The sequence below is a fragment of the Mercurialis annua genome, linkage group LG2 (genome assembly GCF_937616625.2).
Source record: "Mercurialis annua linkage group LG2, ddMerAnnu1.2, whole genome shotgun sequence".
Lineage (NCBI taxonomy): Eukaryota > Viridiplantae > Streptophyta > Magnoliopsida > Malpighiales > Euphorbiaceae > Mercurialis > Mercurialis annua.
Window position 1 is genome coordinate 46,963,360 of NC_065571.1, and position 134,110 is coordinate 47,097,469.

At 31.7% G+C, this 134,110-nt stretch overlaps 9 protein-coding genes across 9 annotated transcripts; 5 read left to right on the forward strand and 4 right to left on the reverse strand.

The window, feature by feature from the left end:
* Positions 1–5,370: 5,370 nt before the first annotated feature.
* On the forward strand, positions 5,371–18,169 carry LOC126667703 (SCY1-like protein 2 B). The gene is made up of 14 exons (XM_050360752.1): positions 5,371–6,096; positions 7,387–7,491; positions 7,991–8,101; positions 8,563–8,745; positions 10,682–10,808; positions 11,733–11,794; positions 11,948–12,034; positions 12,687–12,773; positions 14,182–14,295; positions 14,956–15,084; positions 16,063–16,125; positions 16,325–16,486; positions 16,585–16,703; positions 16,923–18,169. Exons 1-14 carry the CDS (start codon positions 5,602–5,604, stop codon positions 17,866–17,868), a joined length of 2,790 nt encoding a protein of 929 aa, XP_050216709.1. The 5' UTR covers positions 5,371–5,601; the 3' UTR covers positions 17,869–18,169.
* Positions 18,170–20,795: 2,626 nt separating this feature from the next.
* Positions 20,796–21,275, reverse strand: LOC130015124 (uncharacterized). Its single transcript, XM_056104687.1, has one exon. The coding sequence runs from the start codon at positions 21,273–21,275 to the stop codon at positions 20,796–20,798; it is 480 nt and encodes a 159-aa protein (XP_055960662.1).
* Positions 21,276–25,254: 3,979 nt separating this feature from the next.
* On the reverse strand, positions 25,255–31,141 carry LOC126669273 (26S rRNA (cytosine-C(5))-methyltransferase NOP2B-like). Its single transcript, XM_050362697.2, has 17 exons — positions 30,716–31,141; positions 30,455–30,621; positions 30,307–30,370; positions 30,080–30,213; positions 29,895–29,978; positions 29,742–29,816; positions 29,592–29,663; positions 29,431–29,504; positions 28,827–28,879; positions 28,510–28,619; positions 28,165–28,233; positions 27,996–28,070; positions 27,345–27,437; positions 27,184–27,263; positions 26,998–27,097; positions 25,719–26,035; positions 25,255–25,570 (listed from the first exon to the last, which is right to left on the reverse strand). The coding sequence occupies exons 1-17, from the start codon at positions 30,972–30,974 to the stop codon at positions 25,501–25,503; spliced, it is 1,896 nt and encodes a 631-aa protein (XP_050218654.1). The 5' UTR covers positions 30,975–31,141; the 3' UTR covers positions 25,255–25,500.
* Positions 31,142–37,050: 5,909 nt separating this feature from the next.
* LOC126667277 (uncharacterized) lies at positions 37,051–37,895 on the forward strand. The gene is made up of 2 exons (XM_050360250.2): positions 37,051–37,170; positions 37,272–37,895. The coding sequence occupies exons 1-2, from the start codon at positions 37,117–37,119 to the stop codon at positions 37,818–37,820; spliced, it is 603 nt and encodes a 200-aa protein (XP_050216207.1). The 5' UTR covers positions 37,051–37,116; the 3' UTR covers positions 37,821–37,895.
* A 434-nt stretch (positions 37,896–38,329) lies between these two features.
* On the forward strand, positions 38,330–39,954 carry LOC126668630 (sugar carrier protein C-like). The gene has a single exon (XM_050361819.2). It carries the CDS (start codon positions 38,330–38,332, stop codon positions 39,875–39,877), a length of 1,548 nt encoding a protein of 515 aa, XP_050217776.1. The 3' UTR covers positions 39,878–39,954.
* Positions 39,955–65,862: 25,908 nt separating this feature from the next.
* Positions 65,863–68,596, forward strand: LOC126666994 (endoglucanase 9-like). Its single transcript, XM_050359934.2, has 6 exons — positions 65,863–66,146; positions 66,304–66,807; positions 67,026–67,175; positions 67,396–67,507; positions 67,632–67,795; positions 67,977–68,596. The coding sequence occupies exons 1-6, from the start codon at positions 65,949–65,951 to the stop codon at positions 68,307–68,309; spliced, it is 1,461 nt and encodes a 486-aa protein (XP_050215891.1). The 5' UTR covers positions 65,863–65,948; the 3' UTR covers positions 68,310–68,596.
* Positions 68,597–69,737: 1,141 nt separating this feature from the next.
* LOC126666651 (CMP-sialic acid transporter 4-like) lies at positions 69,738–73,707 on the forward strand. The gene is made up of 14 exons (XM_050359485.2): positions 69,738–70,075; positions 70,160–70,211; positions 70,298–70,409; positions 70,489–70,568; positions 70,960–71,035; positions 71,147–71,247; positions 71,425–71,496; positions 71,586–71,634; positions 71,752–71,793; positions 71,923–72,044; positions 72,267–72,326; positions 72,610–72,658; positions 73,010–73,104; positions 73,481–73,707. The coding sequence occupies exons 1-14, from the start codon at positions 69,985–69,987 to the stop codon at positions 73,536–73,538; spliced, it is 1,059 nt and encodes a 352-aa protein (XP_050215442.1). The 5' UTR covers positions 69,738–69,984; the 3' UTR covers positions 73,539–73,707.
* A 1,370-nt stretch (positions 73,708–75,077) lies between these two features.
* LOC126670163 (cytochrome P450 CYP82D47-like) lies at positions 75,078–78,463 on the reverse strand. Its single transcript, XM_050363833.2, has 2 exons — positions 77,460–78,463; positions 75,078–75,803 (listed from the first exon to the last, which is right to left on the reverse strand). The coding sequence occupies exons 1-2, from the start codon at positions 78,420–78,422 to the stop codon at positions 75,174–75,176; spliced, it is 1,593 nt and encodes a 530-aa protein (XP_050219790.1). The 5' UTR covers positions 78,423–78,463; the 3' UTR covers positions 75,078–75,173.
* Positions 78,464–102,949: 24,486 nt separating this feature from the next.
* LOC126668631 (uncharacterized) lies at positions 102,950–103,621 on the reverse strand. The gene has a single exon (XM_050361820.1). It carries the CDS (start codon positions 103,619–103,621, stop codon positions 102,950–102,952), a length of 672 nt encoding a protein of 223 aa, XP_050217777.1.
* Between the last annotated feature and the right edge of the window lie 30,489 nt (positions 103,622–134,110).

Sequence of the window (134,110 nt, forward strand, 5' to 3'; positions counted from 1 at the left end):
GCGGTATTTATAGTTAGGTTATAAAAGATAATATTAGTGGAGTGTGCTGTAGGCCATGTTTGGTTCATGGAATAGGTGCGGAATGAAATAGCTATTCCGTATAGAATGACAATTTTTTGTTTTGGTTCATAGAATAGGTATTCCAAAGAATTGTTATTCCATGATTTTGTGGAATAAACACTCCTCTCAAAAACTAAAGAATGACTATTCCATTCTTTATGAAATAGTTATTCTATTGGGCTTTTTACTCAAATAACCAACATTCGTGTTTGATTTACTTTTATACTAACACATATTTGACATTTTAAAACTACCATGTAAGGGAGAAATTATTACTTTTATACCATCCATATAAATAGAACCCTCATAACACAAACCCTCATAATTATAATTATTTTCTCTCTCCTCAATTTTCTCTCTCCTTTCTCTTTCAATTCACCTTTCACACAAATCTCAGATTTGTTCTTCGCACCAATCCGCCTCCGCGGTTCCATTTTTGCCATTTTGCCTCCACCGTTTCGCCTTCGCCGTTTCGCCTTCGCCGTTTCGCCTTCGCCGTTTCGCCTCCGCCGTTTCGCCTCCGCCGTTCCGCCTCCGCCGTTCCGCCATCTTTCTTTTATCATTTTGATTTCAGATCTGAAGTTTTTAATTCTTTTTTTTTATTTTCAGATCTGTAATTTGTTTATTTTTTACTGTTGTTTTCACCATTAAACATGTATAAAGATTATATTTAAAGAATCTAATACTCATTTCATGTAATGTAAAATAATTTTGTGATTTTATGGAATAAAATTCTGTTATTTCTGCATTTTTCTTGTGTTTCTGCGTTTTTTTTATTCTGCAGAACGATTTGTTGATGATGATTGATTGCTGAATTATTGTAATGTTACAGTGTTGTTGATTTTATGTTGACTTTATGTTGATATCAACTGATTTTTTTTAAATTTTTACATTGACAACTAAGATAATATTGTCTGTGAAATGAACTAAAAAAATTAAATTAAATTAAATCGAGACTAGATAATGATATGATAGCATCGAGGAAGAAGACATATAATGATGTTGTATTATTGTAATGTTACAATGTTGATATGGTGTTGATTTTCGGTTGATATTTTGTTGATTTTAGCATCGGTGAAGAAGACAATAATGATGTTAAATTATTGTAATGTTACAATGTTGATCTTATGTTGATATAGTGTTGACATGGTGTTGATTTTGGTAATGGTAAAAAATATAAATAATGATTTTGAATTATTATAATATTACAAATTTGAATTTATGTTGATATTATGTTGATTTTGTGTTGGTATTTTAGATTGGAAAAATAATTTATTAATCTTTGGTTAATTTAATGTTGATTTAATGTTGATTTTATATTGATATATATAAAAAAATTAAATATATGATAAATAATAAATTTTGATGAATTATTAGCAAAAATAAAGGTAAATAAATATTAAAAATAAAAATTAGTGTTAAAAAAGATTTACAAAATTAATACTATCCAGTTTATTAAATGTTGTTAATATTATGTTGATATTGTGTTGATATAAAAACTGACAAAAATGTCAACAATAAATAATGTACACATGTTGATTTTATATTGATTTTATGTTGATTTTGAATTGATATTTGATGACAAATAGTATACACATGTTGATTTTATGTTGATTTTGTGTTGATCTTCAATTAATTTTAGGAATATGCGCATGTTAATTTTAGGTTGATTTTAGGTTGACATCGAGTTGATTTTGCGTTGATTTTGATTAATATAACTTAAATAATTGTACATCAATAAAATTCAACATTGATTTTATAATAAAGTTTGTACGTAGAACATAATATAAGGAGCAAAAAAACCAACCAAATTTCAAAAATGCCGAAATGAATTTAGTACATTCTAATAAATTAACACTCTAGAAAATGAAAGTTATAAAAAATGGCTGAATACCAATAGCATATGTTTATGTAGGAAATTGCATAACGTTTATCGAGAAAAAACACAAAGAGATCAATTATTCAAACAAATATGTGCACTCCACATTCCATCCTACTGCTTTTCAAATAAACATCTATTCCGCAAACTTACAGGAGGCATTTATTTCACAGACAATATTATCTTATTTGTCAATGTTAAAAAAAAAGATTAGTTGATATCAACATAATATCAACATAAAGTCAACAACATTGTAACATTACAATAATTCAGCAATCAATCATCATCTACAAATCGTTCTGCAGAATTAAAAAAAACGCAGAAACACAAAAAAAATGCAGAAATAACAGAATTTTATTCCATAAAATCACAAAATTATTCTATTACATGAAATGAGTATTAGATTCTTTAAAGATAATCTTTATACATGTTTAATGGTTGAAAATAACAGTAAAAAATAAACAAATTACAGATCTGAAAATGAAAAAAAAAAGAACAGCAAATTTCAGATCTAAAATCAAAAAGAGAAAAGAAAGATGGCGCAGCGAGATAAAGGTGGAACGACGGAGGCGAAACGACGAAGATGGAACAGCAAAAACGGAACGGCGGAGGCGGAACGGCGGAAGCGAAGGAATAAGAACGTGGAAAAACTCTGCTGGACTCGTGGAGAAGAAGAAGGAGCCGCCAAAATTCAAGAGAAAAAGAAGAAACAGTAGAAAAGTAAGAATTTAAAGAAATTAGGTTACAATTTTAATTTTGGATGGTATGAAATGTAAACTTTGGATTTGGACTGTATAAAAGTAAACTTGGGCCAATTATCAGTATATTGGGTAAAAAGCCCTATTCTATTCCATGCTATTGTATTCCATGAACCAAACATGGCCGTAGTTTTGATATGTGTAACATGGACCCGTATAAAGTAGAATATTGGAGAAAGTTAGTTGTTTGTGTAAAAAGCCCATAGAATAATCATGAACCTTCTGGAAAAAATGGGCCTTGCTACACTTAAGTAAACAAGTTAGTGGGTTTTAGTTATCATCAAAATTAGGGCTTAGGATAAAGGCCTTTAGCCAACATATTGGACAGTTGAAAGTTGACACCGTATAAATATAAACATTTTGACAAATTTGGTTATTTATGAAAAATCCCTTATTTCTTGCCATCAATTTGGATTTCTAAAAAATAGAAATATAGCATATTGTATTACTTGTACTTCCAATGCGGTTAATATTTCGAACTAAGTCCTATTTTGATGGTAATATGGGATATTAAAAAGGTTTTTGATACTGGATTGGCTTTTCGTTCTCGACGTTTTTGAGGCTTTTGGCTTCTCTTTAAATTTTAGAAATTGAGTTTTATCCTTATTCTCTTAAGTTGTTTGATCTCTTTTAAAGTGAATAATGGTGATTTTTCCTATGACCCAAACTAGACACTCGGTTTTCCATGTCATTTATTATACGCGAATGATATTCTTATGTCTGGGAAAGCTTCTATTAAAAACATCAAAATTGTGAATGATGTTTTTGCTTTATACGATTCTCTTTTTAGGCAACAGGTGAGCTGGTCTAAATTTGAAATGTTCTTTGGTTCGTCAGTTTCTCCAAAAAGAATAACTAGAATGCATTAAAATATAACAATGCGAAAAGGTGCCTTGTCTTTCAATTATTTAGGAGTGCCTTTATTTATAGGTTCACCAAAGAAAAACTTGCTTAAACCTTTGGCAGATATGATATATAATAAATTCTCCAAATGAAAAGGCTCTTCTTTATCTTATGTTGGAAGACTAACTCTCATTCAATTTTTTTATTACTAGCTCATTTTTGCATTCCTTTGCAATTTATAAATGGCTAAATTCTCTTTTAAATGTTGTTGATCGATGTATGCGTAATTTTTTACAGATAGGAAGTTTATTTCAGTTCCTTGGAAATTTGCTGCAAGCCTTGTATTGAAAGAGGCATTGGTTTGAAACATTTAAAAACTTTAAATTCAGCTATGCTTAGCAAGTTGGCCTAGAAGTTAATTAATGATTCAACAGTCTTTCCAATTTCAGTTCTCCGGAGAAGATTCATGCATGTTTCAAGTATCTCTCGTCATCTTCAGTCTTTGATTTGGAGTTCCATCAAACACATTAAACAAATTTACGCTCGGAAATTGTTTGGTTGATTGGTAAATAAAGTAATCAAAATATTTGGACCGATGAATAAATTTTTCCAACGGTAGCTAAGCAATTCCAACTGCTTTTGATCGAGCAAAAACTTCTTTAGCAACATGTTTTCAGTGGTCTATTGATCACATCAGCAACGATACAGTTTCTTCTAATATTAAAGCAGTTCAATTTATTTAGACGTGACCGTCGTAAAGAAGGGCAAGCATTCAATTAAAGCAATGTATAATCATATGAGGATAACCAATGAGCCTGTTGTCCGGGGCAGATTCATTTTTTTTTTGTTAAATGATAATTATATTAGCTATTTCACAAGAAGCGAAACCGAGAATTTTAAAACGAAATCTAAGCACTGGAATACATAATTACTACAAAAAAAACGAGAGTTGTAATATTTATAATGAATCACCTCTTTATTAATATAAAGCCAAAGCAAATCTTTGTAATCCGTTAATTCATTTCAAATAACTTGCTTGTTTCTTACTTTTCAATTTGTGAAGAGTTTTTACCTTCATTTTGTTCCTTTTAAATTTGGAGTTGAAATAAATTATCAAAATTATAACTTAGGTAAGAAAAAATTGTCAAAATTGAATCAAAATTGTTTTAATCAGATTGCATGCTAGAAAATAACATTTTTAGTGTGAAAAACATTTTTTTATTACGTAGAAATAGATAAAGAAATAATGTAATTAAACTTTTTAAACATCACTTCTTAGTAAGAGTATAAATTTTTAAATTAAGGAGACTATAAATATATAAAGGCTTAATTACTTAAAAACCACTCACCTTAATTTTTTTTTTCGTTTATACCATGATCTAAAAAAAAATTCATTTATACCCTCACGTATGTATTTATGTTTCACCTCTACCCCGACGCATTAAATTAACCTCTTTTCATTAAGAAAAAAGTTTAAAATGGTTCTTCATTTTTAACCTAAGCTAATTAGAGTTTAATTAGAAATGAGTTTTTCCCTAAATGAAGGACTATTTTAGACTTTTTTTAAGTGAAAAGAGGTTAATTTAGTGTCTCGGGATAGAGGTGAAACATAAACACATACGTCAGAGTATAAATGAATTTTTTCCAAGATCAGAGTATAAACGAAAAAAAAGTTCAAAGTGGGTGGTTTTTAAAGTAATTAAGCCATATATAAATGAAGAAAACGTAGTGTATATTTTTAAATTTTGGTTTGTTCAGATATATTTTGTTAACATATTATTTTAGAAAAATATATGAAATTATGTGTTTAAATGGCTGCAAATATTAAAATCAAAAGGTACACGGATTTTTTTTTAAAAAAAAGATGAAGAGACTTTGTTAATCTGCAGACGACAACGACGACTTAGTTTCCCTCCATCACCACCGCCACAACCACCATCACAGCCACCACCATAACTACCTCAACGGTCACCGACACTTTACACAACACACACTTGTACATACACATATACACACAAACGGATTCATTGATTTCTAATATTTAATCCAAAAAGAAAAACAATGTCTCTAAACATGAAAACCTTCACACAAGCCCTAGCCAAAACAGCTGCAGTCATCGAAAAAACTGTACAAACAACCGTACAAGAAGTAACCGGACCCAAGCCGTTACAAGACTACGACCTCCTCGATCAGATCGGCTCTGCCGGACCCGGTTTAGCTTGGAAATTGTACTCGGCGAAGGCGGCGCGTGAGTCCACGCGTACACACCAGTATCCGACTGTGTGCGTGTGGGTGCTGGATAAGAAAGCACTGTCGGAGGCGCGTGTTAGGGCTGGACTGTCTAAGGCCGCGGAGGATGCGTTTTTGGATGTGATTCGGGCGGATGCTGCACGGCTGGTGAGGCTAAGGCATCCTGGTGTGGTGCATGTGGTGCAGAATTTGGATGAGAATAAGAATGCTATGGCGATGGTTACCGAGCCGCTCTTCGCGTCGGTGGCGAATGCGCTCGGGATTTTGGAGAATATTGTCAAAGTTCCTAATGCGCTTAAAGGAATGGTAATAGTTAATCTAACTTTAAATTACGATTTGATTTGCTTTAAGCTATCATATTGGATTGGATTAGAGTTCTATTGATTGTAGTGAATTATTTACAACTTTTTCAGTATGTTTTACACTGCTTTTGTAATATCTGAAGGGCTAATTATGGTAACTAAAAATGTTTAGATGCGGTAATACACATTTAGGAAATGGTGAAGGAGGTAGGAATGCACATTGCATTTTCTAAGACAACTACTGTACTTTTTCGAGTTGCTGCCCGATGAGAGAACTTTTGTGCGGTTAGGTGCTGCTTAATGATAATTCAAGCTGCTAGTTGAATTTGAAGAGAGTTTATTAATGAAAAATATTATGAAAATTGAAATTCTTGCCAGTACGTTTGACATCCGTATAGCTGAATTTTGAGGGTGTTAATTACTCTTTAAAGTGCATGTACATCCAGGATGTTGTCCTTTTCATTTCTGATTACCATTTTCATTCTCATTTAGGTTTGATCTTTAAGTCTTTTTCTTTCTCTGTTTCTTTTTCTCATGCTTTCTCTACTTTTTTTTCCATTAGTTTTTTTTTTTTTAAGTTTTGTCCAAAGACATACGTGAGAGATATAACAGCTAGTTACTGAGTGAAAAGATGATTAAAAACTGTAATAGTTAAAAGAATTACAGAGGGAAAGGATTATTGAAATGAAATAATAAAAGAAACATCTGGAGAAAGCATTCAGAATTTGTAATAATGATGCTTTTCTTGGTCCAAAATAAAATACAGCTTTTTTTATACTGTGAAGTGCATTTCTTGTAAAATGAAGTTACTGAGGAGTAGGTTTTGAGTTACTTTAGGAAATTTTGAGAATGGACTTGTAATCTTTATTTTTTGTATTCTGGATTTGGATTCTGTTTAGAGATTTTTTTTAAATCTCTAATTCTTTTTACACATATTTATCATGGTAAAGTTAAAAGATTTTAATGTTCCAATAAACGGTAGAGTAGTGTTTCATTCACCATGGTTTATTATATTTATGCTGTCACCTCACCACACATTTATGTAGAATAGACAATTAGGACGTTGAAATCTTTGTTTTATATTATTTAAGTGAAGAGGGGTACCTTCCGGGTATGTGGATTTTAATCACTATCTTCACGAAAATATTTTTTGGAGATGGATCAGTTAGTGGAATTTTATACTATAAGGATTTGATCAATCTGTTCGAAGTGCGAGCATAGTTTTTTTTGGTTATGATTCTGTTATATCAACAAGGTGGTTACTATGCTCTTTCTGAAAGCTCTTTGTGTGCAGGAAATGGGATTATTGGAGGTGAAACATGGTTTACTTCAAATTGCAGAATCCTTGGACTTTCTCCATAACAATGCTCATCTGATACACCGGGCTATATCACCGGAGGTATGTGCTTCAGTCTGTATCTTTTCCATTATCATTACTTATTCAGAATTGTATACAATGCTTATCTGATACACGGGGTTGTATCAGTGGAGGTATGTGCTTCAGGCTTGTATCTTTTCCACTACTTTAAGATTTTCATAACTGTATACTTTGGTAATCATCAGAAAAAAGAGAAACTATTTTGGTAATTTGTCTTATCTTTTGGTAAAGGGAAAGTCATAACCTGTTATTCTCTCTCACAAGGCAGCAGCTCTCTTTTAGAATAAGCTGAATCTTATATATATATATATATATATATATATATATATATATATATATATATATATATATATATATATATATATGTATATATATATCAAGAGAGAGCGCAATTGCTTGTCATTATGCATTTATTTGCTCCTTTTCTCTTATTTTTATCTATTAATCTTGTTTGAGGACATGCCTGATTGATTTGCGTGGCACTGCATCCATCTAGTTAACCATATTCTATTATTTGCAGAATATCCTAATCACTGCAAGTGGAGCGTGGAAACTTGGTGGGTTTGGCTTCACAATCTCAACGAATCAGACTTCTAGTGAATTATCTAGTACTCAAGCCTTTCATTATGCTGTGAGTTGACCTTTGGTTAGTTTGTTATGATAACAATCATTTTGCTGTTAACTCGTGGCCCTCTTTTTTGCAGCTTTCTCTCTCAGGCTTTGTTTTTTTTATTAGGACATTAACTTTCATCATTTTATATTGAGACCATAACCATATAGGAATTTTTTAAATTTTACCATCTCCTGTCCTGAAATGGGAAAAATGCACACAAGATGAAATTGTAGAGTATAGGCCCATTAAATATTGGTCTAATAGATTGCTGATTGTCGTCGACCATCTTTGGGTATTAATCACTGGATTTACCATGAACTCCTTATTATAGAATAGGGTCCTATAATTATGTTCAAATACTAAATATACTTCTGATTAAGCTTTCTCCATTCAGTTTCTTCACGAGTAACATTAAAGTATAATGCTAACTGCACTTATAATTTTAATTTTATTTGTCTTGATATTTTTTAATCATCCAGGAGTATGACGTTGAGGATTCTATGCTGCCTATTCAGCCATCTCTAAATTACACTGCGCCTGAACTTGTTCGCAGCAAGTCACCTTCAGCTGGATGCTCCTCTGATATTTTCAGTTTTGGTTGTCTTGCCTACCACTTGATTGCTCACAAACCTCTGTTTGACTGCCACAACAATGTCAAGATGGTATTTTAAAATTTGAAACTTAACTTTTGTTCTAAGACATACATTGCTCTTTATTTGCTTTATCTGTTAAAGATGTGTACTATTTTTCCTGCTTGTGGCTCTTAAAAAAGATTTCTTTTAATTCATATATGGATCAAGAACAATTATCTGTCCTTTTGGCCCTTAATTTCCTTTATTAGAATGTCAAACCTTCCTGTAAAAAGCATGTATGGCACTGAGGCAGACCACCTAAGCCTAGGCACAACTCAGAAAAAAGGCGTGCCTCATCAAATATCATATTATTAGCTTTTTTGTTTAGTAATTTTTGCATCAAGCAAGCTTACCATTTGGAAATAATGAAAAGATGTTTTGCTGCAAGCTAAGTAGGAAGCCTGGAGTTCATAACTACAGGAGTTAGGAAACCTAGAGTTTATTCAGTGAAGAAAAAAGATAGTGAAATTGGAACAACCGGATGTGACTAGATGGTGAATTATTGAAACAGATTTGATTAAACACTTCTCATGAAAATGACTCCATAGATATGTATACTCGTACATTTGTCTGTATGTCAGCTAGTTATTATTGTTTGTGAATGTAGTTGTCTGCTGTTTAATTGAACTCAGTAAAGCCAAATACCAGGTTGCAATTTAGAAATAATAAATTTTCCATGGGCAGGGATTGAGATTGGTGGAGCTCTCCTGGTGGTTTTTTAGTTGTACGTGAAATTTAATTTGACAAGAGTCATTTTGAGAACGCCCAATACATTTAATTTTAGGATGCTCTAAAATTTGAACATTGTTAGAGATAATAATAAAATTATAATTCACAGATTTAGTTTTTTGGGTGAATTGGTTATTTGCTATGGTATCATAGCTTCTATGATCGAAAGGTGTAGAGTTATTGACAACCCGTTTGACTAATTAAATATTTGAGGACAAGTAAGACGAGTCTGTACAGGGGTGTGTTAAAGATAATAATAACACCATAATTGGCTAATAAATTGAACAATTTGAACTTTTGAGTGAATTGATTATTGGACATGGTATTAGACTTCTATAATTAAAAGGTTTATAATTCAATCCTTGGCACTCTCATTTAATTAGTTAAATATTTGAGCACAAGTAAAGATGAGTATGTGTGCTTGTTCATGCTTCAAGTTCAATGGGTATTTGCATGTCGGGTGTGTTAGAGATAATAATATAATTATACTTAGTCTCTCACCTAACATTTTGAGATTTTGGGTTAATTGGTTATTTGACAAACATAGTTTGCTTTGTTGCTGGCCTAGTTTTGATAAAAATCTATTAGGATTGTTAGTAATTCATAGTTTAGCTAATTTTTTATGCTGTGCCGCTTTATTAATGTTGACATTGTTAGGATCCAAGATTGATTCATTAAGAGGATATGTGATAAATTTAGCATTGGGTACATTCCAAAATGTCTTTTGATATATGATTCACATGCATGTGTATATGTATAACCTTGCTTCAATAGTGTTTTCCATGTCAAGTATATACGGTTATCCATGTACTCTTTTTTATGCACAAATTAAGAAAACCATTAAATTTTCTAAATTTGAGAAACGGTACTTAATAGGCTCAATACAGCCTTTAACTACTCTTTTTAGATTATCTCTAGATTCTCCTTTCCACTTATACTCTTGCTCATTCTACTAATAAATACTTGCACTAAGAAGTATGGGTAAAATTAGAAAAAACAATTAGTACTACATTGATTTTCTAAAATGATAGATAATTAGGAACCAGTTTTTTTTTTCTTTCTAAAACAACAGTTGAAAAAATACGAGGGAGTATAATGGACTGGATTCAAATGTTAAGTGTTAATTGCTATTTACTTGTTTGCTGAGATATTGTATTTCAATCATATTGTAGATAAGTTCACCCTCTTTGATTCTTTCTTCGGTCAACTAATTTTGATATTTGTCTTTCTTCTGCAGTATATGAATACCTTGAATTATTTATCCAGTGAAGTTTTCTCTTCTATTCCACCTGAATTAATTCCTGATCTACAGAGGATGATATCTGCAAACGAGTCTTTCAGGCCAACAGCACAGGATTTTACAGGTAAAAATGTGAGCATTTGGACCATGCCATATGTTAACATTGCTGTGTTCTGTTTATTCAAGTTTCCATTTGTATACGTATACGTGTAAGGACAGTTATCGTCTCAGCATGTTTGTATGGATTCCATTTTGTTACTAGTCTTACAACTAAATGTTTCAGATTCTATTCAGATGTACTCCTAGATAGAAAGGAACCAGCAGTAACAATTATATTAAATTTGAAAAGAAGGGGTAATGCGAGTCTGAGGTGTTTCTTTCAAGTGTTTAATTTTCATGAAACCCTGTACTAAAGGTATTAAGGCTCTGTTGGCTACTCTCAATGTGAGATTAACTGGGTGGTTTTGTTGAAGAATGAACAAGGCAATATTCAATATAACACTATGGTTTTTGGCCAGGAGGTCAATAACAGTCTATAAGAATGAGGAATGTGGAACTATTAAAGCTTGGTTATCCTATTTTCATTCATTTGCGAGGACTAGGACTTGGAAATCAATACAGACTACTGTGTAATGATTTTCCCTTACAGTGCTTGGCAAACTAACATGGTCTTGGGAGTTTCACTCTTTATCCCATGTGTCTAATAGCTTTCTTTGAATAGAAATAGGTTTTTTTAGAATTTCAACTACTTTATAAGCTATTCCATTTCAGAAACTCAACTACCCTAGTCTTAATATCTCTTGCCATTATTAAGGTTAGCGAGATTGTGTCTGCCATTATAAATTTATTATAATGAATAATGTTGGTTTTGGATGGTTTAAAATTATTGTTTCAAGAAGCAAGGAACTTGATGCATCAGACTTTTGGAAGAGCTGTATTTTCACTTATCTAACAGAATGTTGAATTATGACTGATAGTTGCAGCTGTATGACATGATCAACCTTGTCAAAGTAAATTGTTTTTTAACATCTATGCTCTCTCATTGCAGGTTCTCCATTTTTTCGGAATGACACTAGGTTGCGTGCTCTTCGCTTCCTGGATCACATGCTTGTATGATTTTTTTTTGTCTTTGACTAGCTCATGCTTCTGAGATATGCACCTGGATACTCTGCTTCTGGAGACTTCCGGGGAAAAGAATATAAAGTAACAAAGTATAGGTTATGGTGGAAGTTATGCTTCATGACTGATTTTGCTTTCTTGCAGGAAAGAGATAATATGCAGAAGTCTGAGTTCTTGAAAGCATTATCAGATATGTGGAAAGATTTTGACTCGCGTGTACTGCGGTATAAGGTTTGTATCTTTTTCCTTGCTGGTTGATGCTGTGTTTTAATTTAAATTTACTTTATTTTTCTTTAAATTTTTGCTCAATATTAGTGATAGACATTCATATATCTTTTAGTTTAACATAACTATTTAGGTCATTTTTAACGACTGGTATTTATTTTGCAACACATTTTATATTAAGTATTGACTTGCAATAATCTCCATATACAATGCCAAAAGTAGGCAATAGGACTATCAGATATGTGGAAAGATTTTGACTTGCGTGTACTGGTTATAAGGTTTGTATTTTTCCTTGCTCGCCGATGTTGTGTCTTAATTTTACTTTTTTTAGCTTGATATCCGTGAATATTGTTAGTGATAGACATTCATATATATTTTAGTTAACAAAGATGTATAATTTCAGCTATTTTTGAGGACTGGCATTTATTTATAAACACATTTTTACATTGACTATTATTTGCAATAATTTCCATATGCAATGCTAAAAATGGACAAGACAATTTTCCATTTTTAATTTAGACATTATAGTCAATGAGTCGTTGAGTATGCTCCTTGAAGCTATTATTCTATTTAGCAAATAGGAAATACATGGTAATTTTTCCACCTTCATCTCACAATCAGGAGAAGAACATTTTCAGTAAACAAGTTTTTTGTGCAGGTACTTCCACCACTATGTGCAGAACTTAGGAATTTGGTGATGCAACCGATGATTCTTCCCATGGTTCTCACCATAGCAGAGTCTCAGGTACCAGTTCTTTTTTCATTAAATTATAGTCCATGGTTTGACTTAAATTATGTCCCAGTGTTCTATTGTTTTCCAGTTGTTTTATATTTTTTTAGTTCTCGACTAATTCCATTTAAGCGGTGAGATGATCTTTCATATTGGTGTTCTATAAGCCATGTAGTTTTTGAATGGGCTTGAATGCTTGATGGTGCGATTGAAGATTTTTTTTTTTCCGTTTCTGTTGTCTGTATTTACTTTCAACTGTTTGCCGCCTTATCAATCTGAACATGTATCAAAAAAATGGTAAAAGTACCCTCCAGTCAATATCGTAATTCCTTATTTGTTAACATGTTACCAGCTTGTGTCATAAAAGCGCGCTTTCATAGTCAATTCTGCACAATTTTTCTATGGGTATTTACAGGTTTCTTTTACTTGTTTATCTTGAGTATTTTAATCGTGTTGTCCCCTTGTCAACAATTTGGTTTATAATGTATTGCAACGATTATGGGATAGTGGACAAATGAGCGATCTGACCTTAAATTGGAAATGAGAACTTCTTGTTGGAATCATGTATACTTGGACAACACCTTAAGATTCAAGAATTACTATGTGGAGCTTTATTATCCTGGATGCGACTAGCATAGATAATAACAGAAACAGGGAAATAATGATTATGTTACTGTAATATCTGAACAATTTTGTCTTCCATATAGAAGCCTTTATCTGTATTGAATGGGTATTTTATTTGAAGCTTTTATTTGGTCAAATAACTCCAAAAAATCAAAAAACAATTGAAATTTTGTATAATTGGTTTCTTCAAGGCTAGTTTTTAACTTTTCTAATTGCTTGTGTATCAAGTTCTTAAGTTTGGGGAACGGCAAGCATTAGCTAAGTTTCTTTGATTTCTTTTTTATTTTATACATGGATAAGGATGCATGGGAATGAACGTTCTGCACCACAAACACTTGAAAGTGAAGAGATTTCTGTGATTATATGGTGTGTTTGGGTCAACCAATAGTGTGTAGAAGGTGAATGGGAAAGAGCGATTTTTTCTAAGTTGTACAATGTTTGTTCAAGAAAATAAGTGTGAAGTCTTATCTGTTGATGTTAGCAAGTGTTTTAAATTGTAAATCCCATGCAACAAATGTCTATCATGTGAATTAGCACATGGGGAATGTTTGTTATGTAGTTTTAGATGCTTATATGCAATGGTGCCCACTTAAAGTGGCTTTCTGGATATGGATAATTTCATGGGACAAATTCTTACTTCAGGGACTGGAAAAGATTATTAAGATGTAAGAGTAGATATTATTTTGTGTTTACATATATATGGATGTATAAATGTGATTGTTTCTGTGGGTATAATTATATTTGTTGATTTATTAAGTGGCAATAACATTTTGATACTTTGCATTCTTTGTATATGTAGGACAAATCTGACTTTGAACTATCAACAATTCCAGCTCTCATACCTGTACTGAGTACTGCTGCTGGTGAGACGCTACTGCTGCTTGTTAAGCACGCTGAACTTATTATTAACAAGGTAACTGAGGGTGCTGTGTTGATCATGTGGAGTGCCGATGCACATCATTCAATTCGTTAGACGCAATCATATTTCTTGTGCTTTGCATGTAGATGTTAAATAGAGGATCTTTCAATCACCAAAAGAAAATTGAAGGAAATTGGAATTCACATTATTGAGTTAATTTAGTATTTTTTATATTTTGCCCTCAGAGTTGCTTTCCTTTCAGTTTTTTTTTATTTGGCGATCATTGCTTTGTTAATTGGTAAAGGTTTTGCACTAGTTACTTGTAGACACAAGCCCAAGTTTTGAAATTCCCAACTTCATTGAAAGGTTGCTAATTGGGTGGACGGCCTCTTCAAAAATTTCTCTTGGGAAACCAGTGTTTTTTGGATGATTTTGAAATGATTGTTTTGTTTTATTCAGAAATATCTTGTTTTTCCTTTACATTATTTTCTCCTCCTGTTTTCATCTTTTGGGCAATGCTTGTTGTCACTTCTATAAAAAGATAGCTATGACTTCAATAAATTTTTCAGGCTAGGGCTGTGGTGATGTAATGTTAGTAGTGTTTCACATAAAAATGATCACTTTCTGGTTGACTTGCTGTCTATTTTGTAATTCCAATTTTTTTTTTTGAAGTTTAATCATGCCAATTTTGTCATGTGATTATGATTGTGGCAGACTAGCCAGGAGAATTTAGTATCCCACGTCTTGCCTTTGCTTATTCGAGCTTATGATGATACCGATCCACGTATTCAAGAGGAAGCCATAAAAAAGTCCACATCCCTTGCTAAACAACTCGATGTTCAGGTGACTTTCTTCTATGGATTATGGTGTTTCATATTGGAAATGCATGCAAAAATATATTTTCACTGTCACTAGTTTGTCCGGCGTTTTTGTCTTTGTCATGGAAGACGGTGAAAATAAGTTATAGCAGTAACAACATCTTAGCTCCCCAGTTCATGTGTTCAGCTTCATAATTCAAATTTAACTTTAATTGTGTGGTCGAGTGGAAAAGTGGTTCACCACATGGAAGTTGGAACTGATATCCTAGGGGAACATCTTCTAAGCTGCCATTGCAGTAGCAACATATATTATTAACATATAACAACCTTTTTACTGTTATAATTTGCTAATTTTTAGGAAGATGCAATATGAAATAATTATCAGATGCTTTGGTGATCCCCTGCAGAATAATCAGTATTTTTATCATTGATAACTGAAGAAGTAAAACTCCCTTCTTTTTCTCAACCCAATAGTATGCAATTCTTAGATTTCCATCAATTGATTCTCCAAGACAAGAACAAAAGCTAAGGGTTTTTAGCTTTATATTGACAAGCAGATAAGAGCTAAATTGCTGTAGCTGTCCACCTATTTGATTGCTACTGCTCTATTTCCTTAAACTCAGTTGGACTTCATGATTGGAAATGAAATATGCCTGACCTGATTAATTCCAACCAGTAATGTTTTTCCTCGATAAGAGTATGAATTAAACAACTTTTCTCCTAGGTGGAACAGATTAATTTCTTTTTCTCCTTTTAAATTCTCATTTTAAATTTGAAGTTTGATGAAGCATTTAGGGCTGGCTTCCTGATGCCATCAACTTATGCCGATGGGAGCTAGACTGGCATACCACACAGTAATTTGCCAAATTATTTTGAATATTTGATAGCCGTTATGCATTCTGTAATGTGGATAAACTATTTACATGTCTATATTCAAGGGATATGCCAAATTTTACTTATTTACAGCAACTTACTTGGTTCCCTTGTCTCTACTTCCTTGCAGCTAGTGAAACAATCAATTCTGCCTCGTGTTCATGGCTTAGCACTCAAGACGACTATTGCTGCGGTATGGTTGCTTCTTTTTTTAATTTCTCATTTCCTGACCTTTAATGGTTGGCCGTCTGCTTGCTAATTTATTGAATTTTATTAAAGTTGGATTTTGCTCATGTGAATACTTGAAGAGAAAAGGTGTATATACATTGAGCCATGCTTTGTTAATGAACTGCTGATGTTTAATCAAAGCTAATTATTTTTTGTATTGCTAGGTAAGAGTCAATGCCCTATTATGCTTCGGGGAACTTATTCACAAACTCGATAAACATGCTATTCTAGAAATCCTGCAAACAATTCAACGTTGTACAGCTGTGGACCGCTCTGCTCCCACTCTTATGTGTACCCTTGGAGTCGCAAATTCAATTCTCAAGCAGGTAATATTTCCTGGTCAATGGGCGTGGTGTTACTACTGCATTAGCTTTTATTTTTTTGTTATATTTAAGAATCTCACAGTGATTATCCCATATGTCAGCATGGAGTAGAATTTGTGGTGGAGCATGTTCTTCCACTACTCATACCTCTTCTCACTGCCCAACATTTAAATGTTCAGCAGTTTGCCAAATATATGCTCTTTGTTAAGGATATTCTCAGGTACTTCAATAATGTGCTGCAGCTTTTAGTCCTTCAAAATTTTCTTTATTGTCTGCTATACTCGCACATGTGTTTCTTTTTTTTTTAATTAATGGCTTTTTTTGTCAAGAGGAATATATGATCTTTGCAAGTGAAATCTTTTTGCCACATGTATCTAATTCTTTTAATGCCTCTTATTTGTTTGTTTTTATTCTCAAAAATGGATTGGGCTCATTATAGGATGATAGAAGAAAAGAGAGGAGTCACAGTTACTGCTTCTGGAATTCCAGATGTAAAGTCGGTACCATTTCCCAATGGGCTGCAGTCTCAAGCCTCAAACAAAACAAGCGCAACTGTTGCTCCTGCGTCAAAAAATAGCCCATCTTGGGATGAGGATTGGGGTACCATCTCAAAGGGACCTACCACAAGAAACCAGCCTTCGACGAGCAAGCCATCATCTACTCCCTCCATTCCGAGTAATCAGCCTATCCAGATAGCTTCTTTGCAGTCAGAATCCTCTTTCAGTTCGGGTGTATCTGGTCAGCAAACGGCTGCATTATGCCCTGCAGTTGACATAGAATGGCCTCCTCGGGCATCTTCAGATGCAACTCCTAAGTTAGGTGATGTGGACAAGCAATTGAATACAGGAACGTCATCCTTTTCAAGTTTTGACGATGTAGATCCTTTCGCCAACTGGCCTCCAAGGACAGGTGGTACTTCTACTACATTTGGAAACTCTAATAATGGCTCTCTTGGATCACTGGGAAACAATTACAGCACCAATTTGAAGACGAACACACCCAACAGAGTGAATGTCCAAACGAATGGAAGTAATAGTTGGGCCTTCAACAACCAAAATTCATTTGAGCCATTGAAGCCAAACCAAGGTACTTCAGCAATGAATGCTGGTAGTTTGAACAGCAGTCATAGTTCTCAGAATTCTATTGGCTTCATGAAACAAAATCAGGATATGTCTAGCTTAGGTTCATATAATGACAAGAAATCAACAGATCTGGGATCTATATTTGGTTCCGCTAAAAATGAAACTTCGGCACCTAAACTTGCTCCGCCCCCATCAACTGTGGTGGGTAGAGGAAGGGGCAGAGGAAGAGGAGCTGCATCTACTACAAGGTCTAGTCATACCAAATCACAGTCAGAACAGCCGCCTCTTTTGGATTTACTGTAATCGGCTGGATTTCCTTTACTATATGAAAGAAGTAGGAAGTGTGAAGAATGATAGTCCGGGTACTCCCTTCATGCCATGCACAGAGGATTTTAGATTCCTACAAGACTGAATTCTTCTCAGGCATGCATTTACAGAATTTTTAGAGATGGTATGGCATGTCAGGTTATTTTTTGCTGTGAAGTGTTTGTAGCTTAATTTGTTGACCCTTAACGGGTTTCTTTTTCCTCTCTTTACTTAGTTTTGTTTTTTTATGTAAAGGAAAAGAAATTGTTTCATAATGTTAAATCGGATTATTTAAACATTTGATTTTGTGAAATAGTTTTTTGCTGGAAAATGTATTTTTCAAAACAATTACAGATCCAGCAACTGGATCAGAATAATAGAAGCAAAGTGAAACTTGGGTCTGTGTTTTGCTTTTAGAGTTGTCCAAAGAATAAACTTCATGATGATCTTCATGAGATTGATTACATAGCCATCCAGTCTGAAGAACTGCAACTATTAATCTGCGATGCAAAGTCAGGTACACCTTGTTTACTTTTAAATTCATCCTTAAAGAAAACTCAGTACGAAACCATTTCTTTCAGTATGCCTTTTTTTTCTGCTATAAGCTGTTGGTACATTTTTGAATTTGTTCTGCAATACCATAACAAGAAATTTAAAATTTTCATCATCCTCTGCGCAAAATCTTTGAGATGAAAACATACATCTTGCCTCATCTTTGGATTTATTTTCTCATATAGTACCTATGTTCCTGAACTCTGGAAGTATATTTATGTTGCTAATCAAAATCTCTTTAGGTTTAACTTTTAATTAATTCATAATCACTATTCCTGTTCCTGCTGTTATTTATTATATGCGAAGTTCCTAATTGCTTCTAAAGTTATCTAATCAATAACCGTTAAGTCCCGGCATTCTATTCGATTGCCGAGTTACGACACTGATGGGGATGGTTTTTGAGATAAATCAATCACATATTAGTGTTTTTCCATTTCTAGCTAAGTTGTAGATGCTCGAATAGACTCTTTTGAATAATGAATCCCTTGCATTCATACACTAAATCCTTCATCTTTCTTCGACTTTCCAAATTCGGAGAAAACTAATGGCTTTGCTATTATTGTTATCGAGTCTGTCCAGTCGCTTGTCATCTACCTTTGCATGAAGGTAATTTTAGCATAATCATTTTGTCCAGATACCCTGTACTTTGCCAACAGCCTCTATATCTATTTCTAGTTAACTTACCATAAATCAGGATAAGCTTGTATGGTTGTAATAGATCTGGTAACCAGGTTATGTTGCTTTCTGTTAGGAGCTGAGTCTCCGTAAAAGCCTTCCATGCCTTTTGCCAAGAAATGGTTATTGTCTACAGATTTAAGCTAAGGTGCCATTGCTTGAACCCATACCTGTCATAATGAAGAAACATTCCTTTTTTTTTTGTAGAATTAAAAAAAAAACTCCCTGGTGTGTATTTTCATGAGGATGATGAATAGCTTTCTTACATTTATGGTTATTCAGAAAAGTTTGCTTGGAAGAGTCTGCTCTAGTGGTAGTAATGATCCTTGTTAATACTGTACATAATTTATTCGCTGCTCACTTGTTTTATAACTTGACATGCTTCTTATAGTAACCCTAACTTCACCCATTGCATTTGTATAAAAATCATCATCATCATCATCATCATCATCATCATTTATGTGCACACCAGCAGCTTTGCTGATTTCCGACTTTAAAATGTTGTTACTTCACTTCACAGCCTTTCTTTCTTCAATTGACACCTCAGCATTAGTAGCCTATGCAAATAATTAGTCATCTTGATGCATCATACTTTATGAGTTCCGCATATTGCAGTCGTCCTCCAAATTCACGATAAATAAGCGGATTCCAAACTTCCTTGCTTCAGAAATCACAAAATCTAGTGCCTCGGAATTTCTTGGCTAGTATTTTGTTTCAGTTGAAGTTATATATATATCATCCCTCTGTACTCGTAAAGTCAGAGCCAGCTAAGCTTTATTATCAATCGTTGTCCTTGATTCCTAAATGGCTAATGTCACATGTTTGCCTTTACTTCATTGAAGCAGGGAATGAACCTGATATCAGCGACGGACAGTATAAAATCAGCAATGAAAAGTAAATTTGATTATAGTAGAGTAGAAACCAAGTTTATATACGAAAAACTATTATAAAAAAAAGTTATATATAATATATTTGAGGTCGAGGATCAAGGGATGTAAATAATGAAGAATGAATTGTTAGATATGAAATGAAATACATAATTAGAGTAATGAAATGTCCTAATGGATAAAATCAAAAAATTAAAATATAAAAATATGACAAAAATGAGGATAGAAAATACATTACAAAAGTTTTGTATTGATTAGTAAAAAGAAATTATTATAACAAAAAAATGCGTTAAATAGCAAAATGGAGATGATAAAGAGACTATGCAAGTGGTGAGTTCTATTTTTACAAAGTGTCTTTTTTTACCCCAAGCTCTCTTCTTTACAAAATTTCCAGGTTTGTTTGGAATTTTTTTTTTTTTTTTTTTGAGTAGAAGACTGGAATCTTATTGAATTAAATCGGAAGCAATTACATATTTACATGTGTAAGAAATGCCGGAAAGTTATTACACCAATCCTGCTGACCAGACATAGAACGGGAGGCTTGCGCTAAACAATGCGCCGCACCATTCGCGGATCGTCTTATAAATAAAAAACGATAATTATCTAATTGCTTCGCTAACGATAAACAATCGTCAATAAGAATATCTAACCCCGCCTTCAAAGGTAGCCGAAGATCCACCACCACATCTAACGCGTCGGACTCCAAAATGATATTTGATTCACCACGAACCCAACTAAGAGCTTCTTTAATTGCCATTGTCTCAGCCATTCTTGCTGAGCAAATACCCTTATACGAAACAGACCGAGCTTTCAACAACCTACCAGTAGAGTCTCTAATAATACAACCCAAGCCGATGCCACTCGAATAGCCGCATCCACATTCACTTTAAGCCAACCATCTGGAGGAGGACACCAGATTGCTTTCCCATCATCTCTTTTAACACCAGTCTCGACTTGAGCTCCTCTAGAGCTATGAGCAAACTGCCATTCACTGAGATCATGACTGGCCAAATTTAAAATAACATCAACCGAACTTCGCAAATCACTCCATACCGCATTATTCCGATGTAACCAGAGATGCCAACATATCATAGCCACAAGACATTTATCTTCTTGCTCTAGATTAGAGAACAAACACACAAATTGAGCTTTAACGTCTAAATTTCTGTCAATGAAACCCTTAAATTTCATTCTCTTCCAACAATTAAGAGCGAGCTGGCAGGGGAACAAGCAATGCTCTACAGATTCGTTTCCAACGTTACACACCTTGCATTTCTCGTCAACTTGCATATTTCTATACCTCAGAATATTCATGCATGGCAAGTAATAATTACCTGCTCTCCACAAGAAGTCCTTCACCTTGGCCGGAATATTGAGCCTCCATATTACCTTCCATACAAGAAGTCCACATCTTCTAGAGCACGTTTGGTTATTAATTTTTGAAATTGGAATAGAAATTGGAATCTCATTACTACAATTTAAATTTTAAAATTTCTAAATTTTGATCTGATAATGATATATTTACAAAAATTCTTTTTTAATTTTTTTTTTGGAACCTTCTATTATATGTTAAAAATAGAATCCCAAGTTCCCACTCAAACCGAACCAAATCCAAATTTTAAATTTCAATTGTGACCAAAAATTTTAAAACTACTTAACAAAATTGTAAAAAGAAAAACATATTTTTATAAAAAAATTGAATGATTTTTTTTGTTGAAATATTTTTTAAAATAATTTTGAAAAAATGATGTTAAATAAATATTTTAAAAACAATAAATAAATAAAATTTTCAAATTAAATAATTTTTTTAACAAATCTTTTTCAAATTTGTTTTTAATAAATATATTTTGAAAAATAAAATAAAATAAATTTTTTTAAAATAAATTTTTTTAATTTTTTTTAAAATCTGTCTTAAATAAATAAAAAAGAGTAAATGACAAAACTATTCAAAAAGAGGAAGAAAATAACAAAAATGCTAAGTTTACTGAAATATTATATCACCACCTAAAAAAATTAAAACTTTACATCTAATACCTTTCCAATAAGGATGCAACACATGGCACACTCAAAACAAATGGAAAAAGGTCAAAAACGTGTCAAATTTGGTCAAAACGCGTCAGAAACGCGTCAGATATGCGCCTGACGCGCGCTCAGACATGCGCTTGACGCGCATGTCATAAAATGCATCAGTCACACGTTAAATATTTAAACATGTATCATTTATGTATGTGTTATGTATCCGCAATGTATCAGAAATATATTTGATTATCATTTTTCTTTATTTTTAAAACAATATAAATATATAAACACACACATATATATTATTTATATTCATTATTTATATGCCTCTATGGTGTCTGTATAATATATTTTAAATTAAAAGATACATGTATTATATATTTTAAAAATACATAAATTATGTTACAAAAAAGTATCTATAAAAAAATGTGTCTTCCTATTACATGTTTGATGCTTGTAATGTTCTTTTGTTAATTACTATTTTAACTTTTGAAATAAATAATTCTTTTATTTAAATTCGTTTGAGTTGTATATTTAACGCATTGAATATATAATTTACAGGTAGTTGAAATGTATCAATAACATATATTAAAATAAAAAATGCCACATGCTCTGTAAATTGTATAAAATATTTATTAATGATACGTAGTAAGGATATATTTATCATGTTTTAATTGCATATGAAAGATGTATCTAACAAATACATCTAAAAGACACACACACACACACAAACACATATATAATGTTGATTTATTTAAAAAAACTTTCTTCAATGCACTACATATTACATAAATTAATATTTAAAATACATAAATATTAACATTAAAAGTTTTTTAAAAATTCAAAATAAAACAATACGTCTAAACTATTTCTGATATGTACAAAAGATGTGTCGAATATGTATTGTATTTGTATTTGAGTTATATATTTAACGCACTAAATATATAACTTACGAGTAGTTGAAATTTCTCTACAACATATATAAAAATAAAAAATACGCCATATGCTCTGTAAATTGTAGAAATTATTTATCAATAATACGTATCAATTATATATTTATCATGTTTTATTTGTATATGAAAGATGTATCTAAAAATACATCTAAAAGACATATATATTTATATAATATATATTTAAATATTCTTTGAGCTGTTTCTGATATGTATTGACGACGTATTCAAGATGTATCGAAACTGTATAGGAGATGTACCGAAAATGTATCTAAAAGGCATTGAGTTACCACCATTAACGAGAAGACGCATATCAAAAATATATTTATCATGTATATTTTATATTTTAAAAATTTATCTAATAAATACATCTAAGAAACATGTCAAACACTTTTGATGAATTAATATATATTTAAAAATAAATGTATTTAGGCTGTTTCTGACATGCATCTGATATGTATAATATATGTATCTGATATGTATTCAAGATGTATCTCGAAGACAGTCACATACTATTAATGAAACTTATTGGAAAAAATATATCTTAGACATGATAAATCTTAAATACATAAATAATACATTGCTTTCTCATTCGAAGTGCTATCATATTTTCTAAATAAATATACTGTGATTTTTAATAAAACAAATAAATTTATACACTTCCAGCAAATGGATTGAATGACAAGGTTGATGAGGTTTGGTTGCAAAGAACTTTCACAATTCTTCTGGCTGGCAACACGTAAACACTAGCCCTCTTGAAAGTTCTAATATCCTTCTCTACATCTTTATCCCACGATGTATCAGAGATGTATCAATAATGTATGAGGGACAACTTAAATACATGTTTCATACATCTTAGAGACAACTTAAATATATTTTCTAAAAAAAAATTATATACTAAACTTCTCACTAAAGACACTGTTGAAACCATAAACTACAAATAAGAAAAGCACATAAGAGATGTTAGCAAATAATAATATACTATTTATATCACATAATGTATAAAAAAATAAAAAATAATACATCTCTTAAATAATATAAATAGATGATACATATGAATACATAAAATAATACATCTCTTAAATAATATAAATAGATGATACATATGAATACATAAAATAATACATCACTTTAACATTTACAGTGTTATCATATTTTTAAAAGAAATGCATTGCCACTTAAAAAAAAAGTTAAACTATTATATCGTTAAGAATTGAAATAAATTAATATAATTAATAACATAATTTTCATCTCTAAATCAATTAACAAACCTACAAAACATAATTTAATATATCATTGATACAAGTATATATATTACAATTATTTTATAGAGAGAAAGTTCAAAATACGACAAAAATTACTTAAAATTAGAGGTGTTTTTTATTTAAAAAAAGATAAGCAATGACTAAAACTAGTAATATTTAATTGAAGATTTAAATTTAATTTTAAAATAAATAAAAGTATTTAGATTAAAATTACTAAAACTAGTAATATTAGATCTCGAGTTTTTATGTTAATTTTTTTTCTTCAGTTTCTTAGCTTGAACAAGAAAAAAAATACGAGTAACAAAAATTGCTCAATCAAACCAAGAAATAAAAAGCACCCGCAATCCAAAATACGTTTTTTAAAAATTTCAATTCTTTTCTAATTATTCTAAAAAAAATCATGCTACCCCAAAAAAAACAACTGATCAATCTTTTTTGTCTCCATTCAGAAAATAATAATAATTTTGTTCAAGATAAAAAAAATATTAAAAAAACAGTTTTAAAAAAATGAAGTAAAGAAGATGAAAAATCGTGACTTTATAATAAGAAAGTTAATTAAATTGACAAAGATGATGGAATTTTGAAGGAAATTTGAAATGGAAAAAATTTAATAGTAACAGTTCATGGTGTATAAGAAAATAGAAAGAGTAGAGTGGGAGAAGATAAAGATAACATGTGTTGATCTCTTAAAATAAAAATGAAAACAAGATGACATGTGTAGGGTAAGGATGATTTATGTAGTGCATGTAAAATATTCCCGTGTTTAGCTTTTTAATGTAATCAATAAATTAGCATAGGTGACAGAAATTAAAACACTTAGCATTTTTGTAATATATGACCGCAATTGGCATAATTGTGTAATTTTCTCAATAAAAAAAATTAACATTTCTTTTTTAAAAAAGTTAGTTTTTGTAGAAAATAGAAGAGAGGTGAATCTCCTTTCTTCTTCTATAGGTTTGCCATTCTATCTGAATATTTTGCTTAAGCAAAGGCTCACTCCAACTGCAGACATTTTGGTTAAGATAGAAAAGTGAATGATGATAAATAACACAAATTTCATATTCTTGTAATCTTGTTCATGAAATACAAGAGTTGGCACTAAAATACATCTCTTACGTTTTAACTAACAAAGACCAACAAAATTTCCTTACAGTTACAGTTGACAAAATTTAAGCACAAATACCTAAAATTGACATTTGGCAACAGTTTGCAGTTGTGCTTTGTTTGAAATGCTCATCCTCATTTCAATCTTTGTATGAGCTTTGTTGAAAAGCTAGCAGCTCATTTTTTACTTCCATTCTTCTGTCCGGTCGCGTCCTTTGCTTCTCTAACAGCTCTTCTCTTCTCCTCTCTGCAACAGTTTTATATTTCAGTTTCTACTTCTACTGAGTATACATGGCGTTTGCTTCACATTCATACGATGAGTCAAAGTAAATGAATGATAGGAAATACGTGCATAGAACCTTTCTGATGCATGGGAATATGATAAAACCATTTACCTGATTTTTGAAATTTCCTCTCTGGATGGAAATTTTCTTTTCTTTGTATTCCTAACAGTAGAAGGCGATTCTGCATTTCCATTGTTCAAAGCTGGCTTGTTTGGACCCTCTCTGGATTGAAAATGTCTTTTCTTTGTGTTCTTCTCATTTTCTTTAAAAGCTGGTTTACTCGATAACTTTTCTTTCTTCTTTGGTCCCTGTTCAATTGAAGGCTCTGGAATTTCATTTTCGCTATCATTCTCATTTGTTTCTGTTTCCATTGATTCGACGGTTTCAGACAATCCAGCAGTTGGTATTGAATTGCTCATTTTCTTCAACTGCATTATGCAAATCAATAACACAAGGTTAAAAGAGTTGAACATAAACTGAAAGATCAAAAAGCACAAACCAAAACTCTGATAGGGTTGTAAGAGGGGCTAAAAAGACTCTCCTAATCTCCTTAGCCCCTTTAATTCTATTATCTACGATCCTAATCGATTGTATCGCAATTCAAGGATGGGGGTATGGTCACAATGGTCACACCATACATGTTCAAAATCTGCTTTGTATTTTTGGAGGTACAACAAACGCAGCTGACTACTCCTTTTGCCCATTTGAAACCAAAACTACTAAATCAAAATTTGCAAACCTTTGCATTCGACTCCAGGCTTCTATAACAGACTAATCATATCATGCAAATGAAACATTCTGTTGATTTTTATCTCTAATATAGAACTAGTCCCACAATCCATAATAAGCGCAATTACAGTCATAAAGTGTGTTTAGGTCTATTCGTATAAATATTATACATTAGTCTTCGAGGCTTGAACACAAGCATGGTGACATCCTGAAACATGTTTTGGCAGTAGACTTATAGTCACAAAATTGATAGATCTTGGACAACTACTTTAGTTAATCACAACTATCAGTACAATAAAGTTCATGTACTCATCAAATCACCAACTTGAAAGATTGAAACTCAGCCTGTATGTCAAAACTGTGTTTGCAGTTTGAATTTTTATTAAATATTCCAGCATGGTTATAGAAACACATGATTCATATATGTGCTTGTTTGAGCAACAAATTTAATAAATCTTGAACGAGGGGCTGCAGTTATCTACAGGTGAAGGCATGTGAGAAGTTTAATGGCCTAAGCAGGATGCCAATTCCCAAAATCCATTGGCATCACTGGGTGAAGAGATACATTTACCACAATGTCAAGTCTAAGAAACAGTTTTAAGAATTACGATAATAATAAGGATAAAAGATGTTCACTAACTAATTGAAGATCAAGATTTACCTTCGCAACAAAAAAACCGTCCATGTTGTGAACATGTGGGTAGAAACGTCTTGTCTTCTCCAATGACGGATGAAAACGATGTTCCCTAAAGCGAATAAACCTAATAAAGACATGAAAAAACAGTAATAATACGTTAGAATCTGACGTGTAATCTGTGAAAGCACATGAGTAAAGACTCAGCATTACCCTGGACGCCCAAAGTCAAGTCCGCATGGGACTAGTTTAACATTCCTTTTCTTGAGTGCATAGTCAATGACTGCTTCATTCTGTAAGATAAAAGTCCAATATGAGAGAAAAGGGATAAAAAAAGGTGACTGTAAATTCACAAAAGCAATTTATATACAAACCTCAGCAACCATCATGGAACATGTGGAGTAGACAATGTATCCCCCAGATTTGGAGTTTGCATCAACCATATCAATTGCTGAAAGAATAAGTTGCTGCAGAAAAAGATGACACATTTTGCAAAATGAACCACACGATCGATGATATGCTAATGCTAACAAGAAAAACTGATTAGAAAAAAGAATAACGGGCGAGAATTACAAGGGCCAGTATGCGTTTTTGTGAAAGTGACTTAATTTTTAGCTTTTATTTAATTTTTAAACTTGAGGTTTTTGCAAAAATATGGTTTGATAGATGCTGGGTTTCCCAACTTCTTCCGAAAGAACAGTTATGAAAAAGTAGATTCTGAATAATGATAAAAAAAACTGATTTAGAGAAGCTATGCCACACTGGATCCAATTTCACTGACCAGTATAAAACATCATACTGCCAGCTACTAAGAATGAATATAGTTCAGAAAAAGGAAGACTTGACCATTTTCCAAATCCCGATACTCTGGCATTGCTTACGTTTGTTTAGGTGTACATTGAATAAGGCATCTACACCGAGCATAACTACAATGTGCCTCTACTTGTTAGTGACCTTCTAGTTCGAGAGTCAGATAGTTCCTAAACGCAAAAATGAAGGAGTGCAAAAACAAGGAAAGAACATACCTTTTGCAGAAATGCACATTTCTGTATATCTTCAAGGCTTTTGGAGGTTTTAACAGATTCATCTTTAGATATGACCTGTGCAAAATGACAAAAAAAAACTCTCATCATACTCTAGTAGCAAGCAATACAAAGAATCCAATGCTAAGGTAAATTCTAAAGTAGTTATTACCCCAGTCCCGCTGCAAGGAGCATCCAACAACACCCTATCAACTGAATTTTGACCCAAAACCTTGATAAGCTGTAATTACCATAAAAAAGGTTAATAAATAAAATTTAAGAAAGGAAAGATCTAATAGAATTTTTTTATTCGGGTTTCTATAAGAACAAAAATTAAGTTATATATGTGGTTCTGTTCATTTATACTAGATAATTTATGTAATTAACATTTTTGATAGTCATCGAACTTCATACTGTTCATAATAAAAATCTACATCAGCCACGGAGCATATGCATTTGAAATTTGAAGTGTAAAGTATAGCTAACGAACAGCAAGTGAGGACAGCAAGACACATACCTCCCTACCATCATAGTTACAGACCATGGTGTTTGTCACCCCCATGCGATGCAAATTTGCAGTTAGTGATTTTAGTCTTGCTTCCTTGATCTCATTTGCATAAATTACACCTGGTGCATATATGCAATTATAGTAAAACAGAAAGAATAAGCATCTTTATGCGTGGAAAGTTTGTTAACAATTTTCAAGTTGATTGACAATAATGCATTGATTGGAAATGGAAAATGAATGTAACAAAAGTAGAAATGACTATACAACATATAATCAACACTTCTTTTTTTGGAAAGAATAGAATCGGCACTAGAACAACCACTTACCAGTATTTTTCATAAGTGCAGCAATGTAAGTTGTTTTTCCACCAGGTGCAGCCCTGAAACAAGCATAAATTATCTATAAAACGATCCGAATCAGTTTTTTGGTGTAATCACCAACGCAAACATGCATCTAAATTACCAAGATGAAAAACAAATAACATATTCATTATAGACATCAATATCCTGTCAGGAATCTTTGAAAAATTTCGCTGAGTATCTTGGTTTACATGTATCTGCTGTGTGAGCACATATGGGTGGGCAAGATACAGAGCATGTCAATTTGAGGTCCTAAATTATAAACATTGCTTCAAGAAAGTATTTGAATTCAACAAATGTTTCTACAGCAGCAAACTGATTCGTCATAGTATATAATGTTCCCATGAAACTTTCACCATGGACATGCATGTTATTTCTCTTTTGTCTGTTTGCAATAGAAAATTTCATTACGTGGCCATTATCAGTATTTAATAAGTTGTTTTACTCAACCACGATAATAACTTCATAAAAGGTGTTAATATCAAATATTAGTTTGGTAAAATGAGTTGGGACCGAATAATTAGCAGATAGCTTAATTTTCAGCAAAAAAAATCATGAAAATTGATCTTACGCCATATCCACAATCCGTTCTTTTTCTTGAGGAGCAAGGGCCATCACAGGCAAGAACGAGTTTGAACTTTGCAGCTGTGAACAAACACCAGTTGAATACTAAGTTAACTATTAAAATTATACAAAGAGATCGACTAAGGGTAAGTGGAATAGGTTATTTACCATGTAAAAGCCAGCCATATACTCTGGAGTGGCACCAAGAGTCACTTGTGACTCATATACTACCAGGCCAACCTATAATAGAATATCAGGGCTCAACTCCTTGTCTCATAGAGTAAGGCAGAAAATAATAGGAAGCGACAAAGCAATTACCTTTGACCATTTGCTTAAAGGATCAAGGTTTACTCCTCTATTTAAGAGTACGTCCGCCAAATCCCTTCTCCTGGTCTAAGCACACAAAATGTTACTGTTATATAAGATATGGAGTAGAGAAAAGAGCATAGCTATCAGAGCCATGTTTTTTACCTTTAATGTGTTAGTTCTTAAGCATATAGGGCGTGGCTTTTCACAAGCTTCAACAAATTCTATGAGTTCATTAACTGGAAACATCTGTAGGTTACAATGCAACTCATAGTTTAAAACCTTCATATACTAATGAATTTAAAACACAGAAAAAGAAAAAAGGGATTGAGAATAAGAGAAACAAATACCTCCATTAAAACACCTAAAAGGAAATCATTATACCCATAATATGAACACAAATTGATCTTAAGCTGATCAGTGTAATCCTTTCTCGTAGCTCCCTCTTGCTTTAAATCTTTAAAATTTGACAGCACTCGAACAACTAAGATAAAAAGAAGAGAATAGAATTTTTATCATCGGTAAATAAAGGCCAGGGAAGACATTAATGAAAGAAAAATAAGGATGATGTGATTACTCTCTCTTATCCTCCTTTGGAGATTTTGAAGATCAGGGAGTCCCCGTGCTTCTTCTTCGAGTTCCTAAACGTTAAATAATAAAAGTATAGCAACATGAGAAACAATCCATGACAAAATTAAGAACAAATATAAACAGCAAAAGTCCACCTTCTGAGTTGGCAATCTGAATTCATCAGATTCTTCGGCAATGTTGAGGCGCATTTCATCCTCGGCATCTTTTTCCTCCTTCTCCTTCTGTAAATCAATAGCTCTTGCCTTTTTCTCGATATCCGATTCATCCGAGTCGGAACCTGAATCCAAACCAGAACCTTCCTCTGCAAATTACATAACAAAGAAACTACAAATATATCAAAGAACTAAAACAAGAAAATAAAATAAAATTAGGCAATAATAAGCAAGTGTTTTCACCTTCATCGTCAGTTGCTTGTAGAAAATCATCAGTGATTGGCTCATCACCGTCGGAAAGAATATCGGAACCAGAATCCGAACCAGACCCAGATGCTAGTTCGTCCTCATCAAACGATTCGTCATCTGAATTATCATCCAAGATCAAATCCTTCTTAGGTTTCTTTTCAGTAAAAAGGTCACCCTTTTGCTTCATTTTAGCTGATTGTTTCTGCAACTTCAAATTGGAGCCCTTTTTCTTGTTAAGTGGAGCAGGTGCCATTATCAATTAACTAGCCAAGTGTTGAATAGGTGGGGCTAGGGTTTAGGGTTTTGTTTTGCAGAGTGCAAGAAAGTGGAGAAGATACACTTCTTCTTCTTATTTTCCTCAAGAGAAGATACACTTCACTTCGCTAGGGTTTAGGGTTTTTTTCACAAATGTATACTATTCATGCTTAAACTCCTTTTTTATTATTAGGCTTAACCACCAAGAAAAACCTCTCACCTTTTAACCCCTTTTCAAATGCACCCTGACGTTACAATTTTATCAGTTGCACCCTAATACGCACCTTTAATTTTTAATTCCACCCTCAAGTGCTAAATTGATCTCTTTTTCATTTGGAAAAAGTTAAACTAAATCATCCATTTTTAACTTTTTATGTGAGAAAAAGTTCAAACGAGTACTTTATAAGGGTTTTTATGAATTTTTTTCGAGTGAAAAAAGTCCAATTTGATTTTGAGGGTGGAATTAAAACTCAAAGGTGCGAATTAGGGTGCAACTGATAAAATTGCAACATCAAAATGCAACTGAAAAAAGGCTAAAAGGTGAACGTTTTTTTTTTGGTAATTAAACCTTTTTATTAAAATGCTTTAAACTCCTTATTCCTTAATTTATTGGTGGCCTAATTCCTTAAAAACCCCTCACCTTGTACTTTTTTCGTTTATACCCTGATCTTGTAAAAACACCATTTATACCCAATTTTAGGTTTTTATGTTTCATCCCTACCCAAAAGCATTAAATTGTACTCTTTTCATTTGGAAAAGAGTTTAAAACATACTTTTTTTATTTTTAAAAATACAAATAAATCCTTAAACTTAAAAAATAATCAAATACATCCAAATAATTAATTAATTTTTTTAATTTTATAAAACAATAAAAATATTAAAAAAATTATTATTATTTTTAATTTTTTTGTCGGAAATATTTTAAAAAAAAATTAAAAAAAATCGGAAATATTTTTAAAAAAATTAAAAAAAAATATTATTATTTTTAATTTTCGAAGAAGATGGTATTTTTGTACTATTAATAACATTAATATCTAATTAGTATATAAGTTAAAATGAAGGATTGTTTTAAACTCTTTTTTAAATAAAAAGAGTACAATTTAATATTTTTGTGAAGAGATGAAACATAAAAACTCAAAATTGGGTATAAATGGTTTTTATAAGGTCAGGGTATAAATAAATAAAAAATATAAGGTGGGGTTTTTTAAGAAATTAAATTTTTATTGTCAAAAAAAGAACTCCTTAATTTTGTAAAGAAAAAAAAGACTCCTTCATTAAAAAACATTTGTTCTTTATTTATGATGTCACAATTTATTCTGTATTATTTTATGTAATTGCCCCCTGTAGTTGCATTTTTTTATTAATATCGTCTCAGAAATTTATAATAGCTAAAAACTACTCCCTCCGTTCCGTTTAAGAAGGGACAAATGACTTTTTCACATATATTAAGAAAGCATTAATTACTATAGTGTTTTCTTATTTTATCCCTATTTATGATAGTGTTGTATTTTGTGTATAGGCTAATAGTCATTAATTATGGAAAGAGAAAAGGAGGTAAAAAAGGAAAATTCATATAAATTGGCATAAAAACACGATATGACCTTCTTAAGTGTGACAAATAAAAATGAAATATGTCCCTTCTTAAATGGGACGGAGGGAGTATAAATGAACATCTAGACTTTTTTAGTTTAGGAAATGTACTTTTATACTAAGCAACACATAAACAGAAACAGAAAAATAAAATTTTTTTTAAATAAAGGACATGAAACATATAAAAAACACATAAATATTAAAAAAAAATAGGAGTATTTTTATAAATTTTTAATTTTTATATATGTACTCACAGTTTGGTACCCTTATTTGAAAATCATGTTTAATGGCTCTTCACAATCAATTATGTTAAAATATTACGATTTTTTGTTAATTACACATTAACGATTTGGTGCCAATTTCAAGCGATTTAATACCTCATTTTCATTTCCACTAATAATTTGGTATCTTGCTCTCAAACGATTTGGTACCTCACTTTCAATCTCGTTAACAATTTGGTATAAAAATTAACAGGAGCCCCTAATTATTTATAAATTTAAAAAAGAATTTTCAAATAAGAAGTATCAAATTGTAAATTATAATATATATAGGGGATCTTAAAGTAATTTGTTTATAAAAAAATTGACCTCAAATTAAAAAAAACAATCATAATTCTTCAATATTGTTGTGGTTCTTCTTCTTCTTTTCTCCACAATATTGAAACTTACATCATTGATTACCGTTGCTTCTAATTCCGGTCATCTAATTCGATTAGCGAATTGAAGAACACTCATATCTTCCATACTTTACAATTCATCTCCAAGTCCCGTATTTTTGTTTTCTCATCATAGCACTTTGAGAAATTTCTTAATAAAAAACGAAGATTGGTGTGAATAAAAAGTATAATAACAATATGTTTTAAATTTAATTATTTTTAACTGAATGAATAAAAGAGCAAGTACTCCTATTTTTTCACTGCAGGAGGAATAAATAGGTTGACCGAAAACTTTAAAAATTAACCTTTGAAGAAGTGGAGCATGTGAAACATAACATGGTAACCACTTTATAAGCTTCATGTTGGATCTGCTCCCAATAGAATCTGAATCTCCAAAAACTCACATTTAAGCGAAAAATTAACAAATTCATCAACCGCTTCAGTATGGTTTTCTTCACTTGAAAATAGTATTTTAAAGCATTTGATCCTTTCAATAGAGACTTTTGTATCCATATGAGAAGGTGTCTTATTTTGTCCTTGTTTTAGCCATTTGTCGTTGTGTAATATTTTTAAAGAAAATAATTTCAAAAATTCATAAAGAATTAAATTAATTGTTCAAAATTAAAATAAAATAAAAGAATTAGAAAACTAACTTTGAATTTATAGAATGAGCTAAATAATGAAGCAGAGTATTACTCTTTGTCCAACGACTAATAAAAATGTTATGGGCAACAAACACTACTAGAAAACAGTCGATTAGCGACGGATTAACCAAAATCAAATTTAGCGACGGATTTAGCGAGGGATTTTGAATCCGTCGCTAAATCCTCAGAAAAATTGGCAGGATTCCTCCCGCCAACTTTAGCGACGGAAATTCCTTCGCTAAAATGGCGGGGCCAATTTTTTTCACTTTTAGTGACGGAAATCCGTCGCTTAAAGTACTTTATCAGTCGCTAATGCATGCATATTTCCTTGTTCAAATTTGTTTCTTTTTAAATCTTATCAATACTACATTTCTAGGATTCTTTTTAAATCTCCTATTGTATCAGCAAGTTGTAATCCTCCATCTCCTACTGTATCAGCAACTTTTTAATAACCCGACTTCCAAAGACCGTACAAAACAAGTATTTAAACTCCTTTTCGGAGACGGACAAAGCTGAGTCTGTCTCTCTATATAAACCCAACGCTACCATCTTTTCAATTCATTCACTACTCTAATCTGCATTGCTTTTGCTTTCAAAGTATTCAGTAATTAATCAATGACTCCTTTTAACGATCATATGCTTAATATGTTTACGTCTTCATTGTGCATGGCTGCACTTTTTGCTTCTTTGGGCGCATCATGATCACCCGAAAATTCGGTCGCAAATTGGTTTGATTGTTTTGGCTGGAGGAGCTATCAATGTTGTTGGTCAGATTGTTAGGATGCTTATTGTTGGTCGTATTCTGCGGTGGCTGTTTAGAGCTATCAAGACGACGAGACATTATAATGTACGGGTTGGAAATCCCTCCAGTTCATTCCACTTTGAAGGATCATATTCAATCAATCTACACAGTTCAAGAACTTAAGAGAATTTTAATCCAGTTTTACTCAATATCATGTTTTAGTTTTTTTAAATTTATATTTCAGTTTCAGTTGAGAGTTTTATCCAGTTGTGTTGAAATTACAATTTGTAATTTATTTAAGAGTTGCAATAAAGTTCAGTTGAAACTTTTGGTTTATGTTTTGGATTTCAATTTAATTGATTGAACGGTTTTTGTTTATAAACAAATACAAAAGTGTTTGTGCGTTTTATTTTACTATAAATGTTGTGCAAATGCAAATAAATCATTAATGCAGAGCTCTTGTCATATTTTCATTTCAGGTTTAACTAGCTGAAAATTTTGATGCAATTTATGTTTGCTTCTGAACTAAGATGGCGATGGATGGTTTATCTGCTAAGAAAACTATCTTCATCATCATGGTCATTTTTGAGTCTTTAAATAAGTTACAATTGAATCAGATTTATGGGTTAGTTGTTATTAAGAAATTAAGACGTTCTATTTTAAATTGGGATTTCATTGAACTACCAATTTAGCATTAGGCAGAGGATGCAAATGATTATTTATGATATTTTTGTAGAATTTAGTGAATTTTCATTCGAAGTCTATTCACTTTCAGATATTTTTACCATTACGCTATATGTGCTAAATATAAAATTTCGGTTTAATCGGAAACCGATAAATAATTAAAATGGTAGACATAACTCGTATCGCCACTGGCACAGTCGAAAACTTCTTCCTCATCTAGCAATCAATCCCAAGCTCGAAAACCCAATGTTAAAAGCACCTCTACCGCTGCACTAGTTGAATATTTTAGTATAAATTTTGCAACTTCGGGGAATTCGGCTTTCTCGGATTTTCTGTTAGAGAAACTGAACTGAAAATTTTAACAACCTCACTAAATTCAAATTTTTAGTCTGATTTGGTTTAGTTTTTCAGTTTATGTCGGTTTTTAGACAACCCGATATCTAGCCAATGATTACATGATGTGGAGTTCTTAAACGCATTGAAAATGAATATGAGCAATAATAATCAGTGTTAAAATTGAAAAAACTTTTATCTATTCTGGATGTATGCATAAAGTTGAATCATTAAATTAAATAGTTGAGTTGAATTGAATAATTTAATATATATTTTTGTTTAATTTGAAATTCCGATATATATTTTTTTTGTTCAAGTTTAAAAATAAAAAATTAATTTACTTTCAAAGTAAGCTAAATTTAAAATTTAAAAATTAATTGAACTAATTTAATTCAGTTTAATATTTTTTTTAAATTGGTTCAATTTTATTTAAAAAAACTAGAAGTTCAGTTTAATTTAGTTTGATACAATCCAGATTAAATGTCCACTTTTAGTTAAATTTATATACTAATTCTGATAATGTTTTTTTGTTCAAGTTTAAAAATAAATATTTTGAGGGTTTAATTACTCAAAAAAATATCAAAACTATAGGTCTTGTATCAAATTCTAGTTTATAAAATCACAATATTTTATAAATTTTCTTTTATGTGAAAAAATAAATTCTAGTTTATAATATCACAATATTTTATATATTTTTTTTTATGTGAAAAAAAATTTAGATTGGATCTATTTTGATACTCTCTCCATCACGTAAAGATAGCAAAAGTAGCTACTTTTTTTATCCCACAAAAATAGAAAAAATAATGTTAATTAACTAAAAAATTATTAAAATATCCTTATATTAACATTAATTGATTTAAAATTTTAATATATGTTTTTTATATATCTAAAATTTTATTGACTGATATTTATATAGTGGCTTTAGTTTGTATGAATCACTAATTTATTATGATTTACTTCAAGAAATCAAAAGAACAATTTAGAAAATTATTATAAATTATCAATAATTAGCTACTTTTTTAATTTTTGTGAAAAAACTACTTTTGCTATCTCTAGTTTTTTTTTTTCTGTATACGCAAAGGAGTATGCAATCACTGAACTCCAAGTGTCCTGATAATGGCAAGTACTAAAATGACAAGTGTCTAAAATGGTAGCCACCTGTATGAATTAAAGAGCAAGGTAAGAATCCACCAATATAATTGAGCAAAAACTTTAGGAATTGCATGCAAATATTTAGCTGCCACGACTCAGCTTCATGCAAACCAGTCTTCTCCTTCCGCCACCTGTCTGCATCTCCTGCTTCTTTTTCCAACCACTTTCTTGGCCCACTGCCAAATATTGCACTCTCCCTCATCACTACTCTCTCTATATAATACTAAATCCGATCTCCTCGATAACAAATACATATTTTATTTCTTTCAAAACAATCAACAAATTATTTCGACTCCTTTTATGCTTTCTTGGAAAATTTGCTAATTACATTGATCCAGCCATGGCGTGGTCTCCTCAAGCTGCCATGAAAGCTTACCTACACACTCTTCAATTGGTAATGTTCTTAGTTCTTGATGCAAAATTGGATATTTCTTGAAACATTTCTTGAATTTATAAGCTAATATATTTGCTCTTGATTCTGTTTTCATTATACAGTCTGATCGAAATGAAGAGGAGACTCCAAAAAGCATGGAGTTCATATCAGCTTCAGCAGCAGGAAAGCAAGCCAAACTAATGGTAGAGATAACCACACAAGGGATAACTCCATATACCATAGCTCTTGCAGTGGCAGCAGAGCAGACAGGTGGCACGCTTATTTGCATTCTTCCTCATCAACACCATTTCAACAAAATCAAAACCCAATTAAAAGATCAGCATCAACATCTCAAACATGTCATCCAATTTGTCTGTGGAAACCCTTTCCAATTAGTCACTGATTACAAGAAGATTGATTTTCTTGTTGTTGATGCCAAACTGGAGGATCGTTTAAAATTGGCGAAGATGGTTAATTTGAATCCAAGCGGGTGTATTATTGTAGAGCATAGTTTAAATTATAGCAAAAATGTTAGTATTTCTTTTGGTCAGATCTTGAAGGCCAAACATGGAGTTGGGATTGTGAGTTTGGCAATAGGGGAAGGGATTGAATTCACTAAAATCCGCAGATGCAAGAGATACACAAGATTTCATGTCACTTTTGAGAATTGAATAATTAATTGCTCCAATCGCAATTACTACATCTGGAAGTTTTGGAGTCTATTTTTTCTTATGACATTCCAAAATATGTAGTACCTTATATGTTGTAACTATACAAATTTGATATGTTAAAATTTGTAAAAAAAATTGAGATACTAATCTGATTTGTTGCTCTAAGCAAATTTTTTGGGTTTAATTGGATGTTATTTAGTTTAATTGTTATATAAATTAGGTTGTTGCAGATATTCTTTTTTTTTTAATAAATAGTAAACGATTATCAGTTTTGATTTAGGATTAATAATAAGCCAATGTCCGAATTCCTAAAGGAATAGATAATCCAAAGTCCATACGGTAGAAGTAATTAAAATCCTGAATTCAAAGAAAAAAAGAATACAAATCCTAATCGGAGACATGACAAAGCTGACTCTATATAAACCCAACATCATCCTCTCTTTAATTCATTCATTCAGTCAGTTAACTCTAATCTGCTTTGCTTTTGCTTCCAAACTTTTCAGCAAGTAATGGCTCCTTTTCTTAGCGCTGCTGTCAGTTATGGTGATCATAAGCCTAATTACTCTTCTAACATAACATGGCACGCTGTATTTACCTGCGTTGTAGCTGCCATGGGTGGTCTTATTTTCGGATACGACATCGGTATCTCCGGTGGTGTTACCACTATGGTTCCCTTTCTCACTAAATTCTTTCCATCAGTTTATCACAAGGAAGCATTGGATACTTCAACTAATCAATACTGCAAGTTCAATGACCATATGCTTACTCTCTTTACATCTTCATTGTACCTGGCTGCACTTTTTGCTTCCTTGGCCGCATCATGGGTCACCCGCAAACTCGGTCGCAAAATCTCAATGCTGCTCGGTGGTTTGATCTTTTTGGCTGGAGGAGCCATCAATGCCGCTGCTCAGGCTGTCTGGATGCTTATTCTCGGCCGTATTCTGTTAGGTATTGGTGTTGGCTTCTCTATTCAGTCGGTGCCGCTATATGTCTCCGAGATGGCTCCCTACAAAAGCCGTGGTCTGTTCACCAATGTGTTTCAGTTAGCCATAACAATTGGTATATTTTTCGCTAATTTGGTGAATTACGTGACTCCCAAGCTAATGACGAACGGCGAAGCATGGCGTGTGTGTCTCGGGCTAGCATGTGTTCCTGCTGCTTTCATCTTCATCTCTGCTCTTTTTCTTCCAAACACGCCAAACTCTATGTTAGAGAAAGGTCAAGATAAAGAAGCTAAGGAAATTCTGAAGCGCATTCGCGGAGCTAAAAACGACGACGAAATAGAATATGAATACCAAGATTTGGTTGCTGCTTGTAAAGAAGCTAAGAAAGAAGAACACTCGTATAAAGATCTTCTTAAGAGACAATACAGGCCACATCTTGTGATGGCTATACTGATCCCATTCTTTCAGCAACTCACCGGCATCAATGTGGTGATGTTTTATGCTCCTGTGCTTTTCCAAAGCATTGGACTCGGCAGTAACGCTTCTCTGCTTTCGGCATTAGTCACCGGTGGTGTTAATTTGGTGGCTACTTCCATAGCTATCTATGGAACTGATAAATGGGGTCGAAGGTTTTTATTTCTCGAGGGTGGAATTCAAATGCTCATCTTTCAGGTTTTGCTAGCAGTACTCATCGGAGTGAAATTCGGAACGGCGGGGCAAGTGACGGATCTACCGACATGGTATGTGTTCATAGTTGTGATCTGTATCTGCATCTTCGTAGCAGGATTCGCATGGTCATGGGGGCCATTAGGATGGTTAGTGCCGAGTGAAATATTCCCATTGGAGATTCGATCGACAGGGCAAAGTGTTGTGGTAGCAGTGAACATGATCTTCACATTCTTGGTGGCTCAGCTGTTCCTGGCCATGCTCTGCACCATGAAATTCGGGCTGTTCATCTTCTTTGCCGTATTCGTTCTTTTGATGACGGTCTTCATCTATTTCTTCTTGCCGGAGACAAAGAACATTCCGATTGAAGAGATGTCTCAAGTGTGGAAGAACCATTGGTACTGGAGGAGATTCATGCCTCAAGATGATGAGCCACTATCTGTTTAAATTAATGGTCTAGATTATAGAATATGTTTTAATCTTTCTTATGTTTTAGCTCTTTATTTTAGTTTCCATTACACAGTTGTAGGTTTTTTTTTTTGGAATCAGTTGAGATTGCAGTTTACAAATTCATTTTAGAGTTGTAATAAAGTTCAATATGAATTTTTGGTTTATGTTTTGGATTCCATTTAAATTAATTGAATTGTTTTTGTTTATATACACATATATATTTCTGCATTAATTTTCCTACACATGCTGCTTTGCATATGCAAATCAATCATTAATGCAATGCTGCAATTTATGTAAGGTTCTTAATCAGCTTTAAGCTGTGATGGCGATCAAATCTTGCATTGTACGTGGCTCATTATTCTTGATGATGTGAATAAAACAATGCAATTAGATTTTCTAGTTGGAGAACGCAACTGTGGTCAAGGAAGTAGGATAATTATAACAACTAGAGATAAGCATTTACTTCAAAATGGAGCTGATGAAACATACAAGCAAACGGATTAGCATTCAAAGATGCTTTGCAGCTGTTCAGTTGGAATGCTTCTGCACAAGAGCATCCAATGGAAGACCTTATAGATATATCGACGAAGATTTTGAAGTATGCGAAAGGTGTTCCATTAGCCCTCAACGCATTATAGGTTCCTTTTTATGCAACAGGAGCAAACCAGAATGGGAAAGTGTATTGAACAAGCTGGAAAAAACTCCAAATGTTAAAATCCATAATGTGTCGAGACTTAGTTATGATAGGCTTGAGGATGAAGAGAAGGATATATTTCTTGATATCGCATGCTTCTTTAAATTACAGGGGATGGACAGGGTGATGAAAATGCTATACAGTTGTGGTTTCTCAGCAGATATTGGAATTAGTGCTCTCATTGACAAGTTTTTCATATCAGTGTCGCGTGATAAGATTTCGATACATGATTTGCTGCAGGAGATGGCTAGGGAAATTGTCCGGCAAGAATCTCTTGAAGAGCCTGGGAAGCGTAGCAGATTATTTCGACATGAGGACTTTTATCATGTAGTTACAAAAAATTATCGTCTTATGTTTTAGCGTTTTGTTTCCGTTTCTGAAAATGCTTTTGAAACTTCGAAAGTCTGTTTATAATATATTCTTATAGAAGGGGTTGTTTCTCCAGTTTTGCCATTTTTGATTTCTGTTTTCATGCTACACAGTCTCACTCATATTTAATAAAAATGGAAGGATATTAAATTCCTTGCATCACTCAAGTCGCAGGAAATCTCAAAAAAGTCATTAAAGTCAATTTTTTTACAAAATGATCACTTAACTATACCTTTTATTACAAAAGGGTTCAACCATATAAAACGATGTAAAAACCTAACATTTTTGCTTACGTGGCAAGCCAAAATTACATAAAGAAACATAGTTTAGTGACCTTTTTGTAATAAAAAGAATAACCCAATGATTCTTTTGTAGTTTACAAAAAGTTTAGTGTTTTTTTCGTAACAATAGAAATACTTTTATAATAAAAGGTATAGTTCAGTGACCACTTTGTAAGAAAATTGATTTTAGTAACCTTTTTAAAATTTCCTGAGACTTGAGTGACCCATTGAGTTTAATATCCAAAAATGGAATCTAGCTTCTGCACAGTTTGAAAAACAAAAGAGGAGCTGAGCTGAGTCCAGAAATTCTATGTTATTTTACTATCTTAGATCGAAAGAGTTGTCATATAGGTTAATCAGTCTGGCAGCAGAACATTTCTGATGCAGCAAGCAATTTGGATTTGTCGCTGGATCGTGTAAAATCTGTGTAAGCATTGGAGCTGCTAACAAACTTGAATCAGTCTGATTCAATTTGTTCAGACAGCTGCAACTATTGCTGGTTTCTGCAAATTTGGTTCCATTGTTTTTTCCATTTAGTGGCTAAATGATGTTGATGAATTTGTATCTATTTGTTTTTCATTTACAACTTCTTATGCATGGTTTAATATTTTCACCGAGTTGACAACCCTTATTACAGTGCATGAATTGATGTGGTAAGCTCTGTTAGAGTGCACTATATAAATGACTTCTAGAGTCTTACTTCAATTGGTACTGCTGAGAGGTGTCAAGTTCAAACTTGGATTGCATGAAAATTTCCACAGTTCTACGTTGCAGCGTTTCGTTTCCGGAATCGGAAAGTCTATTATTGATAACATATTTTTGTAGTGTCCCATAGATTCAAACTCTAGTTAGAGTAATTATATATTTTTCTTAAAGTTGAACTCCATTTGTTACTATGTTTAATAGGTCAACAATCAGAAGTTACATATTATAAATACATTATGATTACAAACTAATGATGAATTAAAACATCATTTGACTTGGTTCAGGCAGAAAACTATTACTTAGTGTTGGTGGCTATGGAATTCATATGAGCATAGAAGTGAAATATGGAGCCAGTTTTCATTTCAGCTATCTGTAATGGGTAACATGCTATTAAGTTCGACTTGGACCCTAAAATTAGAAAGGGTAATCTACACAAATCCCCTAAAAGTGGTCCTATCTTATATTTTTACCTCAGCTTTTTTATTTTTGCAGTAATCTCTCAATAAAATATAAAAGTTTTCACAATTCTCTCATAACCCAAAATATGTTGATTTTATAATAAAATGTGACAGTTTTGCCCCGCCAACTGTATCATTTTCACCAAAATCTCTGTTCCAATTGCAAATCCTCCATCGTCTTCATTCACCGATGGCTAAGCCTCCATCTTTGGCTCCGGAGATGTCTCCTACATCTCTGCCTTTAAAATCTCCATCGTCGTCTCCGGTACCAATATTGTCTCCAAACTCCCCAACTTTAAATCCGACTCCGGCACCGGCAGTATCGCCAAAATAAGAACAAAAATCAAAATCAAAAAATAGAAAGGTGAATATATGGTCGATGAGAGCGGTAGACTGAAAACCAAAAATTAGAGGAGGTGTCGCAGGGAGCAACCTCTGGTGGGTTAATGGCCAAGGCTTCTGCTCCCATTTGCTTTGGGTTTGAGTTTGCTCGCCGATTCTCGCTGTTTGTGCTGCTTCAATGGCTATCCTGCACTTGGCTTTTTCTTTCTCTATTAATTTCACTGCTACTCTTTCTATTTCAAGTCTGTGTTGTTCTTCCAATTTCTACCATTGATATTCTCTAGTCTATAAATGTAGATATTTTTATAATTTGTTTTTATTCATAATTTTTCAATTTGGACTTAATATAAATTAAAGAAAATAAAGTACCTTCTGTTTTGCTGAAAGTGCCTCCTTGAATGTTTAACTATACATGTCCATTGTTTGCTTCAGCTCTAATCTTACTCTCCTCATTTTGGACTTTATATCATCATGCAATTTTAAATCAAAGATATTGTTCATAGTTCTTAATTACTTAAACGATAATACTAAATTGTTTATGCTCTTATCATGTTATGTGAACACCATGAAGTTTGCCCACTTTTATGGGAGCCTCCTGAATAATGAGAACCGACATCTGTGGATGTCCTTGCTGATTTACTGATTTTTTGAATGAATTTCTATTATAATGCTTCATTTATTTACAAAGAAATAAGTATTGGATTCGTTGCCCCCTTTTTAAGGTGACGATCACTGCATATGATCATACTATTACTTATGTTTTTGTTAAATTGTTATTTATATTTTTGAGATTAACTCTGTTTGCAATTAAGACTTTTTCATTCTTTGGATGGATAGTGGAGATATTGTGATTTTTAAATATTTAAACTACTATAGTTATAAAAAGAAGAGAATCAAGTCTGTTTAGAAAACTATATGTCATAACAGATGCAGATGTCATGTTTATGAACACAACGTGAAGACTTGCAAATGTATGCCTAAGAAAAAATAGTTCAGTATGTGGTATTATTTAAGGCTCACATACGGTTCACATCAGGTTGCTTTTCAGTTTTATAGATTGTCAATTACATTTCACTTAAAAACAATTTTTCAATTCTTATAATAGACTATATCTCCAAATTCTCGCTATATAAAATGTCAGATAAGATTGTAAAGAGCAGTAAGACAAAATTTATTAAAAATTAAATTAATGTAGTTCAGTTAATATAGGTTCACATCAAGTTGATTTTTAATTTTATAAAATGTCAAATATATTTCAATTAAAAAATTTATTCAATTCTTATAATAGACTATATATCAAAATCTATATATAAATGTAAGTTAAAATTATAAAAAAACTGCAAAATAAATTTTATTCGAATTGATATTAGGTTGATATTTACATTAGGTTGATAAATGGTTCATATTGAGTTCACATTAAGTCTACATTGAGTTCATTTATAGTTTATTTTAAATTTATTTTCAGTTCAAATCCAATAAACTTTAGATAGTTATTTTCGTTAGTTTATTTGTCACTATATAAATTATTTTAATATTATAAAATATTAATACATTAATTTAAATTAAGTTGACATTGAGTTTATATTGAATTTATGCTAAATTTATTTAAAGTTCACATTCAGTTCATATTTATTTCACATTCAGTTCAAATTGAGTTCACATTAAATTTACATTCAGCTCACTTTATAAAATGTCATTTAAGATTATAAAGATCAATTTGACAAATTTGATTACAAATTTAACTAAAGTAGGTTAGTTGATATAGGTTCACATCAAGTTCATTTTTCAATTTTATAGCCTGTCAAATACATTTCACTTACAAGAGATATTCAATTGGTATATAAGTAAATCTCAAAACTCTCTCTATATAAAATGTCATTTAAGATTGCAAAAAGTAGCAAGACAAATTCGATTAAAAATTAAATAAAGTAGTTCAGTTGATATAGGTTCACATACGGTTCACATCAGGTTGCTTTTATATTTTATAGACTGTTAGTACATTTCACTTAAAAACAATTATTCAATTCTTATAATAGGCTATATCTCAAAATTATTTTTATATAAAATATCATATAAAATTAAGATTGTAGAAAATAGTAAGATAAGTTTGATAAAAAAAAAATGAATTAAGGTAATTCAGTTGATATAGGTTCATATCGAGTTCACATCAGGTTGATTTTCGGTTTCATAGCCTATTGAAAATATTTCACTCAAAAAAAGATATTCAATTTATAGACAGCACCTAATTTTCTTATACAAATTATTAAATAAAAGTTGACAAATAATATTTTTATTTAAAATGATTATTGTGCAGGCACAAAAATCATGAACTTGTTTAGTCTCCTCAACATTTATCATTCTACGCAATAGCCTCTATCTAACCAAATTATCTTAATTATAGCAGCATATTCGATAGCCATCTGAGATTACATTGTATCATTGGATAGCCATCTGAGATCACATTCTCTCAAAAACCTTAACTTTAAAACTTAGTTCCTTAATATGCATTATATTAAGGGTTAATTCTATAAAAAATCACGAACTTTACATGAAATTTCATTTTAATCATGACCTTTAAAAGTTGTCATTTAAAGGCACAAACTTTCAGTTTGTTTCAAATCTATCATTTAAGTGTATTTTTGTTGACTAAATTTTTCATTAAACCAATAATAAAAGACGCAAATTATAAATCGACATTAAATCTTATTATCTTTCATTTGGATTACGTAGGATTAGGAATTTTTAGTCGGATAAAATACACCGAATTTTACTTTGGTGATAGATTTGAAACAAACTGAAAGTTCGTGCCTTTAAATAACAACTTTTAAAGGTCATGATTAAAATGAAATTTCGTGTAAAGTTCGTGATTTTTTTAGGAATTAACCCTTATATTAATCAACCATATAATATTACAATTCAAATAATAATTTTTTTATCTATATTTTAAAATTTAACAATGTAGTATAATTATCTCTTCAACTTTTGTTTCTGGGATAATCAACTTTTTCCCCTTTGTTTCATATGACATTCTATAGGTAAGAGCCGCTCGCTATCGATTTTTAACGGATAACCACACTCTTTCTACGACATCACTAACATTTCCCCAATCTATCCTAATTCTGTTAGCTCAACCATGCAATCAAATCCCAAATCAATTAAAATTAGGTTTAAAAAAGTTTTCAATTAAAAAATATAAATGAAAAAGGTACTTAACAAAGATAATACTCTAGCTTTTTCCTGCCAAACAGCTCACGCATTGCTTCAGCTATGTGAGTCAAGCTAGCAAAGCAATAGAATCACAAGCAGAAATAAAAACATTTGAGTAAAATTTCTTTACTTTTTTAGGTTAAATAGGAAAAAAAAGATTTCAATTAGAAAAAATTTATAATCAATTAAGTGGTAGGCTAGATTGTGGATCGGACTATAATGGCGGCGACGACAAAAATGAAGGAGGATAGTTTGATGGAGAAAGTGATTATTGTACTGTTAATAAATCGTGGAATCAAAGTGAAGAAGAAAGTGGGGCAAATTATTCAATGTAATAGAAATACAGTAAGAAACATATACCATAGAGAGAGATAAAATAGGAATGACAAATATAGAAAGGTAGGCATGAAAAGAATATTTTCAAATTGAGAGATTTTTGCAAAAAATAAAATTCTGAGTTACTAACATAAACATTTGAGATTCTGGGGGATTCCATGTAATTTTCTCAATTAGAAATTCAAAACTCCATGCAAACTTGGAGTTTTATTTTTGGAAGTTCGGAGTCGAATTTGGTAGAATAAGTGAGAGTTGAAATCGACTAGATTATTTATTTAAATAATTAAATTTAAATATTGCTATTGGAAATAAGGATATTATTATCAAAAATATGTAATTATAAAAAAAATATAGGCCTAAATGCACTAAAAATCACAAACTTTCGGGTGTTTTTAATATTTAATATAATCTTTTACTTTTTTGCATATTTAACATGAGCTTTCAAATTTTTTGCAACTAAGACCACGGTTATGTTTTCTTTAAAAAATTGTGTCGTTTTACACCCAAACGGTATTGTTTTACATCCAAAACGGTCTCATGGTCTTAATTGTGAAAATTTGAAAGTTCATGTTGAATACTAAAAGAACAAAGGATCAATTAACCCCCTCAACTTGACACGAAATATCAAAATGGTCCAAGGTCACAAAACCGGGTCAAAAAAGCCCACATCTATGTCAAACCGGATCAAACACACCCTCCCCCACTCTCACCCTGCCGTTTGAAACACACTCTCCATTATAAATGTAAAACAGTTGTAAATGCTCCTTAATATTTGTTTCATTTTTCAAATTAGGGCTTAAAGTTTTTTAAAAAATCAACTTAACTTCCATAATTTAAAAGGTTTATATATCAAATAATATTTTATTTAAAAACCTAAGGCTTTTTAGTACTTTTTTACATTTTTAATCCCTAATTATCTATTTTTCTCCCTAAGCCTAATCTTCTTCATCTTTCTAAACCTAATCTTCATCTTCTGTTCTTCTTCTTTTCAAACCGTCGCCGCCGCTTCCTCTGTTCTTCTTAAACAGCCGCTGGTTTGTTGCCTCCATCTTCCTGAAGCAGCAAAGTCCGCCGTTTTCTCTTCTTCTTCGAGGGTCCTCCGCCGTGTCTCCTTTCTCTACCGATCGAACAACCACTAGCAGCAACGTCTTCAACTTCGACAACAACGACGAACGACGGAACAAGCACAACAATGAAGAAGATGAGATGAAGATGACGAGAACAAGCAACGCCCCCATCACATCACCACTGCTTCCGGTCCTGCGGTCGAACAACGATGAACCAATAACTAGTTTTTGCCGTTAATCTTAGTTTCTGCCATTGATTGTAAATTAAATTTGAGTTGATTCAGTTAGGTTTTGGTTTATTAGAGGCATTTATAAGGTTTAATTGAAGGATTATTAATTTAATTAGTTTAATTATGTTAGTTGTTTAAATTTAATTAGGATTTTAAATTAGGATTATAGTTAGAATTTAATTTAGAGTTAATTTTGATTAACTAGAGTTAAATATGTCAAATTATCAATCTCACTCTCTTTTTGCGTCAGAAGGGTGTATTTGACCGATTTTCGTAACTATTGGATTTTTTTGATCCACTTTCATGACCTTGGGCCATTTTGATATTTCGTGCCAAGTTGAGGGGGTTAATTGATCCTTTGTTCAATACTAAAAACACGCGAAAATTGATGATTTTTGGTGCATTTAAGCCAAAAACAAATTATTCAAAACTTGAATAGACCGGGGCGTCTCGTGAGCTAAATATCTTGTCAATTCTATAACTCAACTCGAATAACTTACGAATTGACTCGATTGAGTTACACCTTGAATTTTAAGTAATACTTTTCCTTTCATGAGCAATATAAGCAAGCAAACGTAGGGGGAAAATGTTTCATTACTTGTGAGCATTGCATAAGAGAATTTGAATAATCTAAGGTGAATATTGTTAGTCAAAAAGTTTGATTGCCATTACATGAATTAAGACTATGAAATAATTAAATAGGATCGCCGCCGATTGAAGATGACAAGTTACATGAAAGAAGGGATTTTCAGCTCAAAAAGGAGGAAGAAAAAGATAAAGAATATCCAATTATCTGTAATTAATTTTTCATGTAGAGTATTATTAAAGTAATTTACTTATTGCAAAGCACAATGCAGTGTATCTATGAAAAGACGTTAAACATTCAATTTCGACATTTTTGTTTTTGTAAAAATAATTTACTCTCTACTTGTAAGATGTATAATTGATTTAATTTTTGAAATGCATATTACACTTTTGTTGAAGAGATTTTTTTTTTATATCAAATCTTTTTCGGAGGTGGAACCAGACCTTTGGATATTTTTTGTAAAATGATCTTTATTTTTAAAAAGTGTAATTATTGAATTTATATTTTTATACGATTGGCCCCTCAATCTTTGTTATACAATCTAGCCCTCCATACTATTTTTTTTTTTTAATTCTGCCTCTAATATTTTCGTGTTCTTCTCTTGTAGAAACTATGTTGTTTTTAAATCGCAAAGTTCATTCATGTGAGATGGTTTAACACCCAACACTAAGAACATGTTTGCTATCGACATAATAATACTAGAATGAATTTTAATTTTTCTTTTTACAAAAAACATCAAATTACATTGTTAATAAATGATACATTTAAAAAACTATAAAAATATTGATAAAATGACTAAAATATTAATATAAATAAAATGAAAAACCATATAGTTTGAGTTATCAAATAAAAGTAACGAAAGTGTAAAATATGCTAAATGTCAAGAATGTCAAGTAATTTGTAAAAATAATACATATTTATTTTTATTATTTGTAGATATAAAATGATTTAGTTTAATTAATTAATTAAATAAAAAAATACTAAAAAATAGATTAAATTGAGAAAATTTTCCAAAGGACCTTATTTTTAAATTTATTTACCGTGCTACCTAGATTTTGGAGCTCTTTACATGTTATACTTTTTTTATTTATTAAAATTAACTTGTTTAGTTTTTTAATTTCAAAAATACTTTTTTTTACTTCTTTATATTTTCTATCCTTTCTATATATTTTTTTTGTTTCTGGTGGTGTTCTTTTTTATGGTATGTTTATGGCGTATTTTATGGTGTATTTGTGTTTGTATGGGTTTTTAGTGCAAATACACCATAAAACGTCATTAAAATATAAATTTGTTGTGTACGAAATTAATAGCAAAAACGCTATAAATTATAAATCAATTCGTCTGTAAGAAATCAGTAGTATCAAAATATAATAAAACAATTATATGAACAAGGCAATAATTATATCAATAAGATCTTGATCTATAATAATTTGTGTACAAAAAATCACAAAAAAAATTAGAAATGTAAACAATTACAAAAAATCTAAAAGAGAAACCAGCGGAAAAAAAGACGACGTCGAAAAAACCAGCGGAAGAAAGACATCGTTACCACCGGAAGAAAAACGACAACGAAAAAACCATCCAAAAAATGCTGATTTTTTGTGCTCGTAGATCTAAAATATGGTTATTTGTGCTCGCAGATCTGAGAAGAAGAGAAAAAAAAATTTGAAAAAAGACACTGTATTTGATAGATATGAGAGAAAATAAAAAAAATCCATAATTGAAAGAAAAGTCATTTTCGAAATAAAAAAAGATAGCAGAGAAATTATAAAAAGATAATCTAAAATATTGTAATTATTTTCTAAAAATAAAATATTATAAATACCCATTAAAATTTCATTTGTTATAATTCGATGGGATCCCAAATGTCTTAAGAGACATGGACATGGTTACTCTACGTTGCGTTCTCGAATTGCAATCACTTAAAATTGCGACAAAGTGACTGCTATCCAATACAGAATTATAATTATGTGATTTAATTATTAGTTTAGGAGGAGATTACCAATGATGATCATCCAGATTCTTGTGTTTATCTTTTCCTATAATTAAGCTTAGCTTAATTTATTTAATTTAATAGTCTACTTGTGCTTTTGATCTCTCCATGTTACAGTTAAATTGGTTGTGGGTAATTAATTATGTTGTGGGACATTTTTGTTGGTGGCGTGTCCGCATTTTTTCTTTTTCTTGCTCTCTCTTGGGATACCAAATAAGTAATTCCTTTTAAAATAATTAATAATTAAAATCAATACTAGTAATTATGTACTCTCCCGGATTTAAAAAGTATTTATCTCATGCAATAATTGTTTCATATCATATTGATAATAAATATTTATAATTTTTTTATTTTTTAATCATTAAAAATTATACATGACCAACACACTATTGGTTGTTGTATGAATGACATGTCGCAACAATTATATTGCATAATTGTCCCTATTTCACGTAATGTGTATTACGTCATTATTCACCAAGTCAATACATATATATAATCTTAAAAAAATTAATGATTACTTATTTTTATAATTAATTTTTAACATTGTAAACATCTCATTTGCCACTACCCACCCACCGTCCAATTATTTTTTTCCGGTGGTCCGTGGAGTAGATGTACTCCTTAGAACCTACTCCTTGCTTGAGGAGGAGCAGCTCCTCATTCTCATATCGTCTTCTCAGGCAATCTGAGAAGACGACCTTCGTTTTTTCAGACCATTTGAGAAGACGCTACTCGTCTTCTCAGAGCTGTTCCTCAGACGAGGAGCAAATCTGCTCTTTAGACCATCGAAAAAAGAAAATTGGACGGTGGGTGGGTGGTGGCTGATACCCTAGATGGTTTCCAGCAGGTGTGTGGTGATGGGTTGGTGCCGATTTTATGTTTGGTTAGATTATTTTAATTTTAATTAGGTGGTTTTAGAATTTGTTTTTGTTGGATTAGATCGAATTAGATTTTTTTTAATTATTTGTGTTTAGCTGTATTTTAATTATTTTTTGGACAAGAAAAACTTTCATGATTTTAATATCGAAGTTCAAGGAATTTTGTGATAGAAAATGAAACTTAAAGACTTTCGTGATAGGAGGCCTTAAAGTCAGGAATGATGAATGATTTTAAGCCTTATCTCTCTCTAAGTTAAAGAGTTTAATTGTGAATCATTATAAATAATAAAATTATAAACCACGTGCAATGCACGTCCATAACAAACCATTATTTTTTAAAATAATTTTGGAAATTTATAAAATTAAAATCATGTATATTTATAATTTTCAAAATCTTTTTAATTAGACTACATTTTATGCATTTTTTTTGAAATATGTATAATTCATAGTTAAACATTAGAGATTAAAACAGGAAAAATTTATAATAAAATTGTACGGGAAACTTCTATCTAGAAAATGTAATTTTGGCACAATAGAGGTGTAAGTATAATCAGCTGTTTGTTTTCTAAGATGAACAATCAAACCTATTTTATATCATTCTTTTAGAAATTATGTAGTATTTGAAAATTCTAATTAATTTAGGTTTAATGTTTTAAAAAAACTCTGACTTTTCCATTTTCAATCCTATTCTGACATTGCAAATTAATAAATTTTACCCTATATTAAATTTTTTTTATTTCAATTGTACCCTAATGTGTAAAATTGACCTTTTTTTATTTGACAAAAATTTTCTAAATTGATCCTTTTTGTATTAAATTAACTTTAAATATTAAATAGACCATTTTTTAAGAATTCTTTTGAAATTTTGTCAAATAAATAAAGGTCAATTTTATGCTTTAGGGTATAATTGAAATGAAAAAATGCAAAATAGAATAAAATTGACAAGTTTTCAACGTCAGAATAGGATTGAAAAAGGGATAAAATGTTGAGATTTTTTAAGATATTAAGCCATTAATTTATCATCAAGCTCTACCAACGAGAAACATTTGATCAATTTAAATTATTATTTAAGGATTCCCAAATTTTGTAATTTATAATTTAAGATGTATTGATATATTACACCTTTTTTTACAATATATTATTCCTTTAAACCAAACACAAAAAGTAAAATTTCACGTCTTACGATGAAGGATGTTTCGCAGTTTGTCAAGCCACTGAATTTTTCAAATAATATTTTTTTTTCTTCTTTCATTTTTATTTTTATTTTAGGTTAAGTAAGAAGGCATAAAGAACCTAATTTTTATTTTCTTTTTCTCTCATCGAAATGTGAATTCATGACTTTAAAGTAATATTGCAAGTCCAAATTTGAAACAAACCCTAACGCTGAGTTACGTAATATACGATTCAATTTGTATTTTTTTAATCATCAAATTCATCAAATCGAATTCGAGATAGTTATATTTATGAAAAATTATAATATTTAAATATACAAAATCAGAAATCTGACATAAAATAAACACTTTACACCAATATGTGTCATGCTTGATTCGCAAAAAATATAAAATAGATTGTTAATTTGTTTCACTAAAAAAATATAGTCTTCCAAATTAAAATTTCTCTATTATTCGCAATTGGATTGTTGATATTAGACTATAACCATGATATTTATCACCTAAATAATATTTTATAAAAGAACTCTTGATAAACAAATAAACTTTCATAAATAAAAAAATATTTGTCATATATAAACACAGACGATAAAAAAACATTCAAACAAAAAAATAAAATATAGCCCCTACAAAATTTTATTTTTTTAGAAAAATTATTGATTAATAATTGGTTGAAAAATGAGTTAGAATGCAATAATCCACATATATACGAATGTGGTTATCTTTAACTATGACCTAATAACTAGTACTAATTAATTGGTGGTTAAAACTTCACACTTATAAACTTTTTATATTTGTTTTATTTTAGTAATATGAGATTATCTTTAATATTCCTCCTTAAGTGCAAGCAGGGTTGGACATCTGATTGTCGCTGAAAATTGAAATCTCTTAAAATTGAATTTTTTTATTTATACAGTGACAATACCAGATCGAACAGCCGAGAATGAACATATAGACAATCGATCGGAAAATTAAAAGCTCAGACCATACCTTCTATCGAAACCATATTAGAATTGATTGATAGGTAGAATATTTAATTATAAATGAGTTATAATGTAATAACCAACAAATGAATGTATTTAGGTGATTGAATCATCACAGTTATAAACTCTTTACATGGAACTATCTTTATCAATATTTATTTTTGAAATAATTTAATTCATTTTCGGTTCTTTTTTCGAGATAATTTAAATTTAATATGTGCACCGTTGATACATTTTAATCAATTCAATTAAAATGAATTGACTATTTGTTATATGATAAAAATAACATAACATAAAAAAAGAGATAACTATCATCAATAACAAGAATAGATCATTGACAAAATCGAGAAGAAAATAAGAAAATTCTAAATATTTCTTGCTTTTATAAATTTTAATCATTATCAATTATTTTTATTTTAATTATAGATAAATGTGGTGTCGCCTTTGAATGATATTTTTATTTATGTCTTTTTTTTATTTTTAATTCAATTGAATTGATTTGATCCATTAAGCCATGTATGAATAAAACTATACTTAAATTATTCAATTAGAATTAGATAATTACAATTATAATACTCATAAAAAAACTACATTTATAATAAAAAAATTCAGATCAAATTACAACATAAAATTTAAATTTAAATTAGCATCGATAAAACAGTAAATATTTAAACTTCTTTATTTCATTAGACCTAATAATATGGTATTGGAATTTCTAAGTAGGTTTAGTCCATTCTCGGGTCCTTATATTTTTTACTTTTAATTTATTTAATCTCTAATCTACTTTGTTTTTTTTAGTATAATTCTTGTACTTTTCACTTTTTATTTACTTGATCCTTCTATAATTAAATTTCACATTATAAGTCCTGAAAAGATGGCTAATAATCACCCATGACCCCTGACTTTAGGGGTACCTTACGACAAACCCCCTGATCTAAAAAAACGATCAGTAAACCCCCTGATCTTTGTGACGGCGCTCGCTAAACCCCTTTTGGACGAAAATACCCCTGGCGCCGTTTTTTTGGTCAACTGACATTTCAAAAAAAAAACTAACAACGCCACGTGTCAGTTGACACGTCATCAAAAGAAAAAAAATTAAAATACCCAAAACACACTAAATTACCCACAACCCAAACCAGTCCCAAACGACTCAAATCAAACCAAAATCCAACCACCCGAACCAGCACCCGCCCCGCCCAATTCCTGTCGTCTTCTCAGTCGAGAAGGCGACCAGCGTCGTCGCTGTTCGTCTTCTCAGTTGGACTGAGAAGATGAGCAGCTTGGTCGTCTTCTCAAGCGAGAAGACGACCGAAATTGGGCGGGGGTGGGTTCGGGTGGTTAGACTTTGGTTTGATTTGAATTGTTTGGGGCTGGTTTGAGTTGTGGGTAATTTAGGGTGTTTTGGGTATTTTAAATTTTTTTGTCTTTTGATGACGTGTCAACTGACATGTGGCGTCGTCAGAATTTTTTTTTTTTGAAATGTCAGTTGACCAAAAAAGACGGCGACATAGGTATTTTCGTCCAAAAGGGGTTTAGCGAGCGCCGACACAAAGATCAGAGGGTTTTTACTGATCGTTTTTTTAAATCAGGGGGTTTGTCGTAAGATACCCCTAAAGTCAGAGGCCATGGGTGATTATTAGCCTGAAAAGATAGATGAGATAGACGAGGGACAAAGTAAAAAAAAAAAATTTAAAAAGACTAAATAAATACTCCCTCCGTCCCCATAGAATTGTCCACTTTAATAGAAAAAATTGTCCCAAAACTCTTGTCTACTTTTAAAAAGTAACAATTTTTACTCTCAACTTTCCTATATTACCCCTATTTAAAATCCACTAATGAGTAAATTGAAAGTAAATTGTAAATGCACCCTATATTAAATAAGGGTAAAATAAGAAAAGTAAGGAAAAATTTATAATACCCACAAACAATAATTGTTTTTCTTAAACTGTGTGATAAATGCAGAGTGAACAACTCTATTAGGACGGAAGAAGTATGTTTTTTTATTTGTATAGAGATTAAGTAAAAAAAATAAAAGTATAAAAATTAAGTAAATAAAAAGTTAAAAAGTACAGAAACTAACTAAAAAGACAAAATAGATCAGGAAATAAGGGACTTGAAATGAATTATGCCTTTTAAATATTACAAAATGTAATATCAATTTATACAAATAGTAATAAAATATATCAATTTGTGACAATCCCTTTTAGTTCCTTCACTCCATATGATAGTTTTAGAATTGAAGTTGTGTGGATAGCAAGGAATGTATGATTCAGACTGAGAATCTTCAAATATTATCCTCAACTCTTTTAAAATAATTACGAGAATGTAAAAGAAGTAGAAGCTTAGTCCTAAAGCATGGGATTTAAGCGAGAAGGGGAAAAAAAAAAGAGAATCCCAAGAAAATAAGAGAAAATGTCTCCAACACTTAAGTTTGTTGTAGGGATAATTTATTGATAATTTTAAATTAAAAATGTATATATAATTTGAAATAATGTCATAAAAATTTATCAACTTTACACGTTTAGTCTTTTATCACGCCGTTTAAAAATCGTCATTTTCATACACCAACTACCCATTTTTCTCAAATTCATATATCATTCAAAAATCCGGCGAAAATTGTTTATGTGTATAATTATCTGATTCGTTATGCCATGTCACTATTTGGTTGTCAATTCATCAATTTTCACCGGATTTTTGAACTGCATGTATATGAATTTGAGAAAAATTGATAGTTGGTGTATAAAAATGACGATTTGTAAAAGGCGTGATTAAAATGAGAAACCGTGTAAAGTTAGTGAATTTTATGATATCCTAAATTCTTTTATCATAATAAAAAAAACTGAAAATAAAATCATAAACTAACGCAGCAAAATAAAGAAAAGTGAAATTCATTTTTTTTAGTTTTAATAGTTTTTAACTTAATAAATGTAAATATTATTATGAACTCATTTCAGTATATCTAATCTCATTGTTTTTCCAATTTTTCAGGTTTGTGATTTTGATCGCTTTTGGTTAATCTCCGACTTCTTGATTCCTTTGAAGATTCTTTTGTTTCTAATAAAACTAGTCAACTGTTTTTATACTTTTAGACTGCAGTATAACTAGTTAGTCTTTTATGGTTATTCATACTTTGGTCGGATTGGTCCGAATGTTTATTTATGTTATTGGCATGTTATACTTTGGGATTCTATCATTATATAAGGCATGCTGTTGGAGTCTCGTGTTTGAGACGAACGTTGGATTATACAACTGTTTATAAACTGTTAGTGTTAAGTTGGAGTCTTGGTTGCCCCCGAATATTGGTTTTCTGCAGGTTTATTTGTACTGTGTGGTTATCCTCAAGATTGGCTACGGATTTCGGTACAATCATACCCGGTCACGATCTCTGATTAGATCGTGATAAATAACAATCGCTAAAAGTAGTTTCAAAGGGGTTTTATACAGTTTCAAATGGCTTCACACTATTTTCAGTCGTTTCAAACATATGCAAATGTTTTTTTTTTAAAATAGTTTCAAATAATTTTACAGGTAAAAATAATTTTATGCATATAAAATCGTAAAAATGATGAAGCCGTTGATTTCTTTTGAAAAAGTGCAAGAAAAAGCATCAATATTTTCAAAAACGTTACTATAACAAATAACAATACAATATAATATATTTAACATATAATCATGAAATAGGATTGAACCCGTTGAATATTTAATGAACAATTATGAAAAAAATTAGAAAGAAAAAGGAAAAAAAACAAAAAAAAAGAATAAAATCCAAAAGAAGAAAGAGATTCAAAACAAACACATTCTATATAAGAAGAATATTTTGACAAAAAAACGACAAAAAAAAAAACGATTAGCAGATGAGAAAAAGAAGAAAAAAATAACGTGTATAAAAATAAATTAGATTTAAATAAAAGCAAAACTAAAAATAATAATTTAAAAAAGTAGAAAAATCAAATTTCAAATTCAAAATTTAATATACGTTATAAAGAAAAAAATATTTCTAACAAATTTTCAAAATAAAACTCTTTTTATAATGCCACGCCCGATATGCATGTTTTATAGACTTTTTATCGGAGCGCCGATTTCTTTGCGCGATCTGAGGGCCCATATCTCAAAGCCCGCATTTCACGCCATTTCAGCTCTTCCTTTTACCAGCACTTCTTGACCAAAACAAAAGAAAAGAAAATTGGCCTAATAATTTCACATTAATAAATTTATAAGTCTACCAGCATAAAAGCTAATACATATTCTCAGCCTGAAAATAGTTCTTGAATTCGAGTATAATAGTTTTAAAGTTTAATACATCATTTGACTCTTAAACTATATCATTTTATTCTCTGAAATCTTTAAATTAATTTCGTGTTCTATAAAACTTTTTTTTTTATTCTATTTAACCTTTTATTCGAAACGTGCGCACAACGCGCGTTAGCGTGGATAAAATTAGCGACATGGTTTTGCTGACATAGGATTATATAAAACAAAAAATAATTAAGAAGTACAATAGAACACTAAAATAGTTTAGAGGTCATAAAAAATAAAATGGTAAAATTTAGGGATCAAAATTTATTAATGTGAAATGGTAAATCGTTTTCCCATTTATTACCAAACGGTAATATTTTAATGACATGGCAAGCTAATTAATGCCATGTCAGCAAAAATTAATTCGTTAGCTGAGTGGCTAATGAGATTAACGACCAGGTCGGCACCCTAACAGAGGAATGTGGATGAAAGGGATTTTTGTTCCAAAATAAAAGTTTAGGAGTTGATTTGTGCCAAAATAAAGTATAAGGGTTGTTTTGTATCTTTCTAAAAAGTTCAAGGGTTTTTTGTAATTTGTTCCTACATACAGCTAGTATTATGTTTTTGAAGTGCCCTTAACGCACTCATTACAAAGTACAAACCCTTATTTTTTAGCAGTTTATTCTGTTATAGTCGGGTATTGACCAAACACACAAGAATAAAGAACACTATAAAAACTATTCATCAATGAGTTGATTGTGACTTGTTAGAATATCCCTAATGGACTCTCGAATCATATCAAACTTTTTAATTTAAAAAAATTATAAAAAAATTAAGTTTTAAGAATTTTTTATAATTTAAATTTAAAATAGAAAGTGAGTTTAGCTCTCCGCATGTAGAGAGCAAAAACTCTCTATCTTATATCTTATCTATAATAATTTTTAATTTTAAATTATCAATTAAGGATAAATATAAAATTTTAAACAAAAACATTCACATGTTGATTAGTTTGATTTATTTTACCCTCTTAGTTGTGGGATCATAACCAAATGGAAAATAATATATAAATTAAAACTGAGGTGGCAGATTACTATTAGACTATGTAGCACGGAAACGGAAACGGGAAACGGAAACGATACGAAACGGACACGGGGAAACGAAAGTTTTTCAAAATGAAGGACACGAAACGTGGGAGAAACGTGCAAATAACAAAAATATAGGGATATATTTATAAAAATATTATCTAAATATTTATGATAATTAACAAAATAATTCATTTTAATATACTAATATTTAAAATTTTATAAATATATAAAAACATATAATATAATTCAACACAAATAAGTATATTGGTTGTATTGTGGGCAATGCGAATGTAAAATTTATGGGTAACTAGTTAGATTTTTTTATTTGTGGGTAATAGTTTTAATTTTTTTACAAATTTTTAATTTTTATTATTTATGGAAACGGCCCGAAACGTTTCGTACGGGTGTCCAAAAGTTTCCGGTTTCCGAAACGTTTCCGAAACGGAAAACGCAACTTTATCGAAGTTTCCGTGCTTCTTAGCTATTAGACAATAAAAAGATGAAGGGATAAAAAGAGTTGCGACATTTATTTTAGAACATCTCCAATGACTTTTTTAAAATTGACAAACTCTCTAATTTAAAGAGTTTTATCAATAAATTAAAGTCCAATGAACTCTCTAAAATTTAAATTTAGAATAGAGAGTGAAAATGACTCTAGAGAGCCATTTTCACTTTTTAATTCATTTTCAAAAGGGTTAATGTTATAAAAATTTACCAACTTTACACAATTTCTCATTTTAATCACGCAGTTTAAATTTTCTCATTTTCATGCACGAACTACCATTTTTTTCTCAAATTCATACACGATGCTGAGGTGTCACGGCTTCATTGGTGTAATTTGCTGAGGTGAAGGTCATTTTACACCAATGAATGAGTGCCACGTCAGCACCATGCATGAATTTGAGAAAAAATGGTAGTTCATGTATGAAAATTAGAAAATATAAACTGCGTGATTAAAATGAAAAAACGTGTAAAGTTTGTGGTTTTTTTTGACATTAACCCTTCTCAATAAGACAACATTTTAAATTTTAAAATAAATTGACTATTTTTCATTTGAAATGTATTATTTTAAATTTTGAAACTTAAAACTGAATAAATAAATAAATAAATAAATAAATCAATATTATTAATATTAATATTTTTTAATATTTTAATATTTTTATAAAAATAAAATAAATAGTAAATATTATAAAATTTATTGGAATAAATATAAATATATTACTCTTTATTTAAATAATTACACTCTTTAAAATAAAGAGCACCATTATATTTTGTATTGTTTTACAATTAAGACTTTCTATTTTAATATTAGTTGTCATTTTCTTTGTATCTTTATATCTTTTTGTTTTTACAATTAATGATATATTCAATCTTTCATTAATATTATCATACTATCATAGCCAATTAAGTTGTTCTTGCCATAGATTTTTTTGGCAATTTATTTTGTTGCGCGATTTTACATGTTTTTGTTATTTTTTTGTGAGTTTTGCTGGTTATGCGTCTGTTTGGCTGTTCGCCTTTTGAGTATGCGTCTTGCTAGCCTTTTTTGTTAATTACTCGTCCTTTAGTTGCTTGGCTTTTGAGTTTGTTATCTATGATAAGTTTATTTATTTGTTGTTTCATGTTGATAATTTTCTTAATATGGATGAAATTAGAGATAACTTACTTTAAACAGTTAGTGTTTATTTAAATGGTAAAAATTATACATACTGAAGTTATGTGATAATTTTTTTTCCTAAAAGATAAATAAAAATGGGGATATATTTTCATGTGCTTTTGTAAAGCCATAAATTAAAAGGCAACTGACTATGTGACAGTATTAGATAAATGGGAGGTAGATGATTTCAAAATTATTATTTGGATAATTAATAGGTCTGTTAAGAATTTGATAGGTACCGAATTAGCAAAATATGAGATAGATAAAGAGATTTAAAATCATCTATCTAGACTATATATACAGTCTAACTTTGTAAATCAATACTAGTTGGAGTTTGATATTCGTGCTCTATGGTAAAATATATGAATATTCAAAAATTTTGTGATGCTGTGACATATTTATGGAATCAATTGCCTCGCATAATATGTTGAATTACGAGACTTTTGGGGTTTATATTGCACTAAGAGATGAGCAGTTGATGTTCAATCTATTTATACTCATTTACTATACATTTTATGTATTTGGGTTTTGGATAGTTGAATTTGATTGCTATAATTATAGTTTTAAATATTTGTATTGTTTTAAGTATTTATAAAAATAGTTTAAATTTGTATTTTTTTTATCTATAGTTTCTATTTTTATAACTTCTTTTTGTTTGTTAGAAAAATTAAATAGAATGGAAATGAAAGTTTTATGATTAGACTATATTTTAAATTCTATCGACAAATTTTATTTTTTTTGTATCTAATTTTTCTAATAATTATATGGTTAAAAGCTGTAAAACTGTAAAATCAAACCATTTTAGATAGTTAACCGATTTAGTGGTTAACCGTTTAAAATTTTAGATTTAATTTTTTAACGTACTACTATGACATGTTTTACAAATTATCTTTATAAACCGGTTAATCAGTTCATGCTGCATGCCCACCCCTAACTGTCACCGCTTTCTGTAAAAATCAAAGTATAGCAACTTAAACAATACAAATAAAAATATATATAAACCGCATGTAAAACAATTATCGAGTGCATAGACCTCCACAAATTTAGCAAAAAAAAACTTTAAAATTGTTTATCAATGGCAAAGTTTCTCTTGCATTGTAATTTTCATGATATTCCTTCTTCTATTACTTAACTCAATTCTACTTAAGAGAGTGTTTGGTTCACTTTTTCAGTGGAATTTTTATTTTTTACTTTTTAAAAAACTCCGCTAAAGCGTTTGGTGGGATTGTGTTGAAGAAACGTTTTTATACTTATTTATAGTACACGCTGATACTTTCTGAAACATATGTTCAAAAAGAATAAAGTTAGACAAAAAATTTTTTGCAAGAAAACATAAGACAATTTCCCTATTTATTGGAAGAATTTCAGTGATGACACTCGGAACCAAATGCTCAATTACCTCTCTTGCCTTTTATCACGTTTGTCAATATATATAGGCAAAACCAATCTTAAGGTTTTATTATATTTTGAATTTGTTCCTAAGCGATTTTTTATTTATTTGTTCATATACTTTCAAAAACTATTTTATCAAATTCTTTCATTAACATAAATGGGGATATATAAGGATCAAATAAAACTTGTTTTTGAAAATATATAAACCAAGTAAAAATAAATTTATAAAATTATTTTTAAAAATACAGAGATCAAGTAAAAAAACAAAAATATTTAAAGATAAAGTAAAGAAAAATACAGAAACATCAAAATAGATGAAATCATATATATATATATATATATATATATATATATATATATATATATATATATATATATATATATATATATATATATATTATATAGTACTACTTCCAACTTATTATTTTATTATAACATTTCATTAGAGTATATTTAGTAATATTATAAATTTTTGTTTTTTTATATAAACCCTATATTTTTAGAAAGAATTGTAATAACTAATAAGAAAAATAATGGCATATATTGTTGAAAACTTGAAATAAATTATTCACATAAAATTAAATAATTAAATAATTATTTCTGATTATAAAATTACAAAATATTTGACTTACCTTATATGCATTCCCTTCGAACTGTAGAAAATGCATGTATTAGTTACATTCTTTCATTTTGAGTCAGAATATGTTTTGCTCCTTCAAGAACGGATAATCTGAAAATTGCTAGAGTTATTCACAAAAGGACCCACTGGAATTTTAGTCAACTAAGTTGATATAATAAATACCATAAACATTTCCTTCTTTGGCTATAATTACAATAAATGCTATTTAACCCACTATTTTGTACCAGTTTTATCGTCCCTCTACTCTCTCTGGTGTATAATATTTATCGCATTTGACCATTTTATATAGATTAAAATAATAATAAATATATCTTGATGTATATGCTTTTTTATAAAATTGTCCATATTAATTTCTACTCCCTCCATCCCACTTAAGAAGGGATATATCCATTTTACACATAGATTAAAAAATTAATAATTACTCTTAACTTTTCTTATTTTACCCTTATTAACTATTGTCTTATAATTTATGTGTAGAGTATTAACTTTAATTATAGAAAGAGAAAATATGGGTATAAAAGAAAATTCTTTTTAAAAAAAAATTATGATTTGACCTTCTTATGTGGGACAAAAAAAATTGAGATGCGTATCCTATTAAACGGGACGGAGTACTTTTTTATGTTTGACTAATTTTTTTATTCTTTTAAATTATTTATTGCTAGAGACAAATTTGAAAAATGACAATAAATGCTCTCTTGATATTCTAAATATGACAAATATTATGGACCAATTTTTTTTTAAATGCGACAAATATTATGGAACGGAGAGAGTACATTACATGGGTTACCTTCTAATCATTTTACACTCTAAATATTTTAGACTACGATTGTAAAATAAAAAAATCAAATAAAAAAAATTCAATCAAATTAAATCAATTTAAATGTTACAATCTGAAAAAATATCGGTTTGATTTTAATTTGAAAAATAAATAAATAAATTATTGGTCTAGTTTACAGATTTAAAATTATAAACCAACATAAAACAAATCAAACCAATATACATTCATATAAATATTTTTATTAAAAACATATTGTAACTTAAATATAAAAATTCTAACACTATTTTATAAAATTGTACTTCATAAAATAATCTATTTATATATCATATGATAGATAATAATAATTATTATTGACAATTTTAATATTATTATATTTATTATCGATAAATAAATATTATATTTTATTATATTTAGATATCATGTTAATAAAATATAAAAAATATAACATAAATGTTTTATGAAATATTTCTTTCATTCGTTAGTCATTATAAATTTTTTTCATATAAATATATAATTTATTTTTATTGTGAATAAATAATTGTAAATTATCTAAATGTTTATTTTACATGATAAATAAAATATTTGATAATGGTTTCAACTGGTTTCGAAGAAAATATTATCAAATTAAGCTAAATTAATTTTTTTTATTTGTTATCCGTCTAGTTTTGTTTTTGTTAAAAAATTTGATAAACCAGTATAATATGTTTAGACGAAAATATTAGTAAAAAATCAGTAAAAACAAACCATGTATACACTCCTACTTTAGGCATGAAGATGGAAATGGATTGGTTTGTCTCGTGAAACGTCACGAAACCACTCGTGTCAGATTTAGGCAGGAACTAAATTAAAACTGGCCTAGAACCAAGAAAAGGTCGGTTCCGGACCGGTTCTAAATTACTTGAAATCGGAGTTTTCGCTCTTGGTTTCCACTAGTTTTTAAATTAATCTTTAAATCTACCATAAATATACTTAACTAATAAGATATCCTACCATATTTATTTTTAACATATTCCACCATATATGTTAATATAATTAATTACTAAATTTATTTTTTACTTTTATATATGAGTCATATATTTATCTTTTTTATTACCTAATTAGATCTAATTCATTAACAATATCAATTACATCTATAATTAATGGTATTTTATTTATTTATTATATAGTAGTCCAATGATTATTTTTCCTTTTACATTGTTTGATTAACTCTAAACCAATGATAATATAAATTATTTCTATATTTAATCGAGTGACATTAATTTATTACTTAATATTATACATTAAATGTTTATTTTTGTTTTTTTATTTTCCCTTGTTGGATTTAAATATTTGATTATAAATTTATATTTAATTTATTTTTTGTTGAACAGTCTGGACCCTGAACTGAAACCAGCCTGAAACTATCCAAGCGCTGTCCAATATTTCATTTAATTGTGAAACAGCGGCTCCAATTATGAACTGTTGAAGCTTTATAGACACAAATATTTTTTTAATTACAAGCTATATAAGGTGTCCTGAATGAGTTTCAATTATACGATGACTTTTTTTTAGCTCTTTCACATTTAAATTAATTAAACTTAAAGTCGGGTAAATTTTATGCAGAAGATAAAGCTCTAATTTCATATTTTAAATGGATGTATAAATAAGTATGATTTGAAGGCATAAAAGTCGACATCTCAAAAAATGGAGTCCAAATTAGAAATGACCGTTCAAAATGACTATCACACTTAAATAAAGAGAGCGCCTTATTAATTTATATGCGTCTTGAAGACTGATTCAAGATATTTAACATACCATTTAACAAATTAGTAGGAGCTAAATTGGACGGACCGATTCAGCCATGATAGGTCAGTTCGATTTGTTGATCATTAAACCATTTAATCATAAAAACTGGTTAGCTTTTATACGGTTACTCTAATTCATCATTTCTATTTTTTAAAATGTAAAAACTCATATATAAGGGCCAAATTATTTTTTAATGTTCTAAAAGCTTTATAACATTATAAATATATTTATATTTATTCAAAAAGTTCAAGTTGAACCATAAACCGTTGGACATTATTTTTTTTAATTTGTCAATTTCATTAAATCAAATCTAAAACAATTATATTTGTAAAAAGCTCGAAAAAATTCAAAAATTAAACCCGATGACCTGACACGAAACAGACAATTTACGCCGCTTGATTCGGAGATCCACCAAAAAATAATGATTAATTGTTTCGCTAATTAAATGTAGTACTCGATCACATTTCTCTAACTCCCGCAAACTGATTTTTAATATAAGAAATTATAGTCATGACATTCGATTCAACCATCACTTAATAAACCCTTCATAAAAATGGACAATAAATCTTTCACAAAAAATGACAATAAACCTTTCACAAAAAATGAACAACAAACCTTTCATGAAAGGATAAGAAACAATAAAATATAATTTTTAAAAAACTACTAAAACTCATAATAATTTCATTATTATTTTTGAAAGGTGTTCAATTTATCTTTGATTTTTGATTCACGATAAATTAATTTTACTATTCGCTTTATCGGTAATTTTAATTCATCAATAATAAAAAGTGAAAAAGAATAGACTGAAATTAAAGCAATATAAAATGAGAGATAGCTACTATTAATAGCAAAAATAATCCATTGACGACAGTGAAAAAAAATTATAAGTGGTTATGATTTGTTTTTAGAGAGAAACGAGAGAACTACCGGATCGGTTTTTAAAAACTGGTATATAGCAATAATCCCAAAAAAAATAATTAAAAATTTATTACTCAATCACAATGAAAAAGAAAAGAATTTCTCGAATGGAAAAGCCTTGATTTGCGCTTAATTTGGTGATATGATCTAATTACACATTTTCCTATATAAGCCCAAGTAATTGTTCATTCAAAGTCACATACCATAAAACAAAAGAAAAAGCATAATTTTGTTGGTACTTTTAAGAGTACTAAGGTACCAACAAAAAATAAGAAAAAAATGAGGGCAGTTTCTTCCTGTATTCTGTTTTGCTTCACTTTTTTTCTCGTAAGTTCTGTCCAATCTAGTCCTAATTACAGGGATGCATTAGCAAAATCTATAATGTTCTTCCAAGGTCAGAGGTCAGGGAAAATCCCCAACTCTCAACAAATTACTTGGAGGTCCACTTCAGGCCTTTCTGATGGTTTACTTGCCCATGTATGTTTCTATCTTTTTTTCATTTCCTCCTACGGAAACTTGTCGAGTTCTATGTTTTGATGTTTTGTTTTAATTTTTCGTGCAGCGTTTCCGTTTGGAAGTAAAATAGTTGTAAAATATATTTACTGGATTTTGACTGTTTGTGAATTTGCATTAGGTGGATTTAACTGGAGGCTACTATGATGCTGGAGACAATGTGAAATTTAATTTCCCAATGGCTTTCACCACCACAATGCTTTCATGGGGAACTCTAGAATATGGCAAAAGATTAGGTCCTGAACTGCAAAATGCAAGGGCAGCAATACGATGGGGTACGGACTATCTTTTAAAATGTGCTACAGCCACTCCTGGGAAGCTCTATGTAGGTGTTGGTGACCCTAATGTTGATCACAAATGCTGGGAGAGGCCTGAGGATATGGACACTGTTCGTTCTGTTTACTCTGTTTCTGCTAGCAACCCGGGCTCTGATGTTGCAGGGGAGACGGCTGCTGCGTTGGCGGCTGCTTCGATGGTTTTCCGGAAATCCGACCCGAAATATTCGAAGTTGCTGCTGGCTACGGCTAAGAAGGTTATGCAATTTGCATTGCAGTATCGGGGTGCTTATAGTGACTCACTTGGTTCAGCTGTTTGCCCATTTTATTGCTCATATTCTGGCTATAAGGTACGGACTAATCCTTCTTATTCGAGTTCCCGACTTGTAGTATATACAGTATAGGAAGTTATGTTGTACAGAAATTTGTTGAGTTCGTATATTTTACTTGTGTTTTGTTTCCGCTTTTTTTAGTTTTTTTTCTTAAATTTCCGGAATCTTTTATTTACGGTTTCAGTATTTTTTTCGTTTCAACGTTTCCGTTTTTCTAACTGTAATGCCTATTGCAGGATGAGCTATTATGGGGAGCAGCATGGTTATTCAGGGCAACAAATCAAATTTCGTATTACAATTTGTTGAAATCATTAGGAGCTGATGATCAACCTGACCTGTTTAGCTGGGACAATAAGTATGCTGGTGCTCATGTACTCTTATCAAGGGTATGTCACATATTTTGTTCAAACTAAATAATTGCTGAGTCATCAATTTATGAGATATTCTTAATTTATACCGAAATAAAAAATACGAAAATTAAAATTAAAATCTAAGCTTAAAAATAGTATATATTTTATATTTTAACTACTTAATACTTTAAAAAATATTTTATAGATTATTGATTTTTTAGTTTTTTTAACATAAACTTATACATCTTGCCTGCAGAGGGCTGTAGTCAACAATGACAAAAATTTTGAGCAATACAAAGTTGAAACTGAAAATTTCATGTGCCGGATCTTACCCAACTCTCCCTTTACCACTACAAAATACACACAAGGTAATAATAAATTATTTTTCTTATGTTTTTTATTTTCTTGCCATAAAAATACTTTTTATAGGCTAAATTACAATATCCTCCTCAAACTATATAGTAATTACTGTTCTTCCCCTTTAAAATGCAGGTGGACTGATGTACAAGATGGGTGAAAGTAACCTACAATATGTGACATCAATTACATTCTTACTTACCACTTATGCCAAGTACATGAAATCAACAAAGCACACTTTCAACTGTGGAAATCTCTTGGTCACTCCTAATTCATTATTATATGTTGCTAAAAGACAAGTATGTCACTTTTCTCTTCACTTCTACTTATTATTGCTCTATTCTATAAATCGGACTGGACCGGCCAGCTAGTTGAATCGTGAACCGTAAACCGACGTCTATGCCATTTCGGACACCGGTCGAATTTTTATAACATTACTTTACACTAACATTTTCCTTTTTATTGGATGTAATTTTATAGGTGGATTATATACTAGGTGTGAACCCAATTCAAATGTCATACATGGTAGGCTTTGGGCCACATTTTCCAAAGAGAATTCACCACAGGGGATCTTCATTGCCATCAATTGCTAGTCACCCACAAACTATTGGATGTGATGGAGGTTTCCAGTCTTTCTTCTATTCTCCAAACCCTAACCCTAACATCTTAGTCGGAGCCATCGTTGGCGGCCCGAATGATAAAGACGGTTTTCCGGACGATCGATCTGATTATAGTCATTCAGAACCTTCAACTTATATCAATGCTGCCATTGTTGGTCCTTTGGCATACTTTGCTGAAACCATTAAGGGCTAATTAATTGATTGACTTTTTCTTTGCTGGTCACATATTGCACATATTATGAAAGCTTTGTCTGATCTCTTCAGAAAAAAATGAAAGCTTTGTCTGATTAAGTATTGGGTCTTGTTTGATTATTGTCTTCAACTTTTTATCTCTAGGAATTTAGGATTTCAGCTAAATGTAATAGATTTTAACTCTGTTCGAATTTGATCAAATTTGGTAAATCGGAGAGGGCTACCTCCTGTTGTGTAGTCCAAATCTAATCAGCCTCCTGAAAAATTCAAGTGAGGAATTTTCTTTTCTTTTTCTTGTGTTAAGGATTGTTATTTAAAAAAACACTATGGCTTATCATAAATTTATTACGGGAGCTCTACTGTATAAAATAAATAGTAGTAATATTTTTTTTGTCCACTTTAAGAATGGTTTATATATATATTAAAAAAATACTTATTTTTTTTCTTAATTTATCCCTATAGTAGTATTGTAAATTGGATTTAAAATTTTTAAAAAAATTATAGTCATTAATATCAGAAAAATAATGATGGGTAAAAGAGAAAATTCAACAAAAAGTTGACACACAAAATTTGACATGGACATTTAAATAAGACAGAAAAATAGGATGCATCCCTTCTTAAGTGAGACGCAATAATATATTAATAATTATATGTATAAAATAAATTTCGATTGCTTTGTTTGAACTAAGTAAGAGCTGTAATTGAAATCAATTTAAGTTTAAATTTTATAATTTAATGTTGTTGGTTAATTTGATTACGATGAAACTTTTTAATTTTTACATTATGTTTAATTTAAAAGGTTTTTTTTATAAATATGTTCAAAAGTTTGATTTTTTTTTTAAATTTAAACTTTTGCATAATAATTTTAGAAGTTGGACAAAAATTTTAATTCCTAAAAAACTAAAAAAAAATTTAAAAAATTTAGGCGTAATTATAAAAAGATCTTTTAAAATGAACATAATTATAAATATTAAAATATTCGATCATAATTGATAAAATAAAGGCCAAATATCGTAAAAAGGCTAAAGTTTTCACAAAAGTTTCACAAAAGTCTTGACCTTTCAATTTTATCAATTTTAGCCAAAAACTGATTATTTGGTTTCACAAAAGTCCTGACCTTTCAATTTTGTCGATTTTGGCCAAAAATGGATTATTTAGTTTCACGAAAGTCCTGGCCTTTCAATATATGTGCATGCCACATATGCGCCACATAGGTAAAATTGAAAACAAATTGAGAGTTGGCCACAATTGAAACTAAATAATCTATTTTTGGCCAAAATCGACAAAATTAAAAGGTCATGACTTTTGTGAAACTTTTATAAAAGGTTGGGCCTTTTTACAACATTTGCCTAAAATAAATATAAATTTGGATTTTAAAAGTTCTATTTCTTTCAATAAACGACGTCGTTACTACGACTGATCTACTGCCTGCCACAGCAGCACTGCTCACGCTCACAGCTCACTCGTTCTCGCTTTCGAGTCCGAACTGAAGGGGACAGTTCTGTTTACAGTTCTCTTCTTCCTAGCTCAAAGAATCGACTTCTTCAAATCACTAGTAAAAAAACTGCTGACAAATGTAATCGTCAATGCTCGTCAATTGAGTAATCCAGCGAGAGAGATCTATAGTGTGATTTGTTCTTTTTTTGTTAAATTTTCTCTATTAGTCTGCAAATTCAATGGAATACAGGAAACTTAAGGACGACGATACAGACAACGACGGCACAACAGCCGACGACATTGAAACCTCAAGAATCAATTCACATCCAGGTACTCTATTTTCTCTCCTCAAGATCTAATCCTCTTAATTCCTTCATTTTCCGATCCCTAACTAATTCCGTTTTAAATTTGAAGTTTCCGTTAGTAATGTGGCCGCCTCGAACGACCGATCCAAGTGGAAACGCAAGTAAATATACACATTCACTGCTTCTAATCTCAATTGTTTCAAATTATTAGTTTGCATGTTGATTTGTTTTGTGTTGATACAAATAGGGGTGTTGTTACGCTTGCATTGACTGTTCTTACGAGTTCACAAGCTATACTTATTGTTTGGTCTAAGAGAGCTGGAAAATACGAGTACAGTGTTACTACTGCAAATTTTTTGGTAATTTTGTTATTAATCCGTGTAAATTGTTCTTGAAAAACGACCAGTATGTTAATGCACGGGTTGTTTGTTTTTTTAGGTGGAGACTTTGAAATGTTTGCTGTCACTTGCAGCCTTAGCTAAAACCTGGAATACTGAAGGTGTTACAGAAGATAACAGGTTCTATTTGTTACTCTTTTTTGTTAATTTGTGATTATAATTTTCGCTGTTATAACTAGTTTCTGGAAAATAATTATAGAATGAGTGATTTTCACATTTAGATTGCTCATTTAGTGTTTGAGTATTCTGTGATCGGTGTAGTGGCCATTCTAGTGGGCTGTGTGTTACTTAACTTTTCTTACGGGTTTTCTTTAAATTGTGGAGTTTTTGATGCCATGCCATGCATGTTTTTTATTTTTATTCTTTAATGGTTAATCCATTAGAAATTTTAAACATTTGGGCATTTGTATAGGAGTATGATCTTTGTTGATTTTAGAATTCCGCATGATTTTCCATGCTTATCTTTTCAATGGTTGGTAGCTGATGCTTGTGAATCTTGGTATTTGACCAGGTTGAGTACTACTTTAGATGAAGTTATTGTGTATCCCATTCCTGCAGCACTTTACCTTGTGAAGAATTTGCTTCAGGTGCGTTCTGCTAATTATTTATTGATTGTGCTATAGGTGATACCGTGATAGCATCATGGCTGAGTTCTTTTAGTTTATCTATTCATAAGGTCTTTGCAATTTTCGTGGCAGTATTATATTTTTGCCTATGTGGATGCTCCTGGTTATCAAATACTCAAGAACCTTAACATTATTAGCACTGGTGTTTTGTATCAAATGATACTTAAGAGAAAGTAAGTCTTTTCTGTTTCCACCATGTATTTTCAGTATCTACATTTCCAATGGAAAGTCTATGTATATGTAACTGAAAGAAACTGTTACTAATTGGTTAAGGTGAAGAAAGTTCTTCATAACAATGGGTTGATGTGTTCAAGACAGATCCAATATTCTAATTAATATCTTATTTTCAGGTTAAGTGAGATTCAATGGGCAGCTTTCATTTTATTATGTGCTGGATGCACCACAGCACAGTTGAACCCTTCGTAAGATTGATCACTCTTGATGTCATATATTATAGTCTTTTGTCTATTATGTTGAATGACTGCGTCATCAAATGACTTTCATTTTACAGTTCCGATCATGTTCTTCAAACACCTTATCAGGGTTGGATGATGGCCATTGTGAGTTTGACGTCCTTCAGGCTTTTATTTAATGGAAGATAATGCATTAAATAAAAAGATAAAAGAGGTTTTAGTATGTTTTGCTCTTTGTCAATGATATGTGGTTTGTTTTTACAGGTAATGGCATTTCTAAGTGGTTTCGCTGGAGTTTACACTGAGGTGGACCTCTTAAATTGCAATATGTGTTTTAGATACTTTGTCAGCTAGCATCAATGATGTAAAATGTAGTGACTGAATGCTAAGAGTAAGCCTTTATTGAATAGCCTGGTTTATTCTTACTTTTGGCAGGCTATAATGAAAAAACGACTCTCAAGAAACATTAATGTACAAAACTTTTGGTTGTATGTCTTTGGGATGATCTTCAATGCTGTTGCCATTGTAATTCAAGATTTTGATGCAGTCATGAACAAGTACGAAATTCTCTACTACTTTGTGATTCCTGTTGTTGCTCCCTCTCCATTCTTTCCTAATGTTTTTTCGTTTACTTTATGGGATCTCATCTTACACCAGTTTTTCTGTATCTTTCATGTTCAAAATGATAGATGCCATCATGTTTCACCATTTTAAGTAAATCAACTGCCTTAATTCTTTGCAATTGTGCACCATTTTTTGATTGGATATTCTTTGTGCAGGGGATTCTTCCATGGATACTCGTTGATTACAGTTCTCATGATTCTTAATCATGCACTTAGGTTTGTTTTCTCTCTCTCTGATTTTGGTTTAGTTGCTTGTTCTTTTGCGATAAAGATAAAGTATTTGTAAATGTTTGTTGCTGAGAAATATTTTGAGATACTGGAAATGATTCTTGATATCTTGAGATATGTTAGAAAAGGCATTCATAGTTCATCATTTCTATTTCTAGCATTTTTACCTCATCACCTATCTGTTAGTCACTAGGAGAGTTTTAATTAACTTGTTACTGTGCAAGATGTAGCCGGTTAAAGCAATAGGTGTGACGTTTCATTTTCTGTGCAGTGGCATTGCTGTATCTCTGGTAATGAAGTTTGCGGACAACATCGTCAAGGTAAAACATACTCTTAAATTTTTGTTTTGATGGCTAAAACACATTGATGACCTTTCTGCGCATTGAATCCCTGCTATTAATCATCATCTGCTGCAACAAGAATAATCAATCTCAGTTCTTTCGATCTGCTAAAGTTTACTATGAAATTAAATTTACAGACTGCTACTTTTCAAAAGTAATCCTGGGTGAAATGTCAGATACTGTTGATGATTTAAGAACTATTTCCGATTTTCCTTTCACATGCTCTGTAGCCTTGATAATTTGGTTGGGTGGGGTATTAATGCGTTCTCTGTTATCTTGAATCCTAAAATGATAGTTTCTACATTTATTTAAGTACCAAATCTTGTGCAGGTCTATGCTACTTCCGTAGCAATGCTCCTTACAGCAGTTGTCTCTGTGTTCTTATTTAACTTTCATCTATCACTTGCTTTCTTCCTTGGCTCAACGTAAGTTGTCTTTAGCTTGCTTCATCGCTTTACATACAATCTGAATTTACATCCTCATTTCTCCTGCCTTGATAGCATGAAAAATAATTAGGGTATGTACTTGGTTTGAATCGAACAAAATTGAATTTTCATTTTTTGTTCAAAACCGAACTGAAGACATTCAGTTCATTTTGGTTTATTTGATTCGGTTTATAAAAAGAAATGAATTGAATTTTTTTAACTTCCAAAATTGAAACGAATTAAGAATCAAATTTCTTTCATAATTTCAAACTGAACTGGATCGAATTTGTCTTTTCGGTTATTTGGTTTTTCCTCACCCCCTAAATATAAGGTGACTTTTCTTTTATTGACTATTTTATGTTTTGTTTGTTTCCAGTGTTGTTTCTGTCTCAGTATATCTGCACTCCATAGGGAAGCTAACAAGACAACAATAACAATATTTTTTGTACGATCTCTGCCAAATCCCATGTAAAGGTTCCTACTAAATTTTCACTATTTTTTCGTTACACAGAAATGTTGTGTCATGTAGTTACAGAAATTAGAAGCAATCACTCATGTAATTGTGTGGCTACGTGCAATTCAAAAATATTTATATTTTGTAAATTTTATGATTTAAGTTTTATAATCTATAAAGAGATGTTAGTATCATAATATAATAAAAAAAATTGTTAATTGAAATTTACTATTCATTATTCTATTAATTAGATTTGTAAATTAAGTTTAATTTTGAATAGTTTATGAAATAAAAATTTAGTATAGAATCAATAATCATAATATAAAATGTTATATAAAAAAGGCTAATCATTTAAAAATATTCCACATTTTCGACTTTTTTTTTATTTATATCCCAAACTTTTAAATTTGTCAATTTTACCCTGTTTTTCAATTTCTAATTATTTCACTTTGAAAAAAGTTTAAATACGTCCATGTTTGATATGTAGTCTAAATAAACTGTTAATATTTTAAAAAGTACTAAAAATTGAGATTGTGTGTCAAATATAAAGGACATTGGAACCTTTTTTTTAGTGGAAAATTTTCAATTTAAAAAAATTAAGTACAACTGAATTTGAAAATTGAAAAATAAGATAAAATTCATAATTTTGAAAGTTTCATATATAAATAAAAAAGTTCAAAAAGATGAGTTTTTTGGATGATCCCTATAACACATATGTGCGTGTTGGAAATAGTAGTGTTATTGGTATTTTAATAAAGGTCTAATATTTAAAAAAAAAATCTGACCTTATAACCCCTTTTCGATCCTACCCTGATGTTGAAAACTTGTCAATTTAACCCTATTTTGCATTTCATTGTTTCAATTGTACCCTGAAATATTAAATTGACGATTTTTTCATTTGGAAAAAATTTAAAAACGTTCTCCATGTATAGCATATATAAATTGTACATGTTTAAACTTTATTTAGATTTAGTTAAATTAATTAAGAATTTAAATTAGTTTTAAATTGACTATGATTTTTAGTTAGTTTTAAAAAATAAAGGACTTATTTGTATTTTTTTAAATGGAAATGAATTTAATTTTATCTTTGAATATGGTTCATTGCATGTTTTGGTCATTTAAGTAACAAAATTAACAAAAATTAAACATTGACATGCAATTGAAACGATAAAATGCGAAATAGAGTAAAATTGACAAGTTTATAACGTCATGGGAGGATCGAAAAGGGGCGATAAGGTCGAGTTTTTTCAAGGCATCGGGCCTTCAATAAACGTAAAGGATAGCGTTAATGGTTGGAGATATGATTATATTATTTTAATGTATAAATTATAGGAAAAGTTTTTGTCCACTTTCAAAAAGTAACTAACTTTTACACTTAGTTTTTCTATATTACCCCTATTTAAAATAAACTAATGAGTAAATTGCAAGTGGGTCCTATATTAAATAAGGGTATGATAAGGAAAGTAAGAAATTTTTTACAAAATTCATAAACAATAATTGCTTTTCTTAAACTGTGTGATAAAAATAAAGTGGACAACTCTATTGAGATGGAGGGAGTACTACACAAGTTTATTCATACAACTAAAAGAGGCAAGCTGAAACTGCTATGAAACCATTACATGCTATAAATCTCCGGAGACAATCGGGGCGAAGCAAGAATTTGAAGCGGAATCTTTTTCTCATAATTCAATCCAGGAAGTCCAGTCATGTCGATTGGTTCATCTGTAGGATTTGAAATCTCGAAACATTGAAGAAAAATAGCCAATGATAATTGTAAAAACGACATGCCAAGAGAAAATCCTGGGCATGATCTTCTCCCGCTACCGAAAGGCAATAGTTCATAATGCTGTCCTTTGACTTCAATATCCTTGTATTTTTCGGACAGGAATCTCTCCGGCTTAAACTCCATCGGGTCCGGCCACAAATTAGGATCTGTATGAATTTTCCAAACATTTGGAAGCACACGAGTGCCTTTTTTTATGAAGTAGCCGCCGAGTATGCAGTCTTCTCTCATCTCTCGGGGACCTAGTAGCGGCGCGGGTGGATATAATCGGAGTGTTTCTTTAAGTATGGCTTGGATATACGGTAAGTTCTTAATATCCGATTCTTGCACACGTCTTTCCCGGCCGACAACTTTGTCAAGTTCTTCATATGCCTTCTCCAATGTGTTTTTGTTGTTTAATATCAATGAAATTGTCCATGTCAAGATCACTGAAGATGTATCAGCGCCCCCAGCAATTAAGTTCTGCAGCAAGATATTTTAAATTCACTTTAACTTGTTAATCGAGGAGTAATAAAATGGGAAAATTCTCATGGATCTAGTCTAATTAAGATAAAAAAAAATCTAACATGAACGATGTAAAATATAAAGGGTTAATTACATATAAAATCACCACCTTTACACGAATTTTCAAAAATAACACGACCTTTAAAACGTGTCAATTCAGGGCATCACCTTTCATTTCTTTTCAAAAATAACATGAGCTCGTTTTTAGATAAAATTTTGCTGATTTGGACACCCAATGGGAGTGCCACGTGTCATGCCACGTCAGCAAAAACGCCACTAAAAATGTGCCCATGTTGTTTTTGAAAAGAAATGAAAGGTGGTGCCCTGAATTGCCACGTTTTAAAGGTCGTGTAATTTTTGCAATTTCGTGTAAAGGTGGTGATTTTATATGTAATTAACCCAAATATAAATAAAGCAGATCTATAAAAAAATTGGCTTTTAAAATATATTTTAAGAAGATAAACAATTGGCTTTTAAAATATCAGGTTTGAAAAAAGCAGATCTATAAAAAAATTATAGAAAAAATAACACTAGTGGTATCTGGAAATTTTTCTATCTAGCTCTCTATATTTTTATTATGTCCATTTAAATATTTGAATTAATTTATTTTGTATCAAACTAGTACTTATAACTTGTTATAGCTGGGTTTTACATTTTAAATGAAAATATATTTATGTATTTATTCTGAATTTCTTGTAAACTATTTTTAATGTTAATTAAATTTATATGTTAAAAAAATATTCTTAATATTTAATTCAATATGTTTTTTTATTTTTTAATAAATACTATATAGTAATTATATAAACTTAAAATTAGAATTAAACTGAAAATAAAAAATAAATCAAAATAATTATGTAAATTATACAATTACCAAATGGCCAAGTAGTCGGTCTCAAAAGTACCCGTTGAATAGATTTGTTTTATTTTTAAAAATTTATTTAAATCAAGTTAGTGAAAAAACCGGGAGAAACAACAAAAAAACTCGGCAAGAATCGGTCAAAAACTAGTTGATAATGGGTCTAATCGATTTTCTAAAATTTTACCCATTGTCGGAACGAATCAAATTCCGATTCCGGTTTTTAGTTTAACGAGCTGGTCTGTCCTGTTTTTATATTACTTGTTTAACATATGTATTATTTTTATTTATTAACTTATTTATTTACTATAGTTTATATTTAATTATAAGTAAAATTATCTTTAATTTAGATTTTATTATCAATAATTACAAAAAGTTAATATAAAACATATATACAAAAAAAATGAAATTAAAGACCGAGTTAAAAAATATTAGAAGCCAATTGTAATGTTTTTGGAAATAATTTTGAAGGATATTTCAATTAATTTTTCATTTTAACTTTAAAAATCAACTATCACAAGTCATAAACACTCGTTCTATATAAATAAACAAATTCGGACATTTGAATGAACAAAAAAAATATATATACACTAAAATAGAAGATCATAAAAAGTCCGGACTAGCCTAACTTTTTCAAAGTTAAATAATGTTGGGAGAAATATAAAATTTCGAAAGTTGTCTAAACTATTTTTTTAAATCGAACTGAAATCCATAAGATTTATTCAACATAAGCAGAAAATTAGTGGAATAATACTAACCACACACGTAGATTTGTTGATCATATCGGTATTATGGCCGGAAAAACTAACTCCGTCAAGTACGTTAAGCATTATACCCATCAAATCCTGAACTTCATTATTTTCTGCACCAGATTTTGTTGAATCTCGTTTCCGATAATGCTCCTCTAGCCACTCACTTGCAATTTCGTTCAATTCTTGAGCTGTTTTTTTCATACTCTTCACATGTCCGCCAGCATCAAGCCAGCCAAGAAATGGGATTGCATCTCCTAAAACAAAGAGCCCTAAATAATGAAAGAATCCTCTCAGGGCAGACTTGCACCGATCTGCAATTTTCCGATCAGCCTCGGCGGTCGTACCAGAGTATCTTTTCCCAACAACGGCTCTGAGATACATGTTAAGGGACATGTCTCCGAACCAGTAATTCATGTCAACTAGAATCTGTCCTGATTCATTTCTGTTGCAGTCCGATTTCCAATAGTTGTATAACTCCTTGACGAATGTTTCAGCTTCAGAGGTTCTGACAGATTGCAACAAATCAACCTGACGATTTGAGAGGAGTTCAACCATTACCATCTTCCTCATTTCTCGCCAGTATTCTCCGTATCGTCCGATAGCGAACATGGCACCGTTGTACCCGAGGTGTTTCGTAGCAGTTAATTCCGGGCGGTCGGAAACTGCTAAATCTTTGGCGGTGAATAATTCTTTTGCTAATTCTTTGGAGCTGACAACTACGGCTTTATGCATTCCAAGTTTCATGGAGTAGATTGGTCCGTATTTGTCAGCTAAGCGACCTAATGTTATGAAAGGAGGCTCCGATCCTGATAACAACGGCAGGTGACCGACTATAGGCCACCCGCCGGCGGCTTTGGGTGGTTCAGGCTTACGGGTATTTGTGTTCTTTTTTATGTAGTAGAAGGTGAAGAAAAGTAAAGCAGTAAGCAATAAAGTTGTGGTATTCACAAATGGAAATAGAAACTCCATTGCAGCTTATTGCTTAGAGGTTGCTGATAGCCACATGAATTAATATAGAGGATGAAGTGAAGGATAAATTTTTGTGTGAACCCTGTTAGACACGTGAGCCATCCATTAATTAATTAACATGTGTCAGTTACATTTAAGATTCACTTTTCTACTCTAGAGTGTTTAACTATAATGAGCTCTTTTTTTTTTTTTTCAGTTAGTCACACATATAATTAATTATAAACAAATACTACTATCTCTTTCTAAATTAGTAGAAATTATTTTTTAAATACTTATTTTTGGTAAAATATTTATACCATGTTGGCCTATCTTTTCTTTTTATTCTACGTTACTTAATAAGCTAACTTATTTACAAAAAATACCCACTATATAAAGAAGTTTTATCTCATTTTAGGTTAAACTTTTACATAACCACCTTTTTTTTCTGTTTTCTTTCTCAAAGTTCTCTCTTCTTTTCTTCTTTTTTTCTTTTTTTTCATTTGATTTTCAGTTTATCTCCTTCAATTACTGTTTCGTTCGTCTTTTCGTTCGCGCTTCCGTTCGTCTACTTTTGATGGATATCTCTCGTTTCCGGTTGTTTTTCCGTTCATTTTTTCCGTTCGCGCTATGGATTTCTCGACTCGTTTTTAAATTTATGTAATGTTTTAGATTTTTTGTAATGATTTAAATATTTTGTAAATAAATTATTATAGATCTATAATTTTTTATTTATAAAATTGTTTTATTATTCATATAATTATTTATTTTGTCTTCTCTTATTCATAAATTTGTTTATTGCTACTGATTTTGTAAAGAAAAAAAATTGATTTATGGTGCATTTGTAGTAATTTTATAATATATTTACGTTTTAGTGTATCTATAGTGTATTTCTGCCGTTTTTAGTACATTTATAGTGCATTTACAGTATTTTTAGTGTATTTGCAGTGTTTATGGTGTATTTGCAGTGTTTATAGTGTATTTGTAGTGTTTCATGGTGTAAACCACAAAAAACACTATAAAATGCCATAAATACACTACTTATCTATATATATACGACTTATACACTACTTATACACTAATCTTACACTATATAAACACCATAAAAACACTATATATACTACTGTTACACTATAAAAAAAATTCCAGAAAAAAATCTATAAAAAATAAAAATTAACACTATATATACATTAATCTTACAATATCTAAAAAAACTGTCAGTCGGTTCGGTCGACCGAACCGAAAACCAAAATTGAAAACCGAAAAAAAGATATTTTTGAAATTAAAAAATAAAAAGTATTTCTCGTAAATAAAAAGGTAAAAAAGAAAAATCAAAACTTGGCAGATAAAAATATAAATAAGTTGTCAAAATATATATTTCAGGAAACTACCACAAATTAATAAGCAATTTAGAATAAATACAAATATTAAAAATTTAATAAATCTATGAAAAAATAGTAATTCTATGAAAACATATCACACTTATTCTTATTTAATGCAGTGTTGATTTTATTTCTTAGGGGAATTTATTTTCTTTTTAACATAATATTTTATAATTAATGAGGATATATATGTAATTCAAGTATTAAAATAATAAATTATTGTTTATAATTTAAGATAAAAAAATTCAAAACAATGTCTATCAATTTAGAACGTAAAGAGTAAAATAATACCCTTTTTTTTTCCAAAGAAAATAATACCGATTCACATCTACAAAAGCCAAACTTTCTTCCCTTATGCAAGAATCGTCACTTTTTTTTAGAATCATATAACTTCATCCTGACTTTTTAGTTTTAAGGTAAGTAAATGTCCGTTTATATGAAAAAATGTTTAAAAAAACCCCACCTTTAACTTTGTTTTCAATTGCACCATCCTGTAGGAGAATTTTCAATTACACCCTATTTAGAGTTTTCAGTTTTCGTCTGTACCCCAATTGACTAAAATGACCTCTTTTTATTTAGAAAAAAATTTAAATTAGTTCTTCATATACGAATTTATTTATTTTTTTCAAATAGAAAAAGTAATGATACAATCTCTCTATTTAGTTGGTTTTAATAATTTTATCATTAAATTAATTAAATTATCAATTTTTTTTATTTTGGGGTACAGATGAAAACTGAAAACCCTAAATAGGGTGCAATTGAGAATTCTCCTAACTAGTGGTGGAATTGAAAAAAAAGTGTAAAAATAGGGGAGTTTTCAGTATTTTTGTCTTATTTATTTTTTATGAATAAATTGTTTTTAAGTGTTAATTTAATTTTATAACTATGTGTCCACTAATATTCCTAGAATCGTATAACTGTACACATATGTTGTTATTTTGGCTTAATTACTTAAAAACCACTCACCTTGAACTTTTTTTTCGTTTATACCCTGACCTAGAAAAAAAATTCATTTATAGTGTATTTCTGCCGTTTTTAGTACATTTATAGTGCATTTACAGTGTTTTTAGTGTATTTGCAGTGTTTATGGTGTATTTGCAGTGTTTATAGTGTATTTGTATTGTTTCATGGTGTAAACCACAAAAAACACTACAAAATGCCATAAATACACTATTTATACACTATATATACACGACTTATACACTACTTATACACTAATCTTACACTATATAAACACCATAAAAACACTATATATACTACTGTTACACTATAAAAAAAATTCCAGAAAAAATCTATAAAAAATAAAAATTAACACTATATATACATTAATCTTACAATATCTAAAAAAACTGTCAGTCGGTTCGGTCGACCGAACCGAAAACCAAAATTGAAAACCGAAAAAAAGATATTTTTGAAATTAAAAAATAAAAAGTATTTCTCGTAAATAAAAAGGTAAAAAAGAAAAATCAAAACTTGGCAGATAAAAATATAAATAAGTTGTCAAATTATATATTTCAGGAAACTACCACAAATTAATAAGCAATTTAGAATAAATACATATATTAAAAATTTAATAAATCTATGAAAAAATAGTAATTTTCAATCACACCCTATTTAGAGTTTTCAGTTTTCGTCTGTACCCCAATTGACTAAAATGACCTCTTTTTATTTAGAAAAAAATTTAAATTAGTTCTTCATATACTAATTTATTTATTTTTTTCAAATAGAAAAAGTAATGATACAATCCCTCTATTTAGTTGGTTTTAATAATTTTATCATTAAATTAATTAACTATCAATTTTTTTTATTTTGGGGTACAGATGAAAACTGAAAATCCTAAATAGGGTGCAATTGAGAATTCTCCTAACTAGTGGTGGAATTGAAAAAAAGTTTAAAAATAGGAGAGTTTTCAGTATTTTTGTCTTATTTATTTTTTATGAATAAATTGTTTTTAAGTGTTAATTTAATTTTATAACTATGTGTCCACTAATATTCCTAGAATCGTATAACTGTACACATATGTTGTTATTTTGGCTTAATTACTTAAAAACCACTCACCTTGAACTTTTTTTCGTTTATACCTTGACCTAGAAAAAAATTCATTTATACCCTGACGTATGTATATATGTTTCACCTCTACCCCGAGACACTAAATTAACCTCTTTTCATTAAAAAAAAAGTTTAAAATAGTTCTTCATTTTTAACCTAAACTAATTAGAGTTTAATAAAAAATGAATTTTTCTCTAAATGAAGGACTATTTTAAACTTTTTTTAAATGAAAAGAGGTTAATTTAGTGCCTCGGGGTAGAGGTGAAACATAAACACATACGTCAGGGTATAAATGAATTTTTTTCTAAGTCAGGGTATAAACGAAAAAAAAGTTCAAGATGGATGATTTTTAAGTAATTAAGCCTTGTTATTTTATTCTAAACTATGGCTATTTGTTTCCGTTGTCTTTTGAAATTGAATCATATATAATTTTTATAATTGTTACTTTATATTAAGTTATTATTTGATAAAATTACATTTTATTACGTGATAATATTTTAGTTTATGGATATTTTTTAGCTATTTGATAGTTTTTTTTATCCGAGACAAACCTACTTTATGTTAGTTGTTAGCGGATATTAGTGAGAATTAATATATAATTTTTAAAAATTAAACAGGCAAACCACAGCATGAGGAGAGGCATGATCGAGTTCATGACCTCTCCATATACAGCCGAGTGACTTGGCCAACAAACCAAACCCTCAAGTTATTTGATAGTTTAATTTGTTTTCATAGAAATATCACTCAAAAAAGAGTAAAACAAATAAAATTTGAATTATAATATAAATAGCTGGTAATTTTAATTAATTAATTTATTTTATAATACAGATGTAGAAGAAGTCGATAAAATTTATGAAACTTTAAAAATTGGCTATTAATCAGCTATAGCACTAGCCCTTTATCACTAGACCTCCTGAATTTTAAAATCGGCAGCTAAAAATTATAATATAAATAACTGGTAATTTTAATTTATTTATTTATTCTAGATACAGATATAGAAGAAGTCGATAAAATTTATGACACTTCAAAAATTGACTATTAATCAGCTATAGTACTCCAACTTAGGACCCATTATCACTAAATCTCATGAACTATAAAATCGGCCGCTAAACCCCCTAAATTTTATCTAATGATCAACTAAACCTCTTTTACCTCAAAACCACCCCAAAAACCGCCCCATGCCCCTTATTATTTCAAAAGTGTCAAAATATCTTTAAAGTAAAAAAAAAAAAACCAAACCAACCCAATTTAATCAAATCTAAAGTCACTCACCCAACTAAATCAAACATAATTCATCCATCTAACCAAATCATACCTAAATTTTCAATCCATCCAATTAAATCAGACCACTCAACCGGAAACCACCACCCATCGCTTCCATTTTTTTCGGCCATCACAGGAAAAAATATTGTCCAAAAACTAAATAAATAATTTTCTTTTAAATTAGATATGATGAACAGACCCACCGTGGTGGGTTTGTTAACTGGAGAACAGACTAACTCCGTTGGGTGTATCTATGGTGTTTTTGTAGTGCCATTATTATATATACCATAAAAACACTTCAGATACACCATAAACACTGCAAATATACCTTAAACACTGCAAATGCACCATAGATATACTAGAAAAATGGCAAACGTACACCAAAACATAGATACACCGAAAACACCATAAATACATTAAATATACACCAAAAATACACTATAACGTAAATACATTATAAAAACACTGCAACTATATCATAAATCAATTCGTTCTTTACAAAATCAGTAGCATTAAAATATATAAATAATTCTAGGAATAAGAGAAAGACAAATAATTATATGAATAATAGAACAATTTTATAAATAAAATAGTCATAGATCTACAATAATTTATTTATAAAATATTTAAATCATCATACAAAATTTAGAAAATTACAAAAAAATTAAAAACGATGTCGAAAAATCCATAGTGCGAACGGAAGAAACGATAGGAAAAGCGCAAAAGAAAGAGACGAATAGAAAAGTGACTGGAAGATACAAAAAAACCCATCGAAAGTAGACGAACGATATCGTGAACTGAAAAGCGAACGAAAGAGACGAATAGAAAAGCAATCGGAACAGACAAACGGAAAAAAATAAGAAAAGAAGAGAAAATTTTGAGAGAAAGAGAGAGTAAAGAGCGTGTGTCTATGTAAAATTTTAACCTAAAATCAGATAAGACTACTATATATTGTAGGTTTTTTTGTAAATATGTTTGTTATTAGTGTAGAGTAGAAAATTATAAAAAAATGGAAAAATATATTGTAAATGTTTTTCGAAATGACGTATTTTAAAGATAATTCCTTAGTTTTATTCTTATAATTTAAGATAAAATGTCTGTTTTTTTAATATGTGCAATTTTGGTTCAAAAGATAGCTAAAAAAAGCGGATTATGCACTCTAAAAATTAACTAATGCATGTGGTGTAATTTTTATAATATTTTTTTAGTACTCATTCCATTCCAAATTGATAGATATTATTTTAAATGTTTTATTCAAATTATAAACAATCATTTATTATTTAAATAATTAAATGATACATATACTGTCATTAATTATAGTATATTATTAAGGTCTAATGAACAAAAAGAACATCCACTTTTTAGCCCTTTTCAATTTCATTCCGACGTTGTAATTTCATCAATTGCACCCAAATTTACACTTTTGTGTTTTAATTCAACCCTCAAAATCAAATTAGACTCTTTTCCACTCAGATTTTTTTTTTTATAAAAACCTTATAAAATACTTATTTGAACTCTTTTTCACTAAAAAAATTAAAATAAACGACTTTTTAAACTTTTTTCCGTATGAAAAAGAGATCAATTTAATATTTAAGGGTGGAATTGAAGCACAAAGGTGTGAATTTGGTTACTATTGACTAAATTGCAATGTCAGGAATAAATTTAAAAGGAGTTAAAAAACAAATTTTTTTGTCAATAGACATATTATTATAGTGAGAAACTTCACTTTTTTTTTCTATTAGTAAATATTTGAATGAAGGATAATTTATTGTTATTCGCTAATTAAAAAGTATAATTCAACTAAAATTAATATTCCTAATACCAGATGGATTATTTATTCATTATAAATATTCTACTTTATTCATCTTGTAGAATACTTAAAACCAAAAGGACTAAATAAATAATATAAATATTTATGTGGATAAAGTGAAAAGGGGTGTGGGTGATATGAGGAATATAAGTTAATGTTAATCCTTTTGAGTTACTTTTTAAGTTACTTATTGTAGAAAATTAAACATTTTGTAGATTTTTTTCTAAAATAATATATACTAGAGATGTTCACTATTTAGTGATTCTCTGCCGATTTTGTACTATTTTTGATTATTAGTATATGACTCGATTTTTTCATCCGTGGATATACGCTTTAATTCAAACCATATTATTTATTTATTTTAGGCCAAACCTATCTAGAGGCCCTTGTACTATATCATTTTTGTTCGAAAAGCCCTTGTACTATTTTTTTGTTCTTCAGGTCCTTGTACTTGGCAAAATTCCGATTTTCAGGTCCTTTTGAGGGACTGGAGGAACAAAAAAATTGTAAGTAGAGAGATTGGAGAAAACTAAAAAAGGACCTGAAAATTAAAAATTATGTAAGTAGAGGGACCTGAAGAATAAAAATATAGTACAAGAGCTTTTTAAACAAAAATGATATTGTATAAGGGCCTCTGGATGGGTTTAGCCTTTATTTTACAACATTGTTGTTTGTTTATCAAATTCATAATTAAATATCTATCAAATGGTTTTCATTCCGCTGCCCATACCAATCCGATCATGGACATATCACAATAATTGGTATCCTAGTTTCAAAAATTGGTATCAATGTTACAATAAAAATACTTAATATCAAAATTAGAATATAATTGATGGTATATTGTCATAAATGAAATTAATTGGAATTTAAAAAAGAAAATTGATTGGCTAAAATTGCACTTATTGAAAGTTGGTTAAAATTAGTATTTTTTTAAAAAATTAATTAGAATTACCAACAAGTTGTAGCTCTAATGGTATAAGCGTCGGACAGTAAATTGTCAAGGTCGTGGGTTCAATTCCTCCCACAAACGCTCCCCTCCCCCAATTATCAAAAAAAAAAAAATTAGAATTGATGTTACCCAGTCTTTTTTGTTATTTTTAAAACATCAAACTTATTTTTAATGTATTTCTTTTATTGTATGCTAATCTGAAAATGTTGCCTAATTAGTAAATTTTGCGGTAAACGCGTTGACGATATTTATTCGTCTGCAAAACTAAACTTGAGGCATGAAATCCATTTAAATTAATATTTATTTGTCAGCAAAACTAATATTTGGATGCCATTTCTTCAAATGAGAAGATATATATCAGGATGCCATTTAAATTAATATTTGTTGCCTTTCTTCCTTTTTTTTTTTTTGATAATTGGGGAAGGAGAGTGTTTGTGGGAGAAATTAAACCCACGACCTTGACATTTTACGTCTAGCGCTTATACTATTTAAATTATAGCTCGTTGGTTACTATACATAATTGGATAAACTCTTTGCGTCTATTTTCTTGCTTACTGTATACATTTTTATTAGTTTAAATTTAATAGATACTGATGGATATAAATCAACCATATCAAAATAACTAAAATTGGAGTCAGGTCAATAAAAAACCAAGAGGCCTAACCGTTCCATACAAAGAACAGAGCTAGTACACAGACATACCGACTCAGACGTAACTAATAATATTGAATAACGCAGAAGTAGGGATTACGATAAGATCATAACTCTTAAAAATATATTTATTTAAAATAATAATTATATTCTGGGAGTAAAGTGAGAAAGTGATAGTTTGTTCTTTAATTTATAAGTTACTAGTGGCGCTTTACGTGTTTCACACGTGACTCGTAGTATGACTCGTCAAATTATCAAATTATATTTAAAATAGTAGTTAATCAGGATGCCATTTAAATTAATATTTGTTGCCTTTCTTCCTTTTTTTTTTTTGATAATTGGGGAAGGAGAGTGTTTGTGGGAGAAATTAAACCCACGACCTTGACATTTTACGTCTAGCGCTTATACTATTTAAATTATAGCTCGTTGGTTACTATACATAATTGGATAAACTCTTTGCGTCTATTTTCTTGCTTACTGTATACATTTTTATTAGTTTAAATTTAATAGATACTGATGGATATAAATCAACCATATCAAAATAACTAAAATTGGAGTCAGGTCAATAAAAAACCAAGAGGCCTAACCGTTCCATACAAAGAACAGAGCTAGTACACAGACATACCGACTCAGGCGTAACTAATAATATTGAATAACGCAGAAGTAGGGATTACGATAAGATCATAACTCTTAAAAATATATTTATTTAAAATAATAATTATATTCTGGGAGTAAAGTGAGAAAGTGATAGTTTGTTTTTTAATTTATAAGTTACTAGTGGCGCTTTACGTGTTTCACACGTGACTCGTAGTATGACTCGTCAAATTATCAAATTATATTTAAAATAGTAGTTAATCAGGATGCCATTTAAATTAATATTTGTTGCCTTTCTTCCTTTTTTTTTTTTGATAATTGGGGAAGGAGAGTGTTTGTGGGAGAAATTAAACCCACGACCTTGACATTTTACGTCTAGCGCTTATACTATTTAAATTATAGCTCGTTGGTTACTATACATAATTGGATAAACTCTTTGCGTCTATTTTCTTGCTTACTGTATACATTTTTATTAGTTTAAATTTAATAGATACTGATGGATATAAATCAACCATATCAAAATAACTAAAATTGGAGTCAGGTCAATAAAAAACCAAGAGGCCTAACCGTTCCATACAAAGAACAGAGCTAGTACACAGACATACCGACTCAGGCGTAACTAATAATATTGAATAACGCAGAAGTAGGGATTACGATAAGATCATAACTCTTAAAAATATATTTATTTAAAATAATAATTATATTCTGGGAGTAAAGTGAGAAAGTGATAGTTTGTTCTTTAATTTATAAGTTACTAGTGGCGCTTTACGTGTTTCACACGTGACTCGTAGTATGACTCGTCAAATTATCAAATTATATTTAAAATAGTAGTTAATTAGGAATAGTTTATTTTATTTAATATTTTAAATAATTTATTAATAGTTTAATATTTTTAATTGCAAAGAATTTATTTTTTAATGGAATTGGGTTTTTTTGCTGGCAATAAAAGTACCGTTGATAAAAAAAATTAATGTTATAGCTGACTATTATTTATGCAGGTATAAATATATTTTTCAAAGTTCGATTGTTGTTCAGATTTAGAAGTGTTATCTGAGTTTAATTAAGAATTATGTGTCCGAAAATCATTTTAAGTTGAAGTTAAGATATATTTGTTTATTATAAAATTAATAGACCAGATTATCACGATTTAATTAAATTTGTTATTTTGATTATTGCAAATATAAAAAATATATTATTTTATTTAAATTATAAAACTCATGTAAGCTGTAATTAAAAGGCTTAAATGCTCCAAAAATCACGAACTATCGCGTGTTTTTGGTATTTAACACGAACTTTTAATTTTGGCATAGAAATACACAAACTTTCAAATTTTTGCAATAATAACATGGACACCATTTCGGACATAAAACGACGTCGTTTTGGCCATAAAACGGTGCCGCTTTGGACCTAAAACGACGCCGTTTTTAAAAAAAAATTCACACTTGGTCTTAATTGCAAAAAGTTGAAAGTTCATGTATTTTTAAGCCAAAATTAAAAGTTCGTGTTAAATACCAAAAACACGCGATAGTTCATGATTTTTCATGCATTTAAGCCTAATTAAAATGAAAAGAAATTAAAATATATTTATTTTTGTTGTCAATTGAAAAAATAGTATAGTTATGTAAAGTAGTAGTATTGACTTTTGAAAATAATAAAATACATGATGTATTTTTCTTAAATAATCGTAATAAATATATGTAGTTTGATTTGTATGGATTTCATGCTGGCCAAACATTAACAGAAAACACTTAACTAGTAAAATACTGAATTGTTGTATCCTTATCAAAGTTTAAATTTAATTTTCTGTAGTAGATAATATTTGCAACAATTACTAATGGTGTCTGCCTTCTGATCTGGTGGATAAACCTGAAAAACAGTATATATAGCTAACTGGACGGTGGTTGTCCGATTAACTCTCCGATACTAAAGTCAGTGTTGAGATTTGAGCAGCGTTTTGAGAATATGAATATAGTTAGGCATACCTCATGCTCCTTTTATAATAGATGATTCCATACCTAGTAGATTTATAGTAAGAAAGTGAATTCTATTTTGTAGGGTTTGACCCTGATTAGGAGTGTCCTTCCTTATTCAGACAGAAGTCTTATTTAAGAACATCTTCCTAAATAGTCTCGTTTTCCTAAGTTGGAGTTATCTTCCTAAATTGGAGTTGGTATCCAAATAGGAAAGGTATTTCGAGATTGTATAGTAGATCTAACTATATATCCGAATCCCAGGGTCGACGCGCTTTATCCGAGTCCTCAGGGATTCAGTCTTTATCTTGTTGGATGATGTATTCCAGTTGAGGCGGATTCTGCGAATTTGGCCGCTGGTTTATCTTGATTCAACTCTTTGGTCGGGAGTCTTTGTCGTCTGAGAATAGATCTCCTGCGACTCGTCTCCATTATAAGTAGAATATGATTCGGTATCCATCAATAGCCCCCCGCAAGTGAGCTAATGTCATGGTATTTATGCCTTGTAATATATTAGCACCATTTGAGGGGAGTCGTTTTATATTCCGGCGCTCCTCTTTGCTTCTTGAGCAAGTTTTCCATTTTTCTCCTTTTTGGCCATATGTCGACCGTGTATCCGTTATTTTCTGAAGCTACGACAGGTGTCCATTCGTTTTGTCTTCCTTTGTATTTAAACTGTTGTATTCGTTTCATTTTTCATTTCTTACTCTTCCTTATTCAAAACTTACTCTTCCTCATTCAAAGGTAGCTTTGCCTTTATTTCCATCTTTGATCCTTAGTTCTCGCATTTGATTTTTCAGGTAATCTTCATAGTAACTTTGAGTTTTTTCCATTACCCTTTGTCTTTATTTTGAACTGCAACCTTGTTTGTTATCCCAGTTTTAAGTTTTCTGAGTTTTTGTTCTTCGTCTTCTTTATTTTTGGGTAACTTTCTTTCTTTGACCTGTTTTTTTCATCCATCTTCTGTAATTTCCGGTTCGTGCTGTGTTGTTCCAAAATGGCGGATAGAAGAGCAAAAACTGAGTATGCTGCTATGAGTATTGCTGATTCGTACCTTTATGAGGACGAAGTCCTAGACATTTACTTTAAATATAATTTCCCATTTGACTATAGAGTGAAATTTCCGGGTTCTTTCAAACCTGTTATAGGGTCTCCAGGTTCGTCCTGTAGGGCGATTGTTTTTGAAGAACAATTCGCTGCTGGTTTTAGGTTCCCGTTGGATCCTTTCTTAGTGGAAGAGTATAGGAATTTAGGAATCGCCTTAGGACAGCTCTATCCCGGTACCATTAAGGCTATTCTTGCTTTCGTAGAAGCGTGTAGGCTTCGGGGTCAATCCCCTTCCCTCAATGTCTTTTATCACTTCGTCGATTTGAAGAAGTGTGACGGTTGTTTTGTTTTTGCCATTGGTAGGAAAGGCCAATCCTATATTTATTTACCATGTTTAGATAATGGTTGGCGGAGACGTTTCTTCATAGTTTATCACAATTTTTCCTTTCTTCATTTTCCGAACGGTTTCTCCATTTACCGCATTCACAATTATCTGTCGCCTCTGAGTTTGTCCAAGTCGATTCTTGCCTTTGATTTGTCTTTTCATAGCATTTTCCAACGTCCTAATTTAGATGTTCTGTTGAGCAATCACGTTTTCCGATGGCTTCCTTTGGAAGATCCTTCAAAGGGTTTGGCGAATCTCCATTATGAGTTTATAGAAGGTATTTTTTTTTTCTTACTTTGTTCTTTTTTCTTATTCTTTTTGTAGGATGTCTTCTTCTTCTGACAATCTCCTTTTCGGTTTCAAAATTGATTTAAATGTTCCTATGGATGGGGCAGCGTCCGAGGTTGAAGCTGCAATTCCTGAGGCCGAAGCTCAAGTGGATGTGATTCCTGCTGAGGCTATTATGCCGGCAGGTGGTGAAGTGGTTGTTATAGCTGACGAACCTATTGATGACGAACCAGATGAGGTTGCCAGTCCTATACCCCCCTTAGCTCCAGTAGTGTCACCGAAAGTGGTTGATGTTGTTGATCTTGATGCCTTACAAGAGGGGTAGGATTCGGAGGCGAATCCCACTTATGTCGTTTTGCCATCGCGGAAGAGGCAGCGAGTAGAGGATGAATTATCTCCTGGGGATAGGGGTGTGCATCGGTCGGTTCGGTTACCGAACCGACCCTTTCCACCAAAACCGATAAGTTTTTTGGTCCTTAAAAAACCGAACTGAAATAGGGCAGAAAATTCGGTTCGGTTCGGTCGGTAACCAATATATATAACTTAGTGTGAAATTGTATCAGAAAGGAGTTGCAGCTTAGTGGAATCTGAAACGCGTTTGTTGCTCATTGTCCTGGGTTCGAATCCAAGCAACCACACTCTTCATATTTTTTGAAATTAAGCAATAAAAAGGGTAAAATTAATCGAAAATGCAGCACAGGGATTCGAACCCACACCATTTATTGAACAAAGCATACACAACACCACTAGGCCACTCCACTCATCTGCAACATTTTAGACAATATATTATATCTTAATAATTTTGGTTAATTCGATCGGTTCGATTTTTTCATTTCTACAACCGAAACCGAAACCGAAAATTTCAAAAACCGAACCGAATCATATTTTCGGTTCGTTTCAGTTTTTCGGTTTTGGTCGGTTTTTGCACACCCCTACCTGGGGAAACCTCCACTGGCGGTTCATCGTGTGCTCTTAAATCCTCAGGTTTTGGCTGAGTATATCAGGATTCTAGCGATTCCGGATGCTATTACTTAGTTTTCTTCCAGGCCTGGGCCCGAATTGGCAGATATAGCTTGCTTTCATGGCTTCTCGGTAAATGTCTTCCGTTTCTATTCCGTTTGCTGTGTTTTTTTATTGTATTTTCCTTCGGTCAGGCTTTTCAGGCCGTGATGGTGCTGGATGATGGTCGTCAATGTGCTGACGGCGAGGTCGAGCATTTATCTTCTCTTTTGGCTGTTTCCGAGTCTGAGAAAGCATGCTTGAGAGCTTCTTTGGCGGAGCACGATTCTCTTCTTGTGAAGCTGAAGGCTCAAGATGCTATTACGGATCGGAATATCAAAGTTATTGAGGAGAAGAATGTTAGCATGACTCGGGAGATTGAGGAGCTCATAACTGTTAACACCTATGTTAGTAAGGAAAGGAATAAGCTGAAGGCTGAAGTCGAGAAGCTCCATATTCGTCTTTTAGACACGAAAGCCTTTTATTCTGCTTTGATCGGCGAGAATCGCCTCGTCATTGGGAGAAAACTCAGGGAACAGATTCCGAACATTGATCTATCTGGCGTAAATGATTTGGATCCGCGAGCTATTGCCCGGGAGTTGATGGAGAAGATGGCAGCGGATCGTGAATTGGGAAAATAGTTTATTTATCTTTTTATGTACTTTCTTCGATTCAGAATGTAACTTTTTCGATTCAAAATATATATATATTTCTTTTATTAATTCTTGAATGCTTCTTTAGGATTCGCCTTTTGCTCTATTTTATTGATTCGTCTTTCATTTACTGTTTTAGAGTTTTGTTTTGGGAATTAATCTAAACTCTTTTGACTGGTCGTTTCGTCTCGGCATTTTACTTTGAGTTGATTTTGGTTTTTCGTCTTTAGAGTTAATCTACACTTTGTTCTTGGTGTTTCATCTTTTTAGAGTTAATCTATACTCTGCCTTTTTGGTGTTCCATCTTTATTTTAGAGTAAATCTATTCTCTGGGTTTTTTTGGCGTTTTGCCTTTATTTTTAGAGTAAATATATACTCTGGTTTGGTATATTTATTTATTCCAATTCCTTCTTTGCTTTGACGCGTCGTAAGTTGTTCATCGAAAATGAAATTTTATTGATATAATTGAATCTGCTTACATAAATTTAAAGATAGTCTGAACCATTGAGTATGACAAAGGTCTATACTTGTCAATGGGCGGTCGGCACCATCGGGTATGGCAGAAACCTATAGTTGACGATGTGCGATTTGAGGTCTACTTTTCTTCCTTCTTTTCTTGCTTTTCTCCTTGGAGATCAACGATGGATTCGTCGTAACAAGTTTTGGCGATATTCTGGTCTCCTCGTAGTGTTACCACTCCTTTTTCAGTTGTTATTTTCATATCTAGTGCTCTTATGCTGGTTACTGCTGTTGAGTCGTGGAGAAAAGGTCTCCCCAGTATTGCATTGTATGTCAGCTCCATGTCCACTATGTTAAATACGGACATGACCTTCTTGTTGATTCCTCTCTCTGGTCTGACTATAATATCTAGTGAGACGACACCCAGTGGGTTGATTGAGGGGCCTGCGAGTCCGGATAACGGGATCGGGACTCGGCGCAGCCTTGCTGCGGTTCCTCCCAGCATCTTGTATGCAGCATTTATCATTAGGTTTACATCACTTCCTTCATCGATAAGATTCGTGTCACGATCCATTTTCATGAATCGTGACCGGCGCTAGGGCATGGGTAATATAGTACCAACACCCGTAGCTTGCCTTCCTTATAACATACAATTCAATTAAACCTGCAGAAAACCAATGCTCGGAGGCAACTGAGATTTCAGCCTAATTCTAGCAGTTATAGTATTCAACATTTAATATTATAAATACTCGTTCAACTACGAGTCTCCAATATGGCATAAAAATAAACAGAGTAAACATTATAAATATGCCAAAGCAATATATCCAGTCGGACCAATCCGACAATCAACTGTAATAAAAATAAAGACGTCTAATCAACTACTACGGTCTAAGAATAAAATAGTTTGTTAGTTTTACTAAAATAAATGAAACCTTCGAGAAAAGTAAATACTGAGATCACCAGACTCTCTCAGATCATAACCCTGAGAAAAATTGGAAAAACAACGGGGTCAGATATACTGAGATGAGTTTATACCACTATTTACATTTATCAAGTGGAAAACCTTTAAAACCGTTTAAAACATTTAATAACGATATTACGAATAATAGTTGGAACTCTAATCCACAATTCTAAATAATAAACATAATCCAATAGACCTGGTCCCGAGAGCTGAGCTACACCAAGTTACTCTATTTGGTCCCGAGGGCTAAGCTCACACCGAGTTACCACATTTTCATAAATATCTTACCCAGATCATTACCGGTGCGCACGCAGTCCTAATGATGCCCATTAGGTAGCATGTTCCAACTAAGAGCCATAATATAAAAACAGTTCGAAATATACGTACAGTATATATACTTAATATTAAAATAACAATTTACTTAATTAAGCGGTAAATAGTAAGTACAAACTCACTGCTTGCTAATCCACGTGATAACCGGCAAGCAACTAATCCTGGTTCGCCTCTGAAGCACGAACAGTAGACGGGTCTAGACAAATAAAATAATTATTAAAAACAGACTCTAACTCTGGAGAGTACTAGACACCACATATGACTAGCACAAATAACACGTCGGAATAAAACAATCCAGAACAACAAAAAATTACCCAATAGGTAGAAACGTTCAATTAATACAAGTCTATTGAGTTCTCGCTTTAAAATCTAATTTACAAATATTATTTAATAAACTTTAAATAATAAATAGTTTCCAAATAGTCGGTTAGCCGAGTTACCAATAACTACCAAGCTAACCTCACTTGTCGGGTGACCCAAGTCTAACCCGACTCAAAACGTTTATCAAATATAAACCCGAGTTTATATTTATAAAAATAATCGGTAATATAATAAACCATTAAAACAGAACTCAATAACTTCGAATTCAAGTAACCAAACTTAATTAAATAAGTTTTATAAAAGTATAGGGACTAAACTATACTTTAGCCAATTTAGGGACTAAACTGTACTTTAGCCAATTTGATATTCAAAATCAAATTAATTACTTTTGTTTATAATTAAAATAAAATATGAAGTTACTAACTAAAACTTAATTGAATAAGTTTTTAAAACGTTCAATAATTTAGCCAATTTATGCCAAATTGATATTCGAAATTAAATATAGTTATTATAATTCAAAATGAAATATAAGTTATAACCAACCACATAATAAGTTAAAAATACGTTCAAGGGCTAAATTGAAATTTAGCCAATTTCATGCCAAATTGATATTCTTAATTAAATATAATTATCCGAGTAATTATATTAACCTAATTTATAAATAACTATCGTTTTCAATATTTAATTTATAAATCAAAATAAAATCCAAGTTATCAAGTAAAGTTTAACTTTAAGGATTTATTTGATTTATACAAAACAAATGAATGATCAAAGGAACCCTTTCACCATCTCCTACAATTCAAAACTAACTTCAAACCCGCCCATCATATACAATTCATCAATCAACCATTCCTTGCTACTGAACATAATTCATTAGCCTAAATCCATCAAAATTTCATAATAACAAAGCAAACTTAACCATAATTAACCAATACCTAATCTCTTAATCAAAATCTAGTAGAAACCGTGCCCAATAAAGGAATTTCAAATCGAAAAACAATGGCAGCAAACTCAAACGAGGCGATGATAAACCGTACGACAACTTAACACAACGACATAACATAAACTCAACAATTCCGCTAACCTATCAACCAAGGATGCTAAAAACGTACAAGTAATCAAATCATGTTCCAAGACGATGAAAAGAGTCGGTAGTAACATCCTAGGCAAGAAACAGTTTATAATAACTCAAAATGGTAAACCGTACGACGATTGAAACGAGGTCGATTACGTACCGTTTTGCGGAAACGAGATAGGGAATCGAAGATACGTGAGTCTAGAACGTCTGAGATCAAACGGAATCAATTTCGATCTAGAAACAAATAGGAACGATAAAAAATATGGAATGCCGCTCATAAACCAAAACTGAAATTTAATGAACGATGAATCTTACCGGAACAGCAACTTTGAAGGACGATTGCAGCAATATTTCTCAGAGAATGAACAAGGGAATGAAAGTCTCGAACGAGACCAACCAAATTGGCTTGGTTCTCGTTCGAGAATGCCTGGTCTCGTACGAACTATGCCAAAAAACATGTGTCTCGTACGAGACCTGTTGGTCTCGTACGAGACCTTTCTTTTGAATCAGGTCTCTTTTGAGACCTGATTCAAAAGTGTGGTTCAACCCTTTTGGTTGAACCGCAAACCGAACCGAGTATCCCCAAATTCTAACTAGTCACTAATCGAACCGCAAAACCGGAAACGACTAGAAAACTACCGGAAATTTATAAAAAAATAATTTAAAATTTTATGGGATATTACATTCTCCCCAACTAATTAAAAATTCGTCCTCGAATTTAACACGATAAGCAATTAACAGCAGTACAACATGTAACACAGATAAAACTCACCAAAATCACATAAATTCAAAATATCGTACCTCACGGAAAAAGAAAAGGATAGCGATTCCGCATATCCGACTCGGTATCCCAAGTGCACTCTTCGACAGAATGATTGCGCCAGAGAACTTTGACCATCAGAATCTCATTGTTCCGCAATTTACGCACTTGCGTATCAACAACCTCAACTGGCTGTTCCCCATACGATAACTCTTGGTCAATATCAACGCTCTGAGGCACAATCACGTGCGAAGGATCAGAAATGCACTTCCTCAACATAGAAATATGAAACACAGAATGCACTAAAGACATGTCTGGCGGCAGAACTAGATGATAGGTGAATTTTACACCTATGTTTAGGAGTTGTTTTCGCTTGCTTTTAGTATACTTTGAAGCGCTTTTTCCCCGTTATGGTGTACTTATTATGTGTATTAGCGTTTCAGGTAAAATGAAGCAATGTGAAGTGTTTTGGGCTTAAAGAAGGAAGAAATCAAGTATCGAAATAGGAGCGAGTTGAAAGAGCAAAGAAACGAGCGAGAATTGGGCATTTAAAGGAAGGGCTCGATCGAGCCCTTCACTTATAAAGGAAGGGCTCGATCGAGCCCTATGAAGAAATGTGTCCAGAGAATTCTTAAAGGCTAAGGCTCGATCGAGCCTTCACTTTTAAGTGGATGGCTCGATCGAGCCCTTAAGAAAGAAGCTCAGAATTTGAATTTCGAGACAAGACAAAACTCAAGGGCTCAATTTCCATTTTAGGCCCAACACTCCTTAGAAGGGTGTCCTATGTTTACCTCATTTGTAACCCATATAAATAACACCTTATCTTTTTTAGGGTAGAGAAAAGTTGTAGACATTTTTGATTGTTCTCTAATTTTTACCTCTTTTAGATTAGCTACCATCTTCTTGGAGATTCCTCCATTGTTGGAGCTTGATTGAAAGTTTTATTTGCTTTGTGAGAACAAGATCTTCATTTTTATTACAAGCTACTTATTGTGAATCTTCATTATCTTTATGTTTGTTTGTTCTACTTATTTAATTAAGGTAATTCTTCTTACTTTAATGTTCTACTTTTCTTATTCCTCAATTGCTTGTGTTAATTTAAGTATGAGTGGCTAAACCCCCTTGTTAGGGGGTTAGTATGATGACTTAGGGTTTGATTGATTGGTTGGTTCTTAGTGTTGTATGCTTATGTTTCTCTCATATTACTTATTGCTTGATTAGGATTAGCTACCTTAATCATGTTTATAGTTTGATTGATACACCGTGAGGTGGTTGATTAGATCGACTTATAGGATTGAAAACCTAGATTTTAGAGCACCACGAGAGTGGGCTTGAACCTAGGTGGCCTTAGAGTGGAATGATTCATCGTTTGATAATGATTTAGTTTTGCCTTGTAACACGAGAGTGAGCTTGGTGTTGATTGAATGATTAGATAGCGGTTTTGGCATTCCTTGAGGCTCGAGAGAGCGGGAATGACGTTTTAGGCCTCGCTCGGTCCTTAGTAGCTTACACTTTGATCAACCATTAATGCATAACCTAGGTTGGATTACTAATCCCTTGACTTTCCCCTTTTATTGAATTAAATTCTTGATAATTGGTATCTCTTTATTTGTTAATTGAAATTTCACGTTTAGTATAATTTTAAATTAGTAATCGGATACTTGAAACTTCAACTATTTGTGTTTCGCTAAACGAATTGAATCATAACTAAAATTCATTCTCATCAATTGCTCCTAATTCACTCATTGTGGGTTCGATCTCGTATTTACCGAGTATTACGAGTTGGGTTTATTCTCAACACCAGATGATAAGCCACAACTCCAATCCTCTCTGAAATCTCGTAGGGACCAATATACCTCGGTGCCAACTTTCCCTTGACACCAAAACGAACCACGCCTTTCATAGGCGAAACCCGAAGAAACACAAAATCACCAACATGAAACTCTATGTCTTTCCTCTTCGGATCAGCATAACTCTTATGCCGACTAAAAGCAGTCTCTAACCTCCGTTTGATCAACGGTACCTTCTCTGAGGTAATCTGAATAATCTCTGCTCCCGAGAGTTTACGCTCTCCAACCTACTCCCAACAGATAGGAGATCTACACTTGCGCCCGTACAAAGCCTCATACGGCGCCATCTCGATACTTGCATGGTAACTGTTGTTGTATGAAAACCCAATCAATGGCAGATGAGCATCCCAGCTATCCTGAAAATCGAGAACACACATCTTGAGCATATCCTCCAACGTCTGAATAGTCCTCTCAGACTGACCGTCAGTCTGAGGATGAAAAGCTGTACTAAAATCCAACCGAGAACCCAAGGATTCCTGTAACGCTTTCCAGAACCTCGAAGTAAACACAAAACCTCTGTCTGACACAGTAGAAATTGGTACACCATACAAACTAACAATCCTGTCGATGTACAACTGAGCCAACCTCGAAGCAGGATACGAAACCTTGATCGGAAGGAAATGAGCTGACTTTGTCATACGGTCAACTATCACCCAGATGGAATCGGACCCCTGTCGAGTATGTGGTAAACCAACCACAAAATCCATGGCAATCCGCTCCCACTTCCACGCTGGAATAGGTAGTGCCTGCAGATAGCCAAAAGGTCTCTAATGCTCCAGCTTCACCTGCTGGCAAGTCAGACACTTAGAAACATACTCAGCGACATCCTTCTTCATCCCGATCCACTAGTAGGTACCCTTAAGATCATGGTACATCTTAGTAGAACTCGGATGAACACTATAAGCAGACTTGTGCGCTTCTCCCAGAATCTGGTCCTTCAAACCATCTGAATCCGGAACACACAATCTCGAATCATGTCTCAGAACACCATCCACAAAAGTAAACTCAGAATTACCGTCTTGCTGAACCTCCTCTATAATCTGTTTTAACTGTGGATCCTCAGCTTGTAAAGCTTTGATCCGATCAATCAAAACAGGCTGCACTTGCAACTGTGCCAACAAACTACCGGCCTGCGAAACCTGAAAACCATAGCCCGAAGCTATCAAACCGTGCCACTCTCTAACCACGGGTCTACACCAAACCTCAGAAATATGAGCCAAACTGCCCGAAGACTTGCGAATCAACGCATCGGCTACCACATTTGCCTTACCAGGATGGTACTGAATAGTACAGTCGTAGTCTTTCAACAATTCTAGCCACCTCCTCTGTCTCAAGTTCAACTCCCTCTGATCAAAGATATATTTCAGACTCTTATGATCAGTGAAAATCTCACAAGTAGCACCATACAAATAATGCCTCCAACTCTTCTGCGCAAAAGACCACAACTGCCAACTCTAAATCATGAGTAGGGTAATTTACCTCATGCTTCTTCAACTTTCTGGAAGCATAGGCAATCACCTGTCCATGTTGCATCAGAACGCAACCCAAACCAATCTGAGACTCATCACAATACACTGTGAAACCGTCAATGCCAGAAGGCAATGCCAAAACTGGAACTGTAGTCAAAATCTCCTTGAGCTTCTCAAAGCTCGCTTCGCACTTGTCAGTCCACTCAAACTTAACACCCTTATGTGTCAGTTTATTTAACGGTGCAGATATTCTGGAGAAATCTTGCACGAACCGACGATAGTAACCAGCTAAACTAAGAAAACTTATGATCTCGGTAACTGATCTCGGCCTATGCCAATCCATAACCGCCTCAATCTTCTTCGGATCAACCTTGATCCCATCTTTAGACACCACGTGTCCTAGAAAGGTAACCTGATCCAACCAGAACTCACATTTTGAGAACTTAGCATACAACTGATGCTCACGCAACGTATGTAGTATAGTCCTCAAATGGTAAGCATGCTCCTCCTCACTCCGAGAATAGATCAAAATGTCATCAATGAAAACGATAACGAATTGATCTAAAAACGGCTTGAACACTCTGTTCATCATATCCATAAACACTGCTGGTGCGTTTGTCAGACCAAAGGACATAACCAGAAACTAAAAATGTCCATACCGCGTCCGAAAAGTAGTCTTAGGCACATCTACATCACGCATCCGAAGTTGATGATACCCAGACCTCAAATCAATCTTACAGTAACACTTTGCACCTTGCAACTAGTCAAACAGATCATCGATACGAGGAAGAGGATATCTGTTCTTGACATTAACCTTGTTCAACTGTGTGTAGTCGATACACAGTCGAAAGGAACCGTCTTTCTTCTTCACAAACAGACCTGGAGCACCCCATTGAGAAGTACTCAGTCTGATGAACCCACTATCCAACAACTCTTGTAACTGGTCCTTCAACTCCTTCAACTATGCAGGAGCCATCCGATACGGCGGTATTGAAATCGGAGCTGTTCCAGAAACCACATCAATGCAAAACTCAATGTCACGATCAGGTGGTAATCAAGGCAATTCCTCTGGAAATACATCTGTGAACTCACTCACAATCGGCACACTATGCATATCACTAACTTCTGCTTCCACATCTCGAACCACAACAAGAAAACCCTGGCAACCCTTGCCTAATATCCGCTTCTCCTTGATGGCGGAAATCAAATTCTTAGGTGTCTCCGCCTTTTCTCCCTGAAAGGAAAAAGGTAGATCACCTGGAATCCTAAACTCGACTGACTTCCCTCGACAGTCAATAGAAGCATAATGGCGCGACAGCCAATCCATCCCCAAAATCACGTCAAAAGAAAGCACGTCAAGCAAAACCAAATCAGCACCTAACTCTCTACCATGTATAACAACAGGACAAGAAGGATATACAAAATCCACCACTACACCTTCAGACATAGGTGTAGACACAGGTAGAGGTTCACTAAAAGAAGACGGTGCAATACCCAACTTATCAGCAAATTAATATTCTTAACTAAATATAATTACCCGAGTAATTATATTAACTTAATTTATAAATAACTATCGTTTTCAATATTTAATTTATAAATCAAAATAAAATCCAAGTTATTAAGTAAAGTTTAACTTTAAGGATTTATTTGATTTATACAAAACAAATGAATGATCAAAGGAACCCTTTCACCATCTCCTACAATTCAAAACTAACTTCAAACTCGCCCATCATATACAATTCATCAATCAACCATTCCTTGCTACTGAACATAATTCATTAGCCTAAATCCATCAAAATTTCATAATAACAAAGCAACCTTAACCAATTAACCAATACCAAATCTCTTAATCAAGATCTAGTAGAAATCGTAACACAATAAAGGAATTTCAAATCGAAAAACAATGGCAGCAAACTCAAACGAGGCAACGATAAACCGTACGGTAATTTAGCACAACGACATAACATAAACTCAACAATTCCGCTAACCTATCAACCAAGGATGCTAAAAACGTACAAGTAATCAAATCATGTCCCAAGACGATGAAAAGAGTCGGCAGTAACATCCTAGGCAAGAAACAGTTTATAATAATTCAAAACAGTAAACCGTTTATGGCGATTGAAACGAGGTCGATTACGTACCGTTTTGCGGAAACGAGATAGAGAATCGAAGATACGTGAGTCTAGAACGTCTGAGATCAAACAGAATCAATTTCGATCTAGAAACGAATAAGAACAATCAAAAATACGGAATGCCGCTCATAAACCAAAACTGAAATTTAATGAACGATGAATCTTACCGGAACAGAAAATTTGAGGGACGATTGCAGCAATATTTCTTAGAGAATGAACAAGGGAATGAAGGCTAGGGTTTGTCTGTAGTATGGGGAAAAGATTAGGGTAGAAAGTTACGTATTTAAGTAGGTCGATTAGGTTAGAAACGAAAGACGAAGCCGCCCTCTCCCTTGGTAAAACAAGTCTCGAATGAGACCAGCCAAATTGGCTTGGTTTTCGTTCGAGAATGCCTGGTCTCGTACGAGACCAGGCCAAAAAACATGGGTCTCGTACGAGACCTTTCTTTTGAATCAGGTCTCTTTTGAGGCCTGATTCAAAATTCTGGTTCAGCCCTTTTGGTTGAACCACAAACCGAACCGAGTATCCCCAAATTCTAACTAGTCACGAATCAAACCGCAAAACCGGAAACGACTAGAAAACTACCGGAAATATATAAAAAAAATAACTTAAAATTTTACGAGATATTACAATTCGCTCCATGTTCCAGTTTTTGATGATGGTTGCCACCACCAGAGCATCACTATGAGATGCTTTCACATGCTCGTAGTCTTCGGCATCAAAGATCACCGGTGGCATGTGAGTTTCTCTGATATTCATCACATCTCTTCTTTGTTTTCTCCTGATGGTTGAGCTGCTGTGACCTCCTCCATTGATTATGTGTATGGTTCCCAGAATTTTGGATGACCTCTCTTCTTCCTTTTCTTTTCCTTTGTAGTCTCTACTCCTCTTTTCGCCTTTATCGCTGCTTTTCGTTTTATGAGCTATGAATTCCTCAGCTCGCCTGCATCTGTCATTCTTTCTATCTCCACTTTTAGATCTCGGCACTCATCCGTTTCGTGCCCATAATCTTCATGAAACTTGCAGTACTTCCTTGTGTCTCTGACCTCAGCTTTCATTTTTGGCGGCCATACCACGTTTTTGACATTTTCTTTGATCCACATGAGCACGTTGGTTCGGCTGGTGTTCAGTGGTGTATAATTCCGCTCCTAGTCTTGGGGGTCGTATCTCGGTTCATATCTTCCTTGGGGGGCGAATCGCCTGCTTTCTTCAGGTCTTCCTCGCCTGTCTTCCGATCTCAATTTGAATTTCTCCTTTTCTTTCTTTTCTTTTGAGTCCTTTCCTTTTGCTTCTTTTCCTCTAATAGTTTTTCGTCCTTCATCTAACTCGAAGTATTTCTGGGCTATGGCCATCAAGTTCGAAAACGTGGTCGGTTTGTTGATTAGTAATTTATCAACCAATTTTCTGAATAGCGTTCCTTCTCTTAATGTTTCGGTCGCCATGTCGACGTTCAGGTTGTCTATTTTCATAGCTTGCTTATTGAATCTTTTGATGCAGCTCCTCAGTGTTTCTCCCTCTTGTTGGATACATGATCTCAAGATACTGGTGGTTGTTTTAACAGGTATGTTAGTGAGATACCTGTTAAGGAACTCTGTTGATAGTGCGGCGAAACTCTTGATCGATCCCGGTTTGAGTTTATTATACCACCTTTGGGTGGTTCCTGTCAGAGTGGTCGGGAATACCCGACACAGGATCGCATTAGTGACACTCAAGAGTCCCATAGTTGCAGTAAATCTGGACGTGTGGTCCCTTGGGTCTTCTTCTCCGTTGAAAGTTGGTAGATTCGGCAACTTCATGTTGTCGGGGATTGTCTCTTCCATTATATAGTCCGATAGGGGCGAACCCTTTAGTCTCAGGTCGTCTATATCCAGATCTTCAGATTTAAATTTTTTCAGTGCCTTCGCGATTTTTTTTCTAAGTCCTCTTCCGCTACGTACGTGGCTTTGCTTTTTTGAGGTGATTCAGAGGATTCACCTTCTTCTTCTAGGTTTTTCTTAGATTGTGCCTTCCCTGCATCTTTATGTTGTCTTTTGCTTTTTTTCTTTTCGTGTCCTCTTTTTCCTTTTCTCTTCGTTCTCTTTTAGAGTTAAGCCCACTCCGGGTGTTGTCTTGATTTTCTCTATTTCTGGGGTTCTCTCTTGAATCTTCCTCTTCCGAATCATCTCTTTATGGCTCTTGATTTTCTGGGCTCTGTGGCTCGTCGCTTCTTCTCTCATTTCTTGTTTTGTTCCTTTGCTCGTTTCTTCCTTTGTTTCTTTGCTCGTTCCTTCCTTCATTTCTTTGTCCGTTCCTTCCTTCATTTCTGTGCTCGTTTCTTCCTTCGTTTCTTTATTTGTTCCTTCTTTCGTTTCTTTGTTCGTTCGTTCCTCTGGTTGGTCCTTGATGGCCCGGATTCATGTTCTCCGTTATGCTCCGTCGTCTGGCAGAGAGGGTGAAGTTTTCCCTTAGGATCTTTAGAGTTTCATCTTGGTTATCGTTTGTTCGTTGGACCTCATTAGCCAATTTGTCTATATTCACCTGGATGGTTTCCATGACTTTTCTCATGATTTTCATTATAAGTCTCTTGCGCTGCCATGCCATGCGTTTGTCCTTCAGTTTCCAGATTAGGGAAAACAATAGGGTTGCTTACTCTAACCGGGTTGGTTTGGTATTGTGGTGTGGAGGAAGAGGCTCCTCCAGTTTTGTTTCCTTCGCTAGTGTTGGGAATTCCATCGGTAACGTTGATTACTTCCGGAGTGCGTTGATTGGTCTTAGGATCCATTAGCTGCTTGTCTTTCAGGTTTGTTCCGTCAGAAGTCATCTTCTTCAATGAATTTGTTTTTGAGTTTAGAAAAGCTCTTTCCGTTTGAAGTTGTTAAGCTTTTCCCGCAGACTGCGTCAATTGATGGAGTCTGCCTTCTGATCCGGTGGATTAACCTGCAAAACAGTGTAGATAGCTAACCGGGTGTCTTCCTAAATAATCTCGTCTTTCTAAGTTGGAGTTATCTTCCTAAATTGGAGTTGGTATCTAAATAGAAAAGATACTTCGAGATTATATAGTAGATCTGACTATATATACAAATCCCAAGGTCGACTTGCTTTGTCCGAGTCCTCAGATATTCGGTCTTTATCTTGTTGAATGATGTATTCCAGTTGAGGCGGATCCTGCGGATTCGCCCGCTGGTTTATCTTGATTCAGCCTTTTGGTCAGGAGTCTCTTGTCGTCTGAGAATAGATCTCCTGTAACTCGACTCCATTATAAGTAGAATAGGATTCGGTATCCATCAATTACAATCATATAAATTTAATTTAATAGTTTAATTATTTAACTAATAATTAAATAAAGTAGTTTACTTTATCTTGTATTCTAAATAATTATTTTAACATTTTTTTTGAAATAGTTTATTTTGATTAGTACTCTGACTCGATTAAATATCATAATAGCCTTTTTAGTTAATATTTATATTTTATAAACTAATAAGAACATCAGCGTAAATGTTCTTGTCTCTCCCCCCAATCCATATCCGTACTTTTGTAGTATATTATTTGAGTTGGTTAAAAAGGAGTTAAATGTTGAAGAACTTCAAAGTCAAAGAACCTTGGGGGGGGGGGGGGGGGGGGGGGCATGGTATGATGAATGACTTAATGAAAAATTTGCAAAAATTTCGGGTAGGTGACGGTGGATGTCCTATCAAATGATCGACATATTAAATAATAGTTAAAATAAATAGTTGTTACAATTTAACTAAACATATTTTTTTTTAAATTAATAATATTCTTTTTAAAATATATTTGTTTAATTAAAAGCAAATTCGTCGCTAAATTAGTAATAAACTATTTTCCATCGCCAAATACAAAATTTCTAGTAGTGGAAACACGCACTTCTAGTGATTGAATTATGATATGGCACTAAAAAGAATATCTATAAAAGGAGAATCCTAAATTAGGTTTTATTCTTTTCAACTAAATCATGATTAAATTCTATATCAAAATCTAACTTAGGCATACGAATAGTTTTTACGATTTAATAAAAAAATTATTTTTATTTAAAAAAAATCTGTTGTTAACTTGACGAGAGATTTTTTCCGTCGCTAAACGAATTTAGCGACAGATTTCCTATATTTACAACAGAAAAATTTGTCGCCAAATACATGATTTCTAGTAGTAGAAACACCCACTTCTAGTGATTAAATTATACTTATAACACTAAGAAGAATGTCTATAAAAGGAGGATCCTAAGCCAAGTAATATTTAATTCATCTTTTCAACTAAATCAATGGTCAAATTATACACTAAAATCTGACTTTATTCTATTTTGCAGGTTGAACCAAAAGAACCACTCAGTCTACGGCGAAACCATCATTTAGTTCAACATGTGTTTCTTCTGGTTCAACTTGCAAAATAGAATAGGTTAGAACAATTTGGATCTGTTTTGGAACAAATATACTTCAATGCTTAAGTCAGATGTTGATATACAATTTGATCGTGATTTAGTTGAAATGAATGACTTATTAGCTCTTCGTGGAGATAAAGGTATGGTCTTATCGTAATCTCTACTTCTTCGGGGTTCGACATTATTAATTATATCTGAGTCGGTATGCTTGTGCACTAGCTCAGTAGCTCTCAGTGGCGGAGCTGCATGCATGATAAGAATTAAGAGAGGCGGCATTTGCCTGCCTTATTTTTTCAAAAAAATATAATTTTTTTATGTAAAGTTAATTTTTATTTGTATTACTTACCTAAAAAATATTATATATTGGCTCTTTTAATTTTAATAAATTTTAAATTTTACGTATTATTCATTAAAATAGTATATTTTACTCCTCTTAGATTTAATTTATGGCTATGCTATTGGTAGCTCTGCTCTTAGTATGGAACGGTTAGATCTCCTGGTTTTTTATTGACCCGACTCCAATTTTAGTTGCTTGGTTGAGCCATATCCATCAGATATTATCATTGTAATTTTATAATATTATACTCCTAGTGGCGGCTACTTGCATTTTTTAATGGCTAAACTCATCTACAGACCCTTGTACTATATCATTTTTGTTCAAAAAACCCTTATACTATTTTTTTGTTGTTCAGGTCCCTGTACTTGGCAAAATTCCGATTTTTAGGTCCTTTTGAGGAACCGGAGGAACAAAAAAATTGCAAGTAGAGGGACTGGATAAAACTAAAAAAGGACCTGAAAATCAAAAATTATATAAGTAGAGGGACCTGAAGAATAAAAAAATAGTACATAGGCTTTTTGAACAAAAATGATATAGTACAAGGGCCTCTAAATAGATTTAGCCTTTTTTAATTTGGCCCCATTTAACTTTAAACTTTTTTATTAAAATTGAATTTTTTTATCCTGGTGGCGGCTATTTTCATTTTAGGGAACCAATTTGAATATCACGTCTTATAAAATATTTAATAATTTAATAATTTTAATAATTAATAAATTTTTAGTCAATTATGTATATTAATTATCAGAGAGTCGACTGCAAATATAAATATAGTGGGCATATTTACTGTTTTTCTTCAAGTCACCTCGTTTTATTGATGATAAAAAAGAATTAGTCACCACGTTTATTCACTGGTTAGGAACAGTAATGTCCATTACTGATGTTTTATGCTTTTGAAACGATGACTTCTTAGGCTTATCCGTTTCTTCTTAATTATTAATGGTAGTTGGAGTAATTCAAGTAGTATTTTCGGAGAAGACATATTGGTTTCATTTGTTCTTTTGTTATTTAACTTTGCTACGTTTTTGTGCTCTGTCTACGGTCTAGACAATGACGTTACACCTCTCCAAATTGAAAATGATAAATTACTTAAACCTCCTTATATTTTAATGAAATACACTAATTCACTTTTTAATTTTTATAAATTCACTATAACACCCATCATGTTTAAATATACTATATAATTACACTGTAAATTTTTTCATTGGTTAATTTGGTTAAAAGGATTTGACTTTTAAATTTATTTTTTATCCAGTTTCATTCGAAAATTATCAAAATTCATTAATTATTTTCAACATCAAAGTGATTAGCTAATATTTATTTGTTGAAATCTTACAAATATTTTTAAAATACTTTTATTAGTTTAGAAAAATAACAATTAATTTTATATTTTAAAAAATAAATTGACAATTTTAGATGAAAGTGAACAAAAAATAAGTTCAAGAGTTAAATATAACCCTTTGACCAAGTTAACTAATGAAAAAAATTAACAAATGAGTATAACTATACAATATATCTAAACATGAGGGGTGTCGGGTGACTTAGTACATTTCATTAAAATGTAGGGGGGTTTAAGTAATTTACCCAATTAAAAATTCAGAATTTCTTGTTTAAATATGGTACATTAAAATAAAATCAAACTACTATGAGACCCCTTACATTTGACATAATTTACACTTTAATCCCTCTTATTTAAAAATTAAACGATATAACCTCTCATTTTTGTTTCTGTCAACAGTTTAGTCCCTCCGTCCATTTTTGGTGTTAGTTAACAAAGTTAAAGAACTTAAGAGTAAACTAATTTTTACTCATATAGTTTTGTTGACTTCGTTGACTACAAAAATAGAACTAAATCATTGACAAAAATAAAAATGAGGGTTCATATCATTTGATTCATTACAAGAAAAATGGAAATTAGTGATGACGTGAAAAATATCACAAAAACACAAAAAACGTCACAAAATGTCTTGTGCGATGAATAAAAAATGATGCAACGTGCGTCTTTATATCTTATGAGTTGTTTTTTGTTGCCAAAATCTTTTTGTGATGAACTACATAGCCTGATCAGCCGATTTTGGTGGGGAAAGTGTGTTGATACACGACCGCTACACTGGATGAATTGGGATAGATTATGTGAGCCAAAATCTTTGGGTGGTATGGGTTTTCGAAATTTTCACTCTTTTAATCTTGCTTTATTTGCTAAACAAGTTTGGAGAATTGTACAATCACCGAACTCTCTTTGTGCCCGACTTCTTAAGGCCAAATATTTTCCTAGAGGGCAGATTTTAGAGGCGGGAATGGGCTATAGGCCTAGTTATTTTTGGAGGAGTGTTCAAGCATCTTTCGGTATTCTGCGTGACGGTCTCTGCTGGCGGGTCGGTGATGGGAAAAGTATCAGTGTTTGGCACGATAAGTGGATTTTCGGTCATGAAACGCAGAAGCCTATAGTCCCTAAAAACTTAAGTGTTGATGCAAAGGTTAGTTGTCTTCTTGATCACGAGCTCCATTGTTGGAAGAGCAGATTGGTTACAGAAACTTTCTTACCAACGGAAACAGCAGCGATCCTCGAGCTGGTGATCAGTCCCCGCCTCCCTGCAGATCAACAGAGATGGTCTCACACAAAAGATGGGATATATTCGGTCAGATCAGGCTACCATGTCAAACAGGTTCAGAGAAAAACTGAGAACCAGAATAGCTCCTCGTCGCCTCCCTTCTCTCAAATGTGGAAGGTTATTTGGAAGATCAATGTTATGCCAAAGGTCAAACACTTCCTATGGAAGGTGCTCCAAAATATACTCCCTTGCTTCCAAGTCTTGCATCATAGAGGCATTAACTGCAGTATGTTATGCCCTCGTTGTGGCATTGAAACTGAATCAATCCTACATGCTTTAAAAGACTGTAGCTGGGTTAGGGGCTTCTGGCTATGCTCACCTCTTGGACTTCGTGTAGATAGCATGTTGTTCCCTAATATTGAGACTTGGCTTGTGCATGTCTGGACTATACTTAATCATCATAACTTTGTGTTGTTTGTATTATGTTTATGGCAGATTTGGAGCTCCAGAAATCTTCTTCTCTATGAAAGTCAGTATGAGCCACCTGATGCGCTTGTTACTCGATGTGTGTTGATGCAGAAACCAAGCTGTGATGCGGATTTTTTCAGCCATACACAGAACCCAGAGTTAAGCGTGGTTTGGTCCCCACCACCAGCTACTTGTTTTAAGATGAACACTGACTTCTCTGTTGCTAACACAGGAACCTCAGCTGGGCTAGGTATTGTGATCCGAGATGCTGAGGGTAAGGTTATGGTTTCAGCTGCCAAACATATATGTTTTGTTCCTACGGTTATTCAAGGTGAAGCTATGGCCATTTATTATGGATTGAGAATAGCTCGGGAATGCTCTTTTCATCGTCTTATGGTTGAGAGTGATTCTTTATCCACGGTGCTACTACTACAGCGAGGGATTTCTGATCTCTCCCACCAAAGTCTTCTTATCGAAGACATTTTACACTTTGCTCAGTGCTTTTCTAGTATTAGTTTTACTTTCGTCAGACGGGATAGTAATAAAATTGCCCATCTTCTTGCTCAATGGTCTCTGTCGTTGAGTGATGAATCTGTGATTATGGAAGATGTTCCTACTCACATTAGGTCGTGTATTATCGAGGACTATCCTCTTGTGACTTCTTTTTAATATAAGTGCCTGTTTATTGATAAAAAAAAAATATAACTTATGCGACGTAATAAAATATCACATATAGTGTTGGAACAACCTTATTGGAATCTTTCATGGACATAAACAATCGTCTCTAATCAGTTCATTTTGGGACATTAATTTATTTGCAGCATTTTCAATTATATCAGTAAAACTAACTCTTTTTGAGATTTTTTTTCGTTTCATCTTTAAAGACCTATAAATTAAAAACATCTATAATTTATTCTTTCTAAATTATTTACATGTGCAATTTAATTGCATTTTTTAAACGATCATTTTCTTTTATAATTTTCTTTTGATTTTTATTTATAAATTTAATAATGATGTATTGCATAATAAATAAACATAAATTACTAAATATAAATTTATTTTAACCATCATACTTTCCATAAGTCCTACAGGATTGCTATAGCTTTGAAAGAATCCTCTGCACCTCTAAAGTCAAGTTGATTATGTTTATGCCATTCTTCCTTACTGCTCCACCCACTGCTATTACAAACTTACAACACTATTAACATAATAAGATCATGATTCCCAGAAGGAGAAAATAAACATTCAATACCATGATAAGGATAAGAATACTATCTATTACTCCCTCCGATCCATAATATTTAACGCATTTAGTTTTAACACAAAAATTAAGAAAATAATTAATATGTCTTAATTTGTAAACCTTTTACTAAATTAACCCTATATTGAAATTTGTTTACATTTATAACTACCATTTTTATTTTTTTATTGTATTATTTCAATAAATTAATGGGAGGTAAACATGGAAAAATAGCAACTAATGCTCTCTTGATATTATAACATGACAAATATTATGGATCAAACCAATTTTTCAAATGCGACAAATATTATGAACCGGAGAGAGTATTAAAGTGGAATAAAACATGATGCAACGTCTGAAACTTTAATCCCATTAAGATTAGAAATTCTAACCAAAACGATATACTTTATGCGACTTATATTCCCAAGATGATCAAGTGCTACATGCAATCACACCCAAGGATAAATACTTCATGTCGAAGAGAACTTAATACATTAGATACACAATAGCAAAAAAAAAAGATAAAGAAACTATCAGTTAATGCATGATTCCATCCAAGTGCCACTTTAATGAACTACAAGGGGGAAAAAATTTGTAATATAAAAATTAATCTTCCAATTTCAAATGCAATCACAATCATCAAGAGAAATATTTAATGTTGTTCATTTCATAGACCGGGTCTAGGTAAGAACTTCCCAATCTTATGTACATGTTGTTCACCTCTAACTTGGAAATGGATGAAAATCAAAATAGAGTTGACAAGATAAATAAACCAATAAAGTTCAGCATAAAACTAAACCCATCAACGAAATCATTATTCACGTAATTAAAGTTGTACCACAGATTAGTGACAAAGAGATTTCTATCTTTGTACTTCATCCGAGATGAATCTTTAAGGCCAATTGCACTTCAGACAACCCCGGAACTTGCCAGATTCACCAACATCGTAACTATTTATGATGCTAAACGTGATCCTTAAAGGTCATTATGAAAGCTAATAATACATGCTAATATATGTTTCTAGTTTTCTCCAAGAAATCAATATTTAAAGAGATATTCTCCATAAACGAAAAACTAAAAAAATTTACAAAACAATCCCAACATACTCACAGAAAATGCTCATATTGTCTTAATGTATTATGGGAAGAGACATGTGATGTGTTGTTAAATAAATAAAATTGCTCATTTACTGTATGCTAAATGTTTGATTCCTTTTTAAAACAGAGACCATAAACCTTCTCTCTAAGCTCTAAAATTTATTAATTTAGTTCGGCTCTCTTTCAATGAGCCTTTTTCCATCATCATATAGATTTCACTTGGATTAGCCGATGGCCAGATTATAAACTTATAGACAATCACATATTCACATGATAAATTCATGGAAGTTTGTTGAAATCCACACTGAACTTGGAGGTTGTTCAAGCCCAAGCAAACAAAATTGTGAAGGCATATAAAACAAATAATTGAACATGCTTAATTAAGTTCTCTTGTTAGAGTAAATATTGAGCATATTATCATAAAAATAACTTCATAAAGCCAACTAAAAAAATGGTTATCAATTGACTTTGCAGTGAGATAAAAATAAAAGAATTAAAAGTCTAACATTAAAATCAATTCTCAATTTCTGCTTGGCATTAATCCTACAAATAAATACTATTATAATATAAAAATCCAAATCCACCTTTATTTATCCTCATCGCCTTGACTCCGCAATATTCATTCTGAAATTTTAGATATAGAATTACTATTTTTAATTAATCGTAATTTATAAATTAGTTTTAAATTTGTTAAAAATTAAATTAAATAATTTAAACCCAGGAATCCACCGCCTCCGCTCTAGCAACCTTTCTCTGCCACCACTTCGATAGTAAATATATAAACCCCGGAATCCACCGCCTCCGCTCTGACATCCTTTCTCTGCCACCACTCTCACAGTGGTCGGAATGTCAGAGTCCGTCTATAAATACAGACCCATCTGGATTCGTCTGTCTGAGGATGAACCATCTGGGTTCGTCCTCAGATGAGAGATCGCTTGATCACCTGAGGATGAACCCATACAGACGAACCACTTTTTGGTTCGTCCGTAGATCTCTCATTTGCAGACGAACCCATCAGATCTGGTTCGTCCTCAGATGAGTTTCGTCTGAGAAGATGAACTTCATGGGTTCGTCTTCTCGGAAAAACTCCAACACTCGGGCCACTATAGGGGAGGCGATGGATTCTGATGTCGAGTTTAGATTATTTAATTTAAATTTTTAATAAATTTTTGAAATTAATTATATATCTATATATTCATAAAAAAATGTATAAATATAGTTAGAATTAATTAAAAAAATTAATGTTAGCTCTAAATTTTGGAATTAAAAAGCATTAATTATAATTTTCTGAAATTTTAATGAAAATGAGTTTTTTTGTTTTAATTATACTATTATGAACTATTTAAAATATATATTAAAATGTGAAGTGTTAAAAAAGAGGTCAAATTGATGTTTGAAGGTGCAATTTCCAAAGAGTGTGGATTTTGAAGTTTGAGTGTACAATTGAAAACGAAAGGTGTGGATTTGGATGAAATATAATTTTACAACGTGAGGATGCAAACGAAAAAGGTTAAAAAGTGAAAGTTTTTTCGTATCATTAGTCTATTTTTATTATCTTGTTACATATTCGATAGTCATCAATAAACTGAGTCAACTTTATCATAAAATTAAAAATACATTAAACATAATTTAATGTTTAATATAATTAATATATGTAATATATTACATTAAAATGCTTATCCTACATAATCTACATAATTTCATTTCTATAGTTGAATATAAGGAATTTTGTGGACTAAATTAGAAGAAAAAATCTCTTGGTCTCATAATCACATACGGATTTGTTTTAGAAGACATTATCATTAGATTTATTGAACAATTTAATGACCTTTTCTTTTTTTGACTATTTATTTGGACACTTCTAGCAGGATATTGACTTTTATTACTATTATTTTTAGAATTTTTTTTTAATGGATTTTGTTCACTATCTACACCGTTTATTATAAAAAAACATTATAAATTAATGTAATTAAAATTATATTTTTTTCTACATGTAGACCAAGTTTAAATGAATTTGATAAAATCACAATTTTTATATTTTCAACTGACATTTTCTCATGTTCATTTGAATATGAAAGGTTATGTTCATTGAATCTATCCATTCACTATAAAATGAAAAGTCACGACCCTAATGTTCAAATGAACACAAATAAACTCTCTATCCTTATATTTTACATAAATATAATTATATTTTTTTTTTAAAATATATTACTATATTTTTTATTTATAAAATATTATATTATATTATATTTTTTTGCTTAATCACTAAAAAAACCCTAACCTTTTAATCCATTTTCACTTGCATTCTGATATTGCAATTTTGTCTATATCACCCTAATTCGCACCCTTCATACCAATTACACCCTAAAAAATTAAACTGATCCTTTTCTACTAGAAAGAAAAATACCAATTCGATCCTCCAATTTTAACATAATTTTAAAAAATATTTAATGTTATTAAATAAAAATAAAAAGCCCTCTATTCCGGTCGGCTCTCTTCCTCCCTCTACTCTGGCCACCGCCGGAATAGTCGGACCTTGTTCTTCTCCATTGGAAAAGAACTGTTATTGTTCTTCTCCAATGGAGAAGAACGAGGTCTCCATGGCCGGACTTCTCCAGCCATGGAGTCCGGCCATGGAGAATTTTTTTAATACTTAAAAAAAATTATAATATTTAAAAAAAATTATTTTAAATTTTTTAATTTTAGGAGAAGGTTTTTTTACTCGTTTTTATTATACTAAGTGTTTTTTAAAAATTATGCTAAAAATGGAGGATTAAATTGGTATTTTTTTCAAGTAAAAAAAAGGATCAATTTAGTTTTTCAGGGTGTAATTAGAAACGAAAAGTGCGAATTAAGGTGATATAAACAAAATTGCAACGTCAGGGTGCAAATGAAAAGGGGTTAAAAGATTGGGGTTTTTTTGGTGATTAAGTCTATATTTTTTATAATTATAAATTATTAAAATTAAGAAATCATATATTTATTTCTTTCATATAAAATAATTTTTCTATATATTTTTGACCATTACTATTATTTACAATTATATTTCACACAACAAATTATTTTTAAGTTTTAAAATAAAAGTATTAAAGATAGAATAGTTTATGTAGATTAGAATTACATAGAGTGGAAGTCATATAACAAAAGACATATATATGATTTTTCAAATTTTAAACTACTAAATAATAAGTAAAAATAAAGATACAAGTAATAAAATAATTGAAGACAACCAAATTTAGACGTAAATATCAAACATTAACACAACGATTTCGTTGAACGGTTGCTTCAATATTTATTTTTTGATTTGTCATTCGATCTGTTCGATCCATTAAATTCTACTATTTCCGATCTTCATCATTGAGATTCTAAAAAGATATATCCCCAACCTTTTTATTTCTTAGATCTACAAGATCTTAAATTTAAGGGTCAAACAAACACTAAAAATTCTTAAGATATCTAAGAAATCAAATCAAAAGACGTACGAAAGACTTTAAATTTTATTCAATCATCATGATAGAATAAAAACTGAAATCAAAAATAAAATTTTAACAAATTTTATTCAATCATCATGATAGAATAAAAACTGAAATCAAAAGTAAAATTTTAACCAATACTTATTGAAACAACCCAAAAGGATGAAGAAAGTGAGAGTTTTTTTTTAGAATGAAAGAAGGGCAGAAATTGTAGAGGGACGGAAATATGCTGAATGTTAAATTGAAAGTTATATTTTTTAAAAGTTTTATTTTTTCTACACACAATATTATTATTCTATGTACACCTAAATATATTGATCAATTATAATTGTATTTCATACATTTAGTAATTAGTTATATTTAAATGTGTTGTCATATTTTTTATATATACAAGGTTAAATGCAAATGCATACACCAACTTTGACCTAATTTACAATTACAACATAAACTTTGAAACTTGGCAATGTCCGTAACCAACTTTACACTTTTGGCAAATCGATACACTAAACTCAAAAAACACTAACGTGGACATTGTAATAAACCGCCATTTGTCGTTTTATGATTGGTCGGTGAACCAATTTGCCAAGAAATGAAAGTTGGTTACCGACATTGCCAAGTTTAAGAGTTTATGTTGTAATTGCATATTAGATCAAAATTGGTGTATGAATTTGCATTTAACCCATATATAAACTTTAATTGTATAACTTTAATTTAATAATTATTATTATTAAAATTAATTTTTTTTCTCATTTAGTATAATTATTCTATATATTCTTGATGGCGTCTGCCTTCTGGATTTTTGATTAAACCTGTAAAACAAGGGTTAATCGGAGTCTGATTATCTCTCCGATACTTAAGTCAGTATTGAATTTAAATAGAGTATTTGCGTATTGAATGTAATCATGTGATTGAGCAAAATCACAAATCTTTATATAGTAGTAGTGAGGGAATAACTTGTAGTATCTGAACAGAAAAATGATTTCTATTTAGTAGTGTATGATTGAATAGGAAAATGATTTCTTATTAAAGGAGAGTTCTATTTAAGAGTGTCTTACTAAATAAGGTTATCTTCCCAAATGGCAGTTTATCCAAATAGTAGAGTGATTTCGTATATCCGGTCTTCTAAATCTTATTCCATTTCCATGTAATTAGGTTTCAGGCGACGCACTTTGACTTGATTTCGGATCATAGGACTCGGTCTTGTTGGGGATTCAAGCGAATCTCTCTTCAGCCTTTAGGCACGTGATAGGAGTAAAATACTCTTATATTCTAGAGTGTTTTTGATGCACTTTAACGTATTTTGTCACGCACTTTGAGGTGTATTTATATCTTATTTGTGTGCTTAAGCATTTCAGACTAACGAAGCGTTTTGGGGCATCTTTGGTGTTAAAAGAGGAAGAATCAAGGAAAGGAAGCAAAGAGCAAAGCTGAGAGTGAAAGAAACGGAGACTTTGGGAAGTCTGAAGGTTGCATGAATCGTGCAAGCAAGCTCTCCAAGCATTGCACGATTCGTGCAGGTCAAAAAGGGGAAGCAGTTTGTGTTTTTCTCTTTTGCACGATTCGTGCACTCTTGGTTTAGTGACTTTGCACGGATCGTGCAAAGGCTTGAAGATGGATTTCGAATTTGTGAAGGAAAAAGGACAAGGCTTGGGACCACTTTCTCTTTCGGCTAGACAAAACTTGTACATGGATGTTTTATTTTCCTCTTTTGTATGGCCTATATAAGACACCTTATCTCTACACATGAAAAACAACACTTATTCTCTACACACTTTTAGTCATCTTTAAGGAGTAGAATAGTCTAGGATTTTGTGCCTCCATAGTTTCCACCATTGTTGGTGCTTGGAAGCTTTCATTGCTTTGTAAGAACAAGACTTATCTATTGGATACAAGCTTTTATCTTTAATTCTTCATTATCTTCTTTATGATTTATTATTCTTCATATTCAATTAAGGTAACTTTTTTTTACTCTTTAATGTTTAGATTAATGTTTATTGCTTGTGTTGAGAACTTAGCATGATTGGCTAAACCCCCATGTTTGGGGGTTGATATGATGGTTGAAATAATTGCTAGATTGGGTTAGGGTTTGGCTTGTGTGTTCTAATTAATTGCTTAATGCCTATTAAAGATTGATCACCTAGTATTTGTTGCTAGATTAATTTTCACCTTGAGAGAGGATTTATTAATTGGAATTAATTAGATGCTTAATTTGTAACACCATGAGAGTGGGTTAGTAATTAGGTGGCCTATGAGTTGTGTTTAATTGCTAATTGCCCCTAATTGTGTTTAGTGCTACGAGAGTAGGTTAAGCTTAGTTAGTTGTGGTTTTGTAACTCTTTGAGGCTCGAGAGAGCGGGAGTTGCGATTTAGAAAAAACTCGGTTCACGTTTAGAAGCCATAGTCCGAACCCTTGATAGTAATTGGTTAATCGTAGTATCAACCCTCAAGCTTGTTATCCATAGTTTATCTTAATCATTCAATCGCTTGCTTATTGCTTTTTGCTAGTTTAATTGTTTAGTAATTGTGTTTACTTTAGTTAATGTTTTAATTGTTCAAATTTCAAATCCTCTATCCAATCGTTGTTTGCTTTCCGAATTGAATATCAAAATCATATTTCATTCTCATTAAACCTCTCATCCCTGTGGGTTCGACAACCCGGACTTATAGTCCACTCTATTACAAGTTGGTGAGTAAAATTGCCAACAACACGGCGAGGTCTCATGGACTCAGATATTATTATCATTGGGTTTTCACCTTAGGCGAGTCTTGGGATTAGAAGGTGGATCATGTACGACTCGATTCCATTATACTTATGCTGGAATTTGGTTTCCATCATTAGCCTTCCGCAAGTAAGCTAAAGCCTTGATAGTTATGCCTTTGTATGTTTTAGCTTTTATTTGGCGAGTCGATCTTTCTTCTGGCGAGTCGTTTCACTTGCCATTTGAATTTGTTGATTTTTTTTTTGCGACACGTTTCTACTAACGTCTTCAGATGTAAGCAGTGTGTCTTTATTATACAGCGTGCATGAATTTGTTATTTGTAGGGTCTCTTTTAAATTTGCTTCATTTCTTCGTTTAATATATTTTTTTCATCATCTTCATCTTTTCTCTGCGTTTTTCCAGATATCTTGAATCTTTACTGCTACTTTTCATATTATTTTTTAGTTTGTACAATCTTCAGGTATATTCATAGCTTTTACTGCGTTTTCAGGAGCGTTCCCATTTATAGTCATTTTCTAGTTATACCCTGGTTTTTCTGGTTTTTTCTCCGTGTTCTTCCTTTTTTTATTTTTCTATGCTTTCATCTTCTTTTCTTTCTGAATTTTGTTTTTTTTGTTGTTAGTTTATTTTCCCTTCTTTAGATGTCGCCTAAGAAGATGAGAGTTGAGTTTGCCGCTATGGCAAGTATAGAGTCGTCTTTAACTGAGGAGGAACTTTCAGTAATTCCTTGGAAATATATTTTTCCCGCGGATTATGAGGTTAGGAGACCCGACTTTCGTATGAAGTCATTCGCTTACCCAGGTTCGCCTCAGTTACTTATAATTTTTGAGGAGCAGCTTATAGATAGTCTTAGGTTTTCTTTAGATTCTTTTATTGCTGAGCTTTGTAGTGATTTAAATACTTCCGTAGGGGAACTTCATTCCGGGACCATCAGAATTATTACTTCTTTTATAGAGGCATATAGGCTTCGGGGACAACCCCCTTCTAGGAATGTTTTCTACTATTTCGACTCTTTGTCTAAGAATAATGAAGTATTAGATTTCGCCAATAGTAGAAAAGGTCGATCTTATATCAATTTTCCATGTCGTGTAGGATGGCGACATAGGTATTTTATTGTTTCTCATGACGTTTCTTTTTCACGTTTCCCGCAGGGTTTGTCTCGTGAGTCAATAAATTCTCCTATTTCGCCTTTGAGTTTTCTCGAGTCTATCTTAGCTTTTAATTTGTGTTTTCATAGTAATTTTTAACAATTGTTTTTTCCTGTTTTAGTAAATAGCCACGTTAGGTGTCGGTGGTTATCTTTGAAGGATCCCTCAAAGAGCCTTACTGATATCTCAAATGAATTTTTTGAAGGTATTATTCCTTACTTATTCTCTTTATTTTTTCTTTCATATGATGTCTTCTTCATTTGATGATATGCTTTCGGTCTAAAGTAGATATAAGTGTTCCAATGGGCGAAGTTGTTCCAATAAAAGTTGAGGCCATTCAACCTATTGCGGTAAATGTTGGTGTTGTCGAGGTTCTTGCTCCCTCAACCTTGGTGGTCTCTTCATGGGAGGTCGCCGATGTTATAGTCATCGACTCGGAGGCAGTTGCCGAGGAAGTCCCCGATTCTCGTGAGGGTGTTGACCCATATCATTAAGCATCGCGCCACTCACTTCAGGTGCCGATGTTCTTATTATTGATGGTGGCGAATCTCAAGCTAATAAGAGGCGTCAGCTCGTTAAAAAGGTGGACGTGGCAGCAGTTCCGAAGTTAGCTGATTGGGCTAAAAGACAAGAGATATCGAGCCTTTTGAATCCTGTTGTCTTGGACGAGTATATAAAGAGTTTGACTATTACTGAAGATATCGAGTGGTTTGACAAGGAACCTGATGAGGTTCTGTCGAACTTAGCTTGCCTTCAAGGTTTTTCAGTACGTTTTCATTTTTCCTTTATTTTTGTTGCTTTCTTTTTCTTCTTTTTTCTGTTTTATTATTTTTTCCTTTTCTTTTTCTTATGTTTTTTGTTTTAGTAAACTACTCAGGCGATTCTAGTCTTGAATGACCAGCGTTATTTCGCGGAAGGTGAAGTCCAAAAGTTAGCTGTTTTGCACGCTGAGTCTGAATCAGAGAAGGCAAAATTGAAAGGATCACTTAAACAACATGATTCTCTACTTATGCAGTTGAAGGCTTAGAACACCATTTATAATCGTCAAGCGGCGCTTATCGAGAAAAAGGCAGCCGATCAGACGCAAGATACTAAGGCTCTTATCTATACCAACACTCATGTCGGCGGTGAGAGAGATCAGCTGAATACTGAGGTGGAGAATATTCATATCCATTTGCTCGATACGAAGTCCTTCTATTTGGCTTTCATGAGCGAATATTGATTGGCCATTGGACATAGGCTTCGGGAGCAAAATCCTGCCATTGATCTTTCCAGTGTTAATGGCTTAGACCCTCGGGATTTGGAAAAAGATTTGATAGAGAGAATAACGAAGGAGCGAGCCGACCATTCGAAATCGACTTGATTGTAATATTTTTTTTTTGTAATTTTTTGATTTGGGTGAATTACTTCTTGTATATCTTTAAGATTTACGATGGTTTATTGTAACCTTTTTTGTTTTAATATACTTTTTAGTGATTTCTGTTGTTGTCGGGACGATTTGCCTTTTATTCATATGATTTATTAATTTTTAGGCGATTTTTGCCTTTTGTGATTTATTAGTTCTTGGCGTTTTGTCGTCCTTTGGTAGTTTTGTTCGTTTTATGTCTTTCCATTTCTTTGTTTATTTGTGGAAGTTTCACCCTCCTTTGTGGTTTTGTTTTTTGGGCGTTTTCATCTTTCTTTGTTTGTTTTTTGTTTTAGTTTTATCGCCTTTCTTTATTTGTTTTTGGGTGCTTAGCCTTTTATTTGCTTTTTAAAGAGTTAGTCTATACTCTTTTTGGTTTTGAGAGTAAATCTAAACTCTCTTTATTTTGTTTCAATGTTAATGTAAACCTTAAATTATTTTTTAGAACCGATATAGATTCGTTTGTTTTGATGGGGTATTGGACTCTCTTCATCATTGGAGCTCCAAGCTCTTTATTCTTGTGGGGTTTTTGTACCCTTATTTATTCGTGGTAAGATTTGCGAGAATCAAATTTTTTATTGATGTAAAAAATTTCTTTATAAAAATAAAGAGAATTATAACTTTCATCGGGTAGACCCTAAGTTCCTACTAGCGATATGTTATTTGCTAATTCCTCCTCATTCTTCTTTTTTATCTTTCTTCGGCTCCTGGAGGTCCACTATGGACTCGTCATAGCACTTCTTGGCTATCTTCCAATCTCATCTTAATGTCGCCACTGCTTTTTCCGTATGGAATTTTAGGGCGAGCCATATTGCTTGTGCCTGCCGCTGAGTCATGGAGAAATGATCTTCCCATAATTGCATCATATGTTAAGTCCATGTCTACTATATTAAATAGAGACGTGATCTTTTTATTATTTCCTCTGTTTGGCCCAATTATGACCTCCAGAGTCACCGCACCGTGAGGATTGATGGATGGTCCTCTAAGTCCCGATAGCGGGATCGGGAACCAGCACAGTTTTGTGGCTGTTCCCCCAAGGCTCTTGTAAGCCGTATTCGTCATGAGGTTGACAACACTTTCCTCATCTACAAGTATTTGTTCCATGCTCCAGTTTTCAAAGATGGTTGTTATTATTAATGCGTCATTATGAGGTGCCTTCACGTGCTCATAATCTTCGACATCAAAAATTATCGCGGGCATGTGTGTTTTCCTAATGCTCATTACTTCTTTCTTTTGCTTTTTTCTGATGGTCGAGGTGCTAAAGTCACCACCATTGATCATGGATCGTCCCCAAAAATTTAGAGGGCCTTTCTTCATCTTTCTCTTTTGTTTTTTCATCTCTATGTCTCTTCTCTTCCTTATCGTTACTTTTATCTTTCTTGGCGATGAACTTCCTAAGCTCTCCTGAGTCAATCATTTTTTCTATTTCCACTTTGAGGTCCCGACATTCATCTTTGTCATGTCCATGTTCATCGTGGAATTTGCAAAAATTCCTGGTGTCTCTTATTTCGACTCTCATCTTCGGTAGCCATTTCACATTTTTCATATTTTACTTGATCCACATCACGACGTTGGTTTTGCTCGTGTTAAGCGGTGTGTAGTTCTGTTCATCATCTCAGGGGTCATTTCTTGACTCATATCTATTTTGTGGGGCGAAGCGCTTACTTTTTTCAGGTCGATGGCGTCTTACCTTTGTCCTCGACCTCGGCTTATCCATTAATTTTTCTTTAGATTGTTTTTTTTTTGCTTCCTTTCCTCTTATAACTCTTCGCCCTTCGTCTAGTTTGAAGTACTTCTGTGCTAAAAAGGTTGTCGTTCGTCTTCTCAGATAAAAAAATTAAAAAAAATAAAATTAATTTTAATTATTTATTTAATTTTTGATCGAAATTTTTACCGACGATGAATGGGTGGCGGTGGCCGAAAAAAGTGGCGGCGGTAGGTGGAGGTTTCTGGTTGAGTGGTTTGATTTAGTTGGGTGGATTAGTGATTTATGTTTGATTTGATTGGATGGATAAGTTATGTTTGATTTGGTTAGATGAAAGATTTTAGGTTTGGTTAGATTGAGTTGGTTTGATTTCAATTTTCAAAAATATTTCGATCATTTTAGGAGTTGGGGCGGTTTTGAAGCAAAAAGGGTTTACTGGCCATTAGGTAAAACTTAAGGTGTTTAGTGATTTTTTTTAGGGAGTTTGTGATAGGGAGTCCTAAAATGAGGTGATTATTAGCCCCAAAAATGGGTTTAATATAACTTTGGTGTGTGAACTTTTTTAAAAATAACAAAATAGTGTTTAAACAAAATTTTATTACAAGTTAGTGTGTGAACTTGTTTAAAAGTTACGAATTGGTGTTTTTAGCAGGTCACCATCAGGTTACAGGTTACCAATCAGAATTTTAACTATCAAAAAAAGGCAGGTTTGGTTCCTATAGTTTTCAAGCAGCAGTACTGATAAGTACAAAAAGAAAAAATATTTTCAATTTAGTCCATATTTTCAACTAAGAAGAAAAATAAACTTCTGAAATAGTGTAATTAACACTATTTGAATAATAATTAATTAAATTAGACTTAATTAAGCTAGTTTAATGGGTAATCCAGCCGAGAGTTCAGACTCTAGTAATCCATCAGGATTGACTTCGCTACACAACGTGCAAAGTGAAGTGCACCAACTCCTTGAACATTTTCATGCAAAAGGAATTTTAGGTGATTCACCAGAAGAAAGATCTACTTTAGCAAATGAAGTAGGAAAACTGGTAAATGAAAGGTTAGATGCAATTGAAAGGGAAAAGGGTTTAAAAAAGACAAAAGGACCAATAACTGAAAAAGAAATTCTTCAATTAAGAAAAGAAAAAATTGTTCCTTTTATTGCAGATCCAACAACTAAAGCAGCCAACATGAATAATAATAATCTGGCACAAGACCTTAGAAAATCCTTAGGTTTGGTAGAAGAAGCTCCTCTACATATAGATGACAGAACCTTTAATGAGCTAGTCTCTACGAAGAGAACAATGTACAAACCTAATTATCCACATAGGACAAAAGAAGAATTTGTACCTAGGGATAACCCTTTGAGACCGGTAATTAGCCCGGCGGCATTTCTCAACTTAGATTGTGAAAAACATGCGTCCGAAAAAATAGATGAGTGGATTACTATGATTAGATTTACAGTAAAATCAGGTGGTTACACTCCGGGAGGCGCCTACGAATTGTGCAAAGCCACCATGGTTGGTAATGCTCAAAAATACTGGGAATCATTGATAGCTCATACTCCAATAAAAGAAGAAATTAATAAAGAAGTGTTTGCAGATGGAGTACTAGCTATAGTGGTAGACGCCTTGAAAAGAGAATTTTGTGGGTTTTCGTTGTCAACAGAGTCATTAGAAAAAGAGCAATCTTTAATGGCTTTAATGAAACTACAAATCTGTGACATGTGCTATTTTGATAACTTTGCCTGTGAATTTCAAAAATATTATTATAATTTAGACTTGGCGGCCCAAAATTACATGTCAGAATTATTTTTTGCTAAACTCCCGGATCCTTGGCCGGAAGTAGCAAAGACTGCATTTCAACTTCTCCTAAATGAAGACAAAGTAGTTGATGGTTTAGGAGGAAGGATACAAGCAGTGAGGTATGCTATGAGAAAAGCATGCACTGAACTCCAAGTAAGGCAAGATGCAAAACGTCTTCCTTATTTAAACAAGAGTTGTTGTTCTCAAATTGAGTATGTTCCAGGAAGGTATGGATGTTCTTCTGGAACAGAAGAAAAATCTAGGACTGGATATTCTTCAAAAAAGAAAAGTTTCAAAGGATATAGAAAGAGAAGAATATCAAGAAGAGATAGAGAGGAAAGGAGGAAGTCCGATAGACCAGGAAGGTTTATTAGAAAAAGAAGTAACCTTAGAGACAAAGATAGGATAGATGCGTTTAAGAAAAAATATGGTAGAGAACCAAAATGTCCTAAGGGAAAACCCTTGAGTAACTGTTCTTGTTGCTGGGTATGTGGCTCTAAGAGTCATAAAGCCGATACTTGTCCTCAAAAGAATAAGCGAAAGGAAAATCTTAGGAGAGTATTCTTCGAAAATGAGAATCTAGCATATGAGCCAGTAGATGAAGAAGAATTTTCTGATATAGACTCTGAAGTAGATTCAATTTATGAAGTAGTTTCTGAATATGAAACTGATAATGATGAATCTGATTTATGGACAGCTAAAATATTCATGATGAACACTTCAAGAGCTGATATGGATGATGAGTTAGTACCATTGGATACTACTCTGGTGCATGAAGAATCATTTCAGTACGAGGATCCATCTAGAAACTGTCTAGAATGGAAACTGCCAAAGGTAGACATCAACTCTATTTATAGTAAGTCTAGATTTAGCTTCAAATCAATAGTCGATGTCTCCCAGTCTGAGTCCACAGCTCAGGTTTCTAGCACAGAATTAGAAACGTTGGATGTATCTCTAATTACACTTGCCAAAATTAGAGAAATGATGAACAAGTCTAAAGGTGAATATAAATACATCCATGTTGGTTTAGTGCAAGTAGGATTAGTCCCTTTGTTTAATCTCCCAGCGGACAGTCCTGTGATAGCAGCAGTCTTAGACAAAAGATGGAAAGAATTTAAAGACCAGCTAATATCAGGTGTTCAGACTAACCTAGCAAATGGTCCAGTCTGGTTTCAAGCCTATCCAAATTATTTGATGGCTTTAAGCGATAAATGTTTGGGAAATTCTTTGACTCTTAGGATTAAATCCTCTAAGATGAATAGAATGAGTTCTCAGGCCAAGTATTTGGCGTATCACACTAGGATTGTCTTTAGACTTATTAACACAACTAATCCAGGAGTGAGGAACATTTCTAAAGTAACAGAATTATTCGAAGAAGGTTCAGATAACTATAAGCAATTCAATAGGAAAGAGATAAATCCTGTAGAACTAAGTTGGCCCAAGAGTTGGGTGCTTACAGAACCAGCTGAATCTTCAAGGCAAATAGGATCTTCTCAGATAACCCAAAGGGGAAAAGATATCATTCTGAATCTAGAAGAGCCTATGAGAGCTTTTAGAATCTCTGATCCTATTCTCAGGAGGTCATTATCCTCTAGGAACATGTTTAATGCTTCAACATTAGACCAACTACCTAGAAGATCAGTGTCTAGTGCAACTGAAATTCCTAGAACATCAATAAGAGAAGAAGATGGACAATCATCTGACAATAGGAGAATTATAGGCTACAAAGAAATAAGTCTACCTATTTATGCAGATGAAGAGGAAGGTCAGGAAAGTGTAAGATTAATGAGACAAGCAATAATACTTCCTGAGGTTGTTCGAAAAATTCAAACTATTTCGCAACAACGGTCAATGCCTTTTGAAGATATTTGGAATATGATATCACCTATTCCAATGGCATCACAAAAGATCTTTAGCCTGGAAAAAACCAATTTGAGCACTTACATTTCACTAACATTCAAATTTTCAGGTTATTATGATTATTGTTTAGATGCGTTAATAGACACAGGAGCAACAATCAGTAGTGCAAGACCTAATGCATTACCAGATGAATGGTGGAAGCCATTGGCCGAACCTATTGTTTTACGTATGGCAGGAGGTGAGGTAAATCTAGTAACACATTATGCTGAAAAAGTTCCTGTTATCATTAATGAAAAACAATTCATTATTGATAAGATTTTAGCCTTTCCTGAACTAGATGCAGATATTATTTTAGGAAATGCTTTCCTAAAAGGACAAAAAGAAAATCGTCCTTTTGTGCAAGACGATGTATTTATCTCAATTGCAGGTGTCAAAATCACAACTCTTACGAGTCCACAATTAAAATTGAAATTCGGTTTTTATCCCGTAAAAGTTTCTGAACTTTGTGGATCTATACCTTGTGAACCAGCTTACAGAGTGCGAGCACAGCGTGGTGAGTCATGGATAGATTGTTTATTTGGATCGGAAATTCCAAATGATACCAATTGGTATGAAAATTTATGTCAAACACAATATGTAATAGAAAAACCTATTACAAGAAGCATACAACTTGCAGGAAACAAATGGGATAAGTTTATAAACAAGTTAGCTGATAACTTTAGTGAAGATCCATTAAAGTTATGGGTTCTAAATGGTATAAAAGCCAAACTAGAACTGAAAAATCCCGATACTATCATCAGATCAAAAAATATAACATATTCTGAAGAAATGATAGAAGAATTTGATAAACAAATTCCTGAATTGCTCGAAAAAGGGTTGATTAGAAATAGTGAAAGTCCACATTCTAGTCCAGCTTTTATGGTAATTAATCATGCAGAGCAGGTGCGTGGAAAAGCACGAATGGTTATAGACTATCGTCAGGTAAATCAAATGACCAAAGATGATGGCTATAAAATTCCTACAGCCGGAGATGTAATTGACAGGTTAAGTCTTAAACAACCATCCATTTTTTCTAAATTTGATTTAAAAAGCGGTTATTGGCAGGTAAAAATGGAGGAAGACTCTATACCATTAACAGCATTCAATGCTCCTCAAGGAATGTATGAATGGTTAGTAATGCCATTCGGTTTGAAAAATGCCCCTGGCATATTTCAACGAAAAATGGATAATGCTTTTAAAGCATTAAAAAAGTTTTGTGTGGTCTATATAGACGATGTGTTAGTTTTTAGCAATAATGAAGCTGAACACATGAGTCACCTTGAACAAGTGACTGATATCCTTCAAAAGGAAGGTATGATTCTATCTGAAAGAAAGATAGAATGGTTTAAGGAAAAGATAAAATTTCTAGGGATAGAAATAGCAAAAGGAAAAATATGGCTACAAAGTCATATCTCTGAAAAACTTATCAATTTTCCTGATGAATTGGAAGATAGGAAGCAAGTACAAAGATTTTGTGGACTTGCTAACTATGCTAGACAATTCGTGAAAGATTTGTCCAAATACTTAGGAAGGATATCTAAGAAATCTTCTGATAAAACTCCCTGGTATTGGGATGAAGAAGACACTCTAGCTGTACAACAGGTAAAAGAAAAAATGAAAAATTTGCCATGTTTAAATTTACCCTCTGATACAGATGAGTTAGTCTTGGAGACAGATGCTTCTGAAAAGAGTTGGGGTGCAGTCCTTAGAATCAAAGGACGGAAACCTGAACCTATTTGTAAGTATTGGTCTGGAACCTTTAAAGGTGCAGAATTAAATTATCCAATTCATGAAAAGGAAGTATTAGCGGCAAAAAACGGTATGAAAGCTTTTTATCTCTTCTTAGCACCAAAAAGGTTTATTCTTAGAACAGATTCTACTTATGTTAAAAGGTTTAGGAATCTGAACTTCAAAGAAGCTAGACAAACTAGACTCTTAAGGTTGCAAGAATGGTTTAGTTATTACAGGTTTGATATTGAATATATTGCATCTGATAAAAATGTAATAGCTGATTCTCTTTCTCGTGAACTTTCTGACATTGCAGATGGATCCTGCTGCCAAAAACAAGCTATGTTGGATTTGCAAGAAGGAAGGGCATACAAGAAAGAAGTGCCCTATGAAACGAGGAAATGAAGAGAACGAGAGCATATGCTCTGGTCCAAAAGGGACGAACAAGAAAACAAAGGCTTCAAAAGATAGCCTTTGTTGGCGGTGCAAGCAACCTGGTCATTTTACTTCAGAATGCCCAAAGGGAAATGTAGCTGCGAGTTCAAAAGAACTGATAAACCCTAAAAAGGTTTATGAAAAGGTAAAAGAAAAACCTTTGGTTCCCCAAAAGAAACGAAAGGAAAAATCCTTGGTTCAACTGAACGAGAATAAGAAGCCATTAGTGTCTCAAACGCCAAAGAGAGATCATCTAGCCGAAGGAGCTGCAAAATTTGGCTTGACTAAGGAAAGAGCTGAAAAACTGCGAGAAGAATGGTACAAAAAATGTAAAGAAGACTATGATAATCAGCTTTCTTCTCAAAAAGATAACGCTGAAATACTGCAAGGTGACATTTTAGGTCACGAGGCTAGTAAAAGTGCGAATGAACCTACAAAGGTTCCAAATCAAAATAAGGAAGAATTTGTTTTTAATTCTGGAGAAGAATACTCAGATAATGATGATCTTCTCGATGATGGTCCTGAGTGGGATACGTTGGGCGAACCCTCTGGAAAATATGACTTTAAAGTCAAATATTCCGTGGAAAAACCATCACATTCTCAGGAAGAAACAAATTCAAAAATTGAATCTGAAGATATTGATCTTGGAGGATTTCTTGCATCACTAGAAAATCCTGAGGTAGAACAAACCTGGAATTATCATGAAGACGAAAGTCTTGGTCTTTCAAAAGACGAATCTAATTTGTGTGCAGGTCTAAAAGGAGGAATCCAAAATAAAGATTTTCAGCAAATATCACACTTTGCAGATGAAGTTGTTCAATACATTTTAAAATTGGAAAAACAACTTGGTTTCCGTTCAGCGCAAGAAGAAGATTTCCTTGAACATATCTCTGAGAGGAAACAACTTCTTGAAAGAATGAATCAATATTTACCCCCAGATGTAAGATACACTATCAAAAAGAAAATAGTTGATTCGATAGATCGTTCTCTCAAAGAATGTTCTATGTTACAACCTTACATTCATTGGCAGTCACATGGATGGCCTGGTTTGCAAATTGAAGCAGACATGGCGGTGGAAAGTCTAAAATTCACAGAAGCAGGTCTGACTTCAATTTTAGAAGTGGATTTAGAAACTCCCCGGTCAGTATTTCCAGGAATTGTGCAAACAGCTTTAAGTTATGTTAAACAAACATCTAGGTTTGTTACATTTCAAATTGTAAGTACAATGATGGAATATGAAGAGGATGGTAAGGTCCGATATCCTTATCAAATTTGGGATCTTCGCCCTATCACCAATAGAGAACTTGTGGAACCCCAGAAAGTTAATAGTCAAAATCAAAAGTTAAGGTGGAAAATGTATGAAGAATCAAAGCTCGCAAACAAAGCTCTTCATATTGAGTTCCTCAAGTCTGTCTTGGAGAATATAGTTAACAATTCTAACTACATCATTCTCGGAGATGGAAGAATGTTCATAACCATCTGGTCCAAAGATCTTGGAGTTATCGATAATGCAAGATTTATCTCTGGACGGGAAGAGGCAAAAACATTACTCTTGAAGCTAGTTAACAAGGATGCTAGCTTAAATTTCAAATCAGAAACCTTTGAGATTTGGAAGAAAGTAGCTGAGCATAAAGAACAGCTCTTTGAGAAAGCAAGGCAGGAACTAGACGAAATGAATTGGGACTTGCCTGTCACTCACTCACAGGTGGCATGACAAAAACGTCATCCATGATGTCACCCTCAATATGTATAATTGAGGCAGCCACTATCCTACAAAGCACTACCCATAATATGACCCATGTGTCTTAATATGCGTGTCATGTCTTTAGTGCTGTTGTAGGAACCTTATCTTTTATATTGTATTATTGAGAGTTATTGTACTACAGCTGGAAAATGGGACCAGAGACACCAGCTGTCTAAAATTATTGCTTTCAATTATTGAGTCTTTTGAAGCTGGAAAACAGTACTAGAGGCACCAGCTAGTCGTTGTATTCCCTATAAATACCCTTAAGTTCTATGAACAAAGGGAGCAGAAATAAATCAGAGTGCTTTCATATAATTGTCTGAGAATTTTTGCTACTATATACCTTGTTTCATTTTACAACGGTCTGTTTTAGTGAAGGAGTGTTTCATAAGTCCCATAATCAATTAAAGAGAAGCGGGCATTCATAACACAGAAGATCCTTCTAGCTGCTGGTGACGAGCGTAGAGGAAGTGGACGCAATTGCGGAAGCTTAGTGGACCCTGTTCATTGAAGGTATATATTTTTAGATGAATAAATTGTTTTATTTATCTGAAGTTTTTACTTAAAGCTTGATGAATGGTAATTGCCCTTATCCTGATTGTTTCCATTTAGATCACGGAGTAGGTAAGGAACCAGTAATAGGATTGTTAAATTCTATTATCGATCGTCTTAATTCTCTAAGTGTGACTTTAGAAACTTTAAACAAATCTGTAGAAAGTTTTTCTAAGCATTTAGAAGAGTTGACTCTTAAACAGAGTGAATTTGAGAATTATTTTCTCAAGAACAGAGAACCATTAGGTTTTGTTGCTAGCTCTCGATACTTTCATGAGTATGAGAAGCTGAAGGAGTCTAGAAATAATAGACAAAAAATTAAAGATCTTTGAGTAACTCTTTAATTCCGCCATTGTAGGAGTAGGCTCACAATTGATGGTATCAGAGCCTAGTAGATTTTTTCTGGACTGTTTTGAAGAAATAAAAGTTTAAGGACTAAAACTGAAATAACAAAAAAGTTTGAAAACTGGTTAAAGTCCGAAACTGGCAAAAACACCATATTGTAATTATTCAACAAGTTGCAACACCGTATTGTGACAAAATTAAGTTCCAACACCATATTGTCATTTCGTAAAAAGTTGAAACACCAAAAGTATAATAATCCCCCCCAAAAATATACCATTTAAATAGTAAAAAACACTAAAACTACACCCTTTAAATACTAAAAAAATATTATGCTTACATTAGAAATCAAAATTTAAACAGGATGAAAATACCCACACAAAAAAACATCATAAAAAGGCCAGAAAAGAGCACCAGAAAAATAAAAAAATCTAAAAAAAAATTATAAATCATAAAAAAAAGAAAAATATATTTTTGAAATTAAAAAATTTTAAAAAAATATTTTTTACGTGTTCCACACATGGCTCGTAGTTTGACTCGTCAAATAATTATAATATATTTATTATTAATTTAAATAATTATATTTAAATTAAATTAAGAATTATTAATTAATTATTAGTTGTGTTTAAGTACAAAATATCATATAATTATTAGAATTGTAACTTTAACCTTATAAAGGTATTATTAATTTATAAAATAATAAAAGTTTATTATTAATTACAGTGAGAATACAAATACTAAACTACTAATATTGTTGGATGGGTTCAATACTAATTTAAGTATCATTGATATTGTAGTTCTGCATAGTACATACTATCCTATACTAAATAATTACGATTAGAATTGTTTATTATATTTATATCTATAATAATTAAAATAATAGTTCATAAAAATAGTTTACCTTATTTAAAATTATATACAATTAAAAAATTAAAATAATAATCATTAAATAATTAAAGTAATTTACTTTAATCAGTATTTTATACAATTATTTCAACATAGTATTTTAATTTGTTTAGTGCTCTAATTTATCTTAATATAATAATTTTTTTAGTTAGTACTCTAATCTATTTCTGTCACCACCGCTCTCAAATACCAGCGCAACCATCATTTTTATCACCTCAACCTTGTCACCGCCTCCACTTCCTCGTCTCCACCTCGCCATGTTTGTAGTCTTCGTCAGAAATATATTATCATGTATAATCATCTCTAAACTATTAAGAGGATAATAGCAACATCCATATTACATATACATCTATAGTATATTTCTGCAGGAAACTTATGTGGTGTGATGGAATCTATGAGAATCTATTTGATAGGCAGAATGATTTTGATACGTACCCGATAATATATATATAGACAATATTCTAATAATAATTGACGTAGGATTATAAGAAGTTTATTTTAATTAGTATTATAACTTTAAAAATAATTATCTCAATAGTATTTTTAATTAATAATTATATTTTATAAAGTGAAAAGGATATTAACGTAAATGTGCCTGTCACCAACGCGGATAAAAAATTTCCTCGGGAAATTTTTCCTCCCAATAAAAGTCCTGTTAGAATTAGACTTCTATTTAATTGTTTATTTTCTTAATTAAATTAAAAAACTTATATCTTTAATTATTTTAAATTATATGAAGAGTAATATTGTAAATTTGTAATTATTCTATGAGAAAATTACACAAATGGGCTAAATAAGGGCCTTTCTTACAAAAATACTAAGTCTTCTTAAATCTTACATCTATGCTAACTTTTTCTTTACTCTTTTAAGCTAATAACGGGAAAAAATTACATCTCATACCTAATTAATCACAGCCTTCCATTTGTCTTTTTTGATTCATTTTTCTATAGATCTAACACATATTGCTTTTTATCCTTATCCTCTCAATTCAAGATTAGATATTTTTTATTTTTTATTTCTCTGCAAATTTTCAATGGAAGTCATATTTCAGTCTCACCCATCAACGTTCAATCTCAAAGCACCGCTCTTTGTGCCGCTTGCTTACCGAACGGTGGAAGTTTTCTCCGACGAGTGATGGTCTCTTGTTCACTCATCCCCTTGGTTTCGTGACTACCGGCTTCCAGAACGCTATTAAGACCCGTAATCTGATGCGTTTTTGAACGATGATGTTTTTTTTCCTTCTTTGTCTTGTTTCTTATCTAGTTTATAAGCATTACTGAACAACACTTTTTGTACATTTATCTCTCTTTTACAATAATTTGGATTGGATTGCCAATAAATTTGTTTTGATGGGAATTCAATAGAAAGATTCTTCCTTGTTCCGCTTATGATTTGTTTTTCTCCCGAGAATTGCAGAAAAGTAGACCTTATTTATGTAGATGAGGCACTTGCAGCAGCAATGCTTGGCTTCATCTGTTAAATAACTTGAGCATTAATATACATTGGCCCTGTTCTCTGAGATCTTTTGTACAAATTAACATGAGACATATGTTGATATATCCTTCTAATGATTGGAGTGTCATGTACACATGGAGATTAAGATTGGGGAGAGGAGACAAAATAATTTATATTAGAAAAAAATAATATACATTGGCCCTGTTCTCTCTTCCATTCACAAGTTGGATTAAAATAATTTATATTAGAAAAAAATTAAAAGAATTATAATATGGTGAATTTAATTTATGTTAATAAATTAAAAATAATCAAACGTACAAAAAGTCACTTGAAAAATAAATTTAAATAAAATATTATCAAATTTTATATAACGAATACATCTCCGATACATTTTTAATACATCTCTAATACATTTTCGACACAACTCAGATATATTAGATAATAATAAATTTATTTATTTAAAAAAAATAGCTAATCGACGCATAGATGAGTTAATCTTTTTTTTAATCTTGGATCGAAAAGTGAACTAGATGTAGTAAATCGAAGTTTAATTAATTGAATCAATTAAACTTTTAATTTGTTATTTTTTACTTTTTTATCGATTTAATTGAATCAACCGATGAATATTTGATACATACAAAAGATATTTGAAAAAAAGATTTGATACATCTACGATACATATACGATACACCTCAAATACATATCAAATACATTTGCAATACATATTTGATACATATTCGTTGTTCGGAACCCTCTACTTATTGTCCCTTTTTAAGTTTTATTACTGATATTTTTATACATCTAAAACTTATCGAAAATTTTATTACATGTATTGCATATTTGATATATCTCTGATAAATAATTTATATATATGATAGATATATTTTTAAAATGTATTAAACAGATACATCGTTGATATATAATTTATACATGAT

Bases quoted from the DNA above. Each gene is read 5' to 3' on its own strand.
- LOC126667703 (XM_050360752.1), top strand. From the start codon at position 5,602: ATGTCTCTAAACATGAAAACCTTCACACAAGCCCTAGCCAAAACAGCT. The intron at 14,296-14,955 runs GTAACTGAGGGT...TGATTGTGGCAG, and splicing joins CTGAACTTATTATTAACAAG to ACTAGCCAGGAGAATTTAGT. The intron at 16,126-16,324 runs GTATGGTTGCTT...TTGTATTGCTAG, and splicing joins TCAAGACGACTATTGCTGCG to GTAAGAGTCAATGCCCTATT.
- LOC130015124 (XM_056104687.1), bottom strand. From the start codon at position 21,275: ATGCAAGTTGACGAGAAATGCAAGGTGTGTAACGTTGGAAACGAATCT.
- LOC126669273 (XM_050362697.2), bottom strand. From the start codon at position 30,974: ATGGCACCTGCTCCACTTAACAAGAAAAAGGGCTCCAATTTGAAGTTG. The intron at 28,880-29,430 runs GTAAGATCAATT...TGCTTGTTTCAG, and splicing joins GAACGGATTGTGGATATGGC to GGCTGCACCTGGTGGAAAAA. The intron at 25,571-25,718 runs GTAAATGGTTTT...AAACTGTTGCAG, and splicing joins GAGGAAATTTCAAAAATCAG to AGAGGAGAAGAGAAGAGCTG.
- LOC126667277 (XM_050360250.2), top strand. From the start codon at position 37,117: ATGGCGTGGTCTCCTCAAGCTGCCATGAAAGCTTACCTACACACTCTT. The intron at 37,171-37,271 runs GTAATGTTCTTA...TTCATTATACAG, and splicing joins ACCTACACACTCTTCAATTG to TCTGATCGAAATGAAGAGGA.
- LOC126668630 (XM_050361819.2), top strand. From the start codon at position 38,330: ATGGCTCCTTTTCTTAGCGCTGCTGTCAGTTATGGTGATCATAAGCCT.
- LOC126666994 (XM_050359934.2), top strand. From the start codon at position 65,949: ATGAGGGCAGTTTCTTCCTGTATTCTGTTTTGCTTCACTTTTTTTCTC. The intron at 66,808-67,025 runs GTACGGACTAAT...TGCCTATTGCAG, and splicing joins GCTCATATTCTGGCTATAAG to GATGAGCTATTATGGGGAGC. The intron at 67,176-67,395 runs GTATGTCACATA...TCTTGCCTGCAG, and splicing joins CTCATGTACTCTTATCAAGG to AGGGCTGTAGTCAACAATGA.
- LOC126666651 (XM_050359485.2), top strand. From the start codon at position 69,985: ATGGAATACAGGAAACTTAAGGACGACGATACAGACAACGACGGCACA. The intron at 71,497-71,585 runs GTAAGATTGATC...TTCATTTTACAG, and splicing joins ACAGCACAGTTGAACCCTTC to TTCCGATCATGTTCTTCAAA. The intron at 73,105-73,480 runs GTAAGTTGTCTT...GTTTGTTTCCAG, and splicing joins GCTTTCTTCCTTGGCTCAAC to TGTTGTTTCTGTCTCAGTAT.
- LOC126670163 (XM_050363833.2), bottom strand. From the start codon at position 78,422: ATGGAGTTTCTATTTCCATTTGTGAATACCACAACTTTATTGCTTACT. The intron at 75,804-77,459 runs GTTAGTATTATT...ATCTTGCTGCAG, and splicing joins TCAACAAATCTACGTGTGTG to AACTTAATTGCTGGGGGCGC.
- LOC126668631 (XM_050361820.1), bottom strand. From the start codon at position 103,621: ATGGAAGAGACAATCCCCGACAACATGAAGTTGCCGAATCTACCAACT.